General features: G+C 45.0%; 1 protein-coding gene and 1 long non-coding RNA gene across 4 annotated transcripts; both read left to right on the forward strand.

Moving 5' to 3' along the window:
• The first annotated feature begins 36,103 nt into the window (after positions 1–36,103).
• Positions 36,104–99,402, forward strand: ZIC3 (Zic family member 3). Of its 3 annotated transcripts, none has more exons than XM_032124175.1 (5): positions 36,104–37,186; positions 37,830–37,993; positions 38,509–39,868; positions 40,057–40,973; positions 97,867–99,402. In XM_032124175.1, the coding sequence occupies exons 1-3, from the start codon at positions 36,145–36,147 to the stop codon at positions 38,689–38,691; spliced, it is 1,389 nt and encodes a 462-aa protein (XP_031980066.1). In that variant the 5' UTR covers positions 36,104–36,144; the 3' UTR covers positions 38,692–39,868; positions 40,057–40,973; positions 97,867–99,402. The 3 variants fall into 3 exon arrangements, with proteins under 3 accessions (XP_031980066.1, XP_031980067.1, XP_031980068.1); XM_032124176.1 differs by lacking the exon at positions 97,867–99,402 and adding an exon at positions 50,033–50,961; XM_032124177.1 differs by lacking the exons at positions 40,057–40,973; positions 97,867–99,402 and having other exon boundaries at positions 37,830–37,942; positions 38,509–39,583.
• Positions 99,403–102,016: 2,614 nt separating this feature from the next.
• LOC116451053 lies at positions 102,017–111,907 on the forward strand. Its single transcript, XR_004243076.1, has 5 exons — positions 102,017–102,333; positions 104,431–104,564; positions 108,363–108,496; positions 110,929–111,031; positions 111,726–111,907. It is a non-coding gene; the product is annotated as an uncharacterized LOC116451053 (long non-coding RNA).
• Positions 111,908–143,026: the final 31,119 nt, after the last annotated feature.

Here is a 143,026-nt window from a genome sequence, read left to right on the forward strand (position 1 = left end):
GTAAAAGTACCGGGCTCTGAAATGCTTCTCCTGCTAGTCAATATGGGATTCAACAGTAAGTAGCAGGGAAGAAAAGCCTGGCATGAGTCCCATTTTCATCCCTGGTCATTTTGCCAGGGCAGGAGTTAATGACAGGTACATGGGTGCAGATCTGAACCTGCCTCAAAACCCGTGGAGGCTTCCAGTCTGCGTTCAATGGAAGCTCAGGGAGTAATGCAGAGACCAAATGCAGTGTCAAAATCCTGCATTCAATAAAGTTCTCTCATTTGCTATTTAGAGAAGGAGTTTATTATGGAGAGTCATTAAATATCTGCTTCTTACAATGGGCTGCAAAGTAACAGCTCGGCTGGGAAGCCTGGGAGTTCAAAGCATCCCTGTACAGGGAAAACAAACACTGCTAGCCAGAGAGTGATTATGCTTGTACTGCAGTGCAGAGGACTAGTAATTTTAAAGACATTATCTCCTAATGTTTTATTTTCACTGTGTTCTGAATTTTATGTTGATTTTAATTATACCTCTTAGGAGTAATATCTGGTAAACTAATTTTGGTGAATGGCGATGAAAAAGCATTATCCACCTACGGTAATTACACATATTTCTTAGTCCCTAGATTAAATAGTTTTACTTAAACTGCACTACAGAATTTATAAACACCTTTTTGCAAAGTCTGACAGTGGATTTTCAGATAATAGAAATCTAAAATACTAATCTCAGCATCCCAGATGGCTGCCTCTAGGAACAACATAAACTGTTACCCCTGACAAATTTCCTTTTGCAGCTTTCTCAGAAAAACACAGCAAGCCAAAGCAAAGACATTCTATATTTTCCCTCATGGTTGCTATTAATTTAATAACTTGGGTGTTAATCCTTCTGTCTTTGAAATCAGAAGGGTGGGATTTTTTGCCACTGAGTTTTGATGCTGAGTTTTGCCTGTCCAATTGCTCTCCCAGGGGGTGGTAGAAATGTTCAGATGCCCAATGATGAGCATTTTCTGGTGCTGCTCAGTATATAGGAGAATTTTAATTATTGCATCTTACATCCACTATAATGATAGACTGACACTTTGGGTTCTTTTGATTAAGCAAATATCCTATTTACTCAACCGAATGCTCAAACCCATTATTTCTAATACTTTATTGTGGAAAACATTAACAAATAGCATCCCTTCCCCATGTTTTCATCACTTTTGGAAACAAAAGCTGAGGATGAGCAGTTGATTTCACTTGTGGGTGATGTCTAATGACTGACAGTCTCCTCCTGGGACGCTCTCCAATACTCTCCACCATTGCCTTCTTCTTCAAGCCTCTCCTCAAAGCACATCTTTCCCCCAGCACTTTGCAGGTAAATGCGTATGGAAGTTCTAGACTAAAATGAATAATAAAATGGAAGTAAGTTCAGGTGCCTGCAGGATGGGACAACTTTTCCTGCTCCTGAATGACTGCTGTGTCTCTTTCAGCACTCACTTGCTCCCAAAAGCATTATGTGTGTCCCTGGGGTGAGAGGTAAGGGTTTTGAGACAATGACCCAACTGTGTGGTGTTTTCTGCAGAAGGGTTGCTTGGTGCCAGAGCTTCCTTTTGTTTGTTTGGGTTTGGTTTTTTTTTCTTTTCTTCCCCTGTAATCCTTAAGTAAGGCTGGGTCAGGAAGCTTGAGTAAAGAGTCTGGCAGACCAATGTAAGAATGTTAAAGAAATGACATAAAAGATACATAGCAAAAATTAGGGGGAACCAAAGTCAGCAGCGCATAGAAAAAAAAAGAAGGGTTTTGTGCTAGCATGGATATCCCAATCAGTGTGGCTGTGTTAAGCCCAGCTTGGGGGAGATCCTGCTGGCTCTTTAGCTGGACCCAGATCTCCACAGCCTCTGCTGCAGATTAAGGTGCAGTTACGTGTTGTCTATCCTGGCATCCTGTAGCTGATCACCTCTCTACTGGGGATTTTCCCTTATCAATGATTAATGCTAAAACCAAAATTCCATTAGTGTCCTTAAATTGTTCTGTACAAATGCACTTTACAGTTGGATTCTACCCCACTCTTGCAAGCTGTGGCAAATATCTGCAAGCCAATCTCCTACCCGGGCATGAGCTGTTGAAATCTGCTGTTTTATTTGGGATTTCTGTGCATCAGAAAAGTGAAAAGCAGGGACACAATACATCAGAACCAGCTTCCCTATTTAGCGCTGTAGAGACATCATTTATATTTGAGGCTAAACTTGTGCTATTATGCAGTGGCAACACCTGCTCTTTCACAAGACTGGACTTTGTAGTCTAGGAGATCAAGCAATGAAAAAGCACCGCTCCTAATTCTTGCCTCTGAAAAGTCCCCATCAGCTCACATTGTACCTTTTCCAGAGAGGAGAATGCTGTGAAGTTCAACTTGAATCATTCCCCCTGGTTTTAAGCTCCTCTCTGCCCTAAAAGTAACAATGCTGGCAATGGAAGCTCCCCTTCTTTGCCTATTCTGATGGTGTTGGGGCTGGGCACATGAGGGTTTTGGGAAAAGGTGGAGAGGTCTGTTTGTACCTGTTTCTGGGACATCCAAAGAGTGTCTTTAAAGCCTGATTTTTACCTTACTGAACTTGGGAAAAAAGGCTGCGCTTTATTAAAATGGGGGAAAGACCGAGCCTGTGCTTTTAATGGGCATTTTATACAATGATTTCTACTAAATAGGAAACTGAAAAGATGTAAGATTTACATACTTGTTACCAGTGAGCTGCAGTACTTGATAGTGTGAAATAAAATACTGGACTGAGTGCAGTGACTCCCTACAGGATGGATGCTTCACTGGTCAGCCAAGGATTTCCACTAAAGAAAAGTATGGTGGGATTTTAGGTTTGGGGTTTTTTTCTGTCCATTCCTGTTAGTCTCTTCTTGAACTGTTTCTACAGGCTCTGGGTTTGGTTTTTTGTTTTTTTTTTTTTTTTTTTAATAATAGGAGAACTATCAGATGTAAAAATATATGTGAGATAAAGAAAGATTAAGAAATCTCTCAGACATCTAACAGATGTCTTACAAATGAATGAAATTATTTTTTTATCATTTCAGTGATTCATTTGGCAACATTTGATTAATAGGATTAATGTAGAAATAAAGGCAGCAAATAATTGTTAAACAGAAAATAACAGCAAATGTGTTCCATTTACTGAGTTAAGTGTTCTTAGAAGAGCAGAATGCAGGAAACTTACAGCCTGTAGATTCAAACTGGTTAAAAAGTGTAAGCCAAGAAATATTTTGTTCCAGTTGTTGACTGTGAAAGAAATAAATAAGGAATTTTAAGTGTGTTCTGTATTATAAAGAGATTGTATGAGATTTAATTTTGAAGTAAATCTGTGCTGTTGGAAAGATCTGCTGTTAGGTGTTACACTGCTTCGTTTTTGTTGGAAAACTAACTTGTTTGCAATAATCCATTCCTTGTATAGTATATTGAAAATTTTATTTAAACTCAAAACTAAATACAGGGCAGGATTCTCCACAGAGAGAAATTAATTTAATTTTGTGGCTGGTCTCTCATTAAGCTTGAGTAACCATTGTCTGTCCCAGTCCCAGGGACCTGTGACTTGTTCTGGTGCTCAGGCTTGGCTTTAGAGTAGCTTTACTCCGTGTGTGAGCAGAAGAAATGTGCAAATAAGAAACAAAAAACCAGCAAACTCTGTTCTGCCTGATCTGCAGTAACTGTCCTCCCTGGAAACCTATGCCAGACTATTTTCCTTCCATCCTCCAGGAACGCTTTCTGATAAGTATTTAAGCAGCAATTTGGTGTTACATGGGGAAGGGGCTGTTTAACAGCAGCTAACTGAACACTTCTGACTTTCTCAGCCACTATAACATTTCCCAAAAGGTACTAGATACTAGAAAAAATACAGAGTCTTTTTATGTTGAACATGCGTCAAGCTACCTGTTCTTGGTGGCTTTGGGTCCACCAGTCGTGAAAAAACACCAGGGCTGTGGACTTGCCATTTTGTGGGGGAAATGTAAATTCTGACATCGATAGTTTGCATCTTGGTACGTTGTGGCTACAACCTTAAACATCTGTTATGGCATTATACTCTTTTTCTGAGGTGTTAGGGTTTTTGTGGTGATTTATTTTTGATGTTTGTTTAAGCACCCAGAAATCAAATATTAACCTGATTAAGAATTCAGTGTTACATGTAAGGCAGTGAAGAGCTGCAGGTGGTGACAGCCAACTGGATTGTGTTTGATCTGGCAGTTTTCATCTATGCCACCATTTTGTTCCTGCTGTGGGACTGCAGCAAAATGGTGGTTCCCTCGTTCCGTACCTTGGTGATGAATAGGGTGTATGAAATCCCAGCTCCTGCATGCCAGGGCTGGCACTCGCTCTGGAAAAAGAGCTCACTGAGAGGGATACCCTTGCTAGTGTGTGATGCACAATAGGATCTCCTACTGGGAAGCTCCTGGGATTGGTGCAGGGAAAGAGCTATATTAAATCTTCTCATGGGATGAGAATTTAGGAATTTCATTGTCCAGTGAGTTTTTTCCTCTTGCTCTTGTGTTTTCTTAGGGCAGGGGAGGGAGATAATCTCCTTGAGCATACGTACAGGGATGCCTTATCACCATGTCCCTAAGAGAGCCAAGTGCCATGGTTGGCTCCACACTTTCAAGGAGCCCCAATCTTTCCTCCTGTAGGCTCTGGGATGAGTTTTACTCGAGGATTGAGCTTGGAAGAGGCTAGGTGTGGAGGCAGATGGCAGGTTGTTCAGAGCTTGGCTCACCCAAGGGGTATCATTGGCCATGGTCCAGGCGGGAGAGCAGGGACATCCTGCAGCTAACTGGAACCCCAGTTTGGAAAATCTTTTCCAAGCAGAGACTTTTGCAGCTCTCTGCTGACCCAGGAGTGTGTCAGCCCTTTCTTGGCCATTCCTGACTTCCCCTGAGAAGGTGGCAGCAAAGTTTTTTGTTTCACAGAATGGGTCAGGTTGAAAGGGACCGCAGTGGCTCATCTCCCTGCTCTCATCCCAGAGCACATGGCACACGACTGCATCTGGATGGTTCTTGAATCTCTCTGTTGAGGGACACTTCACACCTCCCTGGGCAATCTATTCCAGTGCTCAGTCACTGCAGAAGAAAGAAGTTCTTCTTCATGTTCAAGTGGAACTTCCTGTGCATCGGTTTCTGCCTGTTGTCTCCTGTCTTATTGCTTGGCACCACTGAGCAGAGCCTGGTCCATCCCCCCTACACCAAAGAGCTGTACTCAGTGCTGGTTTCTTTGGCTGACCACAGCCGTCTCCATCTGCCAGGGATCTCCAAGAGCTATCACCAAATCATCAACCAGTCATCTCTCCAATGAACTCCCAGACAGAAGTGGGGTGCTTTGGGCCCCTTCGGGGAGTTAGGATGGTCTGTGGGGTCACATAGCCTGAAGGTTCCTGCTATTCTTGAAGCCAAAAGCTCAAGCTGGAACTGGCATCTTCTCTGCTGTAAGAAACCTTTCTCCTGGGTGGTGACTGCTCATGGTAACCCCCATGTAGAGGGAGGACCACCTATGGCATCTCACGGCCATCACTGGCTAAAAAGGGACCTTCTGGTCCATCTGAGGCGTCTCCTGGGAAGAGATCATTCTGATCCTTGTTGTGCCCTGAGATAAGTACAACTGTGGGCCAACAGTGTTCACATCCCACTGTGCCCTGCCCAAGCACATCTGTAGGAGTTGCTGGGGACGTGTGTGTGTGTTCATTTACCCAGTGAGCCAAATGGATTGGGGCATGAATTTGCTGCCTTCCAGTCTTAGAAAGTAACTTGCACAACTCTGGGCTGACGGACATAATAGTAATCCATTGGGATTGCTTGTTCACTAGTAACTTAAAAAGGGAATTTTGTGCTGGGATGAACCACAGAAGAGAAGCTATTTCAGCAAGGATTTTTTTTTACTTCAAGTTTTCTGCATACTTCAGCCTCACTGTTGTGCTTAAAACTGTTGTGTATCGATAAGAGTTTCCTTCCACCCATAATCTCTTCTCTCCTTCTGTTCCCTGCTGTAAACAAGCCATTAAAAATGTGTTTATGACATCACAGTTGGTGACCATGGAAATGACTTTGATGTTAGAAAGACAAATATAGCATCATGATTTCACGGCAAGATCAAGGCAGGAGAAGACTCTTGTTCAAATGGTGGGTAATTAACAGAAGTGGTGGAGGGGAAGTTTGAAAATAAAAAAGGGAAGACCCAATTGATTGAATATGATACACTTTAAAGTTTTTTTTCACAGTGTAAAAAAATAAAATAAATTTCAAAAATCTCTTTCAAATGAAAAAATTGCAATGCTCTGACTGTACTCTTTTAAATAAAAGCCCATAAGGTAAACAGAGAAGTGGAGGGAGGAAGCTTTGGAATAAGAATTATACATATGCCAAAAACTCTAGAAGGCATCTTTCAAGCTGGAGTGATCTGTGCTTAAATCAGGCTTGGAGCATTGAAGCCAAATGAGACCATGGGGCCAGTCTTCCTCCAGTTTACACCAGTAACAGAGTCCTGCAGGTTTTGAGTACAAATGGATGCAGCTGGGATCTTCATCTTGGAAAATCATCATCCCTTGCTGTATTACCCTCATGGTCGTACCTGCCTGCAGCCAGATGCCTCAAAGGAGTCAGGGGAGCCAAGTCTGGCAGCCAAGCAAAAGTCTTTGGCTCCTGATTTTGCTGCAATTCCAACTCCTCCTCAGTCCATTAGGCCAGCGCTCCTGGCATGGCTGCATCCATCATTTACACAAGCTGTTGAAAATAAGCCCTTGTTTTCACATACATTTTATTAAATCATTAGCATCACAGGCTTCAGAGGTAGCAGGACCAAGCCTGCTAGGAAAGTATTGTCAGAATCCTTCCTGGGCTCACTTTCTGAGCAGTTGTTCCAACATATGTAATTATGAATAGAACAGCCTCTGAAAAGACCTCCTTGGATTCAGAGAGAAATGAGAACAATAGTGTAGAGATTAAAAAAGATGGTTTTTCTCAGCTAATTGTTTTTAATAAAATGGTAAAAGTGAAGAAAATAGCAGGAAACTATAATTAGGATGAGAATGCTTTGTTCTGCAGAAATATGTGTCCTGTTGCCTCTCTTATTACAGAGCAACAAAGGGAATGAAGTGTAAGGGAAGGGGAAAGTGGGGATGAATGGAGGTTGTTAAACACTGCACTGGAAAGGTCAATAATCTTGTCTGGAAGGTAAAGCTGATATAAAAAAGCCCTGCAGCAAGGCTGCCCTGAGTGCTGCCTAGCCTGTTTAAAGGGTTACTCAAGTGTTGGGGCTGGTGGGTCTCCTTGGCTGCCCCATTCCCTTTGGCCTAGCTGGGAGCACAGCTTGGAAACGTTGCCCAGGATTTTCAGGTCCTGCTGCTGAAGTCCATGCTCCCTCCTGTGCAAGGAAAGCCCTAAGGTTTGGGGGATTTTTATATTCTTCACATCCAGCTTCTCTCACAGCTGAAGGCTCAGCCCAACAGAGAGAAGGACGCAGCCCCTCCATCTCGGGTCTCAGTACTGCCACCTCTCTCAGCTCTGCCTGGCTCTATGTGCCCTCTCCACTCCCCAAAACATTCCTGATCCCATTGTCACAGAGCAAATAGCACATACACCCAAATTAGCCCCTATCTTGGCTTTGAGTGATGTGCAGGCAGACTCGGCTTGTCCAGTGACATCCTGTGACCGTCCTGAGCTGCCATCAGCCTCTCCCTGTATCTTTAGGGATTCAGTGTGTTATTGTGAGCAGGTTTGGTGTGTGATTCTCTCTCCAAGCCACTTGAAAATGGTTTTGCTTATGAAACAAGTTATGCTTTGTTCTTCCTGATTGTGGAGATTTTATGGTGGCCAGCACAAGGCTGTTGGGGCGGATGCTTGTGCCTGTGCCCTTTTGGCTGAATTTGCTTGTGAATGAAAACTGACTCGTGTGCAGCTGTTAGACAGGTTTTTTCACACTAATGTTTTGCTGGTTTAACTCTGTACCCCTATGAACTGCCACAACGACCAGGGATTCCAATAGTCTGGGCGTGTGTCTGTAGTCCTCACCTGTGGGATGAAAGCTGGGTCTGTGGTCTTTAATTGAGCTTCCCAGGGGAGGCTGTTATGCCCCTAATTAACCCCTTGCATAATTACCCATGGAAATAAGCAGCCTGGTCCTGGGATGGGGGAAAGGCACTGATGGCCAGTAGCTGCCCTTCGCTTTAGATGGGTGGGTTGTGTCTCTTTTTGGGGACAGCCACTGTGATTGGGGTGGCAGGAGAGCTAGAACACCTCTGCTGTGGAGTGGCAAAGAGGGCACAAGGGCAGGGGATCCCCAGGGAGCTTTGTATGCAAATATAGAGAAATTCCGTTCTCCTTGGGCTAAGAACTCTGTGGTACCTGGGCGGCAGAAATTCATACAGGAGGAAAAACTGTGTTACTGAAGGGTAAAGGAAACCTTTGGACATGTTGGCATTTCTTTTTGTTATGCTCATGTCTGGTATCTACCACTTTGGAGAAGGAAAACATTTCTCATCCAACAATCTGCTTCATCCCTCTCTTCACCTCATCACTCTGCTTCACCTCCTCTAGTCAGACCAAATTTTACATCTATGAAATCAGCACAAGAAATCAGAAAACAGTGTCTTTCTCTAAAGAAGAAAGAGCAAATCCATTCAGCCTTATACCAAGCAGCAAGAAAGAACATAAAATTGAAACAATCTAAAATACTCCTGGTTCACATTTAGCAGCTGTCACAGAGCAGCAGGGAAGTGCAAAGTGTAGTTATTGCTTATTTTAGGTACTTTATTTTGTTGTTTTATTTCTTCCATACTCTGGATAGAAAATTATACAAGTTTACCTTGTGAGAAAGGAAGAAAATTTATTTTGATGGGTTGCTGAGGTGCACCTGAGAAGCCAAGCTGATGGAGGAGAGCTAAAGCCTTTTCCTGTGCTGGCAGACTTTCTTGACTGAGTCATGTAAGAGTATGAAACCCCCAGTCCTCTGCCAGCAAAGTGCTGGTGACAAAACGAAATTTTGTTTGAACACATCTGTAGGAAGATGGGCAGAGACCACCAATGCTCTTGCCCCAAACAGCCTTTTTCAAAGGGAAAAATGTTGGTGGATTCTCACCACGGTGATTATAGGGGATTATTCTAGGATTCTCAGAAGAATCTGAAAACCAATCTTTCTAAGTTATTTCTGAATGGCTATTGAATGGATAATTTCCATACCCATTATCAAAATGATGTGCTGGCAGCGAAATTTAGCTGTATTGTATCAGTAATTGGTGAAATGTTTTCCTAGGTTTAAAAGTAGCATTGGCAACATCTCTGTGTAGGGATTTACAAGGTGTTTAGATACATTTTTATGTATTCAATTGCTTTATGCTATTCAAATGCTTTGATGGTGCGGAGAAAGCTAACGGGATTTATCCAAGTATTTAAAGACAAATTGAAAAGACTTTTACCTCCTGAGACCCAAGTCCAGAGTTGCACTGCTTCTGCGAGCTGTTGGTGACACAACTAACATTTTAAACAACATGCAGTGTTAAAGTCTTGATCATTAGTGACTTGCAGATCTGGAGAATAGAGCAGCCTCAAAAGCAATCAATGCAAATGCACCAGAGTAAATAGTAAAAAAAAAATCAATGATAAAAGAGTGAAAACTTTCCTTAGCTTAGATTTTCTTTCAGTTCATGGTAGTAATAACTAAGATTATGCTACATCTTTGATTTTATCTTGGATTGTGTGAAATAGGAATTAGGTAAAATGTGCTCCAGTTTTTCAATTGAAACAAAGAGAATAGATTAAGACTAGGAGATAGAAAAGAAAATAAATACATAAGGAAAGAAAAGCAGCCTAGTTTCCAGTGAAAGGTGAACTGAAAAGCGGAGCTTTCATTTAAGTCTGGTTTTCCATTTCAGTAATGTGACAAGCACATGGTGGATACAAATACATTGAGGCAGGGACAGGCAGGAGACAGGCAGCGCTGCAGCCTGAGCTTTAAAAATGTCTCTGTGCTGCCGTAGGTAGCTGGGGTCAAAAGCAATTTTCTGGAATTACATCTGCCCTGTGAGGTGCTGGCAAAAGGACAGAGCTGAGCTGCTTCAGGCCTGAGGAGGGCAACCAGAAAATGTCAACATATCCGTCACAGCACAGAGATCCCTGCACACACTCAGTGGAAGTGAAATATCTTTCCTGTAGTCTCTGCATGGCCAGTGTGTGTTGGGTCACTGCTCTTCTCCCCTGCATTTTGGATCCAACCCTGCTGGCTCATGGTGGTGTCTAAAGCCATAACACATCACTGTGGGGATGGAAGGTCAAGGTGCTGGCAATGTCAGAGCACCCCAAGTTCCTCTCCTCGGGCATGTCTATGGCTCTCCATCTGGAAAGAGCTGATTGTTAGATGAATATTTCAATATTCCAAATTGTCACTACCATCTGACACAAAAAAACCCCCAAACCCTCTTACTGTTAAATCTGATACACACTAGACAAATATTTAAGTGATGTTTGATTTTAGGGCAGTCTGTCTGTTCTGGGGTTCTGTGGGCTTCAGCAAGCTCTGGAAGGCTGAGTCTTTTTACAGCTAGGAGGGGATCATGCATGAGGAGACTACATGGCTTGCCTGAAGCCAGCCAATCAGTAGCTGAGGAAAGAATTGGAACCAGTTCTTGATCTGGCAAGCTGGATCTGGAATTGTCTCTCCTCTTTGAGCAATAAGACAATCCATTTTTAAATAACCAAATAAAAAGGAAGAAAAATATTATTTTAATATTTCTTGTTATAATATACGGTTCTTGGAGCCAGTGTAAGCAATGAAGTCAGATATGATAGATTAATGGAAGCTTACCTAATTTACCACCAGGTCAGGTAATGTAAAACAAAGCTTTGCAGCGACTACATAGTGTTTTTAAAAATGCTTCAGACTGATATCAGCACTTCACTATTGCATTTTTGAAGTGAACTCCCTTAAATTCAAAACACTGTATCCACAGATTATTAATTCTCTTATTTTAAGGTGTGTTTAGTGATTACATTTCCTGTGACAACCCTCCCTGGCTTCATCTTTGGTGGCTCTCTCTCATACTGCTCTGCTGGTGACCCCTGTAGGCATCCCCATGCCGGGGCTGCGAAGATCTGGCAGGAAACAGTTGGAAAGGAGAGAGGGAAAAAAAAATGCAGCCCGTCTGTCTTGGATACCTTGAAACACATACAGCTGAGGGGACCTGCCGAGGGGAAGCATTTCCATACACTCTCCTTGTCAGAAGAGTAAGCAGGCTGAAAAAGTTGGTTGTGCACGGTAAGTGGAAGCTGACCCGGGCAGCCTTGATTTACATAGTGCACACTTGGGATCTGCTCATTACCAGAACATCCCCCTAATCATCACCTCCGCATGATGGGCACATGGATGTGAATCTGCCCCCGGATCCCCAGCGCTTCATTTTCCAAGCAGCACCCAGCCCTTTGCAGTTATTGTGATATGACAGATGCACATATCATCGAAAGCAGGTCTTGCATGGCATTACACAATGTAAATCAATAATGTGAAAATACAGCCGTTAACACAATGTACAGTTTTGCCTATTACTACAATGGCCTGCTTGTTCCAAAGGAAAAGCAATTTTATGCTCCACTGAAGCATGGTTTGCTTAGCCTTCAACTAGCGGCAAATGCCAGATACTGCAAAATGTTATTGTTGCGCAAGCAGTGTCCTGGATTTATTTATAAGTATCCATGCAAAGACTAATTTCAACAAGGACTAGGACTGGAGCCCCTCTGAAAATGGGGCTGAACTGCTCTGACCCTGCATTTCCAGCTCTGCTGCCTCTTCCCTGCACCCAGGTCCTGATCCAGCAAAACTGCACAGTCCCGTGCACCTCACTGTGGCTGTCCTGGTTTTGGGCTGGGATGAAATTCTCCCAGGTTTTAGGCAATCCTTGCACACAGTGGCACCCCACAATCCAAAAATCAGATGCACCCCAAATATTCAGGTCTAGGTGCCTGGTTGCTTGCCCCTTACCTCTGCCATCATACTCCTTTCCTTGGATACGGGGCTTGGTTGCTCCCCCGCATGGCAGGAAAGTCAGCACTTCTTGGGCACTTTTCATCCTTGTTGGCAGAGATGTAGGGAAACAGTAGCGTGAAGCCTCTGAACCCCTAATTATTGATGTGTGCCTCATCGGCTGCTCCCAGTAGAAGTTAATTCCTTTTAGTTGAGGACACAAAAGGAAAAGCTGCAACAACAAAAGGAAAGATCTGCTTGGATCACTGGGGTAGCAGGGAAGAGGAGCAATGCTGCTGTATGAAGGTAACCCCTCCTGACCCTCTCTCAAGGCAGAAGTTGCTCCACATTCTCTTCTGAGCAAGGAAGCCTTGATGTGTTTAACCTGCAGTAGAAACAAAGATCCCAGAAAAACGTGTTGTTGAGGTAGAAAAGCCGTAATTCCTGAGCCTATCAGCTCGGCACAGTGGGGCATGAAAGGGCACTACCACTTACTCACTGTCTGTGCAGACATCCTTGGGTATGAAAGCTGCCCTGTGCTCAGCTGGGATAGGATTTGGATCGTCCCATTGTGCTTGAGCGTGGCCTGCAGGAGTGAGGGAGCAGGGAGAGCATGGCTGTACCTCACAGCTCGCAGCTCACCTTCCACTTTTCCTGGCCGAATTGGTTTTCACTGGAAAAAGTCAGATTTGTCAGACAGGATGTTTAGTGGAGTCAGATTCAGTACCCTGAGAGTGTGAACAGGAAAATGTGGAAAATGAAAACAGGTGGGAATCCTCACAGGCTCCTGTTCTACCAGCTCTTTACACTCTAGGTCTCCTGTGTGGAAATAGTTGGGCAGCTCTGAGAGAAATTTTCTTGTTCATGTTTGGAGTAATTTCTGGGTCTTGACTTATCCCTGAGTTGGACGGGAAGCATGTTTCAAAATGTTTCATTATTTCGCAAAATAGAAATTCTGGCGTTGCTCAGTTGTGTTTCCTGCCTATGGGGTGAAGCTGGGGAAGGATTAAAAGCTCCTGCCAGTTACACTGTGCTGGCATCCAGCCACGGCAGGTATGGTTCTTAATGAGAGCTTAATTAGGAATCGAGGGGTTTGCTGGTGACGGAAGGGTGCAAATGCCAGCTTCTTTCAATAAAGGGGAATTGTGCGCAGAGGAAGGGAAAACCACAGCCCCATTCCTCCTCTCAGCATCCTGGTGTGGGAATAACTTGAAAATTAGGGTTTTTTTCTCTGGGGTCTTGCACGGGGCATGGCCCACTGATGGGCAGCTTGTCCTGACCTGCTCAAAGGTTGTCTGGCAAACTCAAGTGGGTTTCACCCAGGACAAACCAAGCATTGGGGTTCATCTCTCAGTTCTTCTAAACCTTTTTCTTTTTCTCACTTGTGCTGATGTCAACTTGAAATGCAAATGCAGCCTTGAAGTGGGAAGTGGGAGCGTTTTGTCTTTGAAATGTCCATACAGAATATCTCTTTTATTAATATACACCCTCTTATTTTTTTTTTTTTTTTAATCTCCAGAAACATCTGCCATGTTTGGCCCAATTTCAGGAGTGTTTTGGTGCCTGTCCCACTCCCTTTGCCATTGCAAATTGTTTGCTAGGGGGGAAAAACCTTTCCTTTCTGTTGTGTCTCCTTAGCAATCCCCTTCCACCATGCCCCCACTTGCTCTTGCCCTCCCCTGCCTGCACCTCTGCCCGCTCCAGCACCTCCAGGTGGGACTTGCCTGACCAAAACACAAGATACGGACCATTGTTACTGATCTTGGAATTTGGTCCAGGCCATGGTGTGGCTTCTGGTGAGCCACAGCTTTGCATGCAGAGGGAAGAGGGCATCCTCCTTCCCCTGATACTGAAGCTGCCCCTCCACGCCTGGGCGCTCTTGCTCATAGAGAAGAAGGAAACAGATCCCCTTGGCTTTAATATTTCTATTATACAGCCTAGATTAATTTTGATTTTATCTTTTGACTTCTTTGTTGTGTTTATTTCAAGGGATTTCTGTCACCTCCCTTCTGCACTTCAATGTGCCTGAAAAATTTCTGTCAGGAGTGATTGTGTGTGATTTGAAGAAAGTGCAATTTTTAAGACTTGAATTCACTTTAAAATCCCCACTGCTTTCTATTCTTTTTTTCCTCCAAATTAGCACATCTCTGCACTGAAGCTTCCCCACCTGACAACACTGTGTATGTTATTACAGCCACAAGACCTTTCCGCCACTGGATTTCTCTCTTTTCCATTTCTTGCTATGAATATGAGATTTGCAGGGAATTGCTGTGTGCTGAATATTTGCATCATGGCCTGGGATGCTTTGAGTAAGACTTCAGGGAGCTGAGAGAGCCTTGAGATCAAACCAAAAGACTCCAGAAAAAATTCCCCAAAGCCGTAGACAAATATTTCCAAACATGAATATTTCCATCCTGGCAATTTTGTTTAAATATATTATTGCTACAGACAGCTAAACAGACAGGCAGACACCTATGGATGGCTGACATTAGCATGTAGCTTCTGCTGTCACCCACAGATGGGCTGCGTGGCTGGAATGATGATTTTTCAGTCCTGACTTTGGGGAGTTTCACATATTAGACAGTACTAAAAGAATTTTTAATTGGACTCATTTCACTTTTTTTTTTTTTTATCAGAAATGAGACAATGTGTGTGAACCCCTGTGGTTCCTGTAGTCTCAATCAGCTGCCAAATAATATCATAGAAGTTGTGATTGGATTAATGAAAAGCTTGTAACAAAATTATGGTTATGAGGAAATTATCCTGTTGGGGGTTTTAATTTAAACTGGTGGGAAAAAAATCAGTCCTAAATTAAAGAAAACTACTAATTGTCTAGATATCGCTTGGTTGATAAATGCACCAGTAGGATCCTGTTCCCAGGATGTCACTCTGCTGTTCATAGGGTTTTTGAGGGAAAATGCACTTGGCAGCCTTGTTCCACTCCTTTATCTGCTTCTTCCATGGGTATCCCGGGCTGCTGTGGGCTGTGAGCTCCTTCTCAGCCCCATTTCTGAGGTCACTGAGCCCTGGAGGTCCCAAAGAAGAGGGATGGTTTGGGCTAGCCCAGGAGTACCCTCTGCTTCCTTGGGGATCCCGATCCCTCACCTGGGATGAAAAAGCACCCACATGGGTGGGACATATAGACAGCACTGGGACATATGGATGAGGTGAGGACCGTTCGTTGTGTCTCCTCCAGTGCTTCTCTTTGGTGCTTGTGATGGAGTCATCTAAGCCATGTTCTCCATTAGCTGCTGATTCCTTCCCCACACCGCGGGTTTGGGAAGTTGCCTACAGGGCGCTGGTCCCATTCCTTGGTGCTGCATTCTGCCAGCAGCCCCGACAAAGCGGGATCCCCAGCTCATGGCTATTCCTCATTTTAGGGCAGAAAAGAGTATTGAAACCCTGTTCCAGTGTCAAACCCTGTTGGGGAGACTGTTCTATAGAAAGAGTGTTTTTCTTCTGCTGGACTCAAAAACCACCACAGATCTGTAAACGCAGAGCCACAGCTGCACCTTGTGCTGGGAAAGGGATATATTGGTATTTCAATCAGGAGCAGAGCTCAGTTTTCCCCATAGCTAAGAAACTCCGGGTTTTCCTTTAAGTAACCACAGAGGTGCTGGAGGCAGTGAAGCCCATGTGACACCCCCACAGGAGAACCTGGGATGGCTTTCATCGCACTTTGTACTGCTGACTGAGACCTGGTAAAAAGATTTCGTGGGCCACAGCATTAACCTGTTGTGTGCAGCTCCCTTGCTGTAATATTACTAGGGAATGATATAGTGGGACATGGCAGGGTTTTGGGGCACCAATTTCATCCTATTAGAAAAATCCCATAAGGGAGGAGACCCCCATCAGGGCTGAGAGCAGATCCCCCTCTCGATGCAGATGACCTGCAAAATCTGAATCACTTTGAGACAGGACTCCTGGTGCCAGTAAAGGGTGTTGTTAAGATAATATTAACTTGGAGGCTGTTTAGACTAAGTTTTCCCTCTATTTCTGAGCCCTTGTTAGATCCCAGTGTTTTGCCTTGGGTCAGACTGCATTGCTGGATCAGTTGTCTAAGAAAAAAAAAAAATCTCCATTTCCTTTGGAAATTTTTTCTCTCCCTTAGGAAAATGTTTCTGCCACTTGCCTCTGTCATTGGCCTTCAAGTGGTAAATCCCAAGCAAATAAGTCTGTATTTAAAGCAATAAATTCAGTGCCTTTCCTCCAGAGGCTTTATTTTCTCATTTAGTGACCTCTTGTTCCCCATGTCTTTGACACTTCTCCGATGTGCATTAAGCAAATATGCAATCATCCTTTCATTCTCTATCTTTGCTTTCATTATGATTTTTTACACTTCATTACATTTCTCTCTATAATTGCAACTCTCTGTTGTCCCAAAGTTTTATGGCTCTTTCCTCTCTTCTCTCACTTCTTGTGTTTCTTTGTTATTCACGTTAGCTTTTCTTGACACTGTGTTCCTAGTACATTTTCTAGATGTCAAGCAAACTCTTAGGCCTAAACTCATTTATCTTTGAACACTTTCCATTTCCACTTCAGTGCTCTACCCCAATGAATTCCATCCAGAACTTCCTTTTCTTCTAAAATTGGCTGTGCTGCTTTATTCAGCGTCTTCCCTTTTTAGGGCCTAATTATTAAATCCAATTGTTCGGTCCTGAATGCTTCCACAAGTTCCATTCATTTCTGAGCAGGGTTCTGCCATAACTGCCAGGGGATGTTGCGTGACTGCCCTTTCAAAATCCTAATATGATCTAGATGAGAAAGAGATGTTATTTCTAACTTAAATTAAACCCTAGCGCAAGATCAGGCTGTTAAGTCTCTCCTCTCTGCTCTCCCATCATTGCATTTGCCCACCCTGGAGAGTTTGGAGGACGCTCTGTGGTGGATTTATGGAGTCTTCCCAGCCCCTCGCAGTGCCCAGCGGAGCTGCCAGGAGAGCCGGTGCGCACGGCCGTGCTTCCCACTGGCATCGAGAGCAGAGGCCTTCTAAAATCCATCAAAAGCAGATCAAAGTGGCAAATGGCAGATTCCCACAAATATACACCACAGCTTTCCTTTGGAATTTTTACTGGCTGCTGGAATAATCGGATGTTAATTTCTAAGCAGAAGGTGCCAACATTACTGATGTAATTTTGAACATCTTTGATAAAAGTGGTCAATGGGAAATAGGGTTTTGCTGCAGGTCTCTACCTGAGGATCAATTAGCTGTTTGGGCTGAATTTTCCTCTGCAGCTGGGCAGGAGTTGGCACAGGGCATGTGGGGCCTGTGTGGGGACAAGCCACCCGTGGTTTGTGAAGCTCATGCTGCTGCCAGGCTCTACTTGAAGCTCAGCTGCTTAATCTCAAAGCAAACCATGCCCACTGCTCCACTGCCTGACTCCAGTCCAGTCTTACACAGGCGGATTTCAGGAGCAGCTAAATGACATGATGGGGTTGCTGTATCTCCAGATACCCTCTGGCAATATTTGTCTTCAGGTACATTCAGGTGTTCAGGCTGCTTAGATAACTTCCTCTGGGTTAAATGTTCACAGGAGGGGAGCACACAGGACTGGGAGCACAGTCTAAAATAGAGGAAAAAACGGGAACATGATGTTCTTCCAGTGGAATTGCTGGCAGGATTTGCTAAGATTTCATATGGCAAGGCAGCACTCTTCTTCCTCCTACAAAAATTGCCCCTTGGAGGAAGGTGATACAAAGAGAATTTCTCTTGTCCACTTACTTACTGATTTAACCTGATTTCTTCCTGTTCTTTGAGCATCTGGAAAAAACATGAGTAACGTGATGACAAAGTTCATCCTTCGTTCCGAGGCGGGGAATGTCAGTGACTTTGCAGACCTGAGGCACTCTGTCATCCCCAGCCAGCATGTGGAGAAGGGGCTGCTCCGCTCTCTAGGCATTGTTTTCTCTCGAAAGCCTGAGAAAAAACAACCACTGCTGCCTGACCTGTCTTCTTGTGACCTTTCAGGTGGGTGCTGTGGCAGTGTCAGCAGACCCAGATGATGCATGGTGATGGTCCTACAGGAATGGGGGCGAGAGCAGTGCAAACTGCAGTGTGTATACTGATATGGTTGTGCACATCCTTGAGCGTCAGGAATGTGGAGATCTGTCCATGCTGCAGGATCACTGGTGTGGCTGCAAGTCGGTAAACTGGGCTCTACATCCCACCTGTAAAGCAGGATGAGTTTTGCTGGCTGCAGAGGATGCATGGTGATACTGCCATATGATGCTTAATCTGCTGAAGGTTTTAAGATGCCTCACAAGCTGCTCTGTGTTGAGCTCAGTGGTTCCAGGAGGGCTTACCTGCGTCCAGCTTTGCTGGTGCAGAGCAGAACTGTCGTGGTTGGAGAGGAGACAGACATTATCAGGATGCACCAGCACCCACATCAGGGTTTGCCACACATCACCGTTTCAGTGCCATGCACACAGTGAAGGAGGGCTTGGGAATAAAAGCATTTTTTTTCTCACCTTAAAATATCTGATAGAGGGAGATATAAAGACCTCTTGCAGCAACTTCTCTGTATCAGACCAGTCACAGCAGATGACCTGAAAAAACTAGCTATCATAGAGCATATCATGCAAATAAATACATCTTGCAGTTTTTCTAAGCCTCTGTAGTCAGCTGTGTGTGCGGGATAGATATGACTGGAGTATTATAGTCTGTCATTTCAGCATGAATTCAGACACTCTGTTAAGTGAGTATTATTTAATAGTCTGGAAGAAGCCTTTGGAGCTGTTATTATCTCTCATGTAAATGCACATTAAAGCAATTTGAACAGGCGAATCCTCTTGCTGAGGGACTGTATCCCTCCAGTGGGAAGGCTGAGGGGTTTATACTCCGCCACATCAGAGCTACCTGTCCTCTGGAATGGCAAAAGGGAGGTGTGTGGACCCCCAGGATGTCAGGCTGCTGTGAGGACTGCCCAAGCTGCTGCTCGGGCTGTGGTCATGTGCTTAGGGATGCAGAGGAAACAGCCTTGCTTGGGAGGACCAAGGTAAATAAGTTTAGCTCAAACTTTAGAGCGGCTACCAGCAAATCTGCGTGGGCTGACTGCATCAATCGCCTCATTGCAGTGTGACACAGCTGTGCTGCCTGCAGGCTCCAAGTGTGTTGGGAACCGGGAGCCCACTGGGGAGGGAAAATTTTCAAGGTCCAAAGAGGAGCCTTTGGGAAACCACTGGGTTTGGAGGGTTGGGAGCTGTGGGGGGGGACTGCACAGCCTCACTGTTAACAGAGAGTAGCAAGACACAGAGAGAGAGTGGGGAGGAGTGATAAAATCCAACACAGCACAAAGCTGCTTGGTGGGGATGCTGCTCTAAGAGACCTCCATGGCAGGGCAAAACAGGTTTTAAAATTGCTGTGGGAGTAGGTTACATTTGTGCTTGTTTTCCATCCTTGCAACCTGCGCTGTGCCCACATCTGATCGCAGCCGACAGGCCGCCCTCCGAAGCAGGCAGCAGCCCCCAGCTGCCTCATGATATTATTATTTTTTTATTTGCCTCAATAAAAATCTGTGAGTCATTAAGTGCTTGTCATGTTTTGACACGTGGATCAGGAACTGATCAATAGCCAGCTAAATTTAATAAAAAGGAGCTCTATTCTTGGGGAATGAGCTTGTTACCATGCCAACTATCGATCTTTCCTGACAGGCTCTGTAAGTTGCAAAATGGGGTCCTGATGGTAGGTTGGTTTCCCTGCCTGACAGGAAGGGTGTTGGTTGCAACCTCTGTGTCTAAAAGACTTCAGAGAAAACCCTGTTTTTTGATACTCCCTCTATGTAATTCTTTGGCAAAGGTTCTAGACTGCCTGGAGCTAGTGGAAATCATCTAAAGGCTTTATTTTTCTTACTGGCTCTAAGGTGGTGGAAATTTATAAGACAGAAGGTAGCAGAGCTGTGGTTCTGTGCCAGAGCCTCACAGGGCAAGGAGGGATGGAGGCCAGTGCCAGTCTACACCCCTGCCTTGCTGATGCATGATGTGCCAACCACCACCTGGTTCCTGCAACCAATATCCCAGAATTTCTCCTTGCAATGTTACTAACTTAACATGAGCCAAATGGTGTTAAATGTCACTGAAACAGTCCCCTGACAGGTGGATTTCTCTAGCTGAGCATGGTAAGCAAGACAGATTTACATCCTGAGGAAGAGGGATGTTCTGCAGAGTCCCTCAGGTCCCAGAATTGCTCCACTGAGCTTCCCACACTGATCCTAAGTCCTTACATTCGAAGCTTTGGCATTGCAGCTGTTCTCTGGCATGGAAGACACTGAGAGATTTGGGGGAAGAACTGGATACAGACAAGGAGGAAGGGGTTTGTCAAATGGAATTAACTAATCCCCAGGGTTTTGATTTGCCTGATGTGTTTGCCATGTTCCTAGATTTTTATTTCCACTTTTTTCTCCTTTTATTTCTCAGAAGGAGGGTGGGCAGGGTCCCTAGCCATGTCCTTATGCCTGCCAGAGGCTGTGTGACAGCTTGGCACAAAGAGGTAGCATGCTTCAAGTACAAAACATACCATTGGTTTTGTCCCCTCCTTCAGGTCTTGGTCCAAAACACACTGGGATCAGTGGAGGTGGATTTTAGTACAATCTGGCCCATTCCCAGTCCAAACCATTTAAACACAGTGGCTCATGTCCTTCTCCAGGACAGCCACTTAGGTCAGTGTTTGAGGTTTTAAGAATGGATGGTGAATTTACTTGTAGCAGAAAAAGCTTTACTGGCTTAGAAAATCTAATTCTGTGCTCAGTACAGTCTCTGAGACTTTCCTAAAACAGTTTAGCCAGCCAAAAGTGAGACAAAGAGAGAATTTGATGTTGAAGATCTTGCCGAAGTGACCTGGGGAGAGGTAGATCAATGCAATTCCTTCATGGCTATTCCAGATTTTGAACTGTAAAAAGCTTATTATGATTTGACCTTGACATTAGCCCTGTCTTTGGTGGAGGCTGAACTCAAGACCTCAAGAGGTCCCTTCCAGCCAATGTTTTTCCTTTATTTCATTTCAGAGATGCAATGTAAGGTCTAACCCCAAAATGAATGTGCGGCTTTTTGGGTATTCAGACTTGGAGGGCAGTTAGAATGGACATCAAACCATGAGTATTTATCTGAACTATTTGTGTATCTGAGGTGCCAGAACAGTCCTGGTCACTGGGCTATGTGAAACAGGTTATTGAGCAGAGCAATTATTGGAAAGGTCGCCAGCAGCAAGTGCCTGACCTTGTGTCTGCTCTTGGCGTTCCTTTTCCTTGAGTTTAGCTCATCTCAAACTTCCTTTTTTCAAGTTTCCTTCTTTCAAAGATTTTTCTCTAGTAAAAATCATCCGACTTCTCCATGGGGTTTGTTAACATGAGTTGTTTAATGGAAGTGTCCTTTCAATATATGACAAAAGTGAAAGACTTCAGGTTTAACAGAACCATAGAACTATTTAGGTTGGAAAATCTCCCTAAAATCATCAAATTCAGCAGTTAACCCAGCGCTGCCAAGTCCACCACTAAACCATGTCTCCAAGTGCCACATCTAGGTCTTTTAAATACCTCCAGGAATGGTGACTCCACCACTGCTATAGGCAGCCTATGATAGGGGTTGAGGACTCTTGCAGTGAAGAAATTTTTTCTAATACCTAGTCTAAAACTCTTCTGGCACAACTTGAGGCATTTCCTCTCATCCTGTCACTTGATACCTGGGAGAAGAGATCGACCCCCATCCAGCTACAGCCTCCTGTCAGGTAGTTCTAGAGAATAAGGTCCCTGCTGAGCCTCTTTTTGCCCAGGTTGAACATCCCCAGCTCCCTCAGCTGCTTCTCACCGGACCTGTGCTCCAGACCCTTCACCCGCTCCGCTGCCCTCCTCTGGACCTTCTTCTGCAGTCAAGCCCCAGCCTCTCTCTGTCCCTGCAATGCCGTGGTACCACAGCGAGTGCAGAGCAGAGGGTGGAGCAGCCCTTTCAGTAAAACGTGTACATGCCAGATTGAGCCTGTAATAAAAGTCTTAATATTGAGTGAAAGTTGTTTTGGGGATTGCATTGTGAGATTCGACCCTGGCTGCCTGGGCAGAGCCTGGTATGGTTTTAACTCCGTACTGACTGAATGTTCTGTTCCTCTTGCAGTTTGCACTGGAGCCTTGAAGACAGATGAGACACCAAGACAGAGAAGGGACAGAGACACTGAAGACAGATGGCACCAGTTGGGTGCCAAGAGCAGTGCAAGGCGGACGAGAGAAGGGGCCCTCGGAAGCCGCGGGACGAGGAAGGCCGGCAGCGCTGTTCACGGGAGCACAGACGCGATTCCTGCAGCCCCTGCCCCGCTCCAGCAGACAGACACACCCCGGCAGGCTCAGAAGGAATGCAAACAACGGGATAACCAACTCGTAAAATACCTTTTACTTAGGAGAGAAAGCTGCCAAAGGCAAAGCCGGGCTGGCCAGGGTTAGCTCTGCGGCCAGCTGCCTTCGCTGCCTGCCGGGCTCCGCGTCGGCACGAACCCCAGCGAGCGGAGAGAGACCGAGCTCAGGGCTGCCACAGGGTTTGTGTTTCCCCATATTTGAGGAGTCTGCTCTGCAGTTTTTAAGATGTATCAACAGCCTCACATCACATCGTGATTTGGCTGCAAGTTGAGCTGAGTGTATATTACCTCGGCAGACTCATGGTGTGCATCTCCTCCCCATCTAATATATCCGAACGTACAGTGAGAGTTTTACCGACAAGATAATGTGTTTTGGCTGCATGAAATAGTTGTGTTATTCCTATAGGAGAAAAATTTAATTTTGCTCTGAATTCCTCTATAACCAGACAGCTCCCCATTTATATCCTGGGTAATAAATCAAAGCAACATGAAGTCTTTTGCACAGAACTGAAGTGGTTTCTCAAAGCAAATTCGGCAGGAAATAAGTCATCATCTTAAAAAGCCAGTTCACTCCTCATATACAATACACCACCAACTCTTTGCTAAAATCTATAACCAGGTGCATCATTTTGTGAAAGACAGAGAGAAATCCACAAGCCCTAGCAATGCTGTATGAGAAAGGCCATATTATTCTCTTATCAAAATCACACGTATCTTTGTCAGAGAAATCACCCTGTGAGCTCCCCGACTCAAGGGTTTGCAGTGCCCAGGTACTCAAATATCACAAGGGCCATTAGTTTGACTTCATATAAAAATAAGGTCATGCTGGTATCACATCTTCCCTCAGTGTTTTTCCTCTTTCTTCTTGCCTCCTCAACTGATGTTATTTTTCTCTCAATTTTTTTTTACCAACTTTCCTTTCTAGTTTCTATTTCTATCGTGCAAACATGCCATGGCAAAGAGATGTTAGCAATGCATAATATATTTTCAGTAATGTATGATTCATTTACTAGCTTTCATAATTAATGTGGCTGTGTTTTACATACACAGTACTTCCTGCATGCATTTTATGATGTGAACGCTCTTCAAAAATCTAATAAAATATAATCCGTTAAGAACAATAGCGCTAGTCCTGTGGAGAGATTTGTGTGCAGTTTTGCAGCAGCTGCAGAAAGAGCTTGGTGCCAAGTTTCTATTCTAAACACCAATTTTATGCTGCTGTTTTATGCTGCTCCTAATTCTCAAGGTGGAAATTATTATAATTATATATATTATTATAGTGATACCACAGTTGGTCTGGGTATCATTTGCTTCCATACCCTGAAAACTTTCCAACCCAAATAATCTTTCTGTCTGCTCTCTGGAGTTCAGTAAAAAATACAAAATGACACGGAATTCATGAAGAAATGTATCAGAACTATACAACCGCATCTGTAAAATATCAGCTAAATAATGCCAACATCTGCACCTCCAAAAAATTCATTCTTGCCTGGGATTTAGTGAGGCTGAAAGCACACACAGCTTCATCCTCAGGGGCCCAGAACCCTGTTTCCAGAGGGTTCATCTAATTGCTGTCAATACCAGCAAAAGTTGGGAACTGCTGGAGAGCTCAGGCCATCCACTTTATTTAAACATTATTATCTTCCTGGTGAGGATTTGAGGACCCCAAATTAATTTTCACCCCGTGAAGAAGAAAGCCAACATAGCCATTCGTGTGCTGTTCCTTGACATACTGTTACAGGCAGATGGATTTGGAAGATTTTGACTTCCTATCTTCACTCTAAAAGTGTGTGTAAAATGATGTCCACCAACAAAATATACACTTCTGAAGGAGGCAATCTAACGGTAATACATTGTAAATTCAAAATGGATATAATTTCCAGTGTAAAGCTAGAAATCCTGTTTACATCTCTCCAGATACCAATCCAATGTTTAGCCTGCTTTCCTCCAACTGAATCCTCATTAAGGTCAACGGGCACAAATCTGCCAACTCGGTGGCAGTGTGGGGTTGGGGGATTTACTTTTGTTTAGGCTGGGACCCCCAGATTGGGTGAGAGCAGCCAAATCAGGCCCATGCTGCCCCTATGTTAGCGCTTCACACCTGCAGAGCACCTCAGCGCTGCCTTAGCTGCCAGCAGGGGAGGGGCATCACTGGTTTGAGTAAGTTAAACCTCAGCTTGGGACTTATGGGATGAGTTTTGCAGGGGATGGTTGTGTATAGTAGGAAAATGCAGTATTTTCTGAATGCTGCTGGTTGGAACAGCAAAGGGACAGCTGCACTTCCAGCATGACTCCAGGCCACTGGTTTTGCTGGACTTGCATCTTTAGGCTTCCTCTGAAGAATTTGTCATAGAGATTTTTTCAAAATTTTTAACCTTTGCTTTGCTTTTTGGGCTTTTCTGCGTCCCTCCTGGTGAATGTTTTCCTGCTGGAGCAGCTGCCTGTGCTGTATGGGGAACTTTGGGATTTGTGCAAACCTGCAGGTAACTCGTCCAGCGGCTGATGCTGCTTCAAGATGGGGAGTGTGCATTCCCGGCAGCAGCGCTTGGCAGGGAAAGCTGCCATGATGTGAGCTGCTTCTCTTCCCAAACCTGGCACTAGGGGAAAGGTGGAAAACTTTTCATGTGGAAAAATGAGCTAAAGACCTTAAGGCCCAAATCCTACCTTTTATAGGAATCAATACTTCTGCTACTGTTGGGAAGTGAAATCCTGCGCTGCAGCGGCACAGATGTGGTGTGCTGTGTCCCTGTCTAGGGTGAGCATCCTGCACTTTGCACAGCCTCTCGGGCTGGGGGGACACACAGGGGACACCCACCCCCCTGCACTCTGCCTCCCACCTGGCCACCTCTCACCTTGAATGCTGCAGGAAGGGGGTCATAGCAGTGGTGAGCGACACTCGTACAGTGCCTTCCTGGCAACTTGGGAGGAAGCTGATAAAACTGGTCATTTCTAAGGTTCTCTAGTTCTTACTGTGGAGCTGAATTTTTTACCCCCTGCATTTGAGGAGGTTCATTTTAGTGTTGTGTGTACTGTCTGGATCTTTGGGCTGGAGGATATCTTGTATTTTTTTTTTTTTTACCTTTGGGTTTTAGGTGGTTTTTTGGGTAGTTGGTTTTTTGTTTGGTTTTTTTTTTTTTTTTTAACATTTGCTAAACTAATTATTTAGAGAAGAAAAGCCATGTAAAGCCAAGTAAATGTATCTCTGCCCTGTGAAAGTTCAGGAAATGCAAAGCTATGGAGGTGGAAAGGATCAAGCATTTTGAAACAGCAATATTTGAAAACTGTTTTAAAGAGAATCTTTTCAGTGTTGGAGACCTGATAACAACTTCTTCGGCAGGCTTGTGCAGGTGATGTTAAAGCTTTCCTGGCACCTGCATCTGTATCTGTTTTATTGCAATTCCATCAGGTGCTTCTGCCACAGGGTGCATTCTTCTGCCAACAAAGCTGTGGGAGGGCTCCTCCCCTGAGCAGGCAAAGCACCCACATCCCATGTCCTATGTGCAGAGTCCCTGGGAGTGGCAGTAGTTGCAGTATTTCTGATCCAAGGCATGAGACAACAGGGTCTGTACTGTGACTTATGCTGGCACACGAGTGCTGGTCCTCAGTGTGGGAAGCTGCCCCTCAGCCCCAGCCTGCCAAGTGTCACATCAGCACACTGCTCCTCAGTTTCAGGGCCTTTGGTGTCCTAAACGGGTGAGAATGCCCTGAGACCAGTGCCTATGCAGGTGGCCTCCTGTCCCCAGAAAATGGCCTCCAGCTGGGAAGTCTCTGCCCCTACAGCCCCCTCCTCTCAGCATGGTTCCTACCAAGCCCCCAGAGTGCACCGGCTCCAATTCTGCCCTCTGAAAGTTGGATAAAGGGGCAGAAAGTCCTCTTTGGGGTAGATTTAGGGCAGGAGGAACAGTGCGAATCTCCCAGAAATGCAACAGCAGCTCTGGCACGTGTGGAGCTCTGCATGGTCCCATTGCATGACCCGACAAGGTGGCCAGAAGGGCTGAGACCTGCTCAAAGCATCGATTTGGAGGAGGGTCAAAGAGACAAGTTTTTGGGGGAAGGGGGGAAATGCAGGACAAAAGGAGGACCTTTCCTCTGCCTGATGCAGAGGAAATTCAAAGAAAAAGGCTTATTACTGTTCGTATGGAGGGGGGAACACGACACGACAGGTGAGGCTGGAAGCCACACACCCCTTTGCGGGGTGAGGAGGGGCTGTGGCATTGCCGCAGCATTCCCTGCTCGCCCCCCGCTTTCACCAAGCGCCGTTCCGAGGGTCCTGGGATGGTGTGACTCTGGGGCTGTGGGGTTCTCCAGTCCTGCGGGGGAGCGAGATGGGCACAGGTGTTTTCCACGGATGCGGAGCAACAGCGCGGATGTCCGAGAGCTTCTTCCTGCAGGGCAAATGGGGAGGGCATGGGGCGGGTCCCGGCATCCGAAGTGCCAGGTATTGAAAGAATATATATTTTTTTTTTTTTTTAATTTTTTCCCCCTCCACCACTAAGCCACGGGTCCATTTGCAATTCTCGTTTCAGGGTGGATGGGATGCAGCAGCCGCTGCTGCCTCTGAGTTAAACGAGAAATAAAATAGAAATAAATGCCCGCATCTGCCCCGTTTTTAAGGCAAACGACAAAATAATTTCGTGTCTCCCGGTACAACCGAATCCGCACAAGGACCGTGGGGAGACCCCAAATTCTGGGGAAAATGTGCAGCCTTTTCCCGCAAACGAGCGGTGCGAAATCTTGTGAGATAAAATGATGGAGCAACGTGGAGGATCTCTGTAAATAGGTTGAGCATCGGCAGTCTTTATGCTCAGGTCGTCTTGGAAGGCGGAGGGGAGTCGGGGGTGCCCGTCTCTCCCGACTCCCTTTTCTGTGGTCTCTGACACAGTCATATCAAAGGACCCGCCGGGGGATCTGTGCACAACCGAGTCCCTGAAATTTGCGCCTGGAAAGAGATAAAAAACCAGATGATATCGATATATTATTGAACAGAGAAATATTGGATGTGTCTGTACGTGAACGATGCCAGAGGTTTGCACAGTTTGTCTGGAAACGCCCGGAATTGGAGGCGGGTTTTAATAAAAACCATTTGCCACTTGTCTTCAATTAGGGTCTAGAAATTCAGCAAAAAGAATAAATGTCTATTTTTTTTCTCACTTGCTGTCGGGATCAAGAGGTAAACGCGGCGTCCCTGCAACGATTTCGGGGCTCCGCGTTAAAGGGGAAAGGAAATACTGGCAGTATTGTCGCGCCCCTTATCGGTGTGGCTCATGTCCCGGCACACACCTCGTCGTGCTCTGCCGTTTCTCCGCCCGGAGCCGGACCCCGGCGGGCCGCGGAACCCCCGTGGGGGCTCAGGAGCGGCGGGACGGGGAAATCCGGCTGCAGGGGCCCAGGGACTTTGCACCGGGGCTCTCCGCAGCCGGGAGTGGAATGGGCGAGCACGTTACAAGGTGGGTGTCCTCATTTTTTTTCGCGGTGCTATCGGGAGAGCTCCGAGCCGCGGGGCTTCTCCCTCCCCGTGTCTGGACAGCCACGAAACATCCTGTCACCCCTTCCCGGGCAGGTGATGGGCACCTCGGAAGCCAACCCCCCCCCCCCCCCCCCCCCCCCCGCCCAGGCCCAATATTCCCTGCATCTTCGTGTCCATGACAAATAGAGGCAACGTGAGACAGGAAAAAGGGAGGAGGGAGAGAAAGACACGCACACAATAGCCAGGCAAATTGTTAATAACTCCGGCGTTTGGGGAAGCCGGTACTGTAACTGCGCTCTCATCAGTCACCGCTCCTGAAGTGATAGTAAAAACGCATCTAAACATGCTGCGGTGTGATATATAAAAGCACAGCGGGATGAGCTGCTTTCCAAAAAGGGACTTGGTGATTGGTTATGCCTTGGCATGATTGACAAGAGCTTAGTTTGGTAAAGAGAAGACACGCAAGCTTTCACAGCGGGATTTCTTTTCTAAAATATATCACACTAGCCTTTGAAAAGCGCCGCACACTATAAGGGAAATAAGGTTGCTTTATAGTGCACTGACATTTCTTTAAAACACAACTAAGATCAAAAAAAGAAATAAAATGTGTTCCAAACACAATGTTTTAATTAGTTTATTCTGTGCATTTGCTTTTATCTGGTGTATATATCACGGATCCCCACCCTTTAATTAAAACAACTAGCTGCCTATACAACAGCAGAGACAAATGGTTAACTTTCTCCTTTGTAGCTACAAGCAAACTCAATTTACTACGGCTCTCAGAAGAGTTTTTAAAATAAACGTGGACGCCTTGAAAGCTATTGGGGAACGGGGTAAGGTAGCGGGAAATGGCTGTTTCCTGGCTTTGAAAACTTGAGAGGATGTGGAGTCTCGCGGGCAGCCCTGCCCGCAGCCTGCCCGCAGCGCTCACCCGCCGGCTCCGCGAGCTCGCAGCCCCGCCGAGAGAATTGAAACGCAACGAGGGCACAGAACTGCCTTAATCTGGGAGCCGCAGCTGAAGGGCTGTGATGGGGCTTTCCGTTTGCTTGGTTGCTTTTTGGATTTATCTTTGTTTCTCTCTCTTGATCTCTATCACTTTCTTTTTTTTTAATTTTTTTTTCTTTTATAAAAATTTATTTTATTTTAATTTTGGTGCGGACCTCATCGAAGCCCAGATTGTCGCAAGCCCTCCCTCCCCCCGGCACTGCCCGCTCCGGGCTTGATCACTTGACGCACCTTTTCTACCGCCGTCTCCCCCGCCTCTGCCCAAGGTTCTCGTTACGGAACTGATTCTCCGGGTAGGGGAATAAAAGTCCTTTAAAAGGCATAGACTCCCTCACCTCGTGGCAAACACATCGTTTACAGGCGGGTTAATCGTACCGCGGGGGCCCGTCTCTGCCCCCAGGGGCCCGGGTGCGATCCCTGCACGCCCACGTCCCTCAGAGCGGGGCCTGGGGGTATTCCATAGCAAAAATACAGAAGAGATGGGGTCAGACCCGCGAGGGGACGTCTGTGTGGGGATATCGGCAGCAGGAATGGAGCTGGCTCTCCCCGAAGCCCCGCGGACACAGGCAGGGGATGAACCACCGCGGTGCAACCCGAACCCAGGCAGAGGGGGACGTTCGGGCAGAAACCCTCGCCCCACTCCGCACCGCTGTGATTCACTCGCCTTGGCCCCAAAGCTTCGAGCGGGTTTTACCGGTGAAAGCGTCTCCTATTTGCAGGACTATTTAACCCAGGGAAGCGTGCGAGGGTTGAGCCCGGTTCCCCCCGGGCTCCGCGGCCGCCCAGCCCCCGCCGACCCATGGTGCCCGGGACGGCTGGAGCCCGTCGGGGCTGCGGGCTGGATGCGCCACCGGAGCGCTGCCCTCGTTGGCGAAAGGAGTGGGGCGGGGGCGAAAGGAGAGGGAGCGGGTCAGACCCCGCAGCTGTGCGGCGGCACCGCCTGTCCCGGGGAGGAAAAGAACACAGGAGAAAAAGGGGTGGGCAGATCACCCAGGGGGACCGTCGGGGATGTGTCCCGGGCCGGAGAGAGAAGGGGAGCTTGGTTCTCTCCCCGACACCTTGGGGAAAAGCCCCGGGCGTTGAGGGGAGAGTCGCTGGGCGATGCGGCCGGAGAGAGGATGGAGAAAGGCGAGCAGTGCAAAGTCGTCGTTTAATTGTTTAAAATACTTTAAATCGTTCAACGCCTTGTTCCAACACATCCTCGGGGCTGGCGAAGTCGTGTCCCCGTCTTCATGGAATGCTGGCTGCGGGAAACACCCTCGGGGCCCGCTATCGGTGTGCCCGTCGATGCGCAGGAGCCGACACTTGAGCCTGTGACCCGACCGCCGGACTCGGGCCCACCTGCAGCCCCCCTCAGATCTCTGCTCCGCCTGGGCACTAAACGGCTTCGCTCCGGGGAGTCCCGGTCGGTCTCAGGTCCCAGCCCGGGGCCACGGGGAGCGGTGACTCCCTTGCTGGCCCTCCAGCTTCGGGCCGCCGCTGTGCCCCGCGCTGGGGGAGAAGAGCTGGAAGCGAGAGGAACCCCCACGTTCTCCCCTGGGGCTCCCGGCGACGGGAAGAGCGCTCGAGCCCCGGCACACCCCGGGGTGTCTCCGCAGCCGCCTCGGGGACGTGCTGCAGGCTGCGGAGGGTCCCCAGGATGGGCCTGAGTCTGCCCTCCCGGAGCTCGGCAGCTTCCCGGGGCTGACCCTCGGCGGCTAGAGACCGCTGTTTAGAGCCAGTAGAGGTGCCGGTTCAAGCGGGGCGATTTGCCCCCGGGGAGCGGGTTTGTTGCCCGGGTTTACACTTGCTGTGAGGCTGCGAGGACAGACGGGCGGGCCCGGGAACGAGCGGGAGCCGGGTTGATACGGGGACAGAGCCCCATGGGTGCCTGTCCCATATCCTCCGCCTAACGGGCCGGGTTCGGGGGACCCGTCCGTGCGCGGGCAGGGGCGCGGGGCAGTGCCCAGAGCCGGGAGAGTCTCGGCGGCCGTCGGGGCCGGACCGGGCCGCTCCGCAGCGCCGCCTCGTGCCCGGCCCGGCCGCCGCCGCCGGGCGGGCAGGGGCGGCTCCCGCAGCTCCGCTCACGGGGCCGACAGGCTGAAGAATTGGGGCGAGGGCTCCTCCCGGGACAACCCTTCCTTGTTCTTCCTCTCGTTTTATCCCCATCGTCTCCTCGGAGAATCTCTGCAGGTCAAACCCCAACTCAGCACGACTAGGGTCACCCGTTGGGGCCTCTCCGTCCACCGGTGCTCGCCACTGGGTGGGGAGGGTCTGCTCAACCCCGCCTGGCTCCCGGAGAAAGACTCAGGGCACGAGGGGGCCGCGTATTCCGTGTGCGAGTTCGGAAAGAAGCCGGGGCGAGAAGGCAGCGGCCTGGGCACGCTGGGGAAGGGCGCGGCTCTGCCCCGGCAGCTGATGCCGTCCTGGCGACTCCCGAGGCCGGGATGCCTCCCCGGAGCCCTGGGCTTGCGGTTGCCCCTCAGGGCTCAGTCACGCAGAAAGGCTGACTAAAGTCTGTGTCCCCCGCAACAGCGGGACAATAGAGCCACCCTCCGGGTCACAGGTCACCTCCTCGCTGATTGAGATATTCGCCACTTCCCCCCACTCTCGCTGCTCCTCAAAGGCGTGGGGGGGTTTTCAAGGGGGCGGCCGGAGGGTGCGAATGCTCTCGGCCGGTCCGGGGTGCCTAGGCCCCGGCTTCCCCGACTGCCCGCTCCCGGGCGTGCACCGTTCCTCCTTCTAATGGCTTAGCGAGGGGTAGAGGGTGGGGGAGATGAGGAGTGAGTGTTTCCCCCTTCCAGAGGGTGGCCTTCCCTGGGGTCACTCCGGTGCGCGGGCACCTCAAGGTGCAGGGAGCGGCCTCAGCTCCCCGCAGGGCTGCGACACCCGTTGTCCCCTGTCCCTAGGTTTGCCTCGGCCCCGTTACAGTGGTAGGACACAATTTATTCTGCAGCACTTGAACTGGTCCTCGTGGTTTCCCCACTCGCTCCCGAGCCCGATGCATATTTCCCGCGTAGCTGATCTTCATTTTGGGAGGGAAACTTCTCCCCACCACCACAGAACGAGCAACAACCCCTGGTCCGCGGGGGAGGTTGCCGGTGCCGGTCCGGCCCTGCTCCCCGGGCTGCAGGATGGAGCTCGCTGGCACCTACGCTTCCTCCCCACTCAAGTCTTTCTGCCTGCCTCCGTCTGGCCTTTGATATTCCTCGCTCCCTCCCCTTGCCGAAGTTCAGACCTGTTTACTCCAGTCCGGATCTCTGAAGTTCAAATGTACATGTGCTTCCCCCTCCGCTGAGTGACAGCTACAATGGAAATGTCTCGTTCGCTCCTGGTTTGCATATAATTACACCGGAGATGCAATATGTTTATGGCAGGAGAAAAACTACTTGTCTTTACGCTTGTTAAGGATATTCATTTAACCGCGATACAGCGCGGTTTAAAAGCTCTTTAGGGTGGATGGATATTCCCCTCGCCGCCGGCTCGCAGCTCAGTGTGAGGGGACTTTTGTTGCTGTTATCCCGGGTTTGTTTTGCCTTTTCCTCGCACCCTCGGTGTAAGGGACGAGGGAAATCCACGGAGCCACCGACCTGCCACACCTGGAGCCGTTGCTGAAACTTCACCTGCCCCTGCCCCGCTGCGAAATCTGCCATAACGAGTGGGCATCCAGTGGGGACAGTGTTTCCCTCCTGCGCCGGAGGGCCCAGACCTTGCGGTCTTCTCCCTGGCAAGGCTCTCCGGACCGTGCCGGGGTGGGACCCGGCAGCGTTAAGCCCCGGGAGTCCTCCGGCCAGGGCAGCACCGAGGGGAGCCCGGCAGGGAGGTCCCGGTCCGCCGTGCTGGGCACGCACGGGAGCCGGGCACCGGCTGGCTCTGGGCACGGAGGGATCCGCATCGCTTTCCAGGGGTCTTAACATTTTTGTAGCTCTTAAGTTCCAAAATCACTCAAAGCAAAAAAAAAAAAAAGAAAAAAGAAAAAAAGGGAAAAAAAAAAAAAGGTGGTGGAGAATTGCACAATATTTGTTCTTGACGTAAAGCACGGGATCTTTCTCTGCCTTCCCCCCGCGTTGGGAACACAGGGGGAGAAGGGAGCCTGCGAGACTACTTTTCCGGTAGCTGTTGTTTGCACGTTTGCAATTGAGATAGATTTTAAAACGGAAGAGATGCGAGGTTCCTTGACTTCTGGAAAATAAATTGGATTTGGCCAGAAATACGGCTGAATAAAAATGGAATTTACTAAAGTGATAAAGTACAAAATATGTTATATATATATATTCCGAAAGCTCAGCAAGGGAAAAAATCATAGACAATGCCTTAAGAAAAAAAACCCTCGTTTTATACAATTTTTGTCCCGGAATTGGCAAATTCCAGTCAGGAAGGGATGGGGTGTAAATAGTGGCAGTATGCCAGTGTGAATGCTGCCGGGTGCACACACCCAGGCAAAGTTGGTAGAGCAGAAGTGGGAAACGTATAAAAAGATATTTATAGGTTAATTGATGTAGCCCGATCCGCAAGCTGCAAGGCAGGGCTGTGGCCACCAAATCCTCCCGAAACGAGGAGTCCTCGTCTGAAGCTACGATCGCTTCGTTTTACTTCCCAGACTCAAATCCTCGGGATATTTTTCCCGAAGCCCCGTGGTCCCGCCGTTGCCGACGCGGCGAGATTTTCTTTAGGAGAAACTTAATTTTTATTTATTTATTTTTTAAGCTTCTGCCGCCGTGGAGCCACACTCGCTCCTTCTCTCCGAGCCGGAGGGTTTCCCAGCCTACACCCGTGCCTCCCTTCCCACGCCGCCCGGTCGGAGCAGCCGCAGCCCCGCGAGGCGTGGGCACCTGGGCGGGCAGGGCAGCTCCGCCACCGGTCTGGCCCGGCCCGGCCCCGGCGCGTCCCACCCATTGGGGACACAATGCCACACGTGAGGCCTCTGCACAAGCAGGGGTCAGTCGCCCTCCGTCGCCCCAGGTCGGCGACTTCAGAGGCGCTGCCCTCCCCGGCGCTCAGCTGACGGGAATAATTGAATCCCCCCACACCCCTTTTTTTTTTTTTTTTTTTTTTTTTTTTCTTTCTTTCTTTCTTTCTTTCTTTCTTTCTTTCTTTCTATTATTTTTTTTTATTGGGGGTCGGTTGCTGTCGAGAAAACCCGACACGTGCGGGAGGTAATTAATGACCCCGCCGCAGCCCTCCGGAGATAGGGAGGTAGAGCCTCAGCGGAGCAGCAAGGTGGGTGCGCGATCTCGCCCCGCCACCGCCGGGGGCCGTAGGTTTGTGACCGGGTATCCCTGGCCCTGTCCCGGCTTCCCCGCGCCCGGGCTCCCGGACGAGCCGCGGGAAGGAAGGGCTACGATCCTGCCAGGTCTCACGCCTCCCGCGGAACAGCCGCGGGGTGTAGCGGGAGAGCAAGAAGGCGGCCCCGACCCCCCCGGTAGGTCCCCCCCGGTGGGTCCCCCCCAGGGCGGGTCCCCGCGCTCCCGCCTCCTGCTCTGCTGCGATCGTGCACTAACGGCAGTGAGGGACTCACCTTCCAACTTTAGAACTGTTCTTGGCGACTGTGGCCTGGGAAATTTGAGTGTTTGACGGGCACCGGTGTTATCTCTTGGGGAGATTTTATATCGGTGGCTTTTTTCCTTTCTTTTTCTTTTCTTTTTCTTTTCTTTTTCTTTTTCTTTTCTTTTTCTTTTCTTTTTCTTTTCTTTTTCTTTTCTTTTCTTTTCTTTTCTTTTCTTTTCTTTTCTTTTCTTTTCTTTTCTTTTCCTTTCCTTTCCTTTCCTTTCCTCTCTCTAATTTTTTTTTCCCCTCACTCCCTGCAAACCTTAAAAAAAAGAAGATGAAGCCTTTCCCGGGGCTGACTGGGGGGAAGAATGTGAAAGGGCCGCGGTTATAAAGCGCTGCTTGAAGCGGGCTCTCAATGCGTCTCTGAACTTGATCAGATTTTACGTTTCCTGCAGAGAGCCGGCGGCGAGCCTGAGACCTGCCCAATAGCCAGACTTGGGGGCTCAGCAAACCTCAGGATATTACAATTACAGCCATCTTTCTTTCTGCCTTTTATTTCCACTGTTGCTCCCCATAGTTCTTTGCAAATGCTTTCCAGAACAGAAAATGAGTGGATTTATAGCGCTGTCTGCCACTGATAATTATTCCAAGGCAGAACATTGCCCTTGGAAAATAAAATTAAAAAAAAAAAAAAAAAAAAAAGACAGGAGAAAGAAAGAGAGAAAGAGCGAAAGAAAGAATAAACAAGAATAGGAAAAAGCCAGCTCAGGAGCCGCCGTGCCGGGCGCTGCTCGGCCGCGCTCCGCGGGTGAGCAGGGGGTGAGGGACGGAGCGAGGGGGGGGAAAAGGGGGCTGGACTCGGCCGGCGGGGTGAACCCCGGGTCGGTCGCGCTGAGCCCCGAGGCTGAGGGGCAGGATCGGGCTCTCCACGCACGGTGCGGGCCTTTCTGCTCTCATGTTTAGTCAGTAAGGATAAAAAATGAACAGAAAAATAAAATAAATATATAAAGTATATACATATATATGTGTATGTATGTATGTATATATAAATAAACTGTAAACACCCACGGCTTTAGCCATTTTTTTTAAATTAAATTTTATTTTTGAATCAACGCGGCGGCTTTGCAGCGGCTTTACGCCTCCCCGCCGCGCCGCCTAGGGCGACCATCCCGCGCGACGTGGGGCGGCGCTGGGAGGGCACGGGCTGCGGGACACAGCGGGACGCGGGGAGGGGGCGGCGGCGGCGGCAGCGCGCACAGAGCCGGGGGGACACGCACGGCCGGGGCCGGGGCCGGGGCCGGGGCCGGGGCCGCTCCGCGGGGCTTCGCGGGGCTCCCGCCGCCCCCGGGCCGGTCCCGGGCCCCCCCCCGCTGCCCCCGCTCTACCTGCGAGGCGCGCGCGCCCAATCAGCGACCGCGGCGGCGCGGGGCGCGTGCCAATCAAGCGCGGCGCCGCCAATGGGGCGGCGGGCGGTGGGTCAGGTGATCGGCGGCGCGCGGCTCCCCATTGGCGCGGCGCGGCCTGGCCCCGGAGTTGGTTTTATGTGCGAGGCGCGGACGGGCGCCCCGTCAGTGCCCCGACGGCGCCGAGCGGGAGCGGGGCCGTGCTGCGCCTCCTCGCCCTGCTGCGCCGCCCGGCCCGGCGCGGGGGGCGGGCGCCTCGGGGGGCGGGTGGCTGTTTTGGGGCTGGTTGTTTTGAGTTTTTTGGTTTGTTTTTTTTTTGTTTTTTTTTTTTTTTTTTTGTTTTTTTTTGTGGGTTGTTGTTTTGGGTTTTTTTTGTGTCGGCCGGGGAGTGCTCGCCTCGCTGCCCGCAGCGGGAGGCGGGGTAGGGGTGCGTTTTGGGGTGGTTTTGTACTCTTTTGGGGGCGGGCGGGAGGAGGGGGGAGCGGGCAGGTTGCTGCCGCGCCGACGGCCCCGCGCCCATGACGATGCTGCTGGACGGAGGGCCGCAGTTCCCAGCGCTGGGGGTGGGCGGCTTCGCGGCGCCCCGCCACCACGAGATGCCGGGTCGCGATGCCGCCGGCGGCGGTATGGGGCTGGGCCCCTTCGGGGACTCCTCGCACGCCGCCGCCTTCAAGCTGAACGCGGCCCCGCACGACCTCGCCGCCGGGCAGAGCTCGGCGTTCACGCCGCAGGCGCCGGGCTACGCCAGCGCCCTGGGCCACCACCACCATCACCACCACCACGCCGGCCAGGTGCCCTCCTACGGCGGGGCCGCCGCCTTCAACTCCACCCGCGACTTTCTGTTCCGCAACCGCGGCTCCGGCATCGCGGACGCCGCCTCCGGCACAGCGCAGCACGGGCTCTTCGGCGGCTCCCCCGGCGGCTTGCACGGCCCCGGCGGCATCCCGGACACCCCGGGGTACCTGCTCTTCCCGGGGCTGCACGAGCAGAGCCCGAGCCACACATCCCCCAACGGGCATGTGGACAACGGGCAGATGCATCTGGGGCTGCGCGGGGACCTCTTCGGGCGGCCGGATCCCTACCGGGCCGTCTCCAGCCCCCGCACGGACCCTTACGCCGGCGCCCAGTTCCACAACTACAACCACATGAATATGAATATGGGCATGAATGTGGCTGCCCACCACCACCACCATCACCACCATGGCCCCGGCGCTTTCTTTCGGTACATGCGCCAACCCATCAAGCAAGAATTGTCCTGCAAGTGGCTCGACGAGAGCCAGCTCAGCCGGCCCAAGAAGAGCTGCGACAGGACTTTCAGCACCATGCACGAGCTGGTCACCCACGTCACCATGGAGCACGTCGGGGGGCCCGAGCAGAACAACCACATCTGCTACTGGGACGAGTGTCCGCGGGAAGGCAAGTCCTTCAAGGCGAAATACAAACTGGTGAACCACATTCGGGTGCACACGGGGGAGAAGCCCTTTCCCTGCCCCTTCCCGGGCTGTGGCAAGATCTTTGCCCGCTCCGAGAACCTCAAGATTCACAAGCGGACGCACACAGGTAAGGCCCGTGTCCGTGTGTTCCCCCACCCGGGACGCGGGGCTGCGGGGACGGGCCGGCAGCCGCCGGCGCGCGAGGTGCGCGGCGCTGCCTCCGCTCTCGGCCTCCTGAGCGCTTGTGCGGAGGGAACCGTAGAAATGCGAATGAATCTCATTTTCGGTGACTTCCGCTCCTTTTTTATTTTTAGGCCTGATTGGCGTCTCTCCTAATTAAATCGGCGATACTTTTGTCAAAGTATTTTTATTTGCAGCCCCGACTTTTCTTCAGCCCTCCTGCATTGGTGGAGGGAAGAGAGGGGGAAGGTTGGAAGCAAACGTACTTTGTCTTGTATCCTCGAGTAGGTCCTGTAAAGCTGTCCGAGTCGCTGAATTTATCTTTGGTTTTCTCCCTCCCCAAGCTCACCCAGCCGCCTTCCCTGCTGGAGCCCAGCGTGGGCCTGGCGGGAGGTGAGTTAGAAGTAATAAAGGCTGATCCAAATTTATCCGACACGTAACAAACCTTGCTGTCCATCTTCCCCTTCTTCATTTGTTGTGGTGCTTGTGCATCCCTAAGGTGGGGCGAGCACGGCAGATGTTGTCCTGGGAGGAGGCGGGTGGGGATGGAGAGGGGAATGGCCCTCCTTCACCCTCTCTAAATTTCACAGGTGAGAAGCCTTTCAAGTGCGAGTTTGAGGGCTGCGACAGGCGCTTCGCCAACAGCAGTGACAGGAAGAAACACATGCACGTCCACACCTCGGACAAGCCCTACATCTGCAAGGTGTGCGACAAATCCTACACCCACCCCAGCTCACTTAGGAAACACATGAAGGTAAATCACCCCAGTGCTCCAGCCCTTTCCTCCCTGAGCAGTGATGCTCAGTCGCTGGTGTGCTCAGGGCTCATTCCCCCAGAGCAGGGCAGAGCTGAGCTCCATGTTCCCAGCACGGCCTGAGCAGTCCCCGGTGTCTAGGCTGTGGCTGGAGCACAGCCCGGGGAAATGGCGTAGTTTCTTTTTGTGCTCCCACTGGTGCAAGTGCTGCCCGGTTTGCAGAATGTGGCTCAGCGCTGGAAGGCTGTGCAGGTGCAACCTGGCCTGTGGCTGCAGCCCCTCATGCTGGGATGCTGCAGCCCCCCTGACCAGGACGCTGCAGCGGAGTGGCCAGGGGCCGAGACAGGCGTTTGTCACCGGTGTTCAGTGGCCGGCCAGGCATGAACGGCCTGATGGCCGGGCAAGGCTGAGCCGGGGCTCCACAGTGACCCTCCTGCACGGAGGAATGGCCCAGCCTGGTGCAGTGGGGTGGTGGAGGCCCCGAGCTCGTTCCCATCTCTGCCTCTTGGTTTTAGGTACACGAATCCCAGGGGTCGGACTCTTCCCCTGCAGCCAGTTCGGGGTACGAGTCTTCCACCCCCCCTGCGGTGGGCTCCACCGGCAGTAAGGACTCCACTAAAACGCCGCCGGCTGCCCTTCAGAGTAACCCCGGCCACAACCCTGGACTGCCCCCCAATTTTAATGAGTGGTATGTGTGAAGGCAGCTGCTGCCCGGCCACAGACTGGACCAAATGCATTGGGAACGAGGAAAAAAAAAAAAAGGACAAACCAAGCCAACTGCAGCTCGCTCCCACGGAAATGGAGTTTCCACACCGATGACCACATAGGGCTACACCTAGTTAACTGCCAGGATCTGGAGGGGGGTCTTTTATTACTATATTATAATTATTACTATTTTTTTTTTTTTTTTTGCAAGCCCAGACGCTGGACTACCCATGTCCTTTTCTCAGGATTAGATTTCTTTTTTTTGTTTTCATTTTTTTCAGTCACAGTCGTTTCTTTGATTTTTTTCCCCCCCTCTCCTTGCCTGAGTCTCTCTTCCTCCAATTCCCCACTATTTTATTATTCTTAATTTGTTTTGTTTTTCTTTCTTTTGGTGGGATGTTGACATGAGGATGAAAATTCTCCTTCGCCTTAGTGGTGATTGTTTAAACTTACAGTCTTAAACCGTGCCAAAGTCCTGTTATGTCTTGAACTTTCTTTTCTAGCTCTCCTGCTGCTTCTTTCTCTGCTCTCCTCTTTCTCCTTCTCTCTCTCCAAGCATTACACTTGTGAATGTATTCTCGTCTGATGGGGTCGGTCAGTATTTTTCAGGATGAGGATGTGGTGTTTATTATGCCCAGATTGTGACGTTTAGTATAACAGTTGCCTTTTTGTAATAACTTTTTTTGTAAATACATACCCATGATGCCATATTTATCATTCGTAATTTAATTATTGATACAAAGTGCCGGGAACTGAACAATATTTATGGGGGAGAAAAAATTGTTTTCTAACAAAAAATACAAACAAACAAAAAAAAAAAAAATCCAACTCTGTACAGCTTTTGGTTATAACTGCTTTAGCATTAAAAGTTTATTGTTTTGGAAAGAGCCGTTTTTGACCTTCTCCGGGGCACGGGGCAGCCGCGGGTCCTGTCGCGGGCCCGGTTGGCGCTGCCACCGGGGCCAGGCCGTTGTTTTCGAGCTGGCGATGCCGGGTGAAGCCTCCTCCTCGCAGCCGCTCTTTCTCCTGTCCCTTTGTCCCCGCCCTCCACCGCCCAGCGGCTTCGCTCCCTCGCCACCTTCCCGAGCGGGCCGAGCTCGGGGCACGGCGCTGGCGAGGTAGAGGAGCGCCGGGGGCAGCGGGGCCACCTCGACGGGGAGGTCCTCGACGGTGAGTACCGGGCGGGGGCAGCGCCGCGCCCGCCGCCCCTTGGGTGCAGCGCCGGGGTGTGGGGGCCGGGCAGCCGTGCCGGACCGGCCCGTCGACACCGGGCTGGGGGGCCCGGGGCGACCTCGCGGCGGGCAGGACTGTCTCCGTTATCGTCTGGTTTGTTTTGTTTTGTTTTTATTTCTGACTAGAATGCGGAAAAGCCTTCCCGTCCTCAGGAGAGAAAAGGGATCGAGATGTTTCATCTCACCCGAGAAACTTCTCCAGCGTCACACAGGAGCCCAAACCAACCAGAGCGGCAGTGGAAACGGCCCATCCCCGGCAAATCTTGGTGCACCCGGCGGCCGGAAGGCACCGGTTGCTCGGCGGGCCGGCCGGAGCTGCGGCGGGGATGCTGACGGCCTGCTGCCCCGGCGGAGCGCGGCCAGTCCGGGCGCACGGCTCCGCATCCTCCTCCGGCAGCAGGGACTTGCCGCGGGCTAACTCCAGCCCCGGGGGCAGGCAGGGACCTGCACTACGGGCGCCGCACCTTCGCTTACCGGGGGAGACCCCAGACAGGCCCCTCTTGAACTTGACTGGGGGCGCAGTGGAAGGACGGGGGTGGCCCATCCCCTCCTGTTGCCGCAGGGGCTGCTCGGGCGAGCAACCCGCGGAACCTTGCATGCTTTAAAATTTACATTTGAACAAATTTACCCTCTCCTTCCTCCAAAGGTAGGGGGAAAAAAAAAAAGGAAAAAAGGTTTCTCGGGCAGAAAAGGACGGGAGAAAGGTGGATTGCAGCCTCTGCGGCTGCACATCTAAAACAAACAAAACCCCCCGAGCTCCCCACTGGCCCCTTAAAATAGTTCCCTTCGAGGTGCCCCGGCTAGGCATGGATCTCTGCTTCTCTTTTGCTGTGAAGTCTTTCTCTCGCTGTGCGCAGAGCCGAGCCCGGGGCTGGACGCGGAGCGCTGCTGGCCCGGGTCCTTCCGGGGGGCGAGCGGGACCGCGCTGCACCGCGGCGGGCGAGGAGCAGCGGAGCCAGCGAGGGCCGTCGGGTTTTCCTCCGACACCCACCTGGGTCGTGTCTGCGTTGCTCCGGACCGCGCCAGGCTTGGAAAACGTGCCGGTAGGCTCGGTTTCGTTACTGCTTTGCTCGGACCTGGGGAGAGGCGCGGGGTGTGCAGGGCTCTGGGGAGCACAGGGCTGGCGGTGGAGCATCTCGGGAGGGGTCCTGCTGCTGTCGGGCCCCGAAACGCTGTCGCAGCGTGGGGGGCTCTGCTGTGGCTGGGGTTGTCCTGTTTGGGGAGCTGTGGCCGGGAGGATGTAGCATCTTCAACCCTGGAGTAGTGGCCCCACTGGAGGTTCAGTGCAGGGGCCCTTTTTGGCCCCACAGTGGCTCTGGCTGGTCCCCGGGGCCTTTGGGCCATGCTGGCAAAGTTGCCCTCCTACCTGCCCCCCTAGGTGTTTCCTTTAACTGGCAGCACTGCCCCTGCCGTTTTTATAGCCAGGACTTAAAACCAGCATCCTGGCTCATTTGGTGTCCCTGGGGTCAGTCCCCCACCCTGGGACCTCCCCATCCAGACAGAGCTTGCAGCCAGTTTGGGGAAGAGCGGAGCAAAACTGTTGACTGCACCCCACTGAGGTCCCGGGTCCCCCTTGGTCATTCTGCAGCCCTCCAAAAATGGGGCATGAATTGGGCAGGTGCAGCTCTGTGTCTCTGTGTGTATGGTATGGGATGGAGCAATGGATTCGGGATGGGTTTGAAAAGGGCTGGGGACCTGCTTGGCTTTGAAATACTTGCAAAGCACTGGGTTCAGCACCATGAGGTGGGGCAGGAGGGCCATGCCCCGCCCTGAGCATGGTATGGTGTGCTGGTGGGTGCTGCTGTCAGTACCTCTGCCTCACCAGAGGCTGCTGACAGTACCTCTGCCAGCTGCTGCTGGCTCTGAGATTTAGGAGTGAAGGCCAGAGAAGAGCTGTCTCACCCTGCACCAAGTCCGTGGCTTTAATGGACAAATAAGAAGGGTTTTTCTGTAAAAAGAGGTAAAAAGTCTCTATTCCTCACCCTTGCCAGTTGCAGGGAGATATGGAGAGTTCTGGAATGGGAAAGATCCTCTCTCCTGGATTTCTTAGGCTGGTTTGTAAGTTGGGGAGAGACAGCTCATGATTTTCAAAGCCAGGGCCTGGCAGTGGGGACCTGTGCTCGCAGCTTGGACAAAAGCATTACAGAGCTGACCAGGGCAGGACAGTACTGTTAGGGCAGGTGTCATGTTAGCTCAGCTCCTAGTGTGTCATGATAAATGGGACTTGTGTCACACCCCAGAAGAAGAAGTCCCTAACAGGACTGTTCACAAACAGGGGACATATTCTGCTGTCCTCTCCCAGACTGGCAGCTCTCTTGAAGTTGCTGTGCTTGCTTGTATGAGCAGGATTAGGTGGATTTGTCCCCAGATAAACACAACTCGGGATAGTTTTCTTAAAGGGGTAATGTTGATTCATTGTGCTATAACGAATCTAAGCAGAGGCAGGGGATGAACTGGAGTCATTCCATCTCTACCATGCTTTATGAGCCATGAATATTTTGATTCCTTTGGTGTTATTGTTTTTGCGTATCTGTCGCTGTGTCTGGTGTAATCCTCTGAAAAAAAAATTTTTTTCAAGCTTTGTGTGTGCCATTAGCATACAGTGGTTGCACACTGAGTGAAGGCAGAGTCCTGAAGGCATTTTGATCAGGTTGTGTTCAAGTGTCTCGGCCTTACAGCACCAGGAATTAAGTTTCTATAATAAATCTATTAGCTGTAAAGCTCCAAAGCAGTGGATAGGGTGTAGTAGTGTAGTGTGTTGTGTGTTTGCATTTTGTTTTTTTAATATAATGTTCCCAGATTAAAAGCATTACGTATTAACACCAGCTTTTTCAGCTGAGTATAACTTTCACGACTGTTTGCTAAACTCTCCCTGTTATTTATGCTGTTACTATGATCAGCTATAAGGACAATATTTCTGCAGAGATGCACTCCTGATTTGGAGAGGTAAAACTCCAGAGAAAGCCTGTATTCTTTGAGAAATCTAATTTTATAAGGGAACATGCAGAAGGAAATAGTTTGTATTGTAGTGACTAATCTGTACATCCCCTGAACTAAGACATTTAGTTAACCTTTCTATGCTATTTGTATGGGATAAAAATATAATCTGTCTTGCTAGGGCCTGTTCACCTGAACATAACTGCAGGGAGTAAAAATGCTTTTGTAAGAGCTTACAGTGGTGAGTGAGAATGGCAAAGCAAGGATCTGCCCTGCGGACCTGATTGGAGACAGTTTAGGATGGCTTTACAGGCATCTGTTCTGTTCTAGTCGTGGAAAAGCCCCCTGCAGAATCCGGGGGAGGCAGTTGTCAAAAGAGGCACAGATATATTTTAATATTAAGATGCTAATTTTATTCTCAATAAAGAAGGTTGTGTGCTGCGTAGGTTTTCTTTTAGCTGATACTTTGGTAATGTTTCTCCATTTCAAATGTTTGTGTGAAAAGAAACTTTAATAAAAAGAGCTGGGAAAAAACCAAAGTGTTTAGCTGAATGATTTTGTTTTGGCAACTTGTTCAATAGTGGCAGCTTTGAAATTGTCAAGGCTCGACTTTGAAATGGGTGATATGTGGAGTTTCTTTTGAGGGCGATCCAGCCTGCGTGTTGGGGATTCATTCCTGTGCATGCTGGGCAAGGTATCCCGACCTGCAATGGCTGGGAGACTCAGAGAGGGACCAGTCACTGGTGGTCTTGCTGGCTGGGAAGAGGCTGGGGAAGCTGGAGAGCTTAATGGCCAAGGATCATAAAGGATATGCGCAGACTAGGGCTATTTTCTTGTTTTCATTGATTTTCAGAGCATTGTATAATCCCAGTCTAGGCCTGTGGTGGTTCTACAGCTACAAAATGGCTCCGAGCAGGTTTTTTGGGCACTGGGCATGGCAGAGCAAGGGGCTGAGCAGAGGTCCCGAAGCCTTCCCTGGGGCTGTGCCTCACTGGCTTCCAGCACCTCTATCTCTGTTCTGCCAGAAACTGGTCTGTGGGCAGGAAAAACGTGGAACCTCGGTAGGGTTTGGTAAGGGGGGAAAGAGAGTTTTTCTCTGCAGCCTGCGTGGAGGCTGTGCCTGGCAGGTGCGGGATGTCACCGCTCCCTGTGCTCCAGAGGGAGCAGAGTGGGGCTTTGGAGCAGAAAAGGGTGATGTGCTTTATTCACAGCCTGACATGCAGCCTTTAGCTGGCAGGGTCACAGCAGGGTAGAAAATGGCAGGATTTTGGTTTCTGCTGGCCATGGGCTTGCTGCATTTGTGTGCCACAGAGAACAACCACTTCAGAAAATATAGTTGCATCCGGACAGGCTCGAGAGGTTAGCATACAGTCTTTTCCTGACATAAAATTACTTACTAATCTCTGCCTTCTTTAAATTTGTCCCAGCTTCAGTAAGACATTATTGCAGTGCAAAATCTGGTGTTGGTTATTTTTTTAAGTATTTTTGCTGCTTTCTGTAGTTTATGTAGCATAGTTCTTGTTCTGAGAAAGAAGATGTTATTTTTGTTCGCTTTTGTCCTTATTTTAATTTTTTTTTCTGTTTGTTTTTTTTACCTGTGTTAGTAGAATGCTGTTGGATTTAGGGTTTCCATTACTTCAGTGTGCTCTTACGGAAAATAAACTTTTTTTTGGTTTACATTTATTAAATCCATGGATTTGAGCTTTTCAGGGATTATTAGTAAACTCAAGAAAAAAAGTAAAGCTTATGTTGAGATTGGTGAAACTCAGTCTTAAGTATAGGAAAAATCTTAATTTAGACTCAAATATTATCTTTAATTTAAGAGAAAAAAGCTTCATGCAGCAGGTGATGTGACTAAAGTTTCCTCTGACTCATGCAGAGGGCAGAGTTTGCAAGGACTCCTGGTGAGGAAGGCAGATGTTCCCCCGAATACTCATTTACACTACAGTATTTTTATTTTCACTAGAAAGAAGATGCTGCAAGAACTTCTGAAACTGTGAATCATAAATATTTAAAAAATCAATAATTTCAGGGCCACTTGAAATGGACTTTGCTCAATTTTACAAGATTATAAAAGAAAAAAAAAAAGGACAATTTTTTTTTTCCGTTTTCTCCTATTTTTAAGAGCCTCACTGGCCAGATTTTATTTTGCTGCCTTTTTATTTTTCCTTTTTTTTTTCTTTTCTCTTCCAGTGGACAAACTGCAAACGGCACTTAACTTGCTTTATAAAAAATATGTTTTAAGTGTTTTAAAGTGGGCTTGAGTTTTTGTGTAATTTCATGATCCTAGAGCTTATCTTTTTTAAAATGAGGCTATTGCCAACATTGTAAAATTGGCAAAACTGCAGCAGTAAAGTACATATTTAATTTTTAATCTTGACCCACAGGAGTATTTTAAAATAATACAGTAAGTGGAGTGTTTTACTTTAATGGCTTTACAGAACTCATTTTGTTTTTAAAATGAGATACCAATGTGTCATTGCAATCTGCTACTTTTTTTCTGTTTCCTTTCTGTTCTTTGCTGATGCAGAAGAACGCAGGCAAAGGACCAAAGGAGTTGAAAATATGCCTTGAAGACACTCCCTGTACCTTCAGGAGGATGCTGGGCTGAGATTAAAAAAAAACCCCTTTCCCTTGGTGCTCACTGTGTGTTGCTGAGAACTTGATTTCAGAGGAGTTCCCCAACCCTTTAAAAAATCTCCAGTTGGAAATATTTTTTTAAAAAAGGAGAAGAAAATTTAGTAAAAATTTTAAACATTAGCTCCTTTTTTAAACTATGAGATTACATGGAGCATTTTAAGATTTATGATTTGATAAAGAACTCACTGGGTCCTGCACTGGGCCGTGCTGTGGGGCTGAGCTCTGCCGCCTCGTCTCACAGCCGTAGTCTCTGGATGTTTGACGTGAAACCAGAATGGACCTTGTAAGCTACATCATGATGTCTGCAGTCAGAGGACAGAGAAGAAGAGTACAGTGGGCTCTTCTAATACTCCCGGTTTCAGACTATGTCCACTTGATCGGCTTTATAAAAATTTATAACTGAAAACTCCAGAAATCTGTAACACAAACTTGAGCCAACTGTAGTATTAAAGCAAAGTTCTTTGTCGTTATTTAATTTTCATCCAAGCCAGGGAAAAAAAATTATAGAACAATAGTTTATATCAGCACCTTAGTTTTATCGCACTTATATTTCAAGATTTTGTAATTTTGCTGTAGATTAAGAAGTAGTTCCCTCCAGATTGACAATAAATTGAGAATTAAACTGGCATAAATGCCCCCTACAAAGTATAAAATCATATATGTATTAGTGAAACATTAATGCCCTGAAAATATGTTTTCTTCTTTTTGTTAGTTTTCTGTTCTTAATCTCGGCCCATCTTTTACAAAAAAGCTGTCAGTACAGAACGGGACTAAATCACGCTTTGTGGAGAGGCTGACGCAAGGAAGGGGCATTGGAGAAATACTGCATTTCATAAACAAAATCACTAGAGCATTAGGAGAGCAAACGTGGTTTTATGAACATAGTTATAAATATTTAAACATGCAAAATGAAAATGTTACTAAATATCTGGTTTTCATTATCTTCCGATGAACATTTTCATTCTTGGAAGCGTTGCTGGCTGGCTGCACAGAGCCATCACCACCCCCTCTCCAGGATGAATGATGTGTAATGTGAAAACGTGTTAAAATGCACAGTTGTTTGTAATATCTTCTACCAAAGTGGAAGACATTCTACCAAATTTGGTATTCTACTGAATCTCAAAGTATTCTAGCCCAACAAACAGGCAGCCATCCTGATCTGTCAGCAACTTGCTTGCTGGATGTTATGAAAAATCTGAGGATGGTTTAGAAAATATAAGATGTCACTCCGTGAGCTTGGAGTCATGCCCTGCCATCCTTTCTCCGGCAAAATTCCTACAGAAGTCAGCAAAAGAGGCGGCTGCTGATTTTATCACTAGCAACGTATTATTTTGAAGTGTCAACAAGCGTGGAAGTTGTGTGTGCCTCTGTGGAAGGGGTAGAAGGCTGCAGCAGGAAGTTTGGGGTGGGAAGGCTGGGTTTTGCCCCTTGGCAGAGCTCTGACTGCAGAGGTGAGGCTGCACCTTTCAATAGGATGGAGGCAGGCAGTGGTGGACACAGGTTGTGCAGTTTAGCTTGCACGAGTGCAGGCCTGTGAGCAAGTAGAGGCCACGCTGTGCATCACTGTTCATAATAATGAAGGTGTCTGATTCCTCAGATCCAGCATAGGCAGCCGTCTCTTGGCTTCGGTTCTCCTCCATCCCTGCCTCCCCACCAAGCTCTGACTGGGCTATGGATGTCATGAAATCAGGTGCCAAATGAGATATTTTTTATTTTTTTAATGTGCCAGAAAACTCATTTTATATTAATCCCATACTTAATGTTGGCTGTGGTGAGTTTCTGGTAGAGGCATGGCCGTGGTGTGCTGGCACATCCACACGCACGCGCACGCTGTTTACTATTCCTCCTGCAGTTGCTCCCACCAATAAATCTGTACTTGCTGTAGCCAGGATGGAAATCTTTAAGACAAAGGACTTGAATGGGCAGTTTTTTATTGCTGTTATAGAGTAGAAGGCCCCAAGCTGGGGGCTACTGCATGCATGAATGCTGCCCCCCTTGGCTTGGTACTGTCTCCTGTGAGCTCTATACCAGTACCAGAGACTGTAAAGGGGAGAGGGCCCCAAGGCTGGTATTTCCCCATTTCAATTCCTGCTCCTCTGACTGCAGCAAATCCCAAAGAAATGATGGCTGAGAAGTAAACTTGGAGAAGAGTGTAGAAGGGCAGGCTGTTGGGTAGCGCAGGGGATGTCTGGGAGGGCAGCACAAAAACGTGGGAATGAGGAAAGGAGGAACAAAAGAGATGTGGGTTGGCGAAGGAGGAATAGTGGAGTGAAAGGCGGCCAGGCTGGTGCAGCAGTGAGGAGCTGCTCCTTGTCCCTGTGTGTGAATACTTCCAGCTGAGCCTTTTGCATTTGCAGGCTGTTCAGGCAGAGCCCCCACAAAAGTGTGTGTCTCTGGAGACGTGCGCAGGATTTGCCCTGCGGGAAGCAGCGTGTGGTGCTTGGGGTGAGGTACCCTCCACGCTACACAATCTTGGCTCCCACGGTGCAGCCGTGCGGGGCTGTTGGCGGGGGCAGTGCGTGCGCACCAGCGGCGCCGTTCCCATGCCGGGGCTTTGGGATGGGGATGGCGACGGAGCCTGTTGGTGAGCAGGGCCTGAGCTACAAGGAGGAAAGAATGGGTTGCCTTCCTGCAGGCAGCTTCATCCCCACCAGGCTCGGGACCAGAGGGATCCTCGGGGAGCTGTTGTTATCCTTCTGCTCCCCCAGGGCTCCCACTGCCCTCCATTCTTGCAGGCCACAAGTGAGTCCTTCCCTGGCAGAGGGACTGGGTTGGTTTGTCAGCAGCAGGAGCTGTGCTCCATCCGCTTACGTCAATGCAGACCTTTACATGGACTCCAGTCTGGGTTGGATCAAGCCTTGCATGATTGTGGCCCTTGTGCATTTCAAAACTGTGTTAATCTATATCTGGATCCCAATGGGGGCACTCGGGATGAGCTGAGCTCAAACAATCCTTGGCAGGAGGGACAGACTGGAGTTGGCAAGGATTTTTGTCCCATTATTGGTTACTCAGAGGAAGGAATTTATGCACCATTTTAATATATGACAACTTGAGGTCTGTCATCTTTAGCATATTAGAAAAGCCTCATTTTTAACAAATCCCAGGGCTCTTACCAGGCATGGTGCTGCAGCTGGATTGAGACTGCATGCTGGTCCTGGGCAGAGGCACAGGGACTGCTCTCTGTTTAGACACAGAGCAACTTCTGCTGTCAGGTCAGCCCTGTGGGTGCCAGCCCCAGCCCCCCAGGCTGCTAACCTCTCTTTCCCATTTGACTCTGCCAGTAGAGGAGGTAGAATATTGGGGCAGAAAAAAGCAGTCACAGTGCAGCCTGTAGAGCAAACCATGCTGAAAGCTCTTCCCGACAAGTTAAATCTGCCTCCATGTGCTCAGCAAGTTTAGCCAGGGCTTGTTTACCAAGCTCAGAGGAGACTTGCCTGACTGCACTAAAATCTTCAAAACATGTCCCAAAGACCTGGAGAGAAATTTTACGCTCTCTCAGTCAGTTTGCTCTTTTCTCTAGTGAAAAATCCAGATGGTGCAAACCAGTTTTGTATGAAGTCACACTTTCTGCTTTGTTGTTCTGCATTTCTAAAGTAGAAGAATTCAACTCGTAAATATTTTCCAAGATTATTTAGGCTTGTTGTATCAAGACCAAGAAATTAGTCCAGATAGATAACCAGGGAATGGCTAGGAAGGATGGAGGAAATATGTTTGGGGTCTTGTGTTGCTTGAATGTTTTTTTTGTTGGGGGAGGGGGTTGTGGGGTTTTTTTGTTGTTGTTTTGTTTTGGGATTTGTTTGTTTGTTTGTTTTGGGGTTTTTTTGCTTTGTTATGTGGGGTTTTTTTGTTGTTGTTTTGAAGGAGAAAAGAATTTTTAAATAGTTTTCTCTATTTTACAAGCATTAGTTGTATTTTTATCAACCAGCAAAGCACCCGAGTACTTAGCAAACTGTTTCCTTCAAAATCATCCCCATAAAGAGAGTGCTGAAATAATCAACCAAAAGAATTGGTGTCAGCCTTAGACAAACAACTGTGTTTCTGGGTAATCTAATGCCATTTTAATGTCTTGCTTTTAATGCAGCTGAGAGAATGGTTTGATGGACAAGGCGCTGATGCTCATGAGCCTGAGTTCAGTTGTTAGGGTTATGTCAGAAATTATTTTTCACAGACAAGTGTAGTTGGAGTGTCAGCTCCCATTAAGTATATTAGGGCCTCTGAGGTTCAGTGCTAGCACACCGTGTTTTGTAGCCTTTGCTTTGCTTCTGTGGCAACAAAACCAGAAGGTCTTTGGTTAACTTCTGACCACTGACATATTAAATGAAGATGAGCATTTGAGCAACATCAGTGATTTCAATTGACTCATCAATTGCCATTGCATAGCAGTCCTTGTGTTTCACTTTGGTAACAAGCTCATCTGCCACATCTGATGCCAGCAATTCAGTCCTTCAAACAAATGACATGTTTGATAAAGAAATCTTTTAAAATTCATTATGCACTTTGGCTTTTGTCTTTCCTTTTAATACAGCATCTGTTGCAGCCGGCATACATTCCTTGATCGTTTCTGAGTCTGCAATTATTTTTATGCCTGCCCAGTGTCCCGGAGATGTGAAACGAAGCTGCCATGCTATGCTGCTGAGCCCTGAAACTCTACACAGACATTCAATTTAATCTCTTGGAACAGACTGCATTAAAGTAGTGTCATCAGTGCACACTTGTGATAAAAAGATGACATGAAGAAAGACAGTGAACTAAAAGGCCCTGCTTTTTTTTTCTGGGAAGAAAATAGGATATCTGTCCCTTCATTTGTTTCATGGATTCCTTGCACAGCCATTTAAATTCAGCAGAAGGCTCCAAGTGTCTAAACTTTATCCTGAGCATTTTTTTCAGTGCCGGAAAGGAATACAGTTAAGTGTCCCAGGGGGAATTTTATAGAAAATGCTATGTGCAATGTTAACGACTTGGGATGGGGTTGTACGTTTTTCCATAGAGAGCCAGTAGCGAAATAAATACAGGACTGGATGAGAGGTGTTCTGCAGGGATCTGCTGCTCTGTAGCACCAAAGACTGGCAGAAGGATAATGAGGGCTTTAACCCAAAGTGCCCCCTTGTGCCTCTGTCCTGCTCCATGCCGGAGCTCTGTGAATATCTGGAGCTGGAAGAAATGACAAACTTCTTGGGTGCCACAAGAGATTGCATCAGCATTACTGATCCTTACTCGGCTCGTTACTGAAAATGCATCAAGCAGCTATTTGGGTCAGACTGCTAAATTTGTAGACACGGAGTGTCAAGAAGCCTTTTTGTCAACTTGGTACCATTTAGTGTTACTTGTCTTCAAGTTCAAAGCAATCCTGGCCTCAGACTTGTGATATTTTCTGCCCTTTCCCCTTTCTGTTGGCTGAGACCTCTTCCCTTTGAGGTCAACATCAAAATAAAGATGTATGTTTCCTCAGCCTGACCATGGCTCTGACTCTTTAGATCAGCAATCCTATAGTCCATATGTCTTCCCATCTGTCAACTGGCATTTGAAGCCAGCTTGCTCGTCTATTCTTTCAGACAACTGTGAGAATCAGGAGTTTCTTTAATGACGGTTTCAGGCCTTAAAGCGTTTGCTAAGATACTACCTATTAAGATCCCTTGATGGCACCTTGAATAGAGATCAAAAGCAACTGAGTTCACTCCACAAATCTAATTCCGTCAGTCAGTTTAGGGCATTGAGAGAGGGGTGGGGAGGGCTCAGGAGGGCACTGCGCTCCCGCAGTTAGGAGACAGGCTTGGGAAGTCCGAGCCCTGGCTTCTGCGAGTGATGGAACGCAGCAAACAAGAGCACTGCTAAATCCCTCCAGTGGTGGCTGTGCTCGAACTGCCAGGGCTCCTCGGGTTTGAAAAGCAGATCTGTGCAGCAGGGGTTGGTGGCTTTGCTCAGTGCCCTGGTGGCAGCCTTTAGGGTCTGAGCTGTGCCTGGTTCGAACAAGAGCTTTTTGGTGCTGCATTAGTACCTGTGTCTATGCCTTTGGCTGAGAGGTTATTCAAAACCTGTTAGTCATGTAAAAATCTGAAAGTACAAAATATTCTTCTCATTAATAATTACTACCAGGCTGCAATTTGTCTCTTATACTTTGGAGAGCTGCTAGTAATGGGAATCTGTGCACTGCTTCACCACTGGGACTGCATGAAAGACAATGTGGAGAGATGCTGCCTGCACAGCATGATCACAGCAAAGTGGCCACTCTTTCTGAGGGCACAAATTTCCCCTATTCTTAATGCCTGTCAGGAGATGATGAAAAGCCTTTGGAATATTTGGGAAAGTGTTTGCTCTGGTGGTGCATTTCTCCAAGTGACTATTATGGAGGAATTAATGGGAAGCTGTGGACATTATTTCAGGCCCAAAGCCTAAAACTCAAGGCCTGTTGGCTGTGGGGGCTGGAAAATGCAGGGTGCTTACTGTGGGAAGGGTGGTGGAAGGCATTCCCCAGGGACCCTCCGCAGCCAGTGCTAACAAAAGTTGCTGTTTGTTTATGAGACCCAAATGTCTGAGAAGAGCTGAAAAGCCCCAGGATGTGGCTGAGTGCTGGGAGGATGGTGTCGCACTATTGACTGTCAAGTAAAACTTGACTTGCTGGAGTCAAGGACACCATATGTCCTTAGGTTTGTGTTGAAGCTTGTTGAAGTGTGAGCATGAACCTGAAGTCCAGACACAGACTTTTTTGGCCTCAGTGTCTTTAACTGCAGTCATAATGTCATTTCTGCTCCCTGAGTAAAAACAGCTGCTCTGGCTGCCTGCTCTGGAGCCTCACGGCTTTCAAATCAGGTGGTTAGTCAAAACTTAGGGCAGGTAGATTGTTTCTTTTTAGGATGGAAAACAGAAATTACTTTGATGCAGTTATATGTCTTCACCCAGAAGATGCACCAGCTCTGGGACACTGCAGTCAGCAAAACATCAAAAGTCATTTTGTGTTCCCACTCCAAGCCTCTTTCAGCCAGCTCTAAAGTGATCTCTGTCTGAGACTGTCATTGGGCTTATTTAAATGCATTTGGCTTTCTGCTCTTATTCTCTGCCTGTACTCTTGGTCACCCACTGTTTTTCTTTTACAACCCCCACTCAGTCTATTTTGTCTCTATTTACATGATGATACTCAGCCAAATTTGTCTTCATCACAGTCATTTTTAGTGTGAATCCATATCTGCCTTTTTAGGGGGTAGTAGTGATGGTGACATATACTTGTGGTTGCAGCAGAAGCTGCTATTGAGTTGGACGAAATAGGATGAATGCTGTATAAAAGCCTTCAGAGAGCTGTGAAATCTCCATCCTCTCTTCCTTGTTCTCCTGGGAACACTTGCACAAAGAGTATTTTTAATGTGAAGCAGAAAGGATTCTGACGAATACTCATTAACATTTTGTTTCTGCAAAGATACATGATTATCACAAGGCTGCAAGGGACATGTATTCAGTAAAGCTCTTAGATGTATGCTTAGTTTTATGTGTATGCTTAAATCTTCCTGATGGCCCCTGCTTTGCTGAATAGACTTATTAACCTAGACAAAACCAGGTATTTGATGGAGCTGATTTGTACTGCTCAGGTATGAAGCAGGTCTCCAAACTGACTGCATAATAATGCTCTCTGAGCAGTGAATCCTCTCATACAAGTGTAGTGCAGTGGATTGGTTGAGTTATACACCCACAAATCATTTGTATCATAATTGTGAACAACAAACCATAAGAGCAGGATTCAACCAGAGAGATTGGAAGGGGAAAAAACATCAGAGCCCTCATATGCTGTAGCTTGTTTGCATCATGTGCCTTTGTAGTGGGAGCCCAGATGGAAAACATCCAGCCAAGGTATTGCTTCTCCCTTGCCACTTTGGAATCTCCAGTTCCATGAATAAAGATCTGATACGGGCTGCAGTCTTTGTCAGACACTGGCTGTATCTCTCAGGGCATATGCAGGCAGCCCCATTTCCCGCAGCCTGTTCCGAGATGGTTAAACCCGGAACAGCCTTTGTCTGGAAGAGTTAATGTAGTAGCATGGTGGTGAGTCTCAGCTACTTATCTTGTCTGAAGGCAGGAGAGAGCGTGTCTGTCTGTGCCTCTTCCTGCAGACATGCCACGGGTATGTTCGTCTGCTGCTCTGAACGCCCTGTGGAAGGTGGAGTGCTGGGCTTGCTTGGCTGTGTCATTAGATACTGCCCTAGATTCACTTAAGAGATTTCCCATTTGTGCAAAAGAGGAACACGTTTTGGTGGGCACAATACGCAGCGGAAGTAAGCAGACATGACAGAAGGGTTTCCAGGCTTTGCTGGAGTTCTCATATCTTGTCACAGGGGGAACCTTACACTCATTTTTCATGAGGTACCCATTCTTCCAGTGGTTGTAATCCACTTTCTGTGCCTCTTTCCATATAAAACATTTGGTTCCTTTTAGCAGTTGTTTGGGTGGAATAATGAAGTCTAAGAGTTGGAAACAAAGAAAAAAGTCCCCCCCAAAAAATATTGCACGGTCCTAGCTATTTCCTTTGGGAAAATGAAATGTTCTGAAGATGTTTTGTGTAGCCGAGTGTCATTTTGAGTCACTTGAAGCATACTGAAGCTTTGACACGATGTCACTGGGAACTGCAGTTTCTGTCACTGTGCAATGGATGGTTTGCTAAGAAGTTCATTAATGTAATACCTCTAAATGCTGCTGGAGCCTCAGGGTGTGATCCAGTGTGGACCCAAAAGCCCAGGTGTCTCTCCTGGGAATGAGAAGCTCCAGGTTCTGGTTCTTAATTACAGGATTTTCTGTTTTACGTACAAAGAACACTGAGGAGGAGAGGTCTGGCTCAAGGACGTCCATGACTGCAGTGTTCAGGTGCTATAGCCAAACAAGCTCATCAGGGTGATGATTCGGTACTGGTTCTGTACCCTGGGGCAGGAGGGCAACGGTCAGGCTCCCACTGCTTGGACACAAATACTAATTCAAGTGGGCCTCTTGTCCCTGGAGGGCAGGGTGAGCAACTTCAGAATATGACAAGTACTTAGTAATTGTCACTAAAAATCAGTCACCCAAGAAGAACACTGTCTTCTTTAGACTAACGGGCCAAAAGCATCCTGGTTTAATTTCAGGGTGTCCAGGAGTGTTACACTGCTGTTTTTTACATCACCATTCATTTTGACTGTGCTGCAACAACAGGTTACTTATTATATGTATGTAATTGGGGGTATTTTTATTAGTTGATGGAAAGATAGCTGTGTAATTAATGGTCTGGGTAATTTGTTCTAACAATAGCCCATATCGTGACATGATTGTTAAACAGAACTCCACCTTAGCAGGAAAAGAAACACTTGCATTTAAGTCTGTTAGCAGAATAGAGCTCCGGGTTTCTGAGAAAGCTGTGCTTGACCTTTGGTGAAGACTGGAGACAGTAGCACCTGTTAGCATGAAGCAAATGAAGATGGTGTATCACTGCTATTTATATAACAGAGGTCGAGCATTATAAACGTGTCACTTCTTGCATTAACACATCCTTGAAGTGCACAGAGCTGGTGTAAAAAATATGGAACTACAAATGGTTAAATCCCACCCAGCATTTGACATAAGTACTCTTTCTCAGCACGTAAGTAATGTGAATGTTATGTTGCACAAATACTTAGAGCTTCATTTACCCTCATCTTCTTTTCATTATTTGCAGGAGGTCTTGTTCTCTGATGGTGTCCTGAAAAATACAAAGTGGATATTACTCTTATCTCTGCTGCTGATATTTACTGCTGATAAATAGACTCAGTAAAACGAGAACAAATATTTGTTTCATAATCCTCCTGCAACTGCTGCCTTCATTATATATGAAGAACACAGAGATTAAGTCTACCATTTGCCAACAGTATGTTTCCAGTTTCCGTTTATATAGTACTCACAAGCAACTGTATATTAATGTTAACCTGTACCTGGGCTGAAATTTTTTTTTTCCTTCTTGGGTAAGATATGAGGATTAATTATTGATGTACTCACTCTAGCCTTTCAGCCTGGCTGGGATTGCTATTTTTTCCCCCCCATGCTGTAGTATCTGAAGTATGTTTTCTCCTCGGTGGAAGTGAAGTTTGTACTGCAGTGAATTGATGTTCACCTTCTTAGGAGTTTTATATTTTTAAAATATTTTTTGTGCACGTGGCTAAAGTTCATTTTCTGAGAATGGATTTCTTTTTATCACAATATGTTATTACAGCACATCTTAAGAGTTAAAGTTTTATCATAGTCAGATTCTATTTGCAGATAGCATCGTGTGGAGACTGTTTCCAAAAGCATTAACTCAAACCACACGGATGCACAACTATTTTAGAAGATGAGAATTCACACATGGTTTTTATTGTAATGCACATAAAACTGAAGTATAATACAGTAGGCTTGGCAATAAAACAGAGTAGTTGATATATAAATTTTATGCATGGTTCTTTAGATAATGAACTGCTTTTCTTGATGAATTGAGGATGAATGAGTAAAACCACAATGATCTGATTAGATAATGTATCAATTGTTTTCTGGCAATTCAAAAATTGTGTCTCTAGTTCAGTTTTTGGATTTTTTTTTTTGTTCCTGGGACAAGCTGATAACCTTCTTGTACTAGCCAAACCACTAAAGAGGCATTGTCAGTCTCTTCAAGTTCCCTATTGTTCTCAGAAAATCACTTCCTTAAGATATATCCATATGTTAAGGGTCTCAGTAGTACTTTGTGGGAAACAAAGTCATGGATTAAATTCATTTAGTCTGTAACACCACTGAAGCTGGATTCAGCTGGCACAAATACCTCCTGATGCTGGTATAGCACGGGGGAGTCTGGCTTTGCCTTCTCTTTTCTGGCACAAGAAATGGGGAGAGGTCAATAGTCAGTAAGGACAGCTGTCGGTGAGGGAGATTCCTCAGGGCTGAGATTTCAAGTTGATCCACTTCATATGTTTGGAAGCTCGGATTTGAATTTCGGAATATAAATGAGGTCAATGATTTTCCAAATGAGGTGAACAGCCAGACGACCTCCGTCTGTAGACCGGGCCCCGTATGTATTTGTGGCAGGGAGAGACCTTTTCAATCTTAGAGGCACTGGGGAGAAAAAGTACAGATGGGAAGCTGCCCCAAGCCAGACAAACCTCCGGTGGCAGGGAAGGAGTTAATCAGCCCCTTGGCAGCAACTAGAGCAAGGCCTGTGCAGCAGGTAGTGATTTGTAGGAGATTTGGGATGGGCCAGATGGGAGAAATGAGCTGATTGCTTTCGGGTGGGGTCCGTATGAAAGGTTTTCTCAGCAGAGGGGGCTGTTGAGAGGGAGCTTTGCTTGTAAGGAGTTGCGTCTCAGTCTGTTGTTACAGATTTAGGTGACAGAAACACTGTTTCACACTTTTCTTCAGAGTCCTGCTAGTGCTTCCAAAAGAGGTGCCGCTTTTGCAATGAAGATCTCCCCTCTCTAAGGTGAGAGCAAAACGGTGGTGGTTCTCAAGCTCTGTGGCACCTCCTTTTGAGGCTGCAATTCCCAGCTGAGAGGGTAGATTGGCCACCTTGGGTGATGGACCATGGGAATAGAGCCACGCCAGAAGCTGTCTGAGATAAACTCTCCCATGGGAAAAGATGCTTGTCCTGATTCTCCATTCTCTTATGGTCTTCTGTAGTTGCTGGTCTAGTGCAAAAGTGATGTGGATTGCTCTAGGAACGGATGGTTCCTGGAGGGGTGGAGGGCTAGCGGCATCCTGTGTCCACAGGGAAGCTCTGGTGGGGGGTAGAGCCCCTCCATACAAAGGCTGAGTGCTGTGAAGAATGGGAGTACCTGCTTTTAAGGCTGTAAGGGTTAAATCTGACAGAGATGGTGAACCTTCCAAGGTGGAAGGAGCAGCTGCTGTAGAGGTGGTTGGAAGATGCAGAGTGCTGAGAGACTTTTGCTAGGGCTCTGGGACAGTCATGTTCTTGTGGCAGGAAGAACAGGGTAACTAGGGCAGCCCAGGGTGCTTCAGTGTGTGCAGCTGTGTTGTGGCTCACATCGGAGAGGGCTGAAATGGAGAGAGAAAGAAAACAAGTGGTGGAATCGAAGAAGGTGGCAGCACTGACACAGTGGTGAGCTGGTGAGTGCAAGCTGCAGGCTTGTCTCAGATGGACTGGAAGAAAGGGAAGGAGACATGCGGCGTGCAGAAGAAAAATAATGAATAAATAAAAAAAAAAATTAAAAGCTCAGTCAGAGAGGTCAGAGCGTGAAATGAACCTTCCAGGAGTGGGGGTCCTGTCCCGGGAATCCTTTGCATCTAGAATCTGCCATGGCATGCACAGACCTCTGTCTGGTCCCTTTTCTTCCTTGGTAGCGTCTTCCCCCTCCCCCTCCTTCTTTGTCAGGCAACTCGTTAACACTTATTAGCAAGCATCTTCAAAAGGCCAGGAAGGGGGAAAGGATGGGAGAGGAGCTGAGATGGCTAAAGGAAATGATTAGGAGATTCCTTTTCCTTTCTGCCTATTCAAGCTTTAATGACCAGCCCTTGCTCTGTCTGTGCCCTGCATTGTTATCCAGCCCTAGCCCGGGATTGCAGCACCCCTGCTACCCCCGGCACTGATCTGCTCTGACATCTGGGGCACTGCAAGTGCCCAGAGCCGCTAACCTTTCTCATGCTGGGGATGCTCGCTGGGGTTTACTCTTCCTGCCGCCCTTGGCATTGATGCCAGTGCTGTGCCAGAACTGGTTTAATCTCCTGCTGGTTCACCCCTCCGAGTGTACCTTCTTAATCGGTGTCATCAGTGCCGGGCTGCCTCGCTGGATGTGCCCTAGTGTGATCCTGCCTGGAGACTGATCTCTGTTTATGTCTAAACATGGCTTGTAAATCCCGGGTATCCAGCGCCAAGGACCAAGAATCTGCTGGGCAGCAAACAGGCTGGTTTAGTGGACTGGATTGTGCTTGCCTGAGGTGGAGGAAAGAGGGTTGACTAAAGGTGACCAAATTTGGCCCATAGCTTTCTATTTCTGCATTATAGTTCCAGTTGCAATGCATGTTCAGTGGCTTCCCCTTGAGCTAGTTATCTAGAGCGGAGACCTAATCCCATCCAAGAGGATGGCAGAGCCCCTGTTGGCATTGGGAGGAGTACACTGGATCAGCAGAGGCTGTTTTGTGCTGTTCTGTTGTGGAGTGTGGGTTATATTTGTTTTGCTCTGTCCATCAGAGTCTTCCCCTTTTCCAAGTTACAGCACAGGAACAGATCCTGGGATAGTTTTTATGCATTAGTGAACTCCACAGTGAAGGACTGGTCTATCAAAAGACTCCTCTAACTTGGTAATGACAACCATCCCTCTTCCCCTCCCACCCAGCAGGCAAAAATTGAGAAATTTCCAGAAGTTGCTGAAGTTCTGCATCTACCAAGAACTCTGTAGGCATAAAATACCAGTGTGTGTTGTCTTTTCACAGAGCTTGGCAGCACCTTGGCAGCTAGAGAGCTGGGTGCCAGCAGCACATGCCTGAGCAGGCAGGTGACCTTCCTGCACTGAAGGTTTCATAGATTTCCTGCCCCTACTTGATGATCTTTAAGTGGGGGTGTATATGTGTAACTGCATGTACAGGGCAAAGCCTTTATCCCAGGAATGGGTACTTAGGGACAAAGACTTAAACTATAACTTTATTAGAATATCTGTGTGTGGGTCATGGGCTTGAGTTAAAGGTCCAGGATGCTTCCTGAAGTCAGATCTGACTCTGAAAGGCAGTGCTACATCTGCTCTGGGCCTTGCTGCAGACCTGGTATCTCTGCTGGGCTTCTTCAGTATCTTCTACTGACCTGCTGATGCAGATAAGCATTTAAAATGACTCTGTGGTCACCTACCAGTACCTGGAAAGAGGTTTTGACAGGGCATGGTTATACAGAGGATAGGTGTGATTCATATTAATATAAAGTCATTTGCCCCAGAAGATGTCCCCAGGTCTCTGGCTCACTCCTTGGGGGATGTGAAGTCTTTGGAGCTGTGGCTCTGTGTGGAGACAAATAGAGGCTTGCTGAATCAGGGGGATGTTTTACTATTGAACCCAAGCTACCAACAAAATTTACTCAGTTTGTTGACATTTGTATCAGCATCAAAGACGAGTACAAATTTGAAATTAAAGGGGCGGGGGGAAGGGAGTAAGGGATTTAGTTTGTTCTGTTCTTTAGCTTGTAGAACATACCATGGGTAATGTGGAAAAAAAACAGATCAAGGAGCTGCTGGTGGCTGGCTGAAGTATTCCTGCTCGTGTTCCTGCTCCGAGTGCCGGGAGCCTGAGTTCACACCAGCTTCTGCAAGGTTCCTTCTTTCAACAAATTATTATTACTGTCTGCTGAGAGTGTGAGAGAGTCTCTTCTGTGTCAATAGCTGAGGGTTTAATTTTAAACAAGGGGGAAAAGTGGATTTTCAGATGAATACTGGAAAATTGGAAATATGCATTGGAAAAAAGCACAAAGAATTGGTGAGCTGGAAAAAATAGACAATTATTATTATTTTTTAGTGTTTTTCAGAGTAAGTTCTTATCTGGTACTTATTCCATGCAGCATTTTGGAAAGTATTTGGCAAATGCATAAAAGTAATCTGTAGGATACTTTGTAGTCAGATGCCATAACCTAGATTAATTTACTGTCTTCAGAAATAGCTGCAAACAAATACACTGGTTTATGTGTCAGTTTCAAATTTGTGTGGGGAAACAGTTATGACTGTAGAGTACAAAAAATATTTAGGACAGACAGTGCAAAAATTTTATAGCCTCTTAGTAAGAGAAGAGGGGTAAATTTCAATTATGCATTTTATTAACATCTCCTTTTTAGCGCTAATAAAATGGTAACTATTAAAATCCCCTCCTGGGAAATAATGTCACATGGCTTGCCACGGGCAGAACTTGAGGATGTTAGGAAGTGCTGGTGGAGTTAACCAGTTGTTAATCAGTTGCTCATTTGCAGCCGAGTCTTGCTCTAGCTGGACTGGAGATAATCGGATGATAATTTTGACTTGGAGGCAGGTTTGTTGTGAACTTGGAGTCTTAACAAGATCTGTAAGGAATGATTTTATTCCTGTGATAAAATCAGGTCAACTTATATTGAACTTTCATCTGGTGGCAGGTCAGCAGGTGGTGGATGCTGAGGTGTTTGTGTGGGGCTGGAGCGAGCAGGACCAGTCAGTGCTGGGCACTGATGGCTCCCAGTTGGCTTCCTCACAGCCCTGCTGCGGCTGGCTCTGCTGGAGGGCACTTCCCTGGAGCATCTGTAACAGACCTGGAGCACCTGGTGCCCCAGTACAAACCTCTGTGGGGCTGGTGGGAGCAAGATGTTTCTGTAGCTTGTGGGGTCTGGACTTGGTCTTGCCCTGCTGGGCTGGGAGAGTGGCCCTGTTGTGACACACCTGATGATGGGGTCTGGGACAAATCCCCTCCGTGAGATGTGGGGAATATGGGAGGACTGTGGGACTCTCAGCCACTGAGGTCCCAAAGGCTCTGAGGTTTAGCATGTCTGTGACAGGCTGCTGGTAGGGCACCTGGGAAATATCAGGAGCACCAGGGCTGGGTATAAAGATGCTGTGGGCCTGCTCCTGACAGGATATTCCTTCAGAAGTGAGTGAGTCCCACTGGATTTGCTGTGAAGCCTCTTCACTGCAGGTCATAGAACTGCGAGTTGGTTCATTATACTCCTGTGTACTGCTGCTTATGGTTGTAGTACCTGGTGTTGGTTCCCTGTGCCTCCTTATCCTTGAAGAATGAGCTCCATGTAGCAACTGGCAGTTGTAGTGACTAGCTCAGCTCCTTGTCTTCCTGTAAATACTAGTTTTCCCCCTGTGGAAAAGGAGTTTTGGTGATATAATCCCAATGAATGAAGGGGTTTTCTTAATTAAAGTAATAATCTTAAAGTTGTCATTGATAAGTGTGTAAACAAGCTGATTGCAGTGGGCGCATGAATAGCTCTAATGAACACGTGTGGGTATTGAATTAACCATGGTTCACAAGCCATGCATGGCTATATGGTTATTTACAAATAATGACTTTCCCCTTTTGCTTGGCTTTGCCTGCCACCCCAAAAATCTTGTCTTTTCAGTGTTACACAGCAAACAGGAACCTGCATATTTCACAGGAGGAGAGCTTTGAAGGCAATCGCTGCTCTTAAGGTGGCTGGGAAGGAACCGCCTGCTCTTGGTATTTTTTTTCCCCAAGTGAAGTGCAACCTGATGGGTACAGCCTGGGTGTTCAGCATTGGTCTCTCTTGCTGGTGGGTTGTTCCAGGACCCTTGGAGGAGGCACTCCACTGCTGGATGTGATGGAGTACCCTGTCTGTGAAATGGGACAACAATGGCTCTGCAAGGCCTTGTGTTGTTAACGAGCTCCTCAGAGGAAGGGCCCTACAGAAGTGCAAATCATCTTAACTTGCTGTTAATTATTGATATATTTATTCATTGCAATAAGCAGGATGAAAGTAGTAGGGTGATGGTAGGCTCAGCTGATCTGTAAGTGGGTGGAAATGCACTGACTTCTTGTGACTGTCCCAAGGAGGTGCTCACTGGACTTGCTGCTCTGCTTTGCTGGTGGGACTCTGGAGGAGTCTTCCCTTTCCAGGCCTAGGAACATCTCCATGATTTGATTAATAAGAACTTGTGTGTGTACCTTCCATCTATTGGAAGAGAAATGAAGTTTGATGCTAAATGTCATCTGGTTGATTCTGTCTGCAGCCTAAAATAGCAAAGGAAGACACAGGATGGTGTTTAACTTCCAGGGAGTTAAGTACAGCTTCTTTCCTGATCCAGAAGAGATCAGGCTTTGTTTCGTGTACTGATGGCACTTGGACTTGATCTCCTGTTCTAGTAGCAACTCATTCTTCTTTGCTGTCATTTCAGGATATCATATTGTGAAGTGGAAATTCAGCCTCCTGTTAACCACTGTGCTGCTGCAAATAGCCTCCTTCTTTTTGAGCGCCCAGATCTAGCAGAGAATTAAGGTGGAGGGGAGATGCTGAATCAGTGACACCAAAGACAACTGTATTTTGTTTAAACAAACTGTGATTTGCATCATGAACTAAACAATCAAAAAATAGGATATTTATTGGGTGTCTGCTTCCACCCTGAAATTGTGACTTAATGTTTCCCTGTTGGGATAACAATAAATGGTCAAAGAGGCTGTTTTTGAGATGGCTTTTGGGGGAACTACTACAGTTTATGTTTCTATCCTGTAAATTCATACATGTCATGCTACTGCCATGGGCTTTGTGCTCTTCTGTGTCTGCATGATCATTAAATAGATAAATGAACCTTGGCTCTGAAGATATTTGTGTTTAGAAATGTCTGCTTTTATGTGCAAAAGATCAGGGAGGAAGTTTCTGAGGGGCTAAACGTGTTCCCTTCCACAGCTAGCACTTTCTGATGTGGTGTGTGTGCATGTCCCATGTGCACACCCTTCCTCGTGTCCCTTGGGATCATATATCCATTCACTGTCGAGTGCTTAAAGGAGCACTCTGGTGCTGCTGGAGATCTTGTTACAGGATGGGTTCTGCTCTTCTTCCTACTAAATTCTCTTGAAAGAAAAAGACCAAGACAGCAATACAAATTCAAGCTCCAGTAGGGTTGTTACAGCAGAGCAGAGTGTCCTGTGCACACACAGTCACTTCCATACACATTTGAGTTAAAATGGAAACTCCCAGGTGGAATTTCTACACTGGTGTGTGATCTGTCTGGATCACTTCCCCTTCCTGGCAAAGGGAAGGTAATGCTGCCCTGCTCTCTGGGAAGCTTTCTGGTGCTTGTTCAATTTACACAAGTCTAAGCCGGCTTTAGGGAGAAAGATGTGTCCTAAGCTTGTTGTCCACTGCCCTGCAGGAATTGGACTACAGGAACCATGGGGAATTACAACCTTCAGGTATATTTCACCTGTCAAGCAGACTGAGATTTGCTGGAAATTTCTGGTTTTGGTTTCCAGGTTTGGCAGGAATTGTCATTTCACATTGCTAGCAAAGAGTCCGAATATATGCCATATAATTAACACCAGGAAATTCTGACTCCTGAGGCTATAGGGTTAAACAAATATATGTCCCCATTAAACTTGAATAATAAGAGGTTAACTCATTAGGAAAAGAACACTCTTGATGTGCTTAATGGAGGGAGAGAGTATTAACTCTTACAGTTCTTTGTGAACCCTTATGTTAGTTACACTTTCCTTTTTGAGTGTTAATTTTTCTGCTGTAGAATGCTTCACACCTCCAAATTTGTCTCCTCTTTATTCTGTATGAGTTGTCTTTTGTTTTCTGGATTATTGATATGCCTGGATTCTTTGGAGTCTTAAAAATTACGCTTTGTTGATAGTTGGTGCATCTTTTAAAATAAAATGCAGCACAGAACAAAGGCAAATCTTTAAAACCCCTTGTTTGAAAATAGCGAAGGAAAATGGGTGAAGTACACATAAATTAATATAGCCAAGGCAAAAGCCTGCAAGCCTAGTGGTTCTTTAATTGTGCTATGAGCAAGCCTTATCCCAGTGGCTGTGGCTCTGGAACGCCTTGGTGTTCCTCAAACACTGTTGTACTTTGAAGAGAGCAGGTATTGTCTGAAATCATAGTTCTGGCAGACCTGATTGCTCCCTTCATGCTGGACACTGGTGGAAATAAGTCAGCTCCAGCTCCTCCAGCCATTTCTTCCATGTCCTCTTCCTTGCTGAGCACTGACTATGCACTCCAGATTGCAGCTGCTGGTAGAAATGGGAGATCCATCACTTTCATGTTTGAGATTCTCTTGGAGAATTCTTCCTCACTCCAGGCATCCTTAAAGTGTTGTTCTTTTGAATGGCTTGAGTCTGGTTCCTTGGGAACTTCTGGCGCTATGAAGTTAATAATCCTATTGCTGATCATGCTTTTGTCAAAATAATTAATCCAAGTGTTGGCTCCATATGATGCAATGAAACTATTGATTAGTACAGTTTGGTCCAACCAAGGATAGAAATGTGATCCTTTGCACAGATTTTCTAGAACGGAAAGAGTGATTTTCTTTGAGATTGCCCTATTAAACAACAGGAACAGATTTAATTCAATAATTGATTTTGGTAAATGGAGCACAGAGATAATTTGATTCTGTTGTAAGCAAATAGGAAATTTTTCTCCATTGTTACTTGCATTCTGGATCCTTTATAACAAACATCTGGATGTTTCTGGCTATGCATTCCTTCAACTTGGCAGTTAAAAAATTCTAGAGAGGATTTGAAATTAGAGGCCCATGAAGTGAGAAGGGGAACCCAAAGTATTGATGACCCACTTAAGAAATGAGATTTGCTTATGGAACAGCAACATGTGAGAAGCAGCTCTAGCTGGGAACAGTCCTAGGCATGGAAAAGACTAAGAGTAGTCTCAGACTATGTAATAATACTTTTCAAGGCAGAAATAAAAATTTGTCATTCATGCAGCTGTATAAGCTCTTAGCAGAGTCAATTATGGAATGTTTTATTTTGTGGATCACCTGAGAATAGTTTATCTTCCCAAATTTTGCAGAGAAGAGATGCAAGAAGTCTGGGAAATGCTTCTAAGCAAGGAGGTTTCCAATAGTGAATAGTACACCAATGATGTCAGCCCAAGACAGGAAATCAGCATTTTGGCTCCTGTGTCCTCCACAGCTCAGCCTCTTTCCTGTATGTGGGAGTGTGCATATGTGTGGAACTGTATGAATAATCACATGCCAATATGTTTCATGTGGTGAGGGACTGCCTTGGAGCAATTGGCTTCTGGGATGAGTAGGTGCTTAGCATAAACACATTTTGTGCGCTCTTAAAAAAGCTGAGGAACCTATTTTTCACCTGTGTCCTGTGGAATGATCCTAAGATCCAAGATATTCCATATGCTGCAGCAGTGTAGAAGTCTTTTTCCTCTTTTTTTTTTTTTCAAAGCAACATGTTTTTGTTGAACTTATTGCCTGTTATGTGGGCAAATTAATCTCTATGTTTTTGTCAGGTGTTTCATACAAGACTTCTGTTGCAGCAGCCCAAGCATTTAGATTTCTGTCTTTATTTTTATTGGCCTGGTTTCCACTTTAGCAAATTCACAGCTTGTGAGCTATTGCTGGAAAATTCAAATGTGCAAAACATTAAGAAAGCACTAAGCACAGCCATCCTCTTAATTTGTGCCCTGTCTTCGCTCCTAATAGTGTGTATCATCTGACTGCAGTAATGCCTAGAGCACCAGCTCCATCGAGCCCCACTGTGCCGGGTGCCACGTGGGCGGGAGGGGGAATTCCTGCCTTTGAGTGGGAGCTAAATGAGATGGGGGCCAGGGAAATCACCACAGTGGGGGAAGAGAGGAAGTGACTTGGTCACACAGCGGATCAGTGGCAGAACAAGGGACAGAATTAAGTTTCTGCTAGGATATTTGGTCACATCTAAACTCATTTTTCATGGTGCCTCGAGGCAGACTAGGTGACTTCTTACAGTACTTTTTTTGTCCCATTTTGTTATGAGCCTGTGGATGAATTAACTGGTACCTGCTAATTAGTGGAAGCAGACAAGGACAAATCCTGCTCAGGCTCACCTCAGCTTGCCTCGGGTAAACTTAATGCTGACCATGACTTTTCCTTGTTTCCACTGGCCAGTTAACTGTTGTGCCAATCTTGATTAACTTGGTGGTTTAAAAACTGAATTCAATTAATTTCATCATAGAGACAAACCCTCTGGCCATGAGAGTTTGCAGGGAGAGGCACAGAAATTAGGTTTGGATCACTACCTGCATTTCTCTGGAGTCATTGAAATCCTACCATTAGTTCATAACTGGAAAGTACAAAAATAAAGCTGATAGTTGTGGCAAAAGAAATCTCACTACTGTGTTTCATAGAATGCCATAGCAGGCAAACCATGCTTTGAAGGGAAATACTGAATTCTTGATATGAAAGAGCCTCTTCTACAGATCCAGCACATTAGTAATGACAAACAAATTTTCCAATGGATATTGATTTAGGAAAAATGAGATGGATTAATACAGGCATTCATCTTCACTGTCAGTTTAATATCAAGATAATTTTATTTGATAATTCAATGTAGTAAACTCCCCTTTTCCTTAATACATATTTGCAAAAAGTAGGCAGTATTGTAATACAGTAATTAGCCATATTTGCCTTTACTATGTGTGAATAAGATTAATATACTAGAGTGTTCAACCTAATTGATCTATTATGTGATAGGGACTCACAACCAGGCTGCAAATTACAGTTTAACCCCCCAAAGGGCTAGACTTGTTTAGAAAATGTGTGAGTCTTTAAGAGATAAAATTAATAGAACTGACGTTGACCTAAATATTCAGTGTTATTAATTGTATCAGTGGATTGTGCTGCTTTTATGTGCAACTAGGAAGGCAGAGTGTTTGGAAAGGAGCGGGTTTATGACAGCAGTGGGAAGGGTGGCTAACAAAAAATGACAATTATTGCAAGCCAGGTTTTCTGGTTAAAAAAGTGATTGTCACAGGCCCTTAAAATTGCTATTCCATGTGGTTGTGATTAAACAAATCATCCGTGCAGTGCGTTTGGAACATAATGGCTCTGTGGGAAAAAAAAATGTAAATCAGGTTTTTGTATTAATGAAAACAGTTTAATATGGTTTTAATGACCCATTTTTCAGTCTTCACCAGAAAGTAATTACCAGTTAGATAGTTAGTGCTCTGGGCTTTGTTCTGGCTCTCAGAACTCCTTCAGCCGGTCACCCAGGGGAGTCCTGCCACGCTCCGTGGGCAGCCCTGGGCCACTGACCCAGCAGTGCCGGGGCCCTGCTCCGCTGCAGCTCCTGCCTTCTGCTTCTGGGCCATGGGGAACAACTGGGGCTGTGCCTCTGAGGTCCCCATTCATTGCTGATAAGGCCGAGGGTAAACCCATAATGAGAGGCAGCAGCTGCCCCTGCAAATCAAAGTGGGGAGAGCTGGTGGTGCCTGATTAATAACTTATCTCTGGAGTGGGATGGGAACTGGCAGCTGCAAGAGAACATTTGGGCATGGTGGTGTGGGATGGGAAGCAGTGCCCAGACCTGGATGTGGGCAGCTTGGTCCCTGAGGGAGGATGCTGCCCAAAGGTGCACTGACAATATGGACAGGCAGCAGGTTCAAATGGCCATGACTCCATCCCCAGGAGGAGCGAGAGGAGAAGAGATACCAGTGACTGAGGAAACAGATCAGGAACCAGGACTTGTATATTGCTGCCAAATGCCACTGCCTCTCTGCTCATATATAAAAATAAAGGTCTGACTAAAGACTGAGGTCTTTGTGTGTTTTTAGTACTTGGAAAGGTCTAGCAGCCAGTGGCTATGTATTAGGAATGGGATTACTGGATTAACTTCTGCTGCAATACTGCCTGGCCCTGGTGTTTGCCCTCTAAGAAGGGCACTGCAGTGGATTCAGACCAGGTGAGGCACCTCTGAATTGAGCAAATTAAGACCCTGTTAGATGCTCAGGGTTTGCACCTTTTTATGTGGGAGCAGGTGTTTTATAATAAAGGGCTCTTTGATCTTCCAAAGAAAGGCACAATACAGACCAGTTCCTCCAGACAGGAATACACAGGGTCAAAAAGATCCCTCTTCACATTAGTGAAGTGCATAACGTTGGAACAGCTTGCTGAGAAACATGGTGATTTAATAGTCATAGGAAATTCTAATATCAAAGCAGGATGTTTTCCTCTAGAAACCTGCTGCAGAAGCTCAGAATGTGCTCATCGTGTTGATACTGGATTTGGATAGGATGGGGTTTGGACAGGTTCTGTGTGCTGCACTGGAGCAAAACGCAGGCTGTTGTGATGGTCTCGGGTGTGATCTGTGCATTCAGAGCTCCTCTTTCTGAGCCTTCTGGTGGAGAGAAGGCCACTGTTACCGCATACTCATATGGATGCAAAAATATTTAAGGTCCAGGTGAAATCTAGAAGTTGCAAAGTTTCTGATTTTTGGATGTTTCTAGGTTAGTGGATTTGAGTGTGCTTACTGAAGCTTAAACACATCTGGAATGTCTCTTGCTTGGAAGCAAAGGCAGGAATCTTCTAGCTACTGGCTCTACCACTCCCAATGAAAACCAAGAGGTTTGTTGTGCTGTGTCTAGTACTGTACGTGGGGTAGATCAGGCTGTTGGAAAGTTGAATTTGTGGGTTGATACAAAGCTCTCTGTGACAGCAGCTACTTGCATCAGGCAGTGGGGCAGCACCTGTATGAGCTGTGCACCTTGTTACTGCAGGTGGCTGGGCAGGAGATGTCAGAGCTGATGGTCTTCTACCTCGTATGTTGAGTGGGAAACTGGGGGAAATGCTGGGGGAAAGATACATTTGGGCTAGATGTTCCTAACACTTATTTCAACTTGTAAAATTCACAAAATGAGTGTGATACCAGTCAACATAGAGGGATGAGCCTGTGTTCAGAGTTCCTGATGCTATTGAGAAATAAAGTAGTTTGAGGGCAGTGAGTGAGAACAGAAGGAGATTTTGAGGGAGGTGAGGGTCCTTCAGACTTTATTTATCCATTGTAAAGAAACATATGAAAGTAAACAGAAATCAATTTTCTGAAAACCCCTCCCAGGTCACCTGCAAGGGAAATAATGTGACACTGCTCAATGCCAGGCACTGCAGATTTTGTCAAGACCATAAAGAAACCTGGTGCTTTATTTTTATTTTTGAAGTGAAAGTGGTTCACAAGGTACACCAAGGAGATAATTCAGTGCTTACAGTTGTGACATGTCAGGGGCTTGTAAGCTCAAAGACAACTGTCTTTATTGTTTGGCTTTTCATCTTCCAAACTTTGAGCCCCTGTGTTCCCGTCATTTTCCCTTTCCGATGTGAAATAAGGAGCATATTCTAAACAATGACGCTCTTTTGATACATGCCATAGTAAAGAAACACTGACTCAGAGAACAGCAGATCATAGCTGTCCACAAAGAAGTACAGAGAGGTGCAAATCCTTTTGGCATGGCACCACAGCAGTTGTTCCTGCTGGCTGATGGAAAGCCAACAATTATTTTTCTCTTCTAACGTAACAGGGACAAAGGAGCTTCCCTTAGCAGCCCATCTCTGCCCTAATTTATGTTGCAGCTTTTTAGGGAAAGGAGCAAAAGTCATTTTAGGAGCTATTGAAAGATATCTTCCTCTTTTGTAGCTCCTGTATGTTTTTGGCAAGTGAAGTGGAATACATTTGTGGGGCACATCAATGGCAGCAGCCTGAAAAGGGTTCAGGAAGGGCCTAATCACCTCCTCGGTGGCACAGCTGCTCCAAGGTCCTGCCAAAGGGGGAAGGTAGGAGGCACCTCAGGGATGCAAGGGAGGGCTGCTCCATGGAGGGGTCCCCAGGGATGGTGGGTTGTCCTGTGCAGAAGGAGAGGTGATGGGGCCGGGTGAGGAAGCCAGAGCCCAGGGCTTGTGGGGCTGTTACGGATCATGCTTTGCATTAGGCTGTTCCTGAGGCATCTGTGCTCTCTGCCACTGCAGAGACCATGGGCAGCTGGTTACGGTGCTGCTGAGGAAAGGCTCTGGGGACTGTCACCCTTGCTCCTGCAGGCTGAGTTGTGACTCCAAAGGGGCTCTGCTGTTCCATGTCAATGCCGGGAGCTGCTGTATGTTCTGTCTTTGGAAGTGCTTTGTAATTCAGGCCTTTTTTTGCCTCAAACAGAATGACTTTTGCTGTCCTACTGTGTGTGATAGCAACTCCCTACTGAATGTTGTACTGTGATGGGGGCCTTAAGATGTGTTAACACATGTGAAACAGAAACTGTTTAAAGAAGTTGTGGTGGGGGGATCTTTCACATGGTTAGTAACAGTACATGATGTGATCCAAGCTGACTGACCCTTACCAGGCATCAATATTGCCAGATGAGATTCCTTGTGAAATCCCTCAAGGGACAGAAAATTCACCAAGGGTAGAAAATTTGCTTCCTTTTTCTTCTGTCTATGGCTCAGGATGAGCAAGGACATGCCAGCAAATGGCCCTTGAAGTAACATAGGAGCAATGAGGGGGTAGAGCCCAGGGTGGCACAGTATTGTTACAGGGTGAGGAATTCCTGCCAGTGCCCAGGGCAACTATGCTGCTTAACACTGGATTGATCTGGGAGCCCTATCCTGGTCAGGACAAAATAGTTAAGAGTTGGTTCTGTGTATCACAACTTGTGCTGCCTCTGCATTTTAACTATAGAATAATTTCATCTTCTTGTTGTCCCTAAGGAATCTCTGGGCTTCAAGAAAGATTTTTGTGACACTCTCTGTGACTGTCTTATATTAGGGACACAAGTGCTTGGGTCAAGGGCTGTCTTTTTCCTGTGGCAGTGTAAGATTATGCAGTGGGTAATGGCTCCAGCTTCTGACTGAAACCTCTCTAGGCTTGACTGCACCGAGAGTAAAAAGTAATGAGATTGGCCAGAAATAAAAAAGTCCCAGAAATTCTGATTTTTCTACCAGACTGAGCTGCACAGAGTCCCCCATCCCTCGAAGGCTGGCTGAGAGGGAGTGTTGCCATAGCCAGTGGGGTGTCTGTGCATGAAAAACATGGCAAGTCTTTGCAAAATGAGGGTTTAGCTCCTCCATGACCTGCCTGCTAACAGTGTGTTTGGTGCTTGAAGAAGCTGATCTCTGCTATAACCAGTGCAATGTCTGTCATGTTACACCAGATGTAGCACCACTTTCTCAGGCTCGGCTGCTGCTGGTGCTGTGCCCATGACCCCTGATATGCCAATCATTCACACTGCTGGGACTACATGATTTTGTCAAAGGACCCTCAAATGAATGTGCCAAATCCTGTGCATGGCTGGTGGATATTGGTATTTGGAAGCTCTTAGTTTGAAAACCTCCCTCAGCTTTTAAATTGCTTTCTCCATCCAATCACAGTGACATTTCCTTCTCAGGAGGCTGCATTCATCCTTTTATGTGCCCTGTTAAAGGCTGCTTTGTGACTCTCTGACATCCATCCTTCTGTTAGGCTGTTCCTGTCTTGTCTCCATGTTTGATGGCCAGATGGCTGGGATAAGCTCTGTATGTGGAAGACACCTGGGGACACCAAAAGGCAGGGTTCTTAATTTTTTGGCTAAAGAGTGCTTGATGTATCTTGTTTCTGTCACTGCAGTTTTGTTTTATCTGTTTCTAATGTCTGCTTTCTGTAAAAAGAAACACTGAGGGAGAATCAGGCTCTAAGTTAGACCTCAGTGCTGTGGCTTCATGGGACTACTGCAGATTCCCGAGTCCAGTGCTGTGTCCTTTGCTCTTCCCCAGACTCTGGGCCATGCTTCCAGATCTTGTTAGTCCTGCTTGTGCCAGGACTGTGCTCCCTTGACTGAGTTGCAGGAAAAGCCAGGAGTGAGTGCTGTGGGCAGTGATACACAGAGCTTGAGGGGAAGGGCTGAGCTCAGGGGGTGTCTGTTCTTAATCAATTTGAAGATTTTTACAGACTGGCCTTTCTGGAGCTAAAAGACGGTCGGAGGAGGTGGGGATCTCCTGCAAGCAAAGCCCTGTGTCTTCCCAAGGAGGTTTGCTCTGCTGCTGCCATAGAGGAGCTTGGGGAGTGTCAGTGCAGCTGCGTGGGAGGAGAAGAGGGATTTGTGGTTGAGCTTCTGGGAATTAAAAAGGGTTGAAGTCTTGCCAGCCAAAATGAGAACCCTTGCAAAACTAGTGTGAAATCCAGGCGCCACTGAAGTCAGTGGCACGCAGTTTTGTTCCTGACTTGAGCAGCATCAATATTTTATCCCAGCTGTGTGTGGGAAGTTGGAGTTTTGTCCATTGCAGTTTTTGCTACTGAAGCTCTATAGCATATAAAGGTGTTCCTTTATAGAAAATGTGTCACAGCTGCAGTGCCAGAGCTCTCAAACTCACATGTCTATGTCCAGACAGCAGAGGGAAAACCTGTGGGGTATTTGTAGGGTTAAACTCCCTACACTCCTTTTTATAGTCAGGAGAGAGTGTGCTCCACTATGGACCATTCATTAACTTTAAATGTGTCCTTTCCTCTGGAGGGAAGAATCTGTTTCATGTCTCCAGGATTGTGCAACCTGCCTGATATGTTGGTGAAGTGAAGGGTATTATAAATACTTCTCACCCATACAGAGAAATCAAATAATTAAAAGGAACCAACTAAAAAGGCATTTATTAATTCTGTTAGACTAATAAGAACTTGCAGAAATGGAGTATGTATGGGGTTAATATGTGAGTACACACATACACACACATCACACATGGTAATTTAATTGTAATTTTTTTTTCCTGTAATCTGTGATTTTTTTAATTGGGTGCTTCGGTCAGAAGATGGTGCTGTAAATATGTCCAGTTGTCTTTTACACTTTTCTAAGCATCCCTAGTGCAATGTGGTCTTGAACTCTGAAAGCAGATTGCCCTGAAGATCTGTTCTGCTGTGAGATCTGCCTTGTGTAGCTCTGAGAAGAGGAATGAATTACGTGGTTGAGGAGCTGTCAAGCAGCTTCTGCACCTCAGATGTGGTCTCCTGGCAATTTGTTATCACCTGATCTTCTCCAGCAATGAAGATTTGTCTTATCCTTTGCCCTTAAATGCCCCTACTCCCCCTCAAAGGGTGTATTATTTGGGCAAAACCGAGACAACTGGTCTCAAACCTCAAGCACTAAGTTCTTGTACCATCTGAAACAGCGTTTAGTGAAGCTCCTTTTAATAATGTGAATTCCTGCTGACCTTAGCAGTAAAATGTGTCTTGCATGCTTGGGGTGACTTGGATGTGTATCCAGCAGGGAAAGCTGTCTGTAGACATGTCTTCACAAAGCTTTTTGTCTCCAGCCTGAGACTCAAACACAGAATCTGATAGGATTTCGTGAGTCTGCTTGTGATTCCTGGAGGATTGCTAGAGAGTTAACAAACCACTAATGGCCTGCTCTTAGTTGTCTCTAACTTGTATAGTCTTCAGTTACTAGGTGTTTTCTTGTATCTGCTTAACAGTAAAAAAATATTATGCAGTTTAAATGTCTGGAGAGAAAAATAAGCTCCAAAAAAACCCTGCAGCTAAATGGTGTTGTATTGGTGACAGTAGATAAAATACATATGCTAATAGACCACTGCCAGGCCATGTAATATTCCTGCTTTGCAATGCCAAGAAGTGGATTATGGCTTTGAGGTAAAGCTGCTGTCTGTGTTTTCAGGTTGCTGATTCCAGGCATGGCCGGGCTCTGGCTTGCTCTCAGCACACGGTGTGAACTGCACTGGCTGGATTGGCACAGTGTCACCTCTGGCAGCTCAAGGAATGGGAAACCTGTCCTAGCTCAGCTGCCCAGCCTGCTCACAGCGTCAGGGCATCCTGTGTGGGGCACGGGCTGACAGGGCATCTCGTGGGGTAGGGACTGCATGGGGGCTGTGGAGTGTGATCACTCTGAATGTGAAAACTTGCTACTTCTTGTCTTGGGGCAGCGAGCTGGGAGTGGCCGGTCCTCTGAGAGCAATGCTGGGGCTCACAGATCCCTGGCGTGTTTAAAAGCACTGCTGTCTGGGCTTGTGCCTTCTGCAGAAAGGATCATTTTGCTTAACAGTTCTGGTAGTGCCTTTTTGCAAATAAAACGTTAATGACTAGAGTGGAAAATACTTTAAATTCTTTTTGATAACTTCAAAAATGTTTTCGCTAGCAGTCTAGTTGTCAGAAAATATTTACATAAGCGCATCTGCGAACCTCACTACAATATCGTAAGATCTGCAGCAGCTTTGTCACTTCCTTACAAATAGCTGTGAGCGATCTATTATGTAAAAAGGTTCAGTTTAATTTACAGGAAGCCTTACATTTTTCTCCCAAGTACTGTGTTTCGTTTATCTTGTTGGGTTTTTTAAAAACCTCTGTGGCTCTTTTTAATGCTTTCCTACAGAAGTCTGAATGATTTGTAGGGAAATGTAATACCTTTTTATTAGGCTGGCTGACTGGGGAGGAGAGAATTGAGCAGTCCTTGTGTAGGTGAGCTGTTCTCAAGGCATCCCTTGGCACTCCTGGCCCAACACCGAGGTGATGCTGGCAGCTGGTTATCTCCAGGTTAAAATTTCCCCTGTTGGTGGCTGATGAGGTGATACCATCAGCAATCCAGAGGGTGCATCTTTCACCTCACTGCAGAGCTCAGGGAAGCCTTTGGGATTGAGGATGACTTCACACCTGGAATGGGCAGTTCTGGCTTCTCTGTTGGAAAGAGCACCAACCTGGCAAATTCCTGCTAACTTCAGTGCAGTTATTTTTCAGGTGGTTTATCTGATCCAAAAATATTTAGGTTTGTGTGGTGACTTTTGAGAAAGGTAGATAGGTAGTATTTTTGTTTCAAGGGCTGATGTTCATGCTGGTTTGATGCAGTTTTCATAAACCGCTGTAACTAGTTGAAGTCTGTGTGGTTTGATTCCAAAACAAGTGGATGATGTTAATGTAAATTAGCTTTTTACATTAGTTTACTGACTTTTAATCCCTCCCCTGCTTATTTAACTTGAAAGATAAAGCTGCCCCTTGGTTGAACTGGTCTGAAAAAACAAAATTGTCTTAAACTTGTACCTAACATTGTTCTGAATGTGAGTTTTATATGCACCCAAGCAACTCGATATCTTTAATTGTGTTATGTAAGTTTGACCACCCCAAGTTGCAAAGCTTCCCTCAACAACTGGAGGCTTGTTGGCATATGTCCCTAATCAGCCGAAAACAATCAGGGGCACTTCCTGAGGTTGCTTTGTTCTTCTCCACTGTCATGTGTATTGTGTGTGGTCACGTTCTCTAAGTGTGTGAAGACTTGCTCACACTGTGGGAATTTCTCCTCTATCTGCATTGCTGATGGAACCAGCTATTCAGGCATATTTCTCCCTTAAGTGTAAAGCTAGACACAATGATAATAACGGGACCAATTATTTTTTCCTAACAGTGTCCCAGATCTGACTTTCCCTGGGAGAATACAGTGTTTCTCTCCTGTTTTATTTTTTTTCCTCCTAAAAACCGGATGATATATTTCCAAGGAGAAGATTGAGAGAAATGAGCTATCTTTCTCTCAGACTTGGTAATGAAAGAATTACATGTTTCTATCCAGGTAATAACTGAAACATTGCAGCAATGAAGGCAGATTTTGAGCTGGTGCAGCATTCCCTGGAGAAAGGGAACATGTTGGCAGAAATTTCTGTTAATTTCCACGTGTACTTTCATTCAGTGGAGGATAAAGCTAAGGGGTTGCTGATACTGGAGAGAAATTTGCATGGGAAGGGTGATTTTCCTAGTACTACTCTCTAGAGTTAATTGAAATTTCTCTAGTTTGCTAGTCCTTGAAGCCATTTAACAAGAAAATGTTGTATTTTTTGAGGAGGAGAAAACAAACTTTGTGGGTTTGGTTGTTGAGGATTTTGATGTTGTTGTTGGGGTTTTTTTGTTGGTTTTTAAATTTGTTTGTCTTTGTTTTTGTTGTTGTGTTGTTGTTGTTTTTGTTTTAAAATTATTTTTAAAGAAGGCCTCTCCAAAGAAAAACTGAAACCTTCCTTTTCTTGAGGTAGCGTTTGAATATATTTGGTTTAGGGTTTCTTGCTGAAAAGCCAGAAACCTGTCAGAACAGACCAAATTGCAATGTCGGACATTAACAAGGAAATTTTTCTGTACAGATTCAGTAATCCAACATAGTTTTACTATTCCCAGTTTAAATACAGCATCTGGCAGCATTAGGTAGCCTATGTACCTTTTTCTTTGTAAAGATGAGGAAATAAACGCACTGTCTAGACAAAGCAAAGAATAGGAACAGAGTTCGGTGACTTAAAACGTGGGTTAGGGGAATGGCTTGGTGCCACCAGTGAGAAGAGCAGTCCACTTACATGCACTTTCAAAATGTTCAGTGTAATCTCAGTTTCTGGTACTGATTTATTTAACTCTTATTCTGTTAAGTCCCAGGAGTTGCAGTGGGAAGCAATTCCCAGTCTCTCTTCCAGAAGGATGAATAAAAATCAGTTCTCTAAAGAGTTGAATTTAATGTTTTCTCAAACATGGTTAGAGTTTTGCTCTGGTCACTGTGGTGACCTCCACGTTAATGCAGTAGCAGTCTGCTCTGCTGGGAGAACTCTGCTCCCTCCTCCAGTACTTCTGACCTTTTTTGACAAACTCTCTTAAAACATGGCCAAAGCCCAGTCTCTCTTTGCATACTGAGAACAAATCCAATTGGATTGCTGTCTCATGAAGGTATGCAGAGCCCACTGGATGAGAATAGAATTCACTCTGCCAGTATTTTCTTTAAAATAATTGGAAGAACTTACTGCAATTCACGCAACCCTTGGAGTATGAGACAGAACATTTTCCAGCCTACTAGACCCATCCAGTTTGGCGAGACTATCGCTCTTCCCCCATCCCAAAGTGCTGGGACTTCATTATGAGTTTTCATTTTCTTCGCCCTGCACAAACTTCATGGTTCCCCAGGGTGCAGCTTCCTGTCTAGCCTTGTTGCCTTATAAGTGTTGTCTTGTACCTCAGCTCTTCCCAGGGTTAACTCTTCTAAAGGTCACAGTTCCACAGTGTGCGTCTCTGCAGCTTCTCTACATTAGTGAGTTTGTTCTCACATTATTTTTAAATTTGGAATTTCTAATATTGTTTTGTGCATCTCCAAAAAACTTATATCCCTCCTCACTCTGTTTTAAGACCTAGAGTACTTTTTTCTCGTATTTCCCAAGAGAAGAAACATTTTCAGGATTTTTGAAATATTGATTTAGGTTCAGATGTTAAATGGACAGATGTTTAGGTAACTTATTCAGTGTGTGATTTCACCATTTATTTCATACTATGAAATTAAGCAGTAATTTGAAGCCACTGGCTGGGATAGCCACTAGGTTGGGTATTTTAGGTACACAACTCCCGGTTTGTATTACCTTGATTTTTTAGAAAGTTTTGAACAACTCAGTTCTTAATGTTGCACTCATGGGCAGCATAATAATTGCTCTTCTTCAGTTCCCAAGGGTTGTAATAATTTTTTTCAAAGTTGTGATCACCTGTGAAGCAAAATACTGCTACTGTGTGTACTTCCATGTAATCAGGTGTTTTTGGTTTTTTTTGAAGTGCCTGTTTAAAGATAGATGTCAGTATTCTCTGAATTTGAATATGTAAGTAATCCTCTCATAGAAGGGTTTTCTCTCGTGGCTGTGTTGTATCTTTTGGACGTATACTTAAAGGAGCGTTTTACAGGAATCCAAAATGAATGGGGGAATGAACAATAGGTCAAATTTTTTGTAGAAGTAGAAATAATCATGGGTGCCAATTTGCAGCTTAGATGCTGCTTAACTAAAATTGATTTTGAACAGTGTGAGGATTAAATCATGGGATGGAGACTTGGATCTGGGTTGAGTTCTCAGATCTGCTGTTTCATTGAGTAACTTGTTCAAGTCTGAATCTTCTGGTGTCCCACTTCCCCTTCATAAAAAGGAGGCAACAATACTGCTTTTATCTTGGGTTATGAGGCCTCTGGGACAGGAGCAGCCTGTTAGTTTGAGCATGTGTAGTATTTAGCACAATGGGGTCCTCCTCTTAGAGATAATAACAACAGCATGTGTGACATTCACAGAACACAATTTATCTTTCATCTTCTAATGCACTGGAGCTCCCAGATTGCCATAATGTTTTCTTTTTTAGATGTGAGAGATCTTTTTTTTTGTCCTGTGAGAATGCAGACTACTTTTTGTCTTTCTATCCTCTTGCCATCTGAGAGGAGGGAGGTGTGTGGGATAAATACGGTGGTAGAGCGCTCAGTTTTCTGAAGGGTCTCCTTGCATAGGTTGTCGAGATGACTTCCCAGTTTCAAAAAAAATCCACCCCAGCCAGGGAAAGTACTTGTGATATACAGGGCGAAATGCTTCTATATTCGTGGCTTATGATGCACCACATGCCAAAGAGCAAGTCAGACCATCTTGAGTATTGCTGTACTCCAAGGTAAATTACTTGGGTTACATATAATATTTTGCAGTGGTAGAGACAGCCTCAGAAAACAGAAGGCTTTACAATGTGGGGAAAGAAATTATTGCCAAAATTCAGTCAAATGGGTGAGACTAGTATCTACAGAGTAATAAGGCTGTGCATAGATGCAATGGGGGAAATGCCTATTTATTGAAAATGGCATCGGGTGGACTGTCTGAAGAAAAAGACTTTTTTTGAAAAGGTATTTAATGGTAAAAAATACCTGTTATGCTCACAAGAAGTAGAAAGCTTCTTGTGGCATAGCTGACTTTAAAAAAATAAGTATTTGGGATCCTAATTATCTCAAAGTAGGAAGTAGAATTGAGCTGGAGGGATCATCTCATAAAAGAGAGGGAAATTCATCTGGTCTGTAGATGTACAACTCCTTTCCACATCCAAGTCATGGACCAGCATGTCTTAAAGGTGGTGGGCAAACCTCCCATTCAGCAGATCTATTCCTTGTACTATAAGGACTTGTGCTTTGAAACTAAACTCAGTAGACTATGGAAACATCAGTGACTTCGTTCTGCATCTCTACAGGTCAATGTAAAATCACTGGCTTCTCCTTAAAGCTAAAAAGCTAGTCTGAGTAAACACAAGTGAAGTTTTTGTACGTTCCGTGTTTTGAACTCATATAGCAAATTATTCCAAATAGTATTAACACAGGACACTTCTGTTCTTCTGAATCAAGAGTTGTAGGATGGCTTCAAAATAGACAAATGCCTATTGGGTTAAGGAGAGATTCTTCTTAAAAATTTTTCACAGAGAATCAAGTGGGAAATGTTTAATTGGTGATACAGTGCACAAATAAGCAGATTTACTTTCTGTAACTTCTCTCACTGTTCTCAGAAATTTCTTTGAGTAACCTGGCTGCTCACAAACAAAGGTGCTGGACTCCAGAAGCTCAGAGTAGTATGTACAAATGGAGATGCTCTTTGTGCCTACTCTTGTAGCTGGCAGCTGTGTGATTTCAGCCTGTGATAAGCCATTATGTGCCACTGTTGGGGTGCAGCTGCCCTAAGGGTTGTGCCTTCATGCAGTATTGCTGGCAAAGCCTGAGCAGACACAGCAGTGGTAAAGCACCATGGCAGAGCAGTGTGTTCATGAAGACAGACAGATTCCATCAGTCCCAGACTGCAGTGAGGAAGCGCTAAGGCACTGTGTTGGGATGGGTAGAGTTGTTCCAGCCAAGATGCAAGATTTAGCAGATGTTTAGCAAAAGGTTCCATTCTTCTCGCCACAGACACATGTGGGGAGCTGGCTTGAGTCTAGTAAGGATTTTACAAGTTTTATAAGTCATAGTTTATTGAGCTTGGGAAAGAATTTAATATGGCATCGTGATCTTGGAAGCTGTTTTTCTCTGAAATAACACATATTTTTTTTTTAAGTAAGCTCTGGTTTTGTGATAACTAGTGAAATAGAAGCTAAGTAGGGTTTTGTGTGTGTGTGTGTTTTGTTTTGGTTTTTGGTTTTTTTAATACTTCTTCTATTCTTTGGAGCGGCCTCCTGTACCATTCTCTTCAGTTGTACTGTGGTGTTTTCCTCCAAGTGATAAACAACCAGAAAGCTGAATCAGCACTTTGGAGCAGCATGAATCTGGCTTAACTTTGCTCTGGAGAAAGTTCTTTACCAGGTTTCATAATGACTATGGAATGGTTCAAATAAAGGGAACACCATTTATCAACCATGTTGGCCATGGAAAGTGATATATTTAGATGAGCGGTTTATGTAAGTGAAGGACTTCTTAGGACATGAGGCAGTGCACACCACAGCAGGCATTTGTAGGGAGGGATTTGGTTTGGGAAGGGAGATGCAGCCCTGGAAGTCAGCGTTATTTCTATCTACTGAGCACTGAGGCTACTGATAAAAATGAAAAATTAAGCGTGATAATTTTATAACAGTTTGTGAGGTTCAGGCTGTAACTTATGCTACTATTTAAAGTGTCCTATTGAAATTCTGTTGATTTGGTTAAGCTTGATGAATTTTACTCCTGGATTTGATTGCTGAGGGGGGAGTGCTCTTCATCAGCCCTGCTGGTGTGAGCTGAAGTCACAAGCATTTGGGTGTGAAACAAAAGTAAGGGACTGGAGAGACATTGTAAGGAATATGACAAAAGGCCTAGTGTAGGCACACAAGACTAACAAGCATTTCTGCTTTCAAAATGCCCTTCAGAAAGACTGGCTGCCTTCTCAGCATTCCTCCAGAGGGTTGAGAAGTAGTGCAGTCACTGTTTTGGAGGCTGAAACATCCGTGAAAAAGGTTTCATTCCCAACAGGAAAACTGGATGTAGAGCTAAAAGCCCTCGATGACCAGTCCTCTGCTTCAACAGTGACACCTCCATCTTCTTCTCTTGGGCCTTCTGCTGAATTATAAGCAGGAATGAAGCTTGTACAGTGCATGGAAATGCACTTTCCTCATGGGCATAGCTGTGAAGAGCAGTTTGATCAGTACTCTATTGACATGACAGGGCTGAGGAGATGGAGGAAAAGAAGGGCTTAAAGTACCTGCTGGTGCAGTCTCAGTGTGACATGGTTGCCACGCTTGTGTGGGGAAGCATCCACACTCCCGCTGTCCTTTGCATGTGTCAGTTCAAGGCACCAACACCGCAGAGGAACGATGACGATGACTGACACAGCCCTAACAGCAAAACCAGCTGGCTGCTGTGCTGTATTCGTTAGTGGGCACAACATTTGGAAAAGTCCAAAGTAAGAAACGGCCATCTGAAAATCTGGATCTGAGCCACTAAGTTGAATTTGAGAAACAGGATTCCCAGAAAGTGATTCTCATTCATTCCTAATGCGGGTTTGCCTGGGGTGTAGTCTGGAGCAAGAGCAGCTCTGGGGAGAGTTTGAGACAGGTGTGATGTTCTGGAGCACAATGAGTAACATCCCAGTAATATTTCCTGAGGAGCTGGGGGAGCAATAACTGATGAGAAATGCTGAGAATCAGTCACGGCAGGTCAGTGTCTGAATCCTCCTTGACTTAGGATCTGCCTTTGTTACATTCCTATTGTTTCCCCAGACAAGGTATGAAGAATGCAGAGATTCCCAAGAGAGGTACTGTCCATCCTGAATATGCGAGTAGCTCTCATTCTTGTTAATGGGAGTTGCATGTGCTCAAAAAGCTAAGACTCCCTTGTGATGCCTTGAGGTAGAAGACTAATATCTAAATGATGTGCAATTATTTGAGCAAATGGTGTAACGTGATGTCTTTGTTAGGTCATTGTTGTTCAGAGAATTGTCCCAATATAATTTTTCCCTAGAAAAATGATCACACACAAAAAGTAACAGACTTTTAATTTCTACTTGGTTTTATTTAAACTCTCTGTACTCCTTTCTTGTTTTCTAAACAAGAAATAGTGTTCCTGTAGTTCACCTCCCCCAGCAAAGCATCTTTACAAATTAGTGTTTGTTAGAGAAGAGTGAAGTGTCTGTGTCCTGAACTGCTGCTCTCAGGGGGTGATTGAGAAGACTGGGAGCTGTGGTGCATGTCTGAGCATGGACTTTAAAGGACAAGATTAATACTTTTTCGGACCTGAGCACAGCAACAACCATGTGAAGTCAGTGGAAGTTGGGGAGGCCCAGGATCATGATCTTTCCTCTTCCACCCGATGTCTGATGGAAGGACCACATTTTTTTCTAACTCACCATGTTACTGGGAAAAGGAGCCAGAGGAAGAGGGAAGGGTCACTTCTCTACCTTTGCTCAGCATGGTGGTGCTCTGCACATACCCTATGGCACGCGATAAGCAATTGCAGTTAATGTCTGTATAAACTGGGAACAAAAACCTTTGTAAGTTGCATTGTGTGGAAGTACCAATAAACTCATGGAGAACTTTCCGTGGAAAAGACAGTTTGGTTTTTGAGTACATGAAATCTTAAAAATGTCTGAAGCAAAGGCACGAACTGAAGTTGCTCTGCATGTTTGCTTTGGACCAAAGGACACTATTTTACAAAGTGCATCCTCTTAAATATGGTCTTGGAGTGGGGCATCTTGCCGAAGTTTGGGTAGTAGCTGGTATTGATGGCAGCAACCTTGGTTCCAGTTAAGACTTTATTTCTAGCTTCTAAAACTTGTAAAAGAAGGGAGTCTGGCCCTTCAGAAATAACATGGTAACACACTGGTGATCATGCTCTGTACTTGAATGGAGTTGGATTAGTGAAGAATCTCTCCATGGAAAACAACCCTGGAAAACTCTCCCTCATGCAATCAGGTTAAACAGCAATGTTAAAGTATCACAGGTGAAATATGCCTAACGAGAAACAAAGTTTTTCAAAGAATAAAATTTTCCCTCTTTGTCTATGGCAATGAAGCTGATTTTTGGTGATCTTTAACTCCATATGAGCTCTGACTGTGCTCAGGGTGCTGTTAGGCACGTGCCAGTTGGTTGAAACACAAGACCAATGGGACCAGAAGATACAACACACTTTGCAAAGAAGAAACTTTGTGGTTGCAGTGCAGCTGTTTGAGGACAGGACAGCAGAGAGCAGAGTGGAAGGGCTACTCACCCTCATCCTTGAGGACAGAAGCAAAAATATCATTAAGGCTTGTAGGGTGGAAGCTTGTTTGGCAGTGGGGTTCCTGGCACCTGCACATTCAATTCTGATTCGTTTGGGAATCAGAGATGGGATGCTAAGTAAACCTAATATGAGGGATGGCAAATCCTATACCCTGTGCCAAAACAGGCAAGACAAATGAAGCTGTTATGCTTTGCCATTCCTTCCTTCTCCTCCGTGAGGCAGAGAGGTCCTTAGAGAGCAGCCTTTCCTTCCCGCAGTGGTTTCGCCTGGTGTTGTCACTTACAGCTGATGCCCCTTGGCCAATCATGCATTGCTGATCACCATTCAGGTGAGGGACAAAGGAGGGAGCTTAGCAGTCAAGAGGATACTGATGAGAGGGGAAATTGCTTATTTCAAAGGCTTTTTAAGCGCTCTTCTCCTTCTTGACAACAACAGAGTTTATCGCTCTCCTTTTATCCCCCTGTATAGAGTCAGACACTGTCCTTTATGAACAGCTCTTAAGAAACCTTCCTCTCCTCCTTGTTAATCTCTCTTGGTTTGTGCGTGCCAACGAGAGGGGACTGGGGCATCTGCATGGCCGAGGAGCGAGTGCTGGCCAGCACTAGTCCCTTAAAATGTCGTCAGCGGTGTGGGTTTGAAACTTTTTAATAAGATGGGCACGAGGGCGAAAGAAGAAGATGAAATTCCACAGAAAGCTCACCAATGTGTTTTGAAATATGTTGACTGCCTACAATATTGGCTTTCTCTTATTGCATAATCCAGCCTGGACTCTTCAGTTTTACTGCTGCACGGTTAGCTGGAAAATCACAGAATTTCTTGGAAAGTAGCTCAGTTGTTCTCTCCCTCCACTCCTGGCTGCCTGTTGACAAAGTTTACTACTGGCAGCTAACATTGCTTGCATGCCATTTGTCTGATACCAATGGCACAGCTTAGACTTAAGGTGATACAGCTGCTTTCAAACTTTGCTCCTTTCCAAGGGTTACTCACAGACTCACTACTTCCTGCATACAGTTTTTGTTTGTATTTGTCACTCCTAAAGGGCCACCACCCCATTGTGAGGCCTTACCTGCACTTCTTTTACCCCAAAGAACTTGCTATTGCATAGAAAAGTGGGCAAGGTGTAGGAGAGGGATGAAGCTGCTTTTGCCTTACAAGTGGGTATTCTAGGCACAGGGAAAATAGATCTTTAAGGAACTGGGAAGGGGCATTGGGCCCAGCTCTTTAGAAATAGGGCTTTGTGGAAGACGTGCAGCTGAACATAATCAGTAGCGTAATCTTCTGGCTTCGTCCTTGCAGGGATGAAGCGGCTTTTTTCCAGGTTTCAAATGCTGTCATTTCCACCTGACTGCATGGTGATCAATCTGTCTTGCTGTGTAGCTGTGCCAACTTGTAGCCTTTTATAGTCACCCATCAGTTACCTATAAAATGTTTGGCTGTCTTAGAATCAGATCCCAAAAGGTTTAAGTGAGGTTAACTGTAAATTCTTGGATTGGGATACTTTTGTGTTCACTCTCAACAGTGCCAGCAACTGTTATTCTGGAAAGATGTGACTCAATGGAGTCACAATACTAAATTTTGAAGTCTGAGATGTTTCATTACACTTTTCTAAGTCAACATAAACGTTTTGTGTCTGAGCAGCTCAGCTATTAAGTGCAGCTTCTTGTGGTGTGGTGTGGTGTGTTGTTTCACAGGGACATGAGCTGGGAGACAACTGTCCTTGTTCTTTGTTTGGTGGAGCCCTGGGTAGATTGCCTCATATGAGGCATCACAGATTAACCACAATCTGGTCCTGGGCAAGAACAGGGCCTGCATTTGACTCTATTTCTTGAATGACAGTAGTAAGAGTGGTAGCAGACATGCACTTGAACACATGCACAGTGCCTGGGCAAAGTATCTCGCATTTTACAAATGATCTCCTACAGAAATAGTATTTTAAATTGGAAAATATTCTCTGTACTTCTGCATAGTCAGTATAGGCTTATGAGGGTTTGTTTCTGGTAAAGGTTCTTTATATTTTGAAAGGTGGAGAATACCAACTGTTGTAATTGAAATTCTGGTGTTGATGTGTTAAGCATAAAAATGTGTTAGGTCAGTAAATGTGGTTCACAACTGTAACACTCTCAAACTATTCCTTGCTGTACACAGAAAGGATATGAAATAGCATTTTTATCAGTCAGTGAAAGCTTAGTTTAATTGGCTCCAGTCAAGTTTCTGTATTGTTCTGCGTAATCTGAATTAAACATTGGTTTGACTACATATGTGGCTTTATCTTCCTTGAAGACATAGGGTGCTCAGTCAAACAGTAGCATCAGCTTTGAAGTTAAGTTATTCATAGCTCAAGGATTGATTCTGACATTAACACTATTTCCCTACACTCCTTGAAAATGCATCCCACCACCCCATTCTTTCAGTTCCTGCCTTAGTATTAATTTTAAATATCTGCAATTTCATAGTGAAAAGAGAAGCTCCTCTCCTACTCTACACAAAACTAGAGATATTAACAGGGAATGCTGCTTTTTAAAGAGTATCTTCTTGCTCATGTTTATAAGTTACCAGCTATCATTTGCCTTCATGTAGAGTTGTTTTGCCACCTCTTCTGTGAAGAGGTTCTTTCACTTCCCCCCAGGGCTGGAGCAGAAATTCGTGCAGTCGAAATACTGAAGGCATAACCATACAAATGTTTAGCCTGGATCTTCCAAACCCGTGTTTATCGGTGACATATATGCCTAATAGCTTAGAGTCACCCACTTAAGTAGCCTTTGCTTTTAGCTGGCAGGTACCATTGGGTTAAGTGACATTTCCTTCTCTTTCTCTTTTCTCTTTTTTCTTTCTTTGCTTTTTTTTTTTTTTTTCCCAGGGACATGTGGGGGAGGAAGCATGACTTTATTCTGAACTTTCTTCTTGTTTCTTTAAGGAACTTTTTGTGTGAGAAAGACTTCATGTCAGTGCACAAAAAAATGACTTAAGATTTGCATTCTTTTGCCACAGGAATAAATGAACAAAGTTTGCAACTGAAAAGGCATTTTTACACCTTTTGTTGTTTAGTAACATAGAAATCCCATTATGCTTCATGCATAGCCCTAAGGAATGTGCAAACAAGTATTAGATCAATGGCATGTCTCTGCAGCTTCTTTTATCATGAGTATTTAAAACTGAATATTCAAACATTCATTCATATTTCAAACATGTGTCTCAGATAGTGAATTTGTGTTGGAGTATGTTTTATTGCCAATAGATAGGTTAAATGTAAAGCTTTTAAATGTTTTATAAGTTGCAGATGCTTAGCTATGGTCTTGTAACAGTGTGTGTGGGTTTTTTTGATGCAACAAAGTGGAAAATTATCAATAAGCTCTAAAAGGTAGCCGGGGAAAAAAAGTTAAAAAAAAAAAAAATAGGTACCCAGCTGAAAGAAGGTATGTGAAAAGTTGGTGTGTAATTCGGAGAAGCCATCTCGGCTTCAGTCAGTAATAGTGGGGTCTGCATCATTTATGGACAGCGTCAGACATCTTCCTCGGCGGGTTATCCATGCGGGGATCGCGCTCCCGCTTGCGGGTGCTCACAACGGGACCATCGCCTTTCCGGCTCTCCCGGGCGGACAGGCGGCTCTCCCGGGCGGGCAGGCGGCTCTCCCGGGCGGACATTCGGCTCTCCCGGGCGGGCAGGCGGCTCGCCCGGGCGGACAGGCGGCTCTGGCACCGCACGGGCTCAGCCCTCCTGCCGCATCCTTTCTCGCGGTTGTGCGGGAGGATTTGGGAGAGGCTTGGTGGCCCCGCGGCGCAGGGATGCGCAGCTTGTGCCCTCGTGCCGTGTCCCCCATCGCTGCTCTGCTCCCTCCGTAGCCGTGCTTGTGGACCTTGTCAATCCCACTTCAGCTTATTCCTCTCCTTTGGCTCTGTCCTTAAAAAGTCCTTCAGAAGGACACAGAAACCAGACAGGCTCGCTCACTCGCTCCTGTGCAGAACGTGATTAAATGTCATGGTAAGGGGAAGGCAGGGCAAAACGGTTGCTTCCCTGTCCAAATGAATAAAATTCAACCTTTGAGCTCTGCTACCTTTTTTACCTGGACTGGTCCCATCACAGCCGTGGGAGCTCCTGGTACAGATGTGCTGCAGTGCCTGAAGATGAAGCTGGCTTTGGTGGTTTCCCCAGTGCTTGAGCAGATGTGTCGCTGTGTGCATCTGTGCTAAGGGTTCTCTCAGAGGAAAATGTCCCTATGTTGAAGAGATGTTCAACATTATAACTAAAAATACATTGCTTTTTGTGGTGAAAAGATTTTTCAATGACAAGAAAGCTTTTATTTATTATTAAAGCATTTCTGGTTTTGGTGAGATTTTTGCTGTCTCTCTGGTGTATAGGCTGCAGGCTGTAGCAAGGAAATACAGCAAGACTCCAGTCCTTTAAAGAGTTTTTCATATGTTCATGTTGTGAATTCTGACTTTCTGCCATAAAAAACTTTTGTAGAACTACGAATTTAAAAACAAATTAATATTCAAACAAAACAAATAAAAAGCAAAGAGAATGCATTCCTTTAAAAAAAGGGCACCTCTCCTTTTTGTTGAGCACATTATATCTGGCATTATTATACCGAATACTTCATAGCTCATTTTGCAAAAAGAACAAATTAGAAATGTCTTAATAAGGCCTTTTTTCTGGCAGTAATCTCCTGGGAGCTAGAGTTCTTTTTTCTTTTCATTTTTTAATTTTTTTTTTTCTGTCAGGACACTAATAACACCACTTTGTTGTTCTCATCTTACTTGCAGTTAAACTTTAGGAGTTGACTTCAGTTTTTATGGGTGCAAATACTTTAGCATGTGAACATCTGGCCTGTACCAAAAGATGCTGACAAAATCTGTCTTGCTTGTGGATTTTCTGCCTGTGTATTTCCACTTTCAAACTGTAAGACAGTATGGAGTGGTTCAGCAAAATTTATATTTAATCTGTTCCTAATCTGTTTAAAATAGGCTGGAATAAGATTTACTTTAAACAAAAGTGTTGTTTGTTTAGCATTTAGCTTTTTGTAGGCTGAACCAATTAAGATGGCACATTGCGTTAAGCCAGTAAAAGTGTGTGTATAAACAAGATCTCTACACAGAGCACTGCATCAGTTTTTAGGTGATCAAGCTTTTTTTCTCAGAGTTCTACTTTTTGATCTGAGTATTTGCATCCAAATATTGCAACTTTGTAGTAATAAAGACTTCAGCTCCTTTGATTTGATATGTGTTTCCTGTAATTGAAATAGGACAAATGGAAAGAAAGGTAAATGTCTTCACGTGTGATCTGCCTTGTGGAGGACTGAGACCTTATATGAACATGATATATTTTGTTGACAGAGGAACCTCTGTTTCCATTTCAGTCCCTGCCGTAGAGTGGTCTCATTTCACTCGCTGGCTCTTTGAGCATGGCATCTTTTTCCTGGGTTTCTTCAGGTTTTTCTTTGTGACAGTCCTGTCCTGTGCTTTCTCCTCTGCTCAGTGTATCAGTACCATGCCCTGCACTTGCTGCTTCTATTGCTGTCCTCAGTACACCATCCCCAGAAGTGCCCAAGGCCAGGCTGCATGGGGCTCTGAGCAACCTGCTTCCACTAGTGGAAGGTGTCCCTGCCCATGGCAGGAGGGTGGAACGAGATCATCTTCAAGATCCCTTCCAGCTCAACCCATTGTGTGACCTTTGGGGACTTCACCACATCACGGTGGCTCTTCCAACCACTGCCTGTGTTTCTCTCACAAGGGCCATGCCTCAGTCCTCTTCAGGTGATGTCCCAGCCCTGGCAGCAGCTCCTCATCTGCAGTTAGCAGCTTCCAGCTTTTCCAGCTCAGTGCTCCTTACTGATTTGTTCTCTTCCAGATACAGTTCTCACTGTCCATATTTTCTGCAGCCTGTTCCCGTTGTGCTGGTACCAGAAGCAGCAGGATCTTGGGAGTGGTGACATCCCAAGCCTTGACTCGTCTGCCTGCTGCTTTAGGGGGCAGGGGGAGAGAACACCCAGCTCAGCCCCTGTTGAGCCAGGCTGGAGTCTGCTCTTTGAACACAATGTTTTAAGAGAACTGTGCTGACTCTCTCTTCCCCAAAGGTTTACAACCTGGCCAAATGTGATTTTTTTTTTTTTTCTTTTTTTTCCCCCCTTTCTTTTAAATTAGTTAAAGGCACAGCGAAATCCTTGTCACCAGCAAAATCCCTCTGCTGAAGCGTAAGGGACTGTTCTGTTGGGAAGCTATCTGTGCCTTGAGGCAGTCAGAAAGAGTTTGTTATAATGTCTATGGAATGATGTATATTCCTCAAGTCGTTTTCTTAAAAGTACATTAATATTTCTTGCAGAAACTATCAAAGGAGAATGCAAAAATTGAATCCAAAAAGTACCTGGCGTGAAACATTGTCCAAGCTTTTGCAAAGCTGTAAGTAACTGAAAACAGAGCTTGTAAAAGCTGTCATTGCTAGCTTTGTCTTTAATAACAGCTAATGCAAACAGAAACTGCTGCAATGTTTTTGGAAAGATACTCAGCTTCTGCTTCAGGTTTTAAGGGATTAGGAAAACACCCATGGTGGGAGGCAGATTATCTCACATCTGTCTACTTCAAGGCTTCTTGTGTCTTTCTCTGAAACATCTGGTACAGGCTGTTGTCAGAAGAACATAAACTAATTTATATGTGCATGTGTTTTTTATAGCTCATTAGCAGGGGCTGGTACTTTTTTTCAGTGAATTTTTGGTGAATCAGTAATTTATTTTAGGTGAATCAAAACTAATGGCTTGTTGCAGCCCAGAACACTTGAAATATGTTCTTAGCTGTAAAGATCTGCCAAAGTAATTGTTTTTATTTTTTCATTTGGCAATTATTTGGCATCTGAAACAGTGATTTTTTTTTTTTGAGATGACCTAAACCAAGAAAAATTTGTCACAGCAAGGAGTTGCAAGCCATTTTGTTTTGAAAGAAATAGGTTTATTTTTTCACTAGGACAAAAAGGCTTCATTTGGCTCTCGAATATATTTTAACTTTGAAAATTTTACTAGAAGGAAACTTTCAGATATGTAATGTATTGATGTGTGACTAAGGTCCTGAACTTTTTTTCTGCTGGAAAAGTTAATAGTGGGATAAAGTTGGTTGTGCCAACATTTTGATTTTTCTGAAAACCTCTCAGGTCTAAATTTTGAATGTTACCTGGCCTTAAGCAGCGACCATTACAGATGGACTTTTGCTGGATGGCCACAAGCCTTTTGTTATGCTGAATTTGATCTGCTAAAAAAAGGGTCTGATCACATGGGACACAAGGGGCAGCTTCAAAAGGCAGCTCTGCAAGTCAGGGTCCAGTTGTGTGGTTCAGTGCTATAAACATCTGGAATTAAAAATGCCGTTAATAGATAGGACTCTGTGCAGCCTGTGATTGAGATGCCCATCGAGATGGAGTCTGCTGCTGCTGAGCCCAGTGGAACCAAACAGCAGCTCTGCATAAGCAGAGGAAAACAACCCAGTGTCTTAGGTGAAGGAAGTTTTTTCACCTGGAGAATTTTGTTCCAAAAAAGTGCAATAAAGGGTGGTTTTGCAAACCCAGGCCTTGATGCAGGTTTCACCTTAATGCTGGACCCTGTTGGCCTTTGGCACTGTTGCTCTTTTTCCCAAGCAGGGTAAAAACCTCCAAAACCTTAAACTTTTGAACACCTTTAAATATCTTTACTCTTAAGCATTCCTGTCATGACTAAATGTACAAATCAAATGTGACAAATAGTGAAGTTAATTAGTCAGCTACTTTTCCACTCTTGTGCAGAGAAGTAATAAAAATGAAAGTACAATCTAAGGTCCATGAATTTAAGAGTAAGAGGTAATTTTTAAAAATAAAGTGATGGTGATTTTCTTTCTTCAAGCTTTAGTCTTCTATCTGAAAGGTCAACCTCTATTTGGTTGAAGAAATCAAACTCTTTGGTTAATATAAAGGGATGAGCTGAATATGAAAGCGATTGAGGGAAGGGATGGAACATCTAAAGGCTACATTGTCATTAGTTTTATTTTAGTGAAAATAATTGTACATGTTTAGTTTAAAATGTAGGGGGAAATGTACTTTGAAATATAATTACATTTAGCAGTCTTGTAGCTTTGTACTTTGTGCTATAAATTGCGTTCCCAGCTGTTTTTCATCTCCTGTAATTTAAATAAGTAAACCTTTTGTTCTTAAACTCTCTTAGTTCCTTCTAATTCTGTTGATGGACATCCATTTCTACTGCTTTATTTTATGTTAATATTTAACAATGGCATGTAGTTACCCCCCTGCTGGCACTGCTCCATCTCCTTTGTTTCTGGAAGGCCTCTTTTTGCCTTGGTCTTTAGTTTTATAGAAGAATCCAAACTTCCTGTCCCTGCACCTAGCAGGAGCAAGGTTTCTGCATAAACTGACACAAAATCCCTCAGGAAGGGCGCTAGCCCCCAAGCAGGGAAGGTGGTGCTGGGCTGTCAGTCTCTTTTGTTCCTTGCTCAGATGGAAGTATAGAGTGGATGATGCTTTGTGGGCCACAGCAAAGCTGTGCCAAGGGAATGCAAATCCACTAGGTGTGCCCAGGTAATTTAAAATGCTCACGCTGGCAGCTTTTCTGCATGAGTAAAGCTGTTTAATTAATGCGTTTTCCCCACTTTCTTTTCTTTACAAGTTGATTCGAATTGAAATGGTCTGTAATAAGCTTGTCACTGGTCTCGGGGACAAATAAACCCTCTCCTGCAGGTGGAAAATAAAGAGCCTGTGTGTTTTGTATTTCTCTGTGATCGGAAGGGTTGGTGGCAGGTATGCAGACTGGTCAGACTGCAGCACCCACTTACAGCCCAGCCCGTGGCTTGGCTTCACAGTGGTGCCTTGAAAGGCAGGTGCAGGGCTTCAGGCAGGAGAGCTGGCACTGTTGTGGCTTTTCTGCTTCCCCTAGTTTTACACGAGGAACTTGAGAGTAGAGTGAACATAATGGGCACATAGGCTGAGGCATTGCTTGTCCTTGTCTCCCCCTCCTCCACTCCTCCATAGAAAGCTTAAGTTTAATTTGCTCAGCCTTGCGGTTTGACAGAAGTGAACATGGAGACCTGAGCCCAGGATCAACAAAGGCAGCACTGGGCATTTCAGCCACTGCCTTTGAAATAGGCCTTGACAATAATGGAGTTGGGAAGCCCCACTGTTCAGCCTTCTTTATAGTGTTAATAACTGTCCAGAAAGAAGAGAAGCAAGAAATTGCTCAGATTTCATCTCTCAGATTTCATCTTGCATCTAGAGTGCCGCAACAAATCAAACTGAAATGGGCCCCATCGTGGCTTCTGCACTGCCATGCTGAGCTGCCCTGGGTCCCTTCTCCCCCTGCTTTGCTAAGGGTTATAATGCTGAGCAAGTGCTCAAAGCAGGCTGGCTGGGGCAAACACATGTGCTTCCCAACTGGGCAGGTGTCCCAATTAGGATGGACTCAGAAATGAGTTAGTTTGTAGAGTGTGAAGTTGGAGACCGAGGCAGTGCCCAGTGACAGACACAGAGTGGGGCCAGAAGAGAGGTCTTCTCTCCCTGTTTACCCACCCTGGCTGTCCCCAGGACACATCTTCCTTCCCTTGAATGTGCAGGGGAAATTCTTCCTTGAGGGATCAAGATGAAAATGAGAGATGGACTTGGGTGAGGCAGAGGTCATGCCTGGCCATCTCCTCTGGCCAAGGCTTTGGGGGGAAGATGGCCGTGCCAGGGATGGCACTGTTTGGGCAGTGATTCTAACAAGAAAATGTTGTTTACTGTTTATTGTTTAAGAAATGCAAACTCTCTGATGTCATTAACAGGTAATGCTATTTCTTACGCATTATAGCATTCATGGAGTTTGGAGTTGTATGCCTTGTCCTCAGGGATGCCTTTGGAAGAGTGTTAGAAGTCCAGGAGGACAAACACGTGTATCATGTAATGACTTACACTTTACTAACTGGTAAGAGTTGCAAAAATATTTAAATTCAGGAAAAAAGAAAAACACCCATACAGTAAAATGTGCAAAAGAGTTCCTAGTTTTAAAGCAGAACAATGACAATCAAAAGAAGTTGCATCTTTTCATGTTCATCCATCTCAGGTCCATGTAGTAGAAAAAATGCTGGCACCTTCATTAATTTAAAAGCTTTTTGAATCAATAATCCCCACCTTCTCCATACATGGAAGCAGCTGGAATGCATTCTCACGTTGCAATCGTGCATGGTCTTCAGCAGTTTCCTTATCTTTCGTAATTAGCAAATCAAATTTTTGTCTTTAATCCTCTTGCATCCAGGGATATTTTGTGCTCAGAAGGCTGGGAAGTATGTGTGAGCAGATTTTTGTGCCAGCTGGAATTCCCCAGGGCACTGGGGGAAATGCTGAAGAAGAGGGGCAAGAGTTTTGTTGATTGTGTGAATATTTGGTGCTGCAGCTTTACAGCATCCTTTCCCAAGAAGTGCAGCAGGCAGAGAGGGAACACATGCTATTGTGTTCACGTCTGGCATTAACATATAAAATTTGAGGCATATAAAGTTTCTTCCCGTACAACTAAATTAAAAACCTGTGGCATAAGGTAAATTGACAAGTGCAAAACTTCTTGGGTGGGAAATTTAAATGGTTGCAAATGTTTCCTGAAAGCTGCTTCTGGAAGCGTGTTCCTGAGCACGGCTGTCTCCAGGCTCACTGCCTAGCAGTGTCGGGGAGAGCTGTCCTGTTCTCATGATTGATTTCATTTTATGGGGGGGAAGAGTTCTGTTCTGGTCACGAAGACAGCACTGCCACATGGGACAGAGCCCAGGCTGCAGAGCTGAGTCGTGCCATGCAAAATAAGCACATCTTGGCCCTCTTTGGAGGGGACTGGGAAGGCACAGTTCACTGTGGCTTGGCTGGGTAAAGTGGCATATACTGATAGCTACTGACTTGCAGACACCTTATCTCTTTGTTGGGCAGCATGTTTCTTGTTTAAATTTGTAGCTTATAGAATGTCTCAGCTGGGGTAATGCATTAGAGTGTCCTCTCTGGAGACCTTTTTCCTGACTGAACTTGATGTACTTATTGATATTTCTACTGAAACAGAACCTGATCTAAACAATACGGTCTCCTCCTGCATGACACTGAGGCAGGTCCACTGTAAAGCTGCTGTGCTGTCTGGCTTCAGATCAGTTGGGACTCATGTTTTTGGTAATACAGACTGTTGTGGTGGGTGGAAAAAATTGCAGTTGACAACATCCCTTCAAGGCAATAGGAGCTGGAGTACTCCGCACTTCTGCAGCAGCACTCTCCCATGAGGTGTCCACACCTTCCTTGCTCCTGATCCTGTGTCCTGGGGCGTACCAACCCTGATTGCTATTGCAGAAAAGCAGAAGTTATGCAGGATGTTGGAACTACAGATAAACTGAAGTCAAGTAGAACTGCTGCAGCAGAATGAGACCATCTTGGTGTCTCCAGCACTGATACTCCACTGCTCGGGTAGGGAGTAGTTTGACCAGTCCGTGTCCAGGCTTGGATTCCTGTTTAGACTAAAATTTGGTTGTGGCACATCTGGTGTTCAAAGAGAAATGCAACTTCTCTCATAATGACCATACTTGTTTCCTCTAGATGCTGGCCTCCACTGGCCTTTGTCCATGCTCTGTTACAACACAAGTGTTAAATCTCTATTAATATCTTTGCTGATTTCATTAGCAGCCCTGCCATTTATAGTACTTGTGTTGCAAATAGTCCTCCATGAAGGCACTTAAAAAGATATGTTATGACTGTAGAGACCCAAGTGATCAATAGCTTTTAGATTACTGTGTCACTAAACAGCAGGCTGAGACATGGAAAGGCACTGTTACTTTAGGGATGAGAGATTTTTAGAAAATAAATCAATAGCGAATACAGGCTGATTGGTTTCCAGTTCAAATAATTCCAAGAAACATGGAGCCCAGGGGAAACCATGCCATTCATACTTGGAAATAAACAACACACGCTTGCTTTCATTTATGTATTTGGGTCAGTACTCTTGAAAATGGAGAGGGAGCTGTTGGGCAGGGTATTAGTCTGGATATGGGGAGCCTGGGTTCTCCTTTGAGTGCTCCCAGAGAGCTCTTCTCCCTATGTTTCCCAAGTTCCCTTTGGTACTAACAGCCTTCACTCTGGGGCATGGCGACTGGCTGGTGTAAAACCCAGTTGGAGCCCTTTTGGGGCTAACAGAAATGTAAATAATAACAAACATTCAGGGAGGTGATTTTTCTTTCACAGTGCTTTCCTTTTTAGTGCTTAAGTAGCCATGGGCTAAATGATGGTAAGTGGCTGTCAGGTGCAGCGAAGGGCTGGGTGGTTTGTAGACAGATATGACATGAAGCTGCCAGGGAAGTAGATGCTGCTGCCTCTCCAGGAGGCTGCTGTGACATCTCCCACATGCAGGTGTGTTTACATGGCATGGGCTGGCTCTGCTGGTGTGCAAGAGTCCCTGGAGCTAACAACTTCCTGCAGTAGTACTGCTCATCCCTGCTGCCCTGGAACACATCCCTGGAGATGTGGGGTGAGACTGACAGCGGGTGGTGGCTGGAGGAGCACACCTGTCTCTTGGGAATGGGGAAGGGATCTTTCTGAAAGTTGTGCGGGGCTTCAGGGATTTTGCAGCATTCACTGCCAGCGAACATTCCTGGGTGAGCTTGAGGTGTCTTCAGTTACTTCTTGTTCTAGTCCAAGACCTGCCCTCTACTCTGCACTGAATCCTCCCAAGAGCTCTTTTGTGGATGTGCTTCAAGGACAGTTTGGTGACAATGCAGTTAGCTGCTACCTCTGGGACACAGTGGACAGTGGCTGAAGGTCACAGACATTTTGCTAGAGTGCTGGTTTTATATCTACTGGTTTATTGGAGCACTGCTTTTATCTTGGGGTGGGCTGCTACATCCTAGAAAGCAGCCAGTGGAGATGTACAAGTTGTGAAGGATGTTTTCTAGAAGTGCAGCATAGTTCAGCAGCCAAGGGCTGACTCCTGTTCATCCAGTAGTGGCTGAGGAAGACCAGTGGCAGAAGACAAGTTGGAAAAACTTATTTGAAGAAAGAAGTGAGAGATACTTGAATATTGTTTTCTCACGTGGCTTTGATCCTCCTTTTCCAAACAAGAGAAGGAAGCTGCCTGCTCTCATCTGACTTCTGTGTCTCTACTTGAGAAAGGAGTTTCATGGTGGTGACAAGGTGTGGAGTAGTACTTTGGTCTAAGGTTTGGGATACTTGGAGTTAAGGCCCTTTCCTGACCTGGATATGCATATGACACATGACTATGTCGCCTGGTCTGGCTGTGCTCTGTATGCAAAGTGGAGCAAATAGTATTCCCCAGACTCAAAAGAATGAAGGGTAATTATTTTGAGGCACTGAGGTAAGGGAAGCTGCATAAGCATCTAAAACAAGTAGATCTGCTCCCACTGAATTCAGTGGCAGAACTTTTAATGGGAGCAAGATCCGGGCCCCATCTGATAAAGAATTTCATCTGGATTGCATATGGGGGTAGGCATTAAAGGACCCATCTAAGGATCTCCCCTCTGGAGTACATCTATAAAAGACCCTCTGTAGTTGTGTTCAAAGCTCACAGTAATGCCAGTCTCCTCAGGACCATTCACTTAGATCATTCAGAAACTCTTTCTTGTCTAAGCCCTGATGCTCTCCCCCAGTGGAAGAATGTGGTTGAAACTCCCATGCAGGGAAGACATGAGATTTGTTTTTTATTTGAACCCAAAACATTAACAAATTGGACACACGTGCTCTAAGACTAGAGCCCGCTCTTATTTAAGCCAATGCAAAACTCTCCTTGATCCCAGCAGGATCAAGGTCTTGGATTTTGCTTGCACCTTTTTAGAGTGTCTGCCTCTAAATGAAACAGATGATGACAAACTCATTCTGGATTTATCCTCCTTGACTGATTTGCAGCCAGAGAGGTTTGCAGACCCTCCCTCTTGGAACAGAGGAGTTCACAGTCTAATTGCTGAATGAAAGACCAAGGGCAGGTATCACTGTGCCTTCTCTTGTGGCACATTCTTTAGCATGTGAAAGTCAATGCTGTGATTTAGTCTTTTTTTTTAGTATTTAAACATCTTTAATGCTCTTATCAGACTGTTGCTCCAGCTAGCATAATGTTTCTGTTCACTGTCTGTGATTTTCTTCCTCTTCACACCACAGTACTGACAGGTGAGTATTATATGTGTAGGAAGCTATTTGGCAGAAACATATGCCCTGAATATGTTTAAATTCCTTGTAAGTCACTTGATCAATGTGCAGTGTTTGTGTCCCCTCTATTTTTGCTCTAAATTCATATTCATCAACAGAGGTTGCTTGGTACTTAATGGGACACTGGGGCACTGAGTGAAGGGAAGGGACAATACACAAACAGGGTGAAGAATGAGGACAAATGTAGATGAACTTCCTCCAACAGGCACAAAATGCTCATTCCTGAATAAAAAATGTGAAAAGGTCAAGTGCCCCCAGAGGCTTCTATTGTGACAGGCACTTAACCCCTTCACTCCTGGTTATCTGCTTCAGCTGCTGGGCCACTCGGTGCACAAGTGCCATTAGCATCAGTGGAATGTGGGGCTGGGAGCATCGGGAGACCCACCTCCCTTCCAGGCAGCAGGCACTGGGTGAGCAGGAAATAATCCTTGTGGACACTGACCTTGTCAGTAGCTGTGTCTAGAGATAATTATTTCCTAACATGTAACCTTTTCATGGTCAATTGCTCCAGTGTATTAGACAGAATTGTGATTTCCCTCTATCTTCAGACACACACAAGGTCTTGTCCTTCCTGCTTTGAGGGCATAACTTAGCAAGTGCACAGACAACCCAGTGCTCACTGAAAAGTGTTGTTCCTATTTTGCTTAAAAGAAAAAGAGTTTTGCTGCTCTTCCTTGCCATTGAGCAGAAGGGATCTAGGGTATATGCCCACTCCCATGTTTTTTTGACAGACACACATTTCCCTTTAAGAATCTAATACTAACCAGGCAACTGTCAGTGTTTAGTAATCTTCTGCTCCACCAGATTTCTTGCTTGTTGACTGACTTTGGTTTACCTTTTCCTAGCCTGTGATGCTTCAGTGTGTGCCCCTTGACACATCACCAAGGCATCTGAAGAGGCAAGATCAGCAGAGTATGTCAGTGCAGCCGCTCCGAAGGCATCAGGTCTGATACAGTCAGGACCAACGTCAGGATGAGCAGCCAGGGGTGAAGACAGTTCTCTTGCACACCCCCGTGAGCCCAGTCTGCTCCTGCCTGAAGTGCACCCCACAAGGGCTTCTTTGGTGGTTGGGCTGAAGAGCATGAGGCAGGACACTGTTCTTCCTCCCCCACCCCACATACTCCTCCTCGCTTACTCGAGTTGCAGCTTGTTCAGCACAGACTTGGGCATACCAGCCAGAACCCTTTTTTGGGGCAGGCCCTTTTGGGAACATACTCAGCTGACCCCTTGGAGAAACCTTGTGAGGACTGCACTGATCCGAACAATAACACAAACCCAGCTCCTGCAGCTAAGTGTGATTCGTAGGTGATATTTTTACAACCTGCTCCTTGTTTTGTAGCAGTATTTAATTGGTTCTAAAAAAAAATTGCAAAACTAGGTCAGTTTGCCATTGGGCCTTGTAAGACTCTTTAGCTAAATCTCCAGACTTTACCTAGAAGTTAATTTGAGCCAGACTTAGGAAAAATATATATTAATATACCCAAAGTCTCACGTGAGAAACTTGTAGGCAATGATTTGGGATTCAGAGCCATATTCATATTCCTAAGACTAAATTCAAAGCCATCGTTTAAAAGCAGGCTTGCACATGTGTATGTCCTGATCTTTAATTAGGCAAAACTCCCACTGACATCAATAGGAGTTTGACTTGAATAAGAACTGCAGGATCAGGTCCATAATTTGGTACCTGGGATTTGATTAAGCAGCTAAATTACTAGAACAGTTTCCCCATGTGTATAATTGCCTAATTAATTTTTAAAATAGCTAAGTTCAGCACTGAATATGGTGTACCTCTTGCCACATGAAATTTATGCTATTTAATCCAAGTTGATGGAGCTATTTGGAAGAGCCTGTAGAGTTTATTTTACAGTTAAGTAGTACTGTTTATTTTAAGCTCAGAAACAGCACCATTGTGTTAAAATGCCATGTTCCAGAGCAGTGCTGTGCTACATCCTAATTCTTGAGTTCTGGCTGCTGTGATTGATATTGCAGGTGCGAAAACACTCTGGAGGCTGGGGAAGAACTTATTCTCTGAGACGATTTTTAAATTCAGTGCTTTGAAAAGTTTTTTTTTTGTCTTATCAATGATTTGGGGTTTTTTTTGTTTTTTTTTTTGTTTAGTGCCCCAGCATAGTGCCTGTGGTAGACTATATATCAGAATAAGTCTATATTGTTTGCTTTTTGCTGAAATTTCAGTCTAATACTGTGGGCTGGAGTTGATACATTTGCTTTCACAACTGAGAGACTTTGTTTGTTTGTTCTTTGTTTAAAACAGAGAACTTGTTCTGTAAGAGGAATAGAGAGATCATATATGAGTTTCCTAAGTGGAAAAATATTGTGGAAGGAATTGCAATGCCAAAAAGTAAAATCTGTTCTCCCTAAATGTATATATGCCTCTGTGTGTGTTTGGATGTGTGTGTGTCTTGTGTGCAGACATAAATAATGAGACTTGGAATTGGCATAATGGATAGTGCCTGCTCATGCTGTTGACAGTTACTTAATAATGCATGTTCTCCCATTCTCTCCAGCTGAATTCTTAAGGCATTACCATGGGAATTTTCCCTTTTTGGGGATTGCAGCAGAGCTCCAGGACTAGCTGTTTTTGTGATGTGCATCTTGCAGTAGTCCTTATTCAGGAACTCCATCCAAGCATCTCCTGCAGAGAATGAGACCATCAGTTGTCCTCGCAGGAGAGCTCCACGCTGCAGCAATGGTGAGCCTTGTGCCTTTGAGTCGTTCAGGATGATGGGAGCTTGGATTCTGCCATGCTCAAAGCATGGCTAGGAGCTGGAATTCCAGAATATCACCATACGAAGTGGGATACAGTCAAATGTACTGCTCAGAGAGGTAGGCTTGAAGCCTTTAGAAACCATTCTGCTCCTTTAAGGATCTGAGAATGCTCGATAGGTAAACAAGTCATGGCTCTGAAACTGCAGCCACAGCCTGAAATTGGCTGAGGTCTGCAGTCTTGCTATCTTTTCAAATGATAGCTTTTTGTCTGTTTTGCCAAAGCCAGAAACTTGCCCACAAAATAAGCAGTCTCATACCCTTGAAAATTAGCAATTGGGTCCACCCAAAATGATGAGATGGTCTTAAAAATGGGAAGATTATATTTTATATTTAAATTGGAGTCCTTTTGAAGGCTGTCCTGCTGTCTTGGTTTGTCAACTTTTATTTTCTATTCAGCTCATGTTTTGAAGTCTTTCTGTGGAGATTATAAAAAGGAATAGAAGGGATGGAAACTTCCAGCTTCTGTTTAAAAACAAAAATAGGTAACTCTGTCTTGCAGCCGCTTGATTTCTGCAGCTGAAATTCTCTGAATCATCACGATTTAGCATCGTTAGTGATGGCTAGAAGTGATGTCTATGGGTTTGGGATCCCTTGGGTTTTAAATAAAATTTGGAGACACCTTGGGTGTGTCTGTGTCATGTCATTTCCCCCAGCTCCTACTGAATCTCATTAAAATTGAGGAGACTTCTCAGTTACAAAAATATAAATGGGAAGAAGGGAGTGCGAAGTCTATTTGTGATAGTTTAGTCTGTAATTTCTCTCCCAAAGCTTTGAGAAGCGTCGTCCCTTCTCTCTGTGGCACTCTGACCTCCTCTAGCGGCGGCTGGGCCACAGAAAGCCTCTCCCTGCTCTGGCTGTGGGGACACTCCGGCGCAGGCATCTGGTCACCTGGAGTGGGATCTCTGCTGTCAGACATCTACTGCTGTGATAAGTTTCCAGTTCTCTCAGATTCAGCTGTGTTTTCAACTTCTGCCTTGATATTTCCTTTGGACAATACCAGAAGTTTCTTGTCAGAGTGTCGCTCGGAGGAGCCAGAGACACAGGATGGTGGAAGTCTGACAACTCCTATTAGTCCTCTTATTTTTAGTTTAGGTTTCTAAAGTATGAAACCGGCAAAAAACAAATAGCAAAAAGTGAGGTTTTTGTTCCTCTCTCTTTCTTCCCCCTCTCTTTTTAAAATGCAAACATAGGGAAAAGAGCCAAGTTTCAATTTCTCCTCAAATTTATAGTAATTTTCCTGTAACTGTGGATGCTTGAAAAATCAAGAGTAATGCCACAAAGGGGAAATCTCTGTTTGTCTCATTCTCCTTATTGTCTTGGCTCACTTGACCCTGTTGGGGATGTGCCCTTTCATTGTGTGCTGCTGTTGGGCCTGGGAGGACAAACAAAGGGAAATGAGCTCTGTGTGAGCCCACGTCTCGATCGGGGACCAGCTGAATTAGCTGGACCAGCCCTTGACTCAGTGTGGCTGCCTCAGGATGCAGCTGCAGTGTGCCAGAATGCCCTGTGTGTCTTTAGCACTGCTTGCCTTCAGTCTGGGTGTTGTGTGGAGAGTGCAGACAGTGCTGGGGGTGATTTCCAATGGTCATGGCCTTCCTGGACTTGAGGGGAGAGAAAAGCTGAACCAATTAAGAGCTACTGAATCACATCCCACTATAACAAGAGGGCAAGAGATGTTTTCTTCAGTGGTCCCTTCCATGGGACAGAAAGCAAAAAGGTTTAGTCCAGTGATGGCAGCCTCTGGTTTGCTGTGTCACTACATTCAAGGAGGTGCAGATGTAGTTAAGCAAAATCCTGCAGAGCAGAAATGTCAGCATTAGATCTGGGGTGGGGCTCTCCCAGCACACTGGATTCTCACTTTTAACATAAGTAATGAAAGACCAGCTCCAAAAGGGTCGAGTGTCCTTCTCTCTTAAACTACTAAAGCCTTTCCAGTTGGTGCCCTGGACTGGTTTGTTTGTCAAAGGGCTCCTCTCTAGCTGGCAGTCCTTTCTCTTTGCAAAAGCTTAGTGCTTAGTGGATTTAAGCTGGAAGGGTATATTTAGATTAGATATTAGGAAGAAATTCTTCCCTGTGAGGGTGGGGAGGCCCTGGCACAGGTTGCCCAGAGCAGCTGTGGCTGCCCCATCCCTGGAAGTGTCCAGGGCCAGGTTGGGCGGGGCTTGGAGTAACCTGGGATAGTGGGAAGTGTCCCTGCCCTGGCAGGGACTTGGCACTAGATGATCTTTAAGGTCCTTTCCAACCCAAACCATTCTATGATTCTCTAGGCAGTGAAGGCATTGTTTTAACAGCATAAATGTCTCCTGAGGCTTAAGCAACTGTGTGGTGTTTTTTTTTTTCTTTTGGCTAAATCTTTTTTGGCTAAGTCTGGGTGAAATATTTATTATGTTTTAAAAAGTAATGTTAGCTGCTGATTTTGCTACTGTGTTTTTTCTTTTACCTCAGGTGATTTTTGCATTGCAGAAATGCTGGCAATAACAGGAGTGCAACAGATTTTAGCTGTATTTATGACTGCGGGAGAAACAGTTAAGTATGATGCATGAAAATAGGGCCCTCACTCTGGTTTTGTTTCTTTAGCATTGCAGCCCAGTAAAAGATTTAATATGGGAATAGAAGTGAGGTAAAGACCGTGAAAGACCCATGGTGTGTTTAAAACCTTCCCTAAAAATGATCAGTCATGATTTGGTCAGTGTGGTGGAAGTACTTGGATAAAGTCCTGTGCCACCACCTGAAATCATAAATCATCCCCGGCAGTTCAGCATCTCCAGGTGGATGTTGGGGTTATAATTTTTGTAATGCACTGACTTTTTTTTTTCCCTTCCCCACAAGTCAGTTTTTTAGAGACTTTTATGTGCTTTAGTGTTCTTCCAAAAGTTAAAAACAAAACAAAGAACAAACACCAACAACCAAAAAACCCCCCCAAAAAAAACCAACCAAAAAAAAAACCCAGCGTGAAAGTTTGGAGCCAGATTACAGCTGGATGTAGTTTTCAGGAAACTCATGGTGATTTTTGAGTATGTGAGATTTGGTCATACTGTCAAATGGTTTAAAACTTCAGTTGCCCTGGACTTGCATGTTAATGGTAGTTTTGATAGATTTTGGATAGAACTGAGAGCTGATACCCTTGAGTCCCTGCAAGCAGCATCTGCAGGCAAAAATTCTGGCTTATCTGGTTCCTAAACTACTCCATCATCCTGTGTGGATGTCTGGGGATTTTGGCTTTGCTGCATCAGCCTCTTGGAGACGAGCAAAAGGGAAGATTAATTCCCCTAGAAAAAGCTTTCTCTGCTTTGCATCCATATCAATTTCAGTGACTTCAGATCTCTTTCCTTTTCTTTTTTTTTTTTTTTTTTTGAGAGTGGAGGGAGTGGTTAAATTGAAGACTTATGGAGAATGGCAGAGCTGGGAACTTTTCTAAGCCCCAGGCAAAAACTAAACATCAGTATATTGCAGTCTGTTTGTATGGAATATTTGAAGAACTTCGTTTTTATCTTAGAGCAGTTTAAGACTCTGGAGAGATATACAAATCTCTTCCTTCTCCCTATGAAATAAACAGGAGCAAATATGTATTCTTGCTGCATTCTACTACTTTTTTTTGTGATCCTTTACTCCACTGTTAAATACTTTTCAATTTGATTAATCCTTGTAATGCAGGGAAAGCTGTGTTTAATTCTATTGTGATCACCTTTCCCAAACAGGCAACAGGATTTTCCTGAAATGAGTGAATTTGTTTGAGTAAGGGTGCTTTTCCAAACAATCTGCTTTGTCTTCATTAAAAAACTGTAGTGATGGATCTGCATCGCTGTCACCTGTGGTGAACGACTTGTAGCCCAGTCAGCCCATGTTTAACTTTAGTTTCTGTTAGGCCTTTGCTAGACTGGGAAACTGTTATCACAGTTTGGTTCCCACAGAGGTGTGCATGAACCTAGGCTTTGATGAGCTAATTAGAGAGAGTTCTCTCACTAAAATGCATCTCCACGTCCTTTAATCAGCTCTGTGACTCTGCTCTTGGCTGCTCCAAATTTAAAGAGGTATTTTCTATTCCTACCCCTCTGTCTGTTTCCTCTCCCTTGCTATGCTCTGTGGTTTGCCTTTAAATATCTTTGGGGGTGGAACTATCTGTGTGTTTTGTAAATTATTGAGGATCTGGGAGGGCCTCTGGGTACTGCCTTAATAAATGCTAAATAATAAAGCCAAGAGGAGGTGTTGCTTTAGCAGTGTATGGGTGTACCAGTGGAGAGCAGATCCTGTCAATCTCTCCTCTTGCTTAATCAGCTGGAGGCATGGGAGATGCTTTGCAGACCCACTGTGGCAAAATCACCATCAGATTTCCTTTATAACTATATTGATGATTAGGATCTGTGTCCCTTCGATGTTATGGGTTTTTTTCCCCTGAAAAATGCTGCTGCTGTCTTCTTGAAAGCTGAGAGAGATCCCCAAAGCTTACCAGGCAGAAAAGCTCAGGGAGCTCTCAAAGGATATTGCTGCTTTTCCCTCTAACCTCTTACAGTCTCTACCTTTCCTCTGTTCTTTTTTCTTTCTTTGCCAGTAAGGCGCTGTGTGCAGTCTTTTTTGAACCTTTGTGGGCCAGATTTCTCCCAGCTGCCTTTTTTCCTCCGCAGTAGCTGCAGAAGAGGCAGTGGATCTGAGGAGGAGATGCGTTTTATGATTTATGACACTTTATAAAGTGCATTTCGCAGCAGGATTGACAGAGCTGGAGACTGAAGTCCACCCAGTTTTGGGGATGCAGAGGCAGGTAGGGGATGGATCCGCTCCTGGTGACTGTCCTTGTGTCATGGACTGAGTGGGGACACCTCTGCTTGCTTCCTTGCTTGAACTGTCTGCATCAAGAGCTGGGGGTAGTGCCAGGAGAGCCCAGGACCTGTCTGTGGTGGGAGCCAAGTCCATTTTACACCACTGGCACCTCTCCAGAAGCCATGGCAGGGCCTCCTGCATGTGACCAGGCTCCCTTATCAGCTGTTGATCTAAAGCTGGGCTTATTTTGACAGCCCTTCCTCTTCCTCCGTGGGATGCCTCCTGATGGCAGGGGTGTCAGCACAGCTCACGGTGTGAGGAGCAGGGGTTTGTTCCGTGTTCCCTTGGCACTCGGGGGCTCTGTCAGAGACTTCAAACAGGGCTCTTTCCCACGGTTTGTTTCTGCCTCTGCCCCTTTCCTGTCTGTAGCCTCAGGGGTGCAGCTCCCCAGCCATCTATTTATATGGCCCTCATCTGTCTTAGTCTCTTTGGCACTTATATAGCTCCCATTGGCCCAGGGCCTGAATGCCTCCCAATCTTTAATATATTTATCTTCACACATGCAGACACACACGCATACCTGTGAGGTCAGGAAGTACCAGTGCTCCTATTGTACAGATGGAGGACATTAAATGGTAATTGGCTAAACTGGGAGCAGGTGGTGGCAGGGATGGAGGAAGGCTGCTCTCACATGGTACAGAAAATGGCATCACAAGAAATGGTTCATAAGCCACAGTGCAGCACTGAGAAGATGGGTCTCCCCACTCATATGTGAGCCTTGCAGTCAGTGCAATATGAGGTCATAGTCATGCCCTGTCCTTGTTTTGGCCTCTTCATTCTTCAGTCTTGTTTTAAATATTTTTGTCCCAGTGATACAACTTCAGATGCAAAGCTTCTGTCAAGTTGCCCAGCCAGGATGGGGGAGGGAGGTTGGAGTCCTCTTAGTCTGACAGTGAAAGCAAAGGCTCTTTTAGTGGCAGGGTCCTTTGCTCTTGCTCACTGGGTTTACTGTTCTTGGAGGGGGGGTTGGTCCCCTCTTTTCAGTGGCTTCAAGGTGGGGATGGGCCCAGCAGTCTAAAGCGCAGCCATCAGCTCAGGATTTGCTTTGTTTAGCTGGAGCACTCTGGGCAGACTGTCTGCTGGGGTAGGAATTTTTGGCAGCTGATACACGGCCACACTGTTCCGTGGCAGTGGCTTTCCCTTAGCCTTTCCCAAAGATGGCAATGCTGCCAAGCATATCTCCAAATGCTTTGCAAACATGACCCATTAGCAGTGTCTTCAGCACAGAGACAATGCTTGTTGCATTTAGGGAGCTCAACCAAAACCCGCTGGGGGTCAGTGGTAACCCCATTCTTTTCAGTCAGTGGTGTCTTCTCCCGTGCCTAAAGCTGAGGGAGTGCAAAGCTGAGCTGGAGCCACATGCCCAGAGCCAGTGTGTGGGAATTGTGAGGGGAGAAGTCAGGTGGCTGTTCCTGGGCCTGTGCCTGGCTGATAGACCACGGTGCCTAATTAGTGTGGCAGCTGTTCTCGGTTAGCGAGGCTTTCCTTAGGCGCCTGCACTAATGTTCTTGATAGCAGCTAAGGAGAGAAAGGAGGAGGAAATTGCATCTATATTTAATTAATACTGCATCCATATTTTATTACGGAGAGCCCTTAGGTGCAGGAAGATTCTCAGTGAGAACAATTGCTTTGGAGTGCTGAAGCTATTGTATGGTGCTGAGGAGGTGAACTTCGGTTTTAAAAACAAACCCAAATTCTTTCCAGGGTAACTTGGGAAAGCCCAGAAACCCTTTGCCACTCACCTCTCAGCATCAGGCTGAAAAGCAAGTGGCAAATTTGCTGATAACTCATATTTGATTAGCTTTAATATCCTCTAATATTTTAAGCAACAAAGGTTCAGTGGGCTGCAGACAAACACCACACTGATTATTTTTTCCTTTTGATAAGCTGCCAGGCTTGGAGAGGTTTCCTTTTCCATTCTCTGAGCTGACTCCCATCTTCCAGCTGCATGCTGTGCTCCTTCTCTTCTGGCTCTGAATCCCAGCGAGGAGACACAACGCGTTGTTGAAATGGCTGTCCCCTTGCTGTGGTTGAGGTGGCCTGTGGGGCTCGCAGGGTTAGGCTAGGTGGAGCCAAGAGCAGGTGAAAGATGCTGGTGGCTGCAGTGGCCTTGGCAGCTTTTGAGGCCACCTTGAGTCCTTGCTCGCTGGGCAGCTGGGTGGGACACGCTGCAGAACACGGAGGAAGCTGGGGATGTTTTGGGGTCAGCCTGAGCGTGGCCGAGCAGGGCTTTGGCAGCAAAGCCAGCACGTGGCCCCGTGGCTGAGCCGCCAGCCCTGCGCACGGGTGGGTCACTGCGGCTGCCCGGCTGCGGCGGCGAGGCACAGGCCGACCTGCTGCCAGCACTCAGCCCTCTGTCCTCATTAGGGGCAGGCTTGGGCCAACAAGGAGACATTTTATAGTCCAGTCAGAGAAGCAAAAAATAAGACTGTGTGTTGGAATAGCCTGAGCCTCTTAAAATATTTTGTACACACCCTTCATGCCCCATTAGTACCATTGTTTTGTTCAGTCAGCATGTGGTACAGCCCTTCTTGTACTCTGCAAAACACATCAGTTTCCAAAATGTTGTTATACTCCGTGGTTTCCATTGTAATAAAAATATGCAAACAATTGCTATCCAAAGAAAACTAACTACAATTTAATTTTTAAATCCTTCTCCTTTCACTGATTCCACAGTTTTTCCTTGGTAGCATTCAAATTTCAGGGAGAAAGGAAAGCTGAAGACAGAAGTGTTTACAGAAAGGAGCATTTTTGCCTTTCCACAACTACAAAAGAAACATTTGTTGCCTCAGATAACTCCTAAACAAACTGCCGCTAAAACAATTAGTGTTATTTTTCTATTATCCTCCTATTCGAGAGTAAACAGCCATTTCATGAATATGTTAATTATCTTGTAGGTGCAGAAGATAAGTGGATGTTGTATCTTCACAAATGATGATAATGCTTCCATTGTATACAAAAATTTCCAACAATGATTTTTCTCAAGTATTTGGGGTCGGGTGGTTGCAGTTAAACTGCTCACAACTGGACCCTTTGCTTTGATAACGTAAAGATTTAGTAAAGATTGAACAGTTGAGTAAATGAAGATTTTTTTTCCCATTTTTTTTAAAGAAAAAGTGGGCAGATGAGCAATAAGAACCAAGTCCCTACAACAGCTGAGCTTTTAAATCGTGTTGTATTTCTGTATTAAGTTTTAAAGGCTAACAGAGAGGTTCTGGAGAGAAATCACTTGTGTAAGTACTGCAGGGTCGTATGTCTGTGTACTATTAAATACATGGTATTTTTAGAGGTAAAGTAATACAGTGTTATTCTATTTAAATTGGGCTGTCTGCAGGATAGAAATTATTTGTGAATTTTTCTGTCAGTAAAAAACTGCAGGTTACTAGATAGATATGTTTGTTTATGTTTTAAATCATCCAAATATTTATTTTAGTGAGAGTATGCTTATTTAGACTCCAGAGAAGCAGCAAAGTGCTGATTTTCCTTTTGGAGATGTGTACATGTGTACATTTAGGAAGAAAAATTCAATATTCTGCAAAGTTGAATGCACCATTGTGCAAGATAATTAAAATGTAAATTTAAGTATCTATGCCTGCTTTGTGATTTTTTTTAATACTTTTAAGTTAGTTGTCTTTTAAAACATGTGGTCAGCTGTTGTATTCACATATGGTCAAATGATCAAAGTCTGAACTCCTCTCTAATTGTCCCCTGCTGCTTGTCTGCTCTGTCCATGATCAAGGCCTCAGCAGGTGATAAGAAAGGCATGAGAACAGGCTGGAAGGAGAATGAACTACTGAGGGGCCCAAGCTGAAAGAAATAAAGACTTCCAGTACATCACCCTGACAGTAAAGAACCAAGAAAAAGTGAAGTCTGGTTAGTTCTTATTTTTTCTTTCTTTCTTGCCCTTTTTTCCCCCTTGCTCACAAATCTGCATATATTTTTTTTAAAGGCAAAATGCAAATAGGGTAGTCTCTGTGTATTCTCAGCTCATATAAAAGACAGAACCAAACAGCCTTCTGCAGACATGTTTATTTACTTGTGAGGAGGAGGAAGCTGCTAAGTCACACAGTTTATAGTATTTCACATGTTTGTGGAAATCATTGCAATTCTTTTCACTTGTGCTTGTCATTGTTTGCCTGGAGTTCACTTTGCCAGATGGTGCTTTATTGTCACTGGTGTCCACACCTCGCTCTTGCATCACTTCAAGACCAAATGGTGTGAAGAGCTTTAATACTTAGAGGATTTAGTAAAAGTAAATCCACACTTTGTGGAAGGTTCATTCTCAGCTATTCAAGCAGGTCTAGCACTGATTCAGAGAGGGAGTAGCTGACCCCAGGAGTGAAGAAAGGATGAAATAAATGGATTGTCTTTGCCACTCCTGTTTGTCCCCTGCTTTCTTGCAGTCAAAACGCTGATGGAAAATTAAGGACCAATATTAGATTTAGAATAAAGAGTTAACAGTTAAATAAAGGAAGGTGCATTGTTAGATTCTCCCCTACTCCCCCCAGTCAGTGTAGAAAACAGTTGGCTGCATTTCTAAAGCTAAATTTCTTAGGCTTGCAGTAATGTATTTGTATGCATCATGTTTTTGGAATCACGTGAGGATTAATTTTTTACATGAATTTGCATGCAAATAGAGTACTCCCTTTTGGCTTCTGCAGAGTCGTTTCTTAATGTTTGCAAACACTGTCGCTCAGATGCAAGAAGTGCCATTGCCCCATTTTACAGATGAGGAGGCAGTGGCTGGCTGAGAAAGAAGTGAGTGCTGTTCAAACTGTCATTCAAACGTGGGGGTTTTGGGCAGTCTATATTTCATTATTTAAAACAGGACGGAGTGCCTATTTCTCTAATTTTGCAGGTAGCTGAAGTCTGTTTGTCCAAATGGCTACAGCAATAAGACTGGACAGAGGGAGTGTGTGTCTCTGCATGGATAGGGAGTATTTTAGCAGGAGGCAGGTGTAAGAGGATTTAGAGGGTATTACAGAAAAACCCTTGTGGTGATCAGGCTATTATATGACTGCTGTAAAACAGGCAAACAGGTTAGTGGGTATAACCACAAGGAAAGAGCACACATCACAACTGCAGTCCCTGCACGGAGGCAGAGCTGTGTTCAGTGCAGTAAGTTTTTTTCTGGGGTCAGCTCCAGGAAGTTCTCCTTGTGGGCCATGTGGGTTTCAGGAAGGATGTTTCTTGGAGTGGGTTTGTGGTAGAAGGGGAGATCTCATAACACTGATGCACAAGGGTGGTGGAGAAAGAGGATTATGATCATGTCTCTGCACGGGGCCAAGGGTGAGAGAGACTTGAAACAAAGGGTTTGGAACATTTTGACCGTGCAGATTTGTGGGCGGGAGGACCCCAGTCCTGCTGGGGGCTCTGCTGAATAGTGTCTGCCTCAGCAGTGACCCACAGAAGGGAAGTGCCCCATGGAAATCGTGGCACTTTCCTTCCCTCCCTCCTGTGTTCCCTTCTGGGTATGAGCTGGTTCCACTTGGTCATGCTCAAGTGGCTTCCTGAGCTGGGGTCGGTGGAAGTGCATGGCTGGGGAGGCCAAGTACCCCCCACAAGCTGTGTCTAACATAAGAATGGCAGAGCTGCTTGCTCTGAGTGCAGTCAGCAGAGAGGCTGCCAAGCGAGGGCACAGCAGCAGGGTGTATAAATGAGCTCGAGAGACAGCCAGAGGTGTTAGGAGTGGTTGGGTGGCGAGGTAGAAGGATGTGGTGACAGATGAGAGACAGGGAGAAACAGAGCAGGGAGGGTTGTTAGGCACAGTGGTCGTTTTCTACTGCTAATTCTCTCTGGGAAAGCTGGGGCACAACAAATGCAGGGAGCTGTAGTCCTTACGCTTCGTTTGCACATTCAGGCTCCGCTTTTTGTAAAATGGGTGGTGCCAGGCTATCAGCCTACCCAGGTTCCTCTCACTCACCCAACCCATGACCAGTGTAAATGGAATCTGGAAGCATAATGCTGCATTTCTTGCTGCTTGCTTCACAGCTCACAGTGACTGGAGCCCAGACGTGGCTGCTGCATTTCTTCTGTTCCACCTTTATTACTGCTGAGTAACTGCAGCTTCTTATCTGGGGTATGAACGATGGAAGATTTTGTTTTTATGGGGAATTGTTAAATTCACTCTATTTCTCTGCAGCATTTCTACCATATACATTCAGCTCACTGTTAAATTTCCCTGCCCAGTGAAGGCTGTGTGATACTGTTTGGTCTGTGAGCTGTATGTAGGGATCTGAGGAGGGGTTTGTAGCTGGAACAGTTAGTTCCTACTTGGTGAGTTTGGGCTTTTCTCTTGACTCCAGGTGCTTCTGTCTCATGCCCTTTTGAGCATGATTTCAGAGAAGGAGGGATGTGCACACAGCTGCCTTGCCATTGTGCTGGTGTCCAAGACAATTTGTACAGCAGGTATGACTTAACAGACCTGAGTATTGGGAATTCACCCTTGCCTGTTTAGGGTCTCTCACACATCCTGTGTACTGCTAAATCTATCCCCCTGTGGGGTGCTGCTGGCTGAGGGGTGATATACAACCCTTCTGTCAGGATTTGCCATGCCCTAATGGCCTTCCTGTAAATATTTATTGTCCAGAACATCTAGAAGTAGGAAATATCTACTGTGATGGTGGACACACAATGGAAACAGAGGCAGCCAAATTTAACCAGCTTACACATTTTATCTTCTGCCATTTGGTCCTCTGTTTCCTTCAGAATAAAACTGGAAGTGTCCAAGGAGAGCTGTTTAGAGTCACCTTTGCACCTGGAACATTCTAAGCTGGTGTGGCCTGTCTACCTTCAACACTCTTGAGATGTTTATTTTTCATAGAGAATTCCCAGCCTTGTCTGTTGACATTAATGGGAAGGTAGAAGTGAATTCTGTTTCTTGAATGGTAGTTTTTGTTGAACAAGTGGATTTTTATGTATACAACAATAGCATTCAGCAATAAATTGAATTCCAAGATTGGGAATGTTGAGAAGCAATGAATGGAAATGCTTTTTTATGTAACACTGCATTAACTTTGCAGATATTAATGGTTCAATGAGGAGTTACTGGTCATAGTAACTGTGAATAAACTCACATATTCTTGTTTTCATATTGGTTCAGGTTCCTTTCCTGGCAGAAGCTGGTCATTCTGCGAGCCCCTGGAAAGTTCTTGAGCAGAGAGCTCTCCATATCTGCTGCTGATCGTAGGTAGTGTCATGCTGTTTTCTTGGAAAATGCATTTGGATGCTATTTTCTAGAATAAACAAGTTAAAGTGGTCAACAAATAAAATAGATTCCTCCCACTTCTCTCCTTCCCCCATGTGCTCGTAATAAGTGGCTGAGGTGAAAAAAAAAAAGGCTAAGTGGTTGATTCTCCCTCCTGCAAATGGTCAAGAAAATTACAGAGCCGACAAAATAAATGTTCAGGTTTAATAGTCCACAAGCCCAAGGAATTCTGCACAGTACTCCCTGGGGTCTGGGTAGGTGTTTAATCTCTGAAGCTCTATACAGAGGAGGCATGTTGAAAACAAGAAGTTTTTGGTGGGGTCACGTGCTTCAGGAGGTTTGGGATCAACAGGAGGTCTGTGGTTTGCTTGCTCTCACAGCGGTTTTGGGCAGTAGCTCTGACCAGTGGCTTTGGTGGGAGGGGGTGAGATGCTCCTGAGGCTGGTTTTATGCTGCTTTATGGGGAGCTGAAGGGGGCAGGTCCCAGCTCTCCTTCCTTGGCATCCTTGTGTAGGAAGGAGAATTTGGTTTATTACTTTGCCAGCCTGTTGTGAGAACTCTCTGCAACGACAGATTTTTGAGGAAGCACGCTTGGGCTAAGCAGGGCAGGCCCTGTGTGCCGTGGGATTTATTTCATGTGGGATGTGATCCTGTAAGAGGCTCCTCCTGGCTGGACTTGGATGACAGTGTGAGCCCACCCTGTCCCTGCATGGTGCCTCCAATTGACCACAAAGAAAGGGTAGTCTCTGCTTTGGATGGGATTGTAAGGCAGAGGAAAGCAGGAGGCTTTAGCAGAGACTGCCTGTGAGGATTTTGGCTGGTGGAGGGAGAAAGGGCCTTTCTCTGCACTGTGGGTCAGGTGGCGGGGTAATGAGGAGAACAGCCGTGATGTGCAGAAATGCCGCCTGTCAGAATGATTCCTCTGCAAATCTACTTAAAAATAATTTCCTGTGTGCCACCCTGAAATTCATCTGGCAATTAAATGATAAGGTTAATATGTTACATGCATGGAGGCCAGAAAATTTGGAGGTAGTGTTGCCATAGCAACTGTATCTCTTCCCTCCTGGGCATAGGCATCCCAGTGGGGTCAGCCAGGGCACAGTGCTGGGGGTGGGAAATGCCACCAGCATGGTAGCAAAGGGGTGGGAAAAGTCATAAAAATGTAAAAATAAACCCAACTCTTTCATCTTGTTCTGTGCTGTCGGTGGAAGAGCAGTAAAAGGTGAAGCTCCTCTCCATTATGTGTGTCAGAGGGAGCACTGCAGTGCTCGCCTCGGGATGTGCCAGGGAGCCTGTGCCTCCAGGAGGGCAGGGCTCACTGCTGGGTTCAGCCTCGACAGCCTTCAGCTGCTCTCTGTTCTCTGGGGATGCTGTATTAAGCAGGAAAAGATGTCTTCAGTACAATTCCAGGATCCTCCTTTGGCTCCTACAGCTAAAATCCTAGTGCATAAAGAAGACACCTGCTCAAAAGAATATATACTCAGCCAAATATACTCAAATAATACCATACCTTGAAGGGAGCCCAGAAGGGTTCTCTTGCTCTTCCACAAATTTTGAAGCCATTTAATTTAAGAACTACAGAGTGTTTGCTTTTGTGCACATGTGTGTTTGTGAGCACTTCCATTGGTGCCAAGTGGCTGTGCATCCCTTTGGGAGGTGGCAGCTGAAGCTCTGCTCTGTCCCTTGGGCCTGTGACCAGGAGCAGTAGGGTGCCATCACCCCTGGGGACCATGAGTCCTCCTTCCTCATATCTGCAGTGTCACTGCCTGTGACTCTACCATATGTTAGTGCAGATGATTTTAGGCTATCAGAAACCCCTGTGGTGAATGATGTAGCTTCTCGTAACTAGAAAATACAAAAGGAATTTGGTGGGGAAATCAGAATTGATGGCTTGGCTTTCACTGCTTTAATGAACGAAGTGTTCAAACCTCAGTAGTTTTGCAGAGATTAAGATTCTTGTCTCAGTCTCCAAGCCTCACTCCTTAGTAATCTCTGAGTCTGTTGTTTTGCCTTTGTGAAATGGTTTGGTTTTCTGTTGCTATCTTCTCAGAATAGATCTGTGTTTAGGTATTACCACAAAGAACCAGGTAATTTTTTAAACTGAAAAAAATGTCAGCTGGTTGCTGGCAGATACCTCTCATCTGGGAAAGGCTCTTGGCTCGTATGCTGGTTATCCCCGCTGAGATAAAGCAAGCAACTGGAGCAAATGAAGCACTTATGAAGTGTGTTAGAGCTTCTTCTTGTTGTATGCAAATGAACTGCAAATAATCTGTGTACTTGCTGGAAGTTCTTTGTGAAAAGCAATGGGATGGAAAAGGAAATGGAGGGCCTTGGCACTGGCAAGATTATTTACGTGGAGGGCGCTGTGCACTTGCTGTAGGGTTGGGGTGCAATAATAGAAGTCTGCTTTCCGTGGCATGTTGTGGCTCTTGGAGGCAGGAGATGAAAGACATAGAGTGATAAAGTGGTACATCTCAGGGCATTTTATTTTATATTAAAGCTTTTTTTTTTTTGCAGCAAGTGCATACCAAATGTCAGAGGGAAAGCCTATTGTGTTACCAGACTGACGTTAAAACATGCACAGAGATCATGCAGTTGTGTTACTGTACTGAGATGTCATCCTAATGTCACTTTGGTTTATTTGAATAAATTACATGTATTTGGCAATGGTGTCATAAGAATTTGACATAAGAAATCTAGCAAAGGTACGTGATGACCATGCCCTGAAAGGCAATGTTTATGGAGAAAGTGTTTTCTACGCACCATTGTTCAGTGTTGAAACATGTTTCTTCAATTTACATTCCTTTTTTTTAAGGGTGCATAATAACTTGGTGTGGCATTGGGAACTTGGGGCAGATATAACTTAAGCAGATTTATCTAACTACACACAATACTTTGTTGTTGGATGCAGCAGTAGTTGCTATAGCAACTGCAGGATCCCAAACTATTATGATACCTCCAAGAAACAGGCTGTCTTTTAAAAGAACTGCAAGCGTGCGAATTTGCATGTCGACTTTATTCTACAATAGCCGTAACTTTAGGGGATAAATGATATCTCGAAATGTGTGCATCTCTCCATGCGGGATCTTCATAGTTTATTTTGATGATGATATTTTTTCACTTTGCTGTAATTTTTTTCATCATAATGTATTTTTTTCCGAGCTGATGGAATAGAATCTATTTTAAACTGCTCATCATTATTAGTTCTATATACCGTAATAGTGTCTAATGACTCTTACAAACTTTGAGGTCTTCCTGCCACCACTTGAAAAGAGTGGCATTTTTTTCCCTCCAGTTGTTTTGTCACCAAATAATATATCCCAAATGGAGACGAACTTACCTTCCTAACAGCCATGACCAAGGTATGGTCCCTGCTTCACAGGTGGATGAGTTACTCCGCTGAGGAGTTAACAGAGTTCTGTAAGACTGGAGATGAATCTGCTGAGAGGTGCAAGTGGATCTCACGAGTGGTTAGGAAAATAATGAACTAAGTCCCTGCAAGCAAAAGTTTTCATGGTAGGTGACAAAATAAAACATGGATTTTTGTGCAGCCATGTCCTGCAGACAAATCAATATGAATAACCAGCTGTATCAGTGGTGGTTCACTTGTGTATAGTATTCGGCTCAGATGGTTCATTTTTGTGATTCCAGATTTATTTTCTTCCATTTCTTTTAGAGAGGTCATGGTAATGTGTCCCAGCTCCTGAGAGAGTTGGGATTGTTGAGCCTGGAGAAGAGAATGCTCCAGGGAGCCTTTAGTGCCTCAGTGTCTGCAAAAGAGCTGGAGAGGGACTTTTCGGAAGGCAAGTGACAGGGCAAGGGGGAAATGGCTTCCCACTGCCAGAGGGCTGGGTGAGATGGGATATTGGGAAGAAATCCTTCCTGGTGAGGGTGGGGAGCCCCTGGCACAGGGTGCCCACAGAAGCTGTGGCTGCCCCATCCCTGTGAGTGTCCAAGGCCAGGTTGGATGCAGCTCTGAGCAACCTGGGGCGGTGGAAGGTGTCCCTGCCCATGGCAGGAGGTTGGAACGAGATGATCTTTAAAGTTCCTTCCAACCTAAACCATTCTATAATTCTGTGAAGTCATGTTATATATCAGTTGGGGAACTACAGCGTGTCTGTGAAAATAAAAGAAATCAAGAAAGTTTCTCAGTTCCTATTAATAACACATGCAGACAATCTACACACATTCAGGTTGACTCTTAATGGGTTCATTTTCTTAAAATTATTACTTGCTTTCTGAGGCCAAAGAGTCTTAGTTGTGGTCCAGGATGTCAGGGAATGCATTGAAACAAAACAAAATGGTTTTGTCCTTAGACCACTTCCAAAGTGAGCCCAAGACAAGGGGTTACAGATAGGGGTGTGTAAGGGGCTGATAAGAAGGTTGGTCTATGGATCTCTCAGGAAAACAGCGATTTAAGTGATGACAAGCTGTTTGTTTGCATGATGGTTCAGGAGGCTTTGAAGGCCGGCTTGAAGACAAACAACGAAGGCACTTTGTAGATGGCTGCTGGGAGCTCTTCCTTGCAGGAGGGGCAGCAGGGGGAAAGCACAAAAGGGATTTTGTTTGAAAACACAGAATATAGGCTAGGGACATGTTGGGGAGCAGAAACTCTGTGTGAAACAGACCTTTATCAACTCTTCCTCTTACTCATCAAACTTGCTGTGAGGAGGAGTCTGTGGGTCTCCCCTGAAGGTGGCTGCATTTTGAAAAATTCAGAACCCATGGTAATTACTGACTTCAGCTGGGCTTTCCCAGTCTTGCTCCCTGGTAAATCCCTGTCTTCTTATGTGCATAGCTGGCTCTTTTCCTTCCCCAGGGAAAGGGCTGGGATGCATGACATGGAGAGCTGCCATACCTGCTGGGAATACCTCACCCAGAGACCTGTACCAGGGCCTACACTGCCAACAACCAGCACTTAACAGAAGTGGGAATGAGTTGTGGAAAGGCAGATGCTGAAAAGCAGCCATTTTCTGGTTATTTGAGTTCAAGGGCTATCTGTGACTGGGGAATTCTGAGACCCACTTGCTGTGCATCTTTACAAGGAGTTTGTATATCTTTGCCAGCCTTAAGTACGCAAAATTCATGAGTTATACCTCAGAAAGTTAATGAGGATGGGGATTTTTTTTTTTTTAAGAAAAACTGTTGGGTGTGTTGTCATGCTTATGAGCTTTTAGGTCCATCTGTGTTGCCTATTTCAAGGTTTTGTTTGCAACTGAGAATTGGAAACTTATTTTTATGGTACATGTTCTTTTTTTGTACAGAGCCTAGATTTGGGTGAGTCACATGCCTGCAGGTTCTGGGGCTTCCTGGAAGCACCAGCTGCTGCAAGATTTGGGATGGACTGCAGGAGTGTGCAGTGCTGCTGGTACAAGGAGGCCTTTTCGTACAGCATCCTTTGGGTCACTTGAGTATAAAATGTAGCTGAATTAGTCTTTTCTTCCCCCCAACGTTTGGGCTGGGTGGGAGGCTGATTTCTGATTGGTTTTAATATGGTGTTTGAGGACATGATTTTCTGTGAGTTCTATCTGCCCATATTATTACTAGGTTTTTATTCCTCTTGTGGCTGCAGAAGTCTTCAGGATACCATTAATACATATGGTGGGAAACGGGCTGTTTACTAATTAGTAACAAACTATAATAATTGCTTTGCTTTCCCCTTGAAATGCTAATCTGAAGCTTTGACGACAACAAAATTCCCATGTAAAGCCACATAGCTCTTCAGCTGCATTTGTTGGATCTATTTAGATCCCTGCTTGGTTTCTAAAAGAGGCAATAATGTCTGCGAACATCTCTGGCCACTTCCTCCCGCACATTGCTTGGTGTGGGCTCCTGTTTGCTTGGATATCTATATACAGCACAACTGTAGGTGTGAGTTTTTGTGGTTTGACCAATTTCCTTAAGTTAAAGTTGCTAAGGATGACCACAGTGATAATTTAATAGGAAATGCTGAGCTAGTGGTGAATTTTCTGGAAATATCTGCAAAGAAAATATTGAACATTTGAAAATTCTTGAGAAAAAATACACATTTTGAGGACTTGAAGCCATGAGAGGAAAAACAGTTTGTAAACTAGTACTAATCTTGATCAGTGTTGTAGAAATTCATGTTTAATAATGATAAAAAAGTTTGTGGTGATATAAAAACTCTTGATGTACAAATCTTGAAGTGATTCCATCCTGTCCACTCTAAGTCCAAGCCTCCGTTTGACTCTTCTTCCTCATGGACTATCCTAGTGTCATCTCTAGGAGGCAACTGGAAGACCTCAGGTCCAGCTCTGTCTCACAGCATCTCCAAAGATTTTTTCCTCCTCTGATCTGAAAGCACAATCCTAATGCAGACAGGCTGAGTCTAAGGCATACTTCTCAACAGTCATCAGCCCTTTTCTATGTGGTGGAGGAAATGTATCCGAAATGTAATGTGTTGTCTTCTTCTGGAGCATGTAAGGCATGCTGGTCATGTGAGTCTCCTCTCCTGTCCCTAGCTTTTACAGCTGGTGGCTGGATTATCTTCGCTTTCTCCTAATCCCTTTGCAAAATTTGAGTAGATTTTCTTTTGACAGCCACTGCTGCTGCTGTTTCTCTAGTAGAAAGCCATTTCAATATCGCTTTTGCTGTTTTTTGGGCTCTGCCAGCTGGATGGAACTAGTGGAAAAGGCATAACTGGGAGGACAGAGGTGCCAGCAAGGGAGCAAAAGGACAATGCTCATGAGGAAAGCCATGTCATCCTGCACCCTCATTCATTCCTTTGGCTGAGGTTAAGCAAGTTGCAAGAACGATATGGGAGAGGGCAGTTGCTCACACAAACACCACTGGGCCAGGGGTTTTCACCCCTTCCTCTGTATTTAACATCTGCTAGCAGGAGAAACAGTTGTGAGGATGGAGATGCTGATCTGTGAGCCGGTACAAAGGAGCTGTGGGGGTGGGCATGGCTCGGATCGGTTACAGCTGCAGTCACCCTCGGAGGAAAGCAAACAGTGGGAATAAAGGTCACAGAAGAAAGTGAGGATATCATCTTAAAGAGAACCTCTGCTGCACAGGATTGTCTCATGCAGTGCTGCTGAGCATCTTGAAAAGCAAACCAATAGCATTAGGGTGGAGGAATTCCCACTGCATCCCCCTCCTCTAGCCCCCTCACCTCTGCCTGGAGATCAAAAAGGCTGCAGCAGTGCAGCCTTCTGTCTGCATGAGAACAGAGCCTGTGGAGGCAAGCTGTCACATAGGAAAGCTGCTCTCTGAAGATGCTTGGAAAATAAACAATGGCACATCAGCACAGTGTGAGGTGGTTACCTGGGTCTCAAAGAGAAGGAGGAAAGGAGAAACCATGTGTGCTTGGGATAGGCAAGAGCCTGTCTTCCCTTCCTCTCGAATGGCAAAGTCTTCATTTCCATGTACTTATCAGACCTGGGGTAGCATTTCCAGGAAGGGCAGTTTGGCAGAGGGAGATGCTGCATGCAGTGTAGTGCCTCAGGGATTACATTTTGTCAGACTGTGCTTTCTGTTTTCTGAAGGCTAAAATGCCCCAGCACAAGCCATCTTGCAGTTTGCCCTGGGGAGCAGGATGTTAATGGGATGTGCCAGCAGTGTTTTCTTGTCTTGAACACATGATGGAAAAGATTGGGAGAACTCGAGGTTTTTCTGTCCCCAGATTCTTGGCATTAGCCTGACCTCTTTCTGCACCTGACAAAATCTCTCTCAGTGGGTTGGTTTTAGTGTAACAAGGTGATAGGTAAGGAGACCAAAGTGGTGAACAGTTCCTGAAAGACACACTGGTGCCAGGTGCCTGAAAGGATGTGTGCAGGGCTGTTTTTTCCTCTTTCTCTGTCTAGGTTTCCCAGGAAGCTGTTTTGCTGCATGTCTGGTGTTCCTGACCCACCGCATGGGAAGCCTTGAGTAATCCCACACTGCTCTGAGCATGTTTGAGAAGTTTTGTATGACAAGATCGCTAAGTGTCTTGCCCTTTGCTCTGCCCCCTCTCGTGTTTGTCACATCTAATAATGGACAGAAATGTGGTGTGTGCCACTGAACACAGGGAATTTGTTTGTATTCCATGTTTGCCACAGCCTTTTAATTTGAGGAGGGAGCGTGGGAGCAGGGAATGGCTAAAAACACTTCTCTTTGGTAGCTCTCTGCTGTAGGCTAGATACAGGTCTTAGGGAATGATGTGAACTTGAGCTGGAGTGCTGGGCTTTAGAGTGGCAGTCATGTCTCAAGGAGCAGTGTTAAGTGCTTTAAGGCGCTGGATCTGTTTCAGTGGTTGGTGAAGGGTGCCTGGGACAGGCTGCTGTCTGTGCTCTGGTAGTAGGGGGTATCTGGGGTGGGGGTATCAGGCAGCGCAGTTTCCAATGAGGATGTTGGCACATTTTATTTTGCAAGGGAAGTGCTGTAGAAAGATCACTCAGGCTGTCTCCAGCCTTTAGTCTAGGTAGGGTGCTCATACACTTTTTGTGAGCTATGCTTGTGGTACTGCCAGGTACTGGACTGCACTGCTGCAAGCAAAGTAGGCTTTTGTCCCTAATCTCAATGTTGGTACATTCTGGGCTTGTTCATTGGAGAGATCCCATCTAGTTAGGTAACAATAATAAGGTGTAAAAGTGCAGGAGAATCCTAACCTGTGAAATCCTGATGATTTTTCCATGCTTACATATTTGGTTGTTGAATGTGTGTATCTGATCCTAATTTCTGTGGACATGCTCTCCATTCCTAGATGTAGCAGATGTTGTTCCAACGACCACCTCCCATCTTTTGTCCCTTCTTTTTATTCCTTTCTTGCATGTTCAAAACATGGTGAGTGAATAAATGCAGCACAGCAGGTCTTTGGGGAATTTGACTATTTGAAGGCTCCTTCCTCAAGACATATGAAACAAAACCAAAAATTAAAGAGGCCTTTAAACTAGTTCTGAAGTCATAGATGTTGCTAAAAAATATTGGTGGTTTTTTATGAGGAGGAGGGGAGAAATTAATACTTACTTGGGAAGAGTGGAAAAGATATGGGGGGAGATAATTTGTGGCCAATTTCAATATTAGGCATTTTGGCAGGCTGAGATCAAAATTAAGTTGAAAACTTCAATTGCCTTTATTGCCTAGTCCAAGGGAAAATGGGCTGGTATAGCTGGGATGTTGGCAGGAGAGGAAGGCATGCATAAGAAATTATTTCTCATGTGAAGCCTCTTTTCCCTCCTTAGCCTGTATAAAAGGGGACAAGGTCTGCTTTCGGATACATGAGAGTATTCAGCAGTCAGTGGGGAAGCTTCCACAAGGCAAATAAAGTCCCTGACATATCAGAAAGGCATCTGCTTTGTTCTGTTGACTTTGTAAGAAGTGTGAGATCTTAAATGAGACATGGAAATTAGGTGAATTGTGTCATTAGGATAACATTTTGGGGAAGCATCTGGTTCAGGATTGTACAATGTCTAGCACGGGTGCTTTCTGGGACAATTCCCCATCCAAGGCTTGGCTCCATTTGCTTTATGTCAAGCCCCTTCCAGGAGCATATTGCAGAGATTTCTGAAATGATGGCAGTCAGACAAGAGTGGGATTGTGGAGCATGAGAGCTTTGTCAGCGTGGTATTGCACCCAAGTGAAGGAGCCCGGCAGACAGGGTAATTTCACTGCTGCTGGGACCTGGCTAGCATTTCCAGAGGAAGTTTTGTGGATGTACTGGCTCTGTGCACAGGAGGAATGTCCTCTGGGATGGTTGAGGGCAGGATATGTGCCAGGATTAGTGCTGCTCATGGGTAAAACCTGATGGTTACCTATTATCCAGAATATTTTAGTATCTTTAGGGTATTTTTTCTGAGACACACATTTTTGGATAACTGTTCTTATCTTTATTTATGTTTTCCTAAGCATTCCAAATATCCTTCTCACTTCCAGCTGGGAAATTGAAATAAAACAAGCTTTTATTTATGTATTTGTTTTTTATTTTGCCTCGTGTGGTTGTTGTGGGCTAACTTTGTCATCTCTACTGCAGTTTGTGTGCAAATGACATCTGAAACCAAGCAGTTTAATTGCAAAAATGAAGAAACAGAAAAATACCACACAAAAGCACCAAAAATATATGGAAAGAGCCACTCATTTTACAGTGTCCATGACATGACATCCACTAATGCAACATTTGCCAAATGGGTGGGAAAATTGGTAGGGAAAGGAATGTCATGTCATGGTCCAAGCTGGGTATTACAAGTAGCTTGCCTTTCAGATTTGTACCTTTCATCGTCAGAGCTGTCAGGCTCCAGGCACAAGCTTCTGCAGTAGTGGGCCAGCCTTAGTCAGGGATAATCTGGCTTCACATCGAACTGAGACTCTTTTTTTTCCCTGGATGATGTACATTTTTTTTTTCTCTTTAAGAACTGGAGCATTATTTTTGAATTTAAAGCCTTTCAATAAAGGGCAAGGGGAGGGAAAGTTTAAAACTGTGAGGGTGATGAGGCACTGGAACATGCTGGCCTGAGAAGCTGTGGATGACCCATCCCTGGAAGTGTTCAAGGCCAGGTGACTGAAAGGTGAATATTTGTCCTAGTTTGTACAGAGCAGAGCCCTGTGTAACTCAGGTCAGTTTGGAGGGGAGGAGAAAGCTGGTGCCAAATCTGCCTCTGGTTTGAGTTGCATGTTGTCCAGTTCTTATACTAATATGTGATAACACCCACTTTGTTGGTTTTGGTATTATCAGCAAAATATGTCAGGCGTTTTGTGGTAAAATGATCTTGGTTTGACAAAATCTGTTGGGGTTTTTTCAAACTGTGCTCTTTCTGCTCAATGTTTCTGTGCCCTGTGGATGCACATGGACTATACTCTGTAAAATTATTCTAATGGTAAGTAGAGTGTGGATGGGATAAGGAAAGGAAGACTTTGAAGCAATATGTTATAAGCTCGTCAAAAGCTTGGAGCCTGATAAAGTTTCCATTTTAAAAAATAGGGTAAATTCTAGACATTTTATTCCAATTTGGGATGAAACTGAATCAACATTTTAACATCTTCTATGGTGGCTGGAAAATCTTGTTGACCAAAGAAAATGGCCTAAGTATGATGGCATTGTTACTTTGGTAGGAAGGGAAAGAAAATTAAATCAAAATTATTGATATTGCAATCAGTATTGCTTCAAAGACCTCAGGACCCAGTGCCTCCACAAAAGAAACTTGGAGAAAGACCTCTTACTTACAATTGACTCTCTGAATCTGTCTCTTACCAGGAGCCTGGGGAAGTAAAGCCAGTAAGTGAGGGTGGTTTTTAGGTTGCCAGTTCCAATGTCCTGGTTTGATTGCATTGGTAATTGGGGTGCAAGAATGGCGCAGGCTTTCCCAGGGAGTTGTGTGAGACCCTTGTGCACCTTTTTTTTTTTTTTTATAATACACTTCACCCTTTCGAAAAGTAGATTTTTTTTTTTTTTTTTTGAGAGGAAATACAGGATTTTGGTTTGCATTTTGAAACTTGTCTTCTCTTCCAAAGGAAAACTTGGCACTGTGAGCCTGCTAACTCCAGCAGGCATCCAACACGTGCTTTGGAGAAGGTGATTATTCTCTGTCACTGGGGCAAGTGTCTTTTCCTGTGAAGATTTTTGCTGCCATTAAGGAGTGATGTCCTAAAGGGGTTTGTATTTTTAGCAGCTGTGATTTATGTCCTGTGGGCTGTCTTTAAATCATGCCTCAAAGAGGGATAGGTTATTTTACAGAGAAACCCATAAAGTAATATATGCTTCTGGTGTGACTTTCTTTAAAGCTGTGCATTAATTCCTGAGAACTGAGGTCAGCCTGCCTGTGCTGAGATCGCAGAACAACATTTTCATACTGGGGCTTATTTCATGCTGATGTGAGAAGCAGGGAGTAATATTTACCATATGAAGATACATAGTACTATTAATAATAATGATAACAACCAATTAATACTAATGCAGTGCATTTTAAAAATTATTCATTTTTTCTTAGTCTCAGAGTACTTAAGAAGACCTCCAATGTACAGGGAAAGCAAGGGGAGTGCTAATGACAGTTCAGGCTTTGTAGGGATCAGTATCCGCCTCTGGTACATGTACAAACCTCTGGTTGCAGCGTGGTGGAAAGCTGCTGGCTTTGGAGTTCTTGCTTTTGACCTGGAAATGTAGTTGCTCTGCTGGTCTAGAGACACCTCTGCAGGATGGGGAACCCTCTGAATTTTCCTCTCTCTCCTCAGCTTCTGTAAGTAGCGATGCAGATCAAACTGAGAGTGGAGAGGAGTGGCCTATCTGTGACTTCACTGTGATATTTCCTCCACTCCCAGTACTCCATGCAATGTCATAATTTACAGCTCTCCACAGCCTGACCAGGACATAAACCTTCTTCCATGGTGACGATCTGTAGGTAAGCTGTAGACACTAAAGCTTAGTGATGTGTACTTCTCCATGGTGTTATCCTGGCGGTTCTGATTCAGCAAATAGAACTTAGGTCGTGATGGGTTTAAGAAAATGGTGATGTTAAGACACGTACGGAGGAGTATAAGAAGGCTGTAATTTTTTTGTGTGTAACTATGGAGGCATGCTTTGGTATAAGAGAATTGCTTTATAAATGAAGTTGTAAGAAACATTTAAATGTCAAGTATCCTTCATCTCATTCATTCAAATGCAGAATATTTATGAGGATACTGTTAATAAAGCATCTTTGGCTCTCTGACCAGAGAATGGACTTAGGCAGGGAATTTGACAGTGGAAAGGACTAAGAAAGTGAGAAAAGGATGTTTTCAATGAGTTACTTTGAATTTCTCTTGCATGCACTTTTCTTTTAAAGGTTTTGTGAAATGCTCCAGCAATTTGCTAAGTATTAAAGGGAACAATGAACAGGGCCCTCCTTTTACAAAGACGAAGGAACAAGGATTTGAAGATTTTTCAGATTGCTTCAAAAATAGCTGGATGAAGATGGACATTACAGCAAATGAAATATTTAACTGGAGTGACCCTCACTGAAGTGATGTCAAGGGTAGTAAGTAATACAATTGTCACACTGTATGTAATCACTGCTTTGTAAGCTGCTGAGGCACAATTATTTTAAGTAAATTGAAATGTCTGATAGGGACAATGCTGTTTTTCTTTAGCTAAAAATAGTAACATCAAATACTTATTTAATCTTTAAAATGTTTCAGGCTTTTAACACCAAGACTGGATAATTTCACTCTTTTGGTTTTTTTTCTTTCTAGCTAGTATCTTTGCTCTGAAGCTTTCTCAGGGTACAAGTATTTACCAGTTTCATCTCAAATGATGAAGTTATTAGCCACTTAAGTTGATTATCTCCCTGAAAAGATTAAAGAGGTTTCATTTTTTGAATGGCACTCTTGAGATTTGGCTCAAGTGTTTGTGATTTGGAGTAGCTGTAAAATTGTTGTAAGAAATATGACTCAGTAAAAAGCTTCTAAAATACCCAGACATCCAGGAAGCAGTTTGAGGTCCTGAGTTTCTCTTGCTGATGCAGACAGCAAACACTTCACTCCTTGTCCGGGAGTGGCAGTGTGGTCTTCTGCACAGCCCTTGGGTTCTCCTTCTATGTCTAGGAATATGTCAGGAAAAATGTCAGGAAGGTGCCACATGTGTTCAGCACAGTCAGGGTTTGCTGTGAGAGTCACTGAGAAAATGCTTGTTGTAGAGTCTTCCCCTCCAGACCTGTTCTTCTTAGGCCATGCTATCTGAAGGCCCTTTGGATGGGACTTGCAGGAGCTGAGTCTAAATGCCTTTTCTCTCAGAACTCTGGACTTTACTATTATGTGTGGCATCCCAAATCCTTCATCTTTAACCCTGATGTTCCACTGGATTATTGTATTTCAGCCTTTGAAAGATTTTATTCTTTTCATCAAGCATGCACAAAAATACTGTTGAAAGTTCCACTCAGTGTCAAGGCTATTGGTTCTTCCAGTTTGCCGCCAGGGGTGCAGCTCAGAACTGCTTTAGATGGATCAAGGAAGATGCCCAATTACTAGTTAATTTTCTCCTTAGATGTTCAAAGACGAGTCCTCTTGTACATCAGCATAATTTAAAAAATATTTTTCTTAATTAATTATTCTAAAGCTCTCTTTGCTTATGAAGCTCTTGCTACCCTTTTGAATCCAATTATTTATAAGTAACATGTTTAGCACATATTCTTGGGGGAACCAAGCCCTGTAAGTCAGACACTGGTGTTTTGGTGTTGGTCCAGTGCCCAGTCTCAATGCCTGTGAAATTGCCTGAAAACTCTTACAATAAGTTTCCTGAATATGCCCACAGTGAGCTGGAAAACAATGGTGTCTCACTGATGGATTTACCAGGGACTAACTCACCACGCTGCCCTCCTCCCTTTGGCAGCAGGTATCAGAACTTTGAGCTGTGACTGTAAAAGAAAGAAACATCACTGCCTGAGCTTGAAAAAAAGGAAAATCTTAGTGACAACCTTCACAGCATTTGATAGCTTCTTTCCTCAGGGGCCCCATCACCAGTGGAGAGGTGCAGTGCCAGTCTGCAGAGCAAGTTCTGTCGCCACAGCAGAGTCCCTTGATGTCCTTCTGGGGACTCCATCTGAAGGAAGGACAGGAGCTGCTATGTTTGCTCAATAGAAGAGAGTTCCCTTTAAGAATCACAAGGAATGCAAGGACCAGCAGCTCTCCCTTGAACCTTTGCCCTTGCATTGTGGACCTTTTGTGATTCCTGTTTTCAAGTTAGCATGAAACTTACAGGTCAGGTGGGAAGTCTCCTCCCTGATGAGTACTGAGCTGGCAGCTTCTGAGCTTTTGGTATCAGAAGCAAAGTTGCTGCTGACTGACCAGACTTGGAGTGTCTCCTCTTTACCTGTGCGGCGCCTGTGACAGACCCCACAGAAGGGTCTGTGGGCTTTGTGTGGCTCTGGCTACAAAGGCCAGTGCCTGACCTTGATGAGCTTAACAAACCCAGATCCTCTGGTATCTTAGTGTGACCCTGATTTACAGGGCACTTTTAAGCCCTACCATCCTGATTCTTACAATGTCCTGACTAATCAGATTAACCCCAAATCTCGAGCTTATTCTTTCTACTCATAGGTAAAGAATACCATTTTTCCTGAGAGAAATTATTTTCAAATACCCATTTATGAGCATGAGTTGAATAACTGAAAAACAGTTACAGTTTCATCAGAGAGAGATGGGTTATTAAGGTGGAAATTGTTAGATAGCAGTATCATTTGATTTCAGGGCAGTTTATGCTGCTAGGTTCTGAGTTTTTTCCCTAAAGTTGAAAATGTGTCAGATTTCAGCCTGGATCCTTATTATCCAGATGGAAGTCTCAGTCTTATGCTACCACAGATTTTGCAAGCTTCTCTTACAAGCATATTAAAGCTCTAGTGTTGCCATATTTCATTTGGCAATAATTATGTCCTTTGCCTCTCTTCTGGATAATATTTAGCTATTATTACTTGCTACTGTTCTGCTGGGAGCGCTAGTTTGCATTTAATTACGGATCACTTGCAAATAGCCTATATGGCCCTGATTCAGCAAACACTTCTAGCAGGTGTGTAATTCTAAAGCATTTAAGTTCCATGTAGCTCACATCCTCTGTTATATTTTGTGCCTGGCATGCACTGATTGCATGAACCCTAGATCTAGAAAGTGTCTCCATGCAGGTAGGGACTGTTGCACATTGTTCTGGCTCCATGACCTTGTAGGCGTGATGCTGAGGCCACTGATTGCCACACATGTCATATTGTAAGGTATCCCCTTAAATGGCTCTGAAACTGCACCTGGCAACCCATTAGCAATAGATAGAACTCTAGGACTTTTAGACTTTTTAGAAGGGACAACAGCTTTTTGTCAGCTTAGGACAAAGCAGAGCCCTCTATCCTGCATGCTTCCTTGGCTCAGTATAAATTTTACTAAGAATCTCTATACCAGAAGTAAAACTTGGCTAAATGACCTACCAGGCAGCAGGACATGCCAGGCACATTCACAATATTGTATGATTTAATTGGCTAGTTGGAAATGCATAATAAAATACAGGGTGTTTGAGTTATTACTTAGCTGCCTATGTAATTACTTCTGTTTAATATTTAATTGTGTTGATCTTTCTGTCTTGTCTTTGTTCCACACAGAAAATAGATCCCCCTTTTTGTCTATTCACAGGCACTGGGCTACTGCGTAGAGGGCATTGCAGCTAATCTTCCTGATTGTTCAAATGTCACCGTAAAATATTTAGCATCTTGATAACTCCAAAGCTATCAAAACAGATTGGATGGTAACAATTAAAATTATGCTAACATTACTAAAACAGATATAACGGAGTGATGCTTGTTAAGCACTTAATGATCCCTTTCTCCAAGGAATTCCATTTCAATTTCTTTATGCTGCCTGATTGCTTTACTGCATCCTGCAGGTTTTGTGCACTGCTGCTCTGTGTAATACATATTCAAACCCTTCTCTGAGCTCTCATCATGCCAATCAAGGATGCAAATGAAGTCTGTATGACTGTGTGATCAGAATTTCTTGCTTGTTTGCAAGCCTGTAAATAATGGAGTGAATAAGGATCTGATGTGTAACAGTATAAAAGTAATCAGACCTTGTATCTGGCTTCTAGTAAACATCAGTATGGCCCTGATCCAACCACTGCTGTAATCAATGGGAGGCTTTTATTGACTTTAATGGGAGTTGAATTAGGCCTTGTCTGAGGCTTGAAAATTCAGCTGCAGCTATTGGGGCTGATCCTTGGCTGGTGTAACCTGGCTTTGTGCTCCTGGAAATCAGACAGCTGATCTGCCTCGCCCTGCCGAGGATGTGGCAGGCAGCACCCTTCCCTGAACTACTGTCACCCTGCACACACTCCAGTTTTCTGTGTCAGGGGAGCTTTGGGCTTTGCTTCATTCAGCTATTCACTTATGAGCTTAAACTGCTCTCTGAACAGTGTTTGAAATGTGTAATTATCGTTAGAAAAATGTTTTACTTGAAAGGGATTCTAATAATCATTATTTTGAACTTTAGTTTTTTGATATTTTCATTGTTTATAAAGGAACAGTATCTATTCCTTTTGCTTTCCTTTGCCTACGAGGGAAAAATGAGCCTAATTAGCAAAACCAAAAATAAACTAAGTTGATCAGAAAAGCAGTACTTACAAATTTGCAGACCTTCCCTTGCAAATGCTGATATGAGTAATTATAAAGGCTTTATGAAGTGTCCTTGCTTTGCAGTTTTGTGTCGATGAATGGGTAGAGAAGACAGTAACTCTGTGTGGATGAAAGGCTTTTAAATGCAACTTTGTGGATCATCTGTACTATGGACCACTTAGAGCTGTGATACCCGTCCTGTTTCTCAAGTACTACAATGAGTGTAAAAGACTTCGTGAAATTCTTTGAGCTGATTCTTATTCTGGGCTCTCTGTTTGAAAGGATATAGAAAATACATCCTTTGGGAAGTCTTCTGGCCAGCTGAGCTCTCCAAGGATAAGCTTGAAAACATGTTAGATTGATGTTCTGGAGCAGCTCCAAGAAAGCTTGGCCAGTGTGTGATGGCAACTGCACCTACCCTGAAATTCAGGGAGGGAAATGTGGGCCTGCCTCTGGGTTGTGTATGTGTTTATAGGCTCACCCTTCAACAGTGACAGTCAGCAGAGTTGCTGTATCCTCCAACAGGGTGAGGGTGATTTATGCCAGCTGAAAATCTGGGTCTCCACATCCTTATGCATGCAGAGACACCACTGGTCGGCTTTTGCTGAGTTTTTTTTTCTCATTTAAGTGTTATTTCCAGCAAAGGCAGTGGAAGCAACTTAGATGCTGGTTTTTCAGCAACAGATTTGTCCTGTGTGTAGGGAGGTACTTGGCTGTGTTGGGAAGCAGGGTACAACCCCATGTCACCCCTCAGCAGACTGGGTGGTGGCAGTACCTTGGCTCTTCTGCTCAGCCTGGGAGTCAGCTGGGGCCAGTGCTTGGCCAGGTGACCCTCTGCCCACAGGACACCTGGTGTGCTCTGGATCCCACCCCCCGTGGATCCCACCAGCTTTTTCCATGTTCCTAACAGACCTGTTTGCTTCCTTGCGAGGTTAAGGTGCCTTTACGGGTCCTGCTGGCAGTTCTGGTCCAGACTTGTGTAGAAAGAATCTCCTTCCAAAAGGTCTAAAAATGCCTCAGAGTTTTAAGATTCATGTGAGAAACCCCACTTCAATCTGGCCATTAAACATTGCTATGAATAAATGCTCTGCTGCTCCAGTTTTCAACAGAAAGGCTTCTTTGCCTGGCACTACCAGGCTCATTCTCCTTTTCAGATCTAAGTTGGAAAACAGAAGGTTCTGCTAGTCTTTACAGGGTTTAATTTCTCTTTTGTTTTATAAAATCCTGTCTTTGGAGATGAGTTCCATAATAACCCTCTTTTAAAAACAGTGTTTGCCACTTAGCTCTTTTCCATTTGGAGGTGTTTTATTTACAGTAAATTAAAGCAAGAAGGTAAAGTGTTTTCTGTTTTCCTATGTTCTGTATTCATAGGCTTTAACAAATGCCTTCCATCCCCTTCTTGTGTTCATTCAACATCAAACCATGCAGGAGTAAGTCAGGGCTCATCCTTCTGCCATGCTATGCTCTTCTTGATCATTCAACTGAAACGTATTTGTTTGTAGGTGAAAACTACCACTGCTTTTTCTTGTTTCTCTAGTGACTTTGGAGTTGCACCTTTTCTCTTTTGTTTAAGGGTTCCAGTTCATGGTGATATTTAAGAAAAAAAGCTGAACTCAGCCAAAACACAGAAGAATTGAAGAGGCCCGGTCATCAGAGGGGAAGAATATAGCCTGAAAAGTCTGCAGAGTAAGTAAGGTTGTAGAGATGCGTCACTTTATTTTAATTAAACATCTGTGCATTCTCACCGACTTGTGTTCTGCTGCTTTTCTGGTGAATAGAGGGATTTCCTCAGTGATGCTGTTTACTTTTTGTTCACTCATATTTGAGTTTGCAAATTGTTTGAAAGCAATTTAACTTTTCACGTAGAAATTTCATACAGGTGAAGGCTTTTCTGTACTAGGGAAAATGTGAACAGAATTTACATTGCAATGTTGATTTTAAAGTCCTAGAGTGTGGGATGCTCTAGAACTGCCTGTTGCCAATGTGTGGAGCAGTTCTTCCACCTGTTTACCTTCTCATTTTACACTTTTTTTTTTCCCCAGATAGATATTTTATTTCCTCACATCTATTTCCTGAAGAGTTCATTCTCTTTCCCATCAGCTCCCAGTATCTGTTTGTCTTTCACCTCCTCGTGGGACTCTGCTTAGTACCTCTCCCTGACCCAGTCTGTTTGGTCTTGCTCTGCCACTGTTAAAAGTTCAGGCCACAAAGACTTTGCCCTTGTCATGTTCATGTGCAATTAGCACAGAGTGCCAGACAGGAGCTGCAGCTCCGGCTGCTGCTGAGGGCGCTGGGAGCCCGGCCGTCGAGTTCAGGGGGGTTAGCGTTTGGGCACATCAGGGCCTTTCAGTGCAGCGTAGCTTGCAAGTAATTTAGAATATTAGATGGACAAACATGTCATGATTAAGTCCTTAGAAGCCTGTAAGAAGCTGTTTTTACACAGCCATTCCTGGTGTGTTGAGATTAACCGTCCTGTCAGACTGGGTGTGTGTACACTTCCAGGCAGGAGCTGACCTCTCCAGCAGCTGTAATTAGAAACAATTCTCAGATTTATATGATGAGTTTTATTTCACAGGGTGGACATACAGTCCACACAGAGAAGAAGTTTTTTTTCACAAATTGAACTTGTTCTCTCAAATGCAACTATCTCTCCAGCTGTCTTTAGAATACCCTGCACTGTCTGTGAGTGCTGTAAAATGACTGCAAGCTTATAAATTCACCTTTTTGCAGTTATTAAATGTGCTTTACTCATTCCAGCCTGTTGCTGTGCAAGTAGGTACAATATAGAAACCTTGGCACTATGACAGGCAATTAAAATACCAAGATGTTTAGCCATGTATGAGTATTTTCACACAGTGAGACCTCTAAGCTTAGCCTGGTGCTGACATTGTTAATTATTGAATCAATTGCATGAGATGAGGTTGACAGGTGTAATTATATATTTCTATGGTGATTATGTATGACCTGTCATAGAGACCAACATGCCTGTAACTTTGCACTCATTTAGTAGTCGTTTATTGAGTGAAGTATTGGAGTTGGCATGCCGTTTACAAGGGAAGGAAATGTAAAACAAAACAGAAGTCCATTTTGAAATATAATTGATTCATTAAACCATTTACCAATGCTTCATTTTAGTACATGGAAATATATCTTTCCGTATTTCCTACAGATCTCTCAGTTATTTAAGCATATTCTTGCACCCTGACTTTAACAAAAGAATAAAACTCACGCGACGAGTTAATGAGAACCTCGGTCTCAGGTCTTCTGCTGCCATATGCTGGGAGAGGTTTGGGGAGCTTGCTGGGACCATCTGAATATGGACCGTTTAAAAATATTTGGCTTACTTGTTAAAGAGCTCAGAATCTTTCAAAATAACCTCCTTTCTATGCAAACACATCTGCACAATCTTCTTCTTTGTAATAGCTGTTCTTTAATGTGTTAAAAATTATACAAATATTTTTGGAATTCACTGAAGTGAACTTGGGCTGGTGCTGGAATTCCTCATTCACTTTTCCAGATAAAAATTTTTCTATGTAGTGACATCACACAAAACTTTGCTGTATTATTTCTCATGTAGTTCTCCCTGGTGTTATGTGCCACCTTGATGATGTGAATGAAAAGACTCTGTTTCTCAAAGTGAGAGGAGGCAGAGAGAAATTAAATATTGCTCTTAGTTTATTAAGAGGTCCTTGGACTTGGTTGAAGTCAAGCAAACAATTTGACTTACTTTCCTTAACCACATCTCTCTGCAATATAACTATTGCCTTATTCACAGAAATTTTGATGTGTAAGAGCTATCTGAGGTGGGGTAAAAATAAATTTGGGTTAGTACCAACTTTTGTTTGATTTTAAAGATTAGACTGTCAGCATTTTTTACAATAGCAGTAGGTATGAGAGTAGTTGCTGCTTCAAGATGGGAGTCTCGTTTTCTTCCTTATCACTGTGGGCTCCTGGTGAGGATTTAGCTGAATGATGAATATTTAGAAAACTGTCCTTTGGAATCAGGAATTAAACTAGGTTCAAATGCCAAAAAGTGGATGCAAACCTAAACTTGGAAAGTTTCATCCCAAAGTTTGGAAGAACCATTTTTCCCCAGTCTCATCTGCCTAGAATACGTTGGTCGTAAGTTTTCTTGTAGGAAGCATTTGGGTTAATGTCTGGCTTTCTAATCATGTACTTGGAAAGACAGCTTTTGTGGCTGTTCCAGAAAACTTCCCAAGCATGGAATAAAATGCATGCTGTTCCAAAAAAAATATGCTGAATAAAGTGATGTCTGGTGAGTTGCATTTTTGTTTTTCTATCACTAAGCTAGAGTTTGAGGGCTTTTTTATAAAATTATTATTATTTTTTGTTTTCTTGTAATGAAATTCCGTTCAAGTAGAAGAATATTTGATGTTGGAAGAGGTCTCTGGAGATCATCTCATCCAACCTGCCTGCTCAGAGGAGAGTAAATTGGAGAAGGTTTCCCAGGATCATGTCCAGTTGGGTTTGGAATATCTCCAAGGATGAGGAGAGTTCACTTTTTTAGGTGTCCTATTCCAGTGATCAATCACTCTTACATAAAAGTTTCTTATGTTTCAATGGTATTTGCTGTATTTTGCTGTATTTGAAAGGCATTGCCTGTCTTTCTTTCACTAGACACCATGGAGAAGAGTCTGGCTCTGTCATTTCCTCCTCCCATCCATTTATAAAATGGGTAGAAGTCACTCCATGTGGAACAATCCCAGTTATCTCTGCTTTTTCTGTCAGATGCTCCCTTGCAGTCTCTGGGACAATATAGAGGAGAAATACCCATTTTCTCTGTGACTGAGAAATCTGTTTTTGGGGGGGCTGAAGAGAGGAGCAGGTTGGAGACACTGTGATAGAGCAGGTGGTGGTGGGGGAGCTGCTGATGCATTTCAGTGGAGTCCCTTAGAGCCAGGAACTGCCTGCACAGTGAGGGTGGGATCAGTCATCTTTTGGACAGAGATGAGTTGGGAGCTCAGGGCCTGATGAATACCAACGGCCTAAGGCAGACCTGAAAATTTATAATAAAGAACTGCAGTGGGCATGAGGAAAAAAGGAGGGGGGCATCAAACGGAGCTTCCTGGCATTGTTTGTCCCACTCATTTCATTCGCCCCAGCAATGTGCCTCCCTGGTGTTATGGCAAACTGCTTCCTCTGAGCAGCTTGGCTGCCTCTTCCCAGATGGACTGCACATCTCATTACCAAAGAGGGGGTAATGTATTTTCCTAATCTGCAGTTTTAATGCCCTCCTGGATAGCCCTAAAACCAACCAACTGCTGTGTGAAGGAAATAGAGCGCAAGCCTTGACGGGCCACTCAGGACCACGCATCCTCTTGCTGTCATCACAGCACGGCCAGCTCAGAAGCAGCAGTGACATTTACTCAGGATAGGATACGAGCAAAGGGGAGAATTTGCTTTTCCCATGTACACTTTCTATTCTCATACACTACTTATTTCTGACTTTAAAGTAATTCTCTGTGTTTTATTCCAGCCTTGACCATGTGGATCCAAGTGCTCCCATAACTCCTGTTGATGATGTTCTAACATGATACAGCCATAAACTGGATCTTTCTTTTCTTCTAATGTACCCTTTTTAATTATCTAAAGACTAAACTTTTGAATACCACTTCTCATTTGCACGCTGGATTTAAGGCTAGAAAGCAAGTTTGCTTATTTAATATTTGCTTTGATTTGGTGATTAGTCATTGTTCTTAATGATTTTTTACCATTTCCACATGAGTGATCAGGAAATGAACAGCTGTCTCACACTTTCAGCAAGTTAAAACCAGCCTAACTATGGTATTTCCTTATTGACTTTTTACTTGCCCCCGTGCAGAAGGTTTTAAGATGTTGCTTCTCTTGAGTCGCCCACCTCACAGCTTGAGTAATGCCACAGCTTTTAAAAATGTTTCCCTTCTGACTTGCCAAGGCGATGAAGACAAGTAAAGTCATCCAGCATAAAAGGTATACACCAACAAAACATGAATTGAAGGTGTGGATCAAATTGCAATCCAAACAAGAAGAATATTAGAAGCAGTTTTGGAGACTGAGGAGACCAGTCCTGTGGCACACATGTGCAGTGAGAAATAACACCATCCTGGGATCCTGTGTGATGTTTATACACTGACAGCAAATCCTCTTAAAAAAGTAAAAATAAATGGCTTGCTGCCCCTTTTTTTTGCTGATGTTTTCCTTTTATCTTTTCATTCCTTTTCAAATTGGTAATGATTTTAAATTGCTCCTCACCACAGAAAGTGCTGTTTTCCAAGAGCAGTGATTTGATTCTTGTAATCTTATTTATTAGTTAAATCCAATAAGTACCCAACCTATGCTCTAAATGCCTTTCAAAAATACACTAATAAACACGCCTTGATTGCTTTTTGATTGAATTGCAGATAATGATATTTATATCATCAGTGAGTTAAGTTAATCAGCCTTCCTATAGGGGCGTTTCCAGCACAGACACTCCACTGTCTGTCTTCTTGCAGACATGAGATGAGGATGAGCTTTCTCTGTACCCCTGCAATCTTGGGCTTTTGGGGCTTTAACAGATTCGCTGCAATTATTTGACTGATAGGAGTGTTGTGACAGAGATTTATTTGTGCAAATAGTAAGTGTTGCAGAGTCAGACCAGAAACTGCTGGGGCTGGTGTAATTCATGGTGCTGAGCAAAGAAGAATGGTGTGCAGGTCTTTTCACTTCATGTGCTTTTTGTGCATGTTTTTAGATGTGAATCCTGGTTTCTTTGAAGTGGCATTTTGTCCTTAAGCATTAGGATTTGGGCACTGCAAAGCTGGATTGGAGTCATCACTGGATGCAACATGGCTGATTTTGCAGCACCTGTATGTGTACCTCGTTTCTGGTGGGTTTGAAGAGAGATTAGTAAAGAACTGAATGGAACTGTGATACTCCTGTCAGGGCTAGGAAAATGCCCAAGAAATATCCTGGAAGGCTTTTTGCTTAGCTAGCTGAAGAGTGACACAGCAAGAGAGAAGACACGGAAATTCCTCTGCTTTACGTGAGTGTGTTTTAAAAGGCTCCTGAGCCTTCTCTGAAGCACAAGGCAGCATTTTCTGCTTGGGTGACACAATAGCCGCAGAGTTCTCCAGAAACTGACATCTTTTGACCCACGCTGGAGGTCAAACCGAATCTAACACAGGCAGACCACATTCCACAAGGGTGGTAATCGCTGGTGTTCTCGGCATGGGGTACGCTAATAGGAAAACAACTGCGATGTGGTGTGGCTTTCTAAATCTTACAGCTCCTGAAAGGTTACATCAGTTCCAGAGGAGAAGAAATAAAGTACTTTGCAAATGTTGCTGCAGGAAGATTTTCTCTTAGTAGCCAAACTTAGATGCTTTCTTGAATTTATTTTATTGTTTTAGTCAGTGTATTAATGGCATGATGTTTCTTATAAAATCTGTTGCTAGCCAGTTGCTTCAGTCTATTTAAAAACTTAAAGTAATTTAAAATCAAAGGGAATCTTTGTTTAACTGGCAGACAGCTGAAGGATGAACTCTTAACATCACCCTGTTACATCCTGAGCTGAAGTGGGAAGGCAGCTTACAGTGGCATGGGCACTGAGCTGGGAGTAGGCTGCTGCTGTAGCTGTGTTACACTGATAATACCTCTTAATCCGTCTTTTGAACTGACTGATAATGCATCAAACCTAGTCACAGCCTGTAGGTGACATAATACTGTTCTCGCAATTTGTGCTCTTCAGCAAAGGTGACCCCCAGGTAAGACCAAACTTTTTAGTTTTAAGGCTGAAGTTTTAGCTGCATCTCTGACTTGCTGAGAACTGGAAGTGCTGCCTGCCTTCTTCTGATTTAAGGGCTAGTGACTTCCACTTCAGATGGTTTGGATGTGATAGCACAAGGCTAATGCATTCTTACAGCTGCCTTGTCTTGCTGCCGAGCTGGGGTGTAATTGGACTAGTTTTTCAGTGGTTCAGATGTCAGCTGGATGTGGGCTGAAGTTCACTGCCACGATTTATTTCAAAGGTTTTCAGAGCTGGGCTTCTGGGCCTTATTTAGATATTGAAGTCAGTGCAGTGATTTTTTTCAGTGTATTCACAGTTGATTCAAAGATCTGGGGGGAACTGTTGGGAGATGTGTGACCCATGAAGCCCTGATTCTGTGTACCTCATGTAGCAGAGCTGGAAGGATTTGTCCTGAAGGTTAGGAAGAATATTTCTCAGGGCCAATGCTGAATGCTCCTCTCAGCTTCATACAAATTGTGAATTAGGAACTCCGAGCACTTTTATTTCTAATGTGTTTTTTTCATTTGACTTGAAAATATTACTGTGAATGTTCTGACCAGCCACTCTACTCTTTTAATTTTTTTTTCCCCTGAAAGAAAAGGGGGAAAGCTTTTAACATGCTCTCATGTGGCTCTGATTTACACTAGAATTTGCAAATCAAGGCTGGTGTGACTCTAATCTACTGCTGTGCTCCCCCTGGGCGCATCTCTTCAGTAGATTTGGCATGGAAAGATCTGGTGACTCTGCTTGAGGACAGCAATGAATGGCAGCAGAGGTGCTTGTGATCTGCCACGAGTCCATTCTTATTTAGAAATAGTCTTTGCAACCATCATAATTGCAAAATGCTGTTTTTAAAGAGAGAAATAAATATTCAAAAGACAGATAAGATAGTCTAATATAAAACAAAAATGAAACTTGGTTCTGTTTTATATCTGTCTATTGAAAATTGTACTCACAAATTTTAAATTCTTTTGAAACATAGAAATCAATATGCCAGGCTAAGAATAATCCTAGAGGTACACAACTCTGGAGCTTCTCCGTGTGGTTGCATCCCTCACTTCTTCAGTAAAGCCTGGAGCCATATACCATGACTTCTCCCAGCATAACTTGGACCTTCTCTGATCAGTACATAAACGTTTTGGTTGGGAAAAAAACATCTAAAACTTCAGAGATTTCTATCCATGTTGTGTAAATAGAAATGAAATATTTTTCACATTATTGCTTTTAACTACTATGGTGAGAAGTGGTTCCAGAATCAGAGGGCAGAATCTAACACACAACACGGGTTTTGTTTTGTCTTTCTCTTTTAAAAATTACTTAGATAGTTGCAGGTAATGATTGGAGGAATGCAATTTATGGAAACAATATGTATTGCATGTGGCTTAATGTACCCCTAGGCTCCTTTTTGAGGAGTGAGAGCTAAATAAAGTTGGTGTAAAACACCATGTGGAGAAGCCCCCATGCTCCTTTTGGGATCACGCACCCGCTGCCTCTCGTGCTGCTCGGTGAGGTGAGGGATGTCGGGGTCCTGCGGCCTCAGTTTCCTTGTGGTAACCCAGCAGCTCAGGAGCTGCTCAGGGCTCTGCTGACTGATGGATTAGGTGGTTTTAGGTAAAACTCTGGTGGTTTTGCCTTGTCCTAATCCTGCCTTCCCCAAAATGAGGCCAGCGACATCAGCAGAGCAATCAGCAAGGTAAGAACTGTGTTATGCAGGAGCTCGGATGTTGGAGCAGTGAAAAGTGACAATGTGTGACTTGTGTAAGGTCTGAGGCTGCTTTGATATTTTTTTTTTTCCTAAAGAGAAAGAGAACTCCCTTTGAAATGGTGTTTTTTTTCTCAAAAGGATACTAAAATACAGCACTATCTCTGTGTGATCAGCAGCCACAGTAGCTTTGGTACCAAGTTCTGATGAAAAACATATTCCATTGCAACTGATCCACTACTAGAAATGTGAATCATATCGCTTTCTACCAGTGGTTTTTCATACCATTCCTGGCTCTGCATAGTATTATCTTGCTTGACAAATACCCTGATATTGTATGAAATGAATGCATTATGGAATTTGCGGTGCAGCTCTTAGGAAATAAAAAGCATATTTATGAATCCTCCTTTTGCATGTGCGAAGTACGTGCCTAGATATGGACGGATGAGCAAGTAACATTGGCATGTGTTTTAAACATGTCCATGGAACTTGATTAAAGGTTAATTACCTGCCTTGAGTGTGTGCCTTGAGGGGTGTGCTTCCCCTGCAGTGAGGGAGTGCAAGGAGGGTGCTGTTCCCTCTGCTCTCCTCATTGCTCTGGAGAGGAGGCTGCATTGCTGGCAGTTCTCAGCACACCGGTAGGACCAAGTGCTGCACATCATCTGCTTCTTTCTGCCCTTTTCTGGTCTCTGGATGGACCGTGGTGATTTCTTTTGCTTCTCTGCTGTGGTAGGGGCAGATGACACAAATTCATGGGTGGGGATGGTGCGTGACCATGCTCTAAGTGACCTGGCAGCTTTCTTCATATGGAGAGGTTTTGGTGCTGTCTAGGCAAGCCAGTTGGATTTGCTGATTGCCTTTGGATCTAGTGGTCTTGTGCACTTTATTTGTTTACCCATGTAAACATGTACAGCCATGTGTGTCTGACTGGACTGTGATGGCTTTATCTTTATTACAAATTGATTGACTGTGGCAACCTTGAAGGGCTTTCTGTTCCTTTATTTCTCTAAGCTTTTTCAGCATGGTCAGCTTTAACTTTCCTTACAGGCTGACCTAAAATGCCATCATATCTCCCTGAGCTGACTTGCCTGATCATAGTTTTGGCCAATAACAATGGTGAGTGTTCTTGTATCTTCAGGAAAAACACGCAGAAAATGGCAAAACACCCACTGACTGAAATTTCCAGGTGAGTGAGAGCTGTATATGCACACTAGGTTTGTGCTCTGCTCAAACTTTGGAAGACCTATGAAGCATCCAACTGGCAATGATGATACTGGCACTGAAGGACAGGCTTTTGTGTTTTGATGATTGGGGTTTTTTTCTTTTCTGTCAGGTACATAAATCTTCAGTTAATTCTACTTCCATCCATGTAAAGGTTTATGGAGTTGCTCAAAGCTTACAGTCTGTTTATGGTATTGTGGTGATGTTACAGTGACTAAAGGTGGGTTGTATTTCCCCATCCCTATCTCTGCCTTCATACCTAATTTGTTAATTGTTCCTAACTGTTCAAGAATCTTCAAGTTCTAAATTTCCCTGCTTTCACAGTAACTGATAGTAAGAACACTGACAAATAGAAAACTTATTGCTTAGTCACTCGACTTGGGAGTTCTTGGAAGAAAAGGCATCTTGCTGTGGTACAGCTCAGTACCAACATCCACCACGTTAACTGTGAACGGGATCACCTGAGGTCTGTGCCATATTCCTGTACCACATGTCCAGGTTATAACAAAACATAGATCATTATGTCCTTTAAATGAGAGTCCAAGTTGGGGAATTTCATCCAGCTAATCTGTTGACCTTACTCTACTATTTTTGTGACAAAGATTATTTTGTATTATCAAATGTGTTTGAAGATCCTAAAAGTAGTTTTGTTACTACAGTGTGTAGTGGATTCAAACTTTTAAATATGAGTTAACCTGCCTAGTTTTCAGTGTTTTCTAACAAAACAGAAGGAGGAGGTGTTTGTGGATAACTAGAGCTTATCGAGGCTCTTTATAGCTGCCTGAAAACAGAGGCAAAAATATCAGTGTTTTTCAATCTTATGTTTATTAATTTTTTTTTTTTTTTGGCTTATCCTCCATATGTAGCTGACTCTGCATATCTTCTTATAAAGAATAAGCATTTTGGGGGGTGTTTTTGTTTGTTTGTTTGCTTTTCTGTTATAAAAATGGTGGTAGTTTTAAATATTTTCTGAGCCAAAGGTCTTATTTAACTTTGTGACCTAGGTGCAATTTAAAGTGAGTTATGATATTCTGTGGCTTCTTAGATTTTGGCTCACAGTCTTTAGATGCTTTCATTCCCACACCTGCTATCCATTAGGAGACCTCCTTCTGTGATCTTTCATCATTCAGAATAAGATGATTTTCTTAAACACTTGAGCTAATTGGGAGTGACTCTTGCTTTAATATATATGGCAGTATTTGTAAATAGCAGACGTTGGGCAGGCTTGAAATAAATACATGCAATTTGGCAGGAATTGTTAAAAAATGCAAAGCTACTAAACATTTAAATGACTTACAGAGGGGGCCTGTTGTACCCAGGACAGACCAAGCAGACCCTGCTCCTTGAAGAGCTTGCTGGTACAATCTCAAATGCTCTTCATTACAAGAGAGATCTGTTGATGTCAGTCCTTGTCCTTCAGCCTGCTACCTGCCTCCACACTTTAATAGCAAAGTTTTTGATAAAAGAGCATCATTTTTGTGTAATATAAATAAATCCCTCCTAATGTAAGGTCCCAGTTACTGTGCACACTGCTCTGCAGAGCAGCGTGAAGAGATGGAAATGGCTTTGGGCCCTTTAAAATCAAGGAAAAAGTGAGAACACAGGAGCCCCACAAAGGTTTTTATGAATTTAAATAGCTGCATGTGCCCTCTCCCGGTCTTCCTTGTTGTAAGCCAAACCCAGTATTCATTGTTTTTATACTTTCTCATAACCTGACTTGAATTTCCATAGTCACAAGAGAATTCTCTCAGAACCATGAGTAGATGATTGGAAACCCCAAAATTAAAAGAAAGGCATAGTTTTGGTTAGAGCAGTGGTATCTCACTCAGTGTGAACTCTGTGTTAAAAAAACTCCGTGAAGAGGTGAACCATAACATCTGTCATGCCTAGGTAGAAAATTCTGAGTAGAGCATTGAATTGCATCCTTAAATCTGATGTGGGCTTAGGCCAGAGTTTAAATCTGTAATGGGCTGTATTGCTTTGTAGGTATGACCTTTTTCAAAGGCCACAGGACACTGAGAATGCCACCATTCCCTGCTGGATTTTCCTTGGAGATTTTTATTGTTAGCTTTAAGGAATAAGATCTGGGAAAAGAAATCTTATTTTATGAACGTTCAGGCCAATCTAAAATAGAATTGTGAAGAGGATCATGTAGCTGCTAACAGAATAGAAAGCATGTATTTTACTCACCAGGCACCAATGTAACACAATTTTTGCAGGGTGACTTTGACCCAGTAACTATTATGATCTCTCTTGTGAAGGAGTATTTATGGACTCTTAAATGCTTATAACATTTGGCTGCTGTGCACACAAACTGATTCCTCATGCTAAAAAAAATCCTTGAATTTTCTTCATGGTTAAAGTGCTGCTCCCTGATCAGATGTTCCTTCAGCCCCCATGAACACGGAGTTCCCTGTGAGAAGTCATAAATTGATTTATCATTTCTGGCTTTCTTAGGGGAAGAGTCATTAACTTGGTTACTGTTGAAGCCAAAACCTGCAAAACTTTTTCAATTGTTTGAAACAATAATAAATGTTTCACAAATAACTAGCTTGTGTCTAGACCAGATGAAAAAGAAGCTGAAGACTGAAACCACAGAGCAAAAATATTTTTATCGGAAAAAATAGCTGATACCGTGAAAGAGCTTATTGGAAAAAATTGCTCGAGTGGTGATTTGTTGAAAGTGAAGTGCATGGAATTAGGAAGTAAAGATGGTAAAGTGAAAAAAAGCTGCTGAAACTGATGAGATCCCAAACATATTTACTTCACTGTAGCTGATGGTCCAGAGATGTATCTCCTGTGACTCCAGCTATGGAAGAAGTCCTTCAGTAAAACACATGGTGCTTTCTACCAGCAAAGGAGCAAATCCATTTTGTGAGTTGACAGTAATGAAGTCCAGTGACTACTCCATAACAGAAAAAGACTTTAAAACTTCAGTGATAAACAGTGATAAATGTGTGTTTTTAGCAGATGTATTTATTTGGTCCATGTCTTATTGGGGTGCTGGTTTGGGCAGCCCTTGGCAGCAGAGGTGGTTACATGTGCCAGAAATGAGAAGGTGTTCAGGGGAAGGCACCATCCCAGACCAAACCAAAATCCTGGAGGTTCCCCAGGACAATCCCATCATTCCAGCCTGGCTCAGCAAATCCTGGCTGTGCTATGAGTACAGCTGGGATAGCTTGAGGGTGCATCCTATTTACAAGGTAGTAACCTTGTTCTTGGCTAAATAAACACTTGAGTGTTTGGGTTCATGTAGGGTATGTTACAGTTGTTAACAAGAGACGCCCTCAAGCTGTGCAGTGGCTTCATACCAGGATTTCCCATGATCAGATCTTCTGCTCTTGTTTACAAGGTTGCTCAGAGCAGTGAGTTGGCCCTGTTGGAAAGGGGCACAATGGACCTGAGCATGGATCTTCCCCTCAAAGGAACTGGGTCCAAATCCCTGAGAGCATTTTGG

This window comes from Corvus moneduloides, chromosome 14 (assembly GCF_009650955.1).
Source record: "Corvus moneduloides isolate bCorMon1 chromosome 14, bCorMon1.pri, whole genome shotgun sequence".
Lineage (NCBI taxonomy): Eukaryota > Metazoa > Chordata > Aves > Passeriformes > Corvidae > Corvus > Corvus moneduloides.

Bases quoted from the DNA above. Each gene is read 5' to 3' on its own strand.
- ZIC3 (XM_032124175.1), top strand. From the start codon at position 36,145: ATGACGATGCTGCTGGACGGAGGGCCGCAGTTCCCAGCGCTGGGGGTG. The intron at 37,187-37,829 runs GTAAGGCCCGTG...TAAATTTCACAG, and splicing joins TCACAAGCGGACGCACACAG to GTGAGAAGCCTTTCAAGTGC. The intron at 37,994-38,508 runs GTAAATCACCCC...TCTTGGTTTTAG, and splicing joins CACTTAGGAAACACATGAAG to GTACACGAATCCCAGGGGTC.